Below are 142,240 nucleotides of genomic sequence, written 5' to 3'. Positions count from 1 at the left end.
GCACTGCCACGCCCCTCTCCTTGGGAGAAGTAGCACCCGTCACCCTGTGACGTATTCCCTTCTGGCTGAAAAACCTCTGCAGAGCAGACCCAGTAAACTCTTCCCCTCGGTCGCTCTTGAACCCCTGAACCTTGTTGGAGAACCGTAGTTCCACTTCCGCAACCCAGTCTTTAATCAGTTGCGCTGCCTCGCCATGCCGCTTCAACGAGAAAGACCAGCCATTTTGGCTAAAATCATCTGTCAGCGTCAGCACAAACCTGGCCCCACCCAGACTCAGACTTTGCATGGGACCACAAAGGTCTATGTGCACAAGCTCAAAAGGTTTTGTGGTTACCCTCTTACTTCTGAGATAACTGCACCTTTGTACCTTTCCCTTCTGCATGCCCTACAATCTAGGGATTTACCACATGCTTTCAGTTTGCAACCTTTCGTGCATCTGAGCAACTTCTGGACATCTTCCAAACTGCTGTGCGACATTCTCCTGTGCCACAAGTGAACACAAGAATCATGAATGGGAACACTAGCACACTTCGCCTGTGCTGTCTCGGCGTCTCCCTTACCCTCCAGAGGTGTCTCCAGAACAAATAGGTTGTTCTGACATGCAACACTGACCAGTTGTCTCCCACCCCTGGAAATGGAACAGACATCATTTTCAAAGCAAACCTTATAACCCTCCTTTACAAGAGCAGGTACAGATAAAAGACAAAAATGCATCTCTGGCACAACGTAGACTTCCAGCTCCGCCTGTAAAAAAGAAACAAAAACATTTCCCACGTTAGACAAAGGCCTCTGTGACCCATCAGCAAAAATAACAGTTTTCCCAGCTGAAACAGCTCTGCAGTTCCGCATTCCGCCACTAGGTGGTGGCTTCAGGTGATGGCTGGCTCCTGAGTCGATAACCCAGCGCATCACTTTGTCCTCACTGGAGTTGTTCCATAGCGTTGCCATGGAGGCAGTTAGGTGATAAGAACCGTCTTCACTCCCTGAGTCACGTCCTCCCTTCGCTTTCCCACGCTGGCCTCCTCTCCTGGACTGGCTGCCATGGAAACCTGGCTGACTGCCATGGGAAACGACCTTGGAGACATCCTGCCCGGCCTCTCTGGCTCTCTGCGGACAGGAACGACGCAGATGGTCAACAGACTCACAGACAAAACATCGACGAATGGGAAAAGCCTGAACCGTGTCTTCTGCTGGCTTGGCCCCCCTTCTCTTACAACTTGCAGGGCTCTCTGTGCCAGTTCGGCCCTCTCTTCTCACGGGACTCCCAGGACGCTTTCCTGCACCCCCTCTGGTGGGTAAAGGGCTCCCAGCACTTGGCCTCTTTCCAGGCTCCTCACACAGACACGTTGCAGCATCCACACAGCCCCCAGACTCTGCAAAAGCAACAGTAGCAGCAGCAGCAACAGCAGCAACAGTAACAGTAACAGTCCCTTCGCCCCCCTGTGGGGCCTCCCAGCTCCTCCCAGCTGTGTATCGGCTCTCAAGAAAATGGCCGGCGCCATCTTGCCTCTCCCCTCCGGATGCAGCCACTTCTCGGCCCTTGCTTCCCACTCCAGCTCCACAAGCTTCTTGGAGTGCTAGCCAAGCGGCCTCTGGCCTTCTTGCACCCAGGACAACAGGCACCAGATGAGCATCCACATTTTCTGCCAAAAAAGCAAGCACACTCTTCTCAACTTCACTTTGCTTTGCAGCTCTCTTAGCCTCTGCTTTCCCAGCTGCCTTCGGTATCGGCTGGACAACATCCCACAGCCGCTCCCCAACTAACAGCAGCTCTGCTTGAAAGCTCCACTCCAACCAAGTTTGGCTAGTCAGTTTCTGACATGGCAGCTTAAGCTCAAAGCCATGTTCCTGGAACTGAGACATTGCCTCCCTTCTGTTGGCTTTTCCAAAGGTACTCACTCAGCAGCCAAACTGGGCACTCCGGACGACGTGGCTCCTCAGCTCCCACTCCATCAGCCTCCTCCGATCTGCCTCAAACGTTAGGCAGGACTCTAGCTGGCTTTCACACACACCAGCACGACCTGGCAACAGCTTCAAAAGCTTGGCTGACTTCCATAACCTGTGGCTTGATGATGGAGTCCGGCACGTTTCCCTGCGCCACACTGGACTCCCGTGGGTAGCTCACTGTCAGCTTCCTTCAGCAGAGTCTCCGCAGTGGTAGAAAACTGTTGCAATGTGTGTGTAATAAATCAGACTGTACGCAGCCTTGTTGCTTATCTCCAACAGTCTTTAATCGTGTAGCAAAAACATCATAAATCAGCCAGGCGAAAGAGGGCATATCTTTCGACTCTCGGTCAAACCGAAACAAGAATCACACACAGAGAAACCACTCCCGTATGTGAACATAACCACGCCTCAGAATGTGAGACGTCACTCAGAACTGTTTAACCCTGTAAGTTCTGATTCTCTTCACAAATAGCAAAGCGAAGTGTAATAAGCCTAAAGAAAGCTGAACAGGTTGTTTTGGTTTCCAACTACATAGAAAGAAGAATCTTGGATTGCGCTTACTTCATGTCGTGTTCTTTGCTGTTAATGCACATTGACACAGAAATCGCAAAGTGTGTGTGTAATGGGAATTGGGGTTGCTCGTGCGTAAAGGATGTTGAAGTTCTAGGCAACGTTGCCTGGCTAAACCTTTCCCTGGCTGGACAGCCCTTCCTCCATGGCTTTGTCAGTCGCTGGCAGAATCCGTCAGTGGGCGTTTCCTGAATTTCTTCCAACATAAAAATTCCTTGACGCCCAGTCTCCGCCTAGCCTCCCTGCGCGGAAGATTTCTGCGCAGAGTAGGCATAGCCAGAGGAGGTACTGGACTCTCCCCGCTGGTCTCTGTGGAAGAGTCTTGGAGCCCTCTCTCCGAAGTCCTTCCCTGGTCCCCTTCCTCCCCAGTGTCACGCTGATAACCTTCCCCAAAGGGAGTGTTCTCTCTCCCTCTGCTGGTCCCTTCTCCTGCATGGTCAGGGAGCCTTACCTCCACTCTAGGCTCCGATGGCAGTTCCCTGACATCCACCTCCCCCCCCAGAACCCCCCTCACCTCCGTCCCGTTCCTTTGGCCTAAGTTCCTCCCTTCCCTCTGACGGCGATGTGGGAAATCCCCGGAAGGAGCTACCCCCATCCTCTGAAGATTCAAACATAGCTCTCCACCTGCTGCTATCTCTTCGTACCAGATCACCCTCCCAGTCCGATTCCTCACCCTCCGATTCCTCTCCTTCCTCCTTGTCGGAGGCCGGAAACCCCACAAACTTTTCTTCCTCATCTGTAGTGCCAAATTGCTCCTCCCAGAACCTCGCTACTGGTTTGGGCTTCCTTGGGAACCTGCTGTGAAACTCTCCCCTGAGATCCTCATCCCTGATGGTCTCCGCAGGAACCCACGTGTTTTCCGACTCAGGTTCCCCCTCCCAAGCCACCAAATACTCCACTTCCCCTCCTCTCAATCTTGAATCAAGTATTTCCGTGGCTTGACTGCTGAGTTCCCTCTCCTCTATGCGTGGGTGAGTGGGGACCTCTCTCTCTCGCCCCGGAAATTCCAGCCCCTCCCTGTACAGAGAGAGTAGGGACCTATGGAACACCGGGTGTAGTTTCATACTGGTCGGCAACTTGAGCTTGATTGACCTGCTGGGTTACCTCGAAAGGTACCAGCCGCCTGGGCCGCAACTTCTTGCACCTTCTTGCACCCTCCCTTGAAAGGTAACCCCTGGGTTGACAACCACACCTGGTTTCTCCTTCCCTGCGGTGCTTGTCTGCCTGCCTCTTATACACTTCCTTGGCCCTTTCCAAGTTCATTTTAAGTTGTTGGTGTAAGGCTTCCATTTCTTCCACAAACTGCTCTGCTGCTGGCACACTCCACCTCTCCTCCCCACCCCCTGGGAAAGCCCTGGGATGACACCCGTAATTGGCCATGAACGGGCTCATCCCCGTGGACACGTGTTCCGCGTTATTGTACACAAATTCTGCCAGCCCCAGTTTATCCACCCAGTCGTTCTGCCTCTCGCTGACATAGCAGCGTAGATTGTTGGAGTATACCGTTCGCTCTTTCCGCTTGCCCGTTGGTCTCTGGGTGTCTGGCCGTCAAGAAGCTCACCTCGACTTCCAGCAAGCTCATGAGCTTCCTCCAGAACTGGGAAGTAAATTGCTTCCCTCGGTCGGACAAAACCCTCAAGGGGGCACCATGCAGTCTGAGGATGTGATCCACAAACAGCCGGGCAGTTTCCTCTGCCGTCACCGCATGCGAGCAAGCGATAAAATGGCACATTTTTGTTAACAGGTCAACAACCATCATGACAGCTGTTTTCCTTCTCGATTTGGGCAAATCTGTCATAAAATCTATGGACACCACCTCCCATGGTTTTCCCGGTGTGGGCAGAGGCTTGACAACCATATGTCAGGAGTGCTCTGATGGTGTTTCCTGCTTGGCAGGGGGTTGGACTCGATGGCCCTTGTGGTCTCTTCCAACTCTATGATTCTATGATTCTATGATTCTATGATTCTAAGGTTCCAGTAGTCCTGCGGGCGCCCCCCTCTCCCCCTTTGCTCGCTGGTAGCAGTCACACCCTCGTACGTACTCCCGTACATCTTCCCTCACCCTTGGCCACCAGAACTGCCTGGTGACCAGCAACATGGTCTTGTGTTGACCGAAATGCCCCGCCGTCGGGTTATCATGGAGTTGTTTGAGTACCCTTCTCCTCAAGTCATCCCCTGGTACATATAGTGCTCCCCTGTAATATAGTACCCCATCTTTCTCCTCAAACCCCCCATGGTTTCCCCCTGTGCCTCTGAGTTCCCGGATTTTCGTTTGGGCGAACTCGTCGTCCCTCGTCAGTCCTACTAGTTCTCGTGTCTCAACTAACACTCCCCCCCACACCCATCGGTTCTCGGGAATCACATGTCGTGCTTCTGGAGGTCCTTTTCCTTCCAGATACTCCGGCTTCCGGGAGAGGGCGTCTGCTCTGACGTTTTCCTCTCCCGGCACGTATCGAATCTCGAAGAAAAACTTGGAGAATTCTTGAGCCCACCGCACCTGTCCTTGGTTGAGTACTCGTGCAGTCCTCCAGTACTCTAGGTTCTTATGGTCCGTGCACACCTGGATCTTGTGCTGCGCCCCTATTAACAAATGTCTCCAGCGCCTAAAGGCTTCATAAATAGCCAGCAGTTCTTGATCATACACTGTGTAGTTTTGCTCAGACCTGCTCAGCTTCCTCGAGAAGAATGTGCACGACCTCTAGCTGGACTTGTCTCCCGGCTGGAGAAGCACCGCCCCTACCGCTCTGTCTGACGCGTCTGTCTCCAACCTCATTGGCTTCTGCAGATCCACGTGCAATAGGTGCTCTTCCGAAGCAAACACCTTTTTTAGCTTTTCGAAAGATTGCTGTGCCTCTTCTGTCCAGACGAACTTCCTTTTGCTACTGAGACAATCGGTGATGGGTGCCGTTCCTCATAAGGCATCGTTTCCAGGCCTTTGACCATTTTGGTTGCCCTCCTCTGAACACGTTCCAGTTTGTCAGTGTCCTTCTTGAACTGTGGTGCCCAGAACTGGACACAGTACTCCAGGTGTGGTCTGACCAGAGCAGAATACAGTGGCACTATTACTTCCCTTGATCTAGATGCTATACTCCTATTGATGCAGCCCAGAATTGCATTGGCTTTTTTAGCTGCCGCGTCACACTGTTGGCTCATGTCAAGTTTGTGGTCAACGAAGACTCCTAGATCCTTTTCACATGTACTGCTCTCAAGCCAGGTGTCACCCATCTTGTATTTGTGCCTCTCATTTTTTTTGCCCAAGTGCAATACTTTACATTTCTCCCTGTTAAAATTCATCTTGTTTGTTTTTGCCCAGTTCTCTAATCTGTCAAGGTCGTTTTGAAGTGTGATCCTGTCCTCTGGGGTGTTAGCCACCCCTCCCAGTTTGGTGTGATCTGCAAATTTGATCAGGATGCCCTTGAGTCCATCATCCAAGTCGTTGATAAAGATGTTGAATAAGACCGGGCCCAAGACAGAACCCTGTGGCACCCCACTAGTCACTCTTCTCCATCTTTTCGCTTCCATATGCATAGAAAGAAGACATATAAGCTTTGATTGGGTTTTTTTCAATTCACATGGTGTTATTTGGGTGTGCGGCAGAATCACCAAAAACCAAAGCAAAAAGGTATTTTGGGTTCCATCTACATAAAAAGAAGATGATAAAGCTCTGATTGTGCTTATTTCGAATTGGTGTTTTCGGGGATAGAATGCACATTCACCCCAAAATCTCAGAAATGTTTGTTACCAGCCCACATCAAGCATAGGTGTTTTGCTTCACTCTCAGTAGAAAAAGGACGAATAAGCTTCGCTTGCTCTTTCGGTGTTCATTCACCCACAAATAGCAAAGCGGTGTAATAAGCCTAAACAAAGCCAAACAGGTTGTTTTGGGTTCCAGCTATATAGAAAGAAGAATCTTGGATTGTGCTTATTTCATGTCATCTTCTATGGTGTTCATGCACATTGACCCAGAAATCGCAAAGTGTGTGTAATGAGACCAATATAACACAACACCGTCTTCTCGCTTCCATATGCATACAAAGAAGACGAGTAAGCTTTGATTGGACTTATTTCAATTCGCATGGTGTTTTTTAGGTGTGCACCAGAATCACCCGCAACCAAAGCAAAAAGGTGTTTTGGGTTCCATCAACATAAAAAAAAGATGATAAAGCTCTGATTGGGGTAATTTCAAATTGATGTTTTTGGGGTTAGAATGCACATTCACCCAAAATCGCAGAGTGACATGTTTTTTATCAGCGCAAATCAAGCATAGGTGTTTTGGTTCCATCTGAATAGAAAGAGGACGAATAAGCTTGGATTGTTCTTTCGGTGGTCATTCAACCCTAACACTAACCCTAACCCTAACCCTAACCCTAACCCTAACCCTAACCCTAACCCTAACCCTAACCCTAACCCTAACCCTAACCCTCACCCTCACCCTCACCCTCACCCTATCCTAACCCTAACCTTAACCCCAGCAAAGCGTAGTGTAATAAGCCTAAACAAAGCCAAACAGGTTGTTTTGTGTTCCAGCTACTTAGAAAGAAGAATTTTGGTTTTCGCTTATTTCAAGTCGTGTTCTTTGGTGTTAATTCACATTGACCCAGAAATCGCAAAGTGTGTGTAATGAAACGAAAATAACACAACACCCTCTTTTCGCTTCAATGTGCGTAGAAAGAAGACGAATAAGCTTTGATTGGGCTTATTTCAATTCGCATGGTGTTTTTTGGGTGTGCACCGGAATCACCCCCGACCAAAGCAAAAAGGTTTTTTGGGTTCCATCTACATAAAAAGAAGATGATAAAGCTCTGATTGGGCTTATTTCAAATTGGTGTTTTTGGGGTTAGAATGCACATTCACTGAGAAATCGCAGAGTGACATGTTTATTATCAGCCGAAATCAAGCATAGGTGTTTTGGTTAGATCTCAATAGAAAGAGGACGAATAAACTTGGATTGTTCTTTTGGTTGTCATTCACCCTAACCCTAACCCTAACCCGAACCCGAACCCGAACCCAAACCCAAACCCAAACGCTAACCCTATCCCTAACCCTAACCCTAATCCTAATCCTAATCCTAATCCTAATCCTAATCCTAATCCTAATCCTAATCCTAATCCTAATCTTAATCTTAATCTTAATCTTAATCTTAATCTTAATCTTAATCTTAATCCTAATCCTAATCCTAACCCTAACCCTAACCCTAACCCTAACCATAGCAAAGCGAAGTGTAATAAGCCTAAACAAAGCCAAACAGGTTTTTTTGTGTTCGAGCTACATAGAAAGAAGAATCTTGGATTTCGCTTATTTCAAGTCTTGTTCTTTGGTGTTAATTCACTTTGACCCAGAAATTGCAAAATGTGTGTAATGAAACGAAAATAACGCAACACCGTCTTTTCACTTCCATATGCATAGGATATGGTTCTATCTAAATAAATAGAGGTTGAAAAAATTTCTATTGTTCTTTCAGTGGTCAATCACAAGAACCCTAACCCTAACCCTAACCCTAACCCTAACCCTAACCCTAACCCTAATCCTAACCTAAACCCTAACGCTAAGCCGAACCCGAACCCGAACCCGAACCCAAAACCTAACGCTAACCCTAACCCAAACGCTAACCCTAACCCTAACCCTAATCCTAACCTAAACCCTAACCCTAACCCTAAGCCGAACCCGAACCCGAACCCGAACCCAAAACCTAATGCTAACCCTAACCCAAACGCTAACCCTAACCCTAAACCTACCCTAACGCTAACCCTAACCCTAACCCTAATCCTAATCCTAATCCTAATCCTAATCCTAATCCTAATCCTAATCCTAATCCTAACCCTAACCCTAACCCTAACCTTAACCCTAGCCCCAACACTAACCCTAACTGTCACCCTAACCCTAACCTTAACCCTAAGCACAGCAACTTGGATTGTTCTTTCGGTGGTCATTCACCCTAACCCTAACCCAAACACTAACCCTAACCCTAACCCTAACCCCAACCCTAACCCTAACGCTAACCCTAACCCTAACCCTAACCCTAACCCTAACCCTAACCCCAACCCTAATCCTAACCTAAACCCTAACCCTAACCCTAAGCCGAACCCGAACCCGAACCCGAACCCAAAACCTAACGCTAACCCTAACCCAAACGCTAACCCTAACCCTAACCCTAACCCTAACCCTAATCCTAACCTAAACCCTAACCCTAACCCTAAGCCGAACCCGAACCCAAAACCTAACACTAACGCTAACCCAAACGCTAACCCTAACCCTAAACCTACCCTAACGCTAACCCTAACCCTAACCCTAACCCTAACCCTAACCCTAATCCTAACCCTAACCCTAACCCTAACCCTAACCCTAACCCTAACCCTAATCCTAATCCTAATCCTAATCCTAATCCTAACCCCAACGCTAACCCTAACTGTCACCCTAACCCTAACTTTAACCCTAAGCACAGCAACTTGGATTGTTCTTTCGGTGGTCATTCACCCTAACCCTAACCCAAACCCAAACCCTAACCCTAACCCTAACCCTAACCCTAACCCTAACCCTAACCCTAACCCTAACCCTAACCCTAACCCTAACCCTAACCCCAACCCTAACCATAACCCGAACCCTAACCCTAACTGTCACCCTAACCCTAACCTTAACCCTAATCACAGCAAAGCAAAGTGTAATAAGCCTAAACAAAGCCAAACAGGTTGTTTTGTGTTACAGCTACAGTGGTGCCTCGCAAGACGAAATTAATTCGTTCCGCAAGTCTCTTCGTCTTGCGGTTTTTTCGTCTTGCGATGCACGGTTTCCCATAGGAATGCATTGAAAATCAATTAATGCGTTCCTAGGGAAACCGCCTTCAGACCAGGTCCGGGGACAGTCTGTCCCCGGACCTCTTCTGAAGGCTGGGGGGGGGGGGACAAGGGCTTTTCTTCCCACCCCCAGCATTTTAAAAAACCCTGGGACAGCGGAGGACTTCTCCGCTGTCCGGGGCGATCTTAAAATGCTGGCGGGCGGCATTTTAAAATCGCCGCGGACAGCGGAGGACTTCTCCGCTGTCCGGGGCGATTTAAAAGCCCCTGGGAAGGCAGGCAGGGGGGACAAAGACTTTCACCCCCTGCCCGCCTTCAGAAGGTGTCCCCGCCCCCCCCGCCCCACTTCGGAACAGCTTTCCGAAGTGGGGCGGATGGGGCAGGTGTCCCCGCCCCCCCGCCCCACTTCGGAACAGCTTTCCGAAGTGGGGCGGCGGGGGCAGGTGTCCCCGCCCCCCCTCCCCACTTCGGAACAGCTTTCCGAAGTGGGGCGGCTGGGGCAGGTGTCCCCGCCCCCCCCACTTCGGAACAGCTTTCCGAAGTGGGGCGGCGGGGGCAGGTGTCCCCGCCCCCCCTTCGGAACAGCGTTTTAAAATGCTGGGGGTCGGGAGCGAAGCGCTGCCGACCCCCAGCATTTTAAAATCTCCCCGTGTCCCGGGAAGATTTTAAAATGCTGGGGGTGGGGAGCGAAGCGCTGCCGACCCCCAGCATTTTAAAACCTCCCCGGGACAGAGGGAGATTTTAAAATGCTGGGGGTCGGCAGCTAACGCTTCGCTCCCGACCCCCAGCATTTTAAAATCTCCCCGGGACAGAGACTTCTCTGCTGTCCCTTGGAGATTTTAAAATGCTGGGGGTCGGCAGCGAACGCTTCGCTCCCGCCCGCCAGCATTTTAAGATCGCCCGGGGCAGGCGGGGGGGGAGAGGCAGGCGGGGGGGAGCAGCGCTTCTCCTCTGTTCCCGGGGCTTGCGGTGGGAGGAGGGTTTTTCCTCCCCACCGCCAACATTCAGAACAGCATTCTGAATGTTGGTGGTGGGAAGAGGAAAACCCTCCTCCCACCCCAAGTCTTCAGGAAAGCCATCCGATGCCCGGCGGCGGGAGGAGACGTCCCCCCCCCCCCGCCGGGCATCGGAGCTTCGTTCGGATGCCCGGCGGCGGGAGGAGACGTTCTCCCCCCCCCGCAGGGCATCGGAGCTTCGTTCCGATGCCTGGCGGCGGGAGGAGACGTTCCCCCCCCGCCGGGCATCAGAGCTTCGTTCGGATGCCCGACGGCGGGAGGAGACGTCCCCCCCCCCGCCGGGCATCGGAGCTTCGCTTCCCGCTGCCCCCGGACCTCTTTTGAAGCAAGGGGCTGCGGGGAGATAGCGATCTCCCTGCAGCCCCTTGCTGCAAAAGACGTCGGGGGAAGCGGGAAGCGAAGCGCTTCTTCCCCGCTGCCCCCCGGACCTCTTTTGAAGCAAGGGGCGGTGGGGAGAAGCGATCTCCCCGCAGCCCCTTGCTTCAAAAGAGAAGACCCGCTGTCCCCGGGGCAAGCTTCGTTTTGCGAAGCAAGCCCATAGGGAAATTCGTCTTGCGAGGCAACTCGAAAACGAAAAAACCTTTCGTTTTGCGAGTTTTTCGTCTCGCGAGGCGTTCGTCTTGCGGGGTACCACTGTACATAGAAAGAAGAATCTTGGATTTCCCTTATTTCAAGTCGTTTTCTTCGGTGTTAATGTGCATTGACCCAGAAATCGCAAAGTGTGTAATGAGACTAAAATAACGCTTACATATGCGTAGAAAGAAGACGAATAAGCTTTGCTTGGTCTTATTTCAATTCGCATGGTGTTTTGTGGGTGTGCACCGGAATCACCCCCGACCTAAGCAAAAGGGTGTTTTGGGTGCCATCTACATAAAAAAGAGATGATAAAGATCTGATTGGGTTTATTTCATAGAATCATAGAGTTGGAAGAGACCACAAGGTCCATCGAGTCCAACCCCCTGCCAAGCATATTTCAAATTGGTGTTTTGGGGGTTAGAAAGCACGTTCACTCAAAAATCGCAGAGTGACATTTTTGTTATCAGCCCAAATCAAGCATAGGTGTTTTGTTTCCATTTCAATAGAAAGGAGGACAAATAAGCTTGGATTGTTCTTTCGGTGGTCATTCACCCTGATCCTAACCCTAACCCTAACCCTAACGCTAACCCTAACCCTAACCCTAACCCTAACCCTAACGCTAACCCGAACCCGAACCCGAACCCTAACCCGAACCCCAATCCTAAACCTAACCCTAACCAAAGTTTAATAAGCCTAAACAAAGCCAAACAGGTTGTTTTGTGTTACAGCTACATAGAAAGAAAAATCTTGGTTTTCACTTATTTCAAATCGTTTTCTTTGGTGTTAATGCACATTGACCCAGAAATCGCAAAGTGTGTGTAATGAAACCAAAATAACACAACACTGTTGTCAGGGGCTCAGGAACAGAGGTACAGGGGAGAGAGGAAATGGAGAGCGAAGGGGAAGAATCTGAGGGCAGCGTAGGGGAGTATGACAGCAACCCGAGAGATTTCATGAGCTTCTCTGGCGAATCAGAAGATTCCCAGAAGGAGGCGCCGATGGTCAGGGCAAGAGGGTCCCAGGGGGAACACACCAGAAACAAGGGGCCAGCGGGGACTCCCAAAGCAGCAGCGGGAGATCAGGACCAGCTTCCCAACCAGAGCGTAGTGGGGGGGGAAGAGTCTCAGGTGTCAGGACCAGCGTCTCCTCCAGAAGGGAGAGAAGATGAGTCAGGGCTGACCACGCCTCTATTGGAGAGTGGGGGAACGGAGGGGAGGTCAGGTCCAGCTAGCCTCCCAGAAGGGGGAAGCAGTGACAGGAGCAGTGTAACGGTCAGGAGGAAGGTTGCCGGCTGGGCGCTCGCGCCAAGTTCGAATGTACAGGCGCGGGGGACAGCAGAAAACCCGGATTGGGAGGCAGGTCCTAAAGCCCGCCGGAGACAGGGGGAAGACTCAGGGGACTCAGCGTCAGATGAGTCTAGGAAGGGCGAGACCCCAGCTGACAGGCGGAGCCAGAGGAGGAAAGAGCAAAGGACGAGGTGGAGCAAGGCTAGAGTCTTAAACTGGTGTCTGGGGGGAGGAGATTCAGACGGAGCTTCGACGGTCTAGAGTTTCAGACGTAGAGCTGCGCGCTACGGTTGTGAAGGTGAAACTGAACTTCAATAAAGACTTTTGTATATAACAACGAACTGGCGTTGGTCCTTTGTGAGCTGGGACCTCGGGCAGCTCTGACAACCGTCTTTTTGTTTCCATATGCGTTGAAAGAAGACGAATAAGCTTTGATTGGGCTTATTACAATTCGCATGGTGTTTTTTGGATGTGCACCGGAATCACCACCGACCTAAGCCAAAGGGTGTTTTGGGTGCCATCTACATAAAAAAAAGATGATAAAGCTCTGATCGGTTTTATTTCAAATTGGTGTTTTGGGGATTAGAAAGCACGTTCACTCAAAAATAGCAGAGTGACATTTTTGTTATCAGCCCAAATCAAGCATAAGTGTTTCGGTTCTATGTCAATAGAAGGAGGACGAATAAACTTGGATTGTTCTTTCGTGGTCATTCACCCGAACCCGAACCCGAACCCTAACCCTAACCTTAACCTTAACCTTAACCTTAACCTTAACCTTAACCTTAACCTTAACCTTAACCCTAGCCCTAACCCTAACCCTAACCCTAACCCTAACCGTAAGTGTCAGAGCTGCCCGAGGTCCCAGCTCACAAAGGACCAACGCCGGTTCATTGTTATATACAAAAGTCTTTATTGAAGTTCAGTTTTGCTTTCACAACCGCAGCGCACAGCTCTACGTCTGAAACTCTAGACCACTGAAGCTCCGTCTGAATCTCAGCAGTTGAAGAAGAAGCAAAAAAGGTTTTCTTGTGTGTGTGTGTTTCTTTGTGGCTGATTAGCTGTTCTCCCTGTGCAAAGGTCAGAGGGGGCAGGGTTTCTGTTGAGGCAGGGGATTAGCTGTGGGAGGAGCTTATCAGACCTAGCAGGGCAGCAGTTGAAGAAGGAGCAAAAAAGGTTTTCTTGTGTGTGTGTGTGTGTTTCTTTGTGGCTGATTAGCTGTTCTTCCTGTGCAAAGGTAAGAGGGGGCAGGGTTTCTGTTGAGGCAGGGGATTAGCTGTGGGAGGAGCTTATCAGACCTAGCAGGGCAGCAGTTGAAGAAGGAGCAAAAAAGGTTTTCTTGTGTGTGTGTGTGTGTGTGTGTGTGTGTGTGTGTGTGTGTTTCTTTGTGGCTGATTAGCTTTTAGATTTAGGGGAGCTAGTCTCAAACGTTTTTTGGGGGAGACCTAGGTTATTTTTTTTCTTGTGGGGGGAGTTATTTGTCCTGTGTTCACGCTTTTTATGATGGAGGACCGCTGTAGCCACCCCCAACGACACGTTCTCAGGATGGAGGGGGAGGGAACAGCTGCAGTCGCCTGCAGTTCCTGCACAATGTTTGCCATCTTGCCAAAGGTTGCAGGCAGCTTTACCTGCAGCAATTGCATGTTGATTGCCCTCTTAAAAGACAAAGTCCAGCAACTGGAGGAACGTGTAGCTACGCTCCAAAGAATTAGAGAGCTGGAGCTCTTCTTGGAAGCAACAGAGCACACCGTCCCCACCAAGGAAGAGACAGGGGACTCCCCTGAGAAGGGGGCTAGTTCACCAACACAGGAGCCAGATATATGGAGAAACGTGACTCAAAGAAGTAGGAGGCCCAGGGTTCGCTCTGATTGTTTAGAAATACACAATCACTTTGAGGTCCTCTCCCCTAGCATGGAAGACGAAGAGCAGACTCCATTTGAGGATCTCTCCCTCATTACAGTCGATCAGGTATATGAAGACGAGCAGCAAAGTCAGTCCTCAGGGAATGTGCAGGCGACCTTGGAACGGACAGCTCACGGAAGAACCCCGACCAAACCCAAGAGGAGGCGTGTAGTGGTGATAGGGGATTCCCTACTGAGGGGAACAGAAGCAGTGATCTGTGGGCCTGACAAGATGTCACGGGAACTGTGCTGTCTCCCCGGGGCTAAGATCCAAGATGTAACTGAACGACTGCAAGGAATCATAAAACCCACTGACAAATAACCCTTCCTCTTGGTTCATGTGGGAACCAATGACACTGCAAGCAATAGCCTCCAGAAGATCAAAAGAGACTAGGAGGCTCTCGGCAGGAAATTGAAGCAACTAAATGCACAAATTGTCATCTCATCTGTCCTCCCAGTTGAAAGACGTGGCCCAGGGAGAGAGGGAAAAATAGTGGAAGTGAACAGCTGGCTTCGTAAATGGTGTAAACAGGAACGGTTTGGATTCTTAGATCACAGACTGCAGTTTCTTGAAGATGGACTTCTGGCAAGCGATGGGCTGCACCTCACAACGGTTGGGAGAAATGTTTTTGCCAAAAATCTCAGAAACCTCATCAGGAGGGCTTTAAACTGACTAATGTGGGGGAGGGAGACAGTGCTCCTGAAGGTAGGAGTCTATCAATTGATGAAGATGATCATCCAAATGTCATAGACCAAATGGAGCAAACAGCACGCAGACCTAGTGGTGGGAGGAAAAAATCCTTAAATAAGAGACACGGGGGAATGATTAATGGACTTCAATGTCTGTACACTAATGCGCAAAGCATGGGAAATAAACAAGATGAGCTTGAGCTCTTGGTACAGCAAACTAAATATGACATAATAGGTATCACTGAAACCTGGTGGGATAAGTCCCACGATTGGAATGTAATAATGGGGGGATACAATCTATTTCAGAGAAACAGACCAGACAAGAAAGGAGGAGGAGTGGCGTTATATGTCAGGGATGTATATACCTGTGAAGAGATCCAAGATTTAGATCCTCAAAGCCAAAGTGAGAGCATTTGGGTCAAAATTAAGGGAGAGAAGAATAACAGAGATCTCATTGTGGGAGTTTACTATAGATCCCCAAGCCAAACGGAGGACATAGATGATGCCTTCCTGGAACAGATGGCCAAGCATGCAAAAGGAAGGGAGATAGTAGTAATGGGGGACTTCAATTACCCGGATATTTGTTGGATGTCAAACTCAGCCAAGAGCATAAGGTCAACAGATTCCTCACTGGCCTTGCAGACAACTTCATTGTCCAGAAAGTGGGAGAAGCAACAAGAGGAACAGCCATTTTAGATCTGGTCCTAACCAATGTTGATGACCTGGTTAGTGGGGTAGAAGTGGAAGGATCATTAGGCGCGAGTGATCATGCTCTTCTGAAGTTTACTATACAGCGGAAAGGAGCAGCCAAGCATACTAGGACTCAATTTCTTGACTTTAAGAAAGCCGACTTCATAAAACTTAGGGAAGTGCTGGGTGAGATCCCATGGACAGTAATACTAAAAGGAAAGGGAGTTCATGATGGCTGGGAGTTTGTTAAGAGGGAGATAGTAAAAGCACAACGTCAGGCAATACCAATGAGACGGAAACATGGAAGGTGCCTAAAGAAGCCAGGGTGGCTATCTAAAGAACTTTTAACTGAGTTAAGATTTAAAAAGGATGTGTACAAAAAATGGAAAAGGGGGGAAACCACCAAAGAGGAATTCAAACAAATAGCCAGCATGTGTAGACACAAAGTCAGAAAAGCTAAAGCACAGAATGAACTCAGGCTGGCTAGAGAGGTTAAAAGCAACAAAAAAGGCTTTTATGGGTATGTTCCTAGCAAAAGGAAGAACAAAGAAACAGTGGGGTGACTCAGAGGAGAAGATGGTGAAATGCAAACAGGGGACACAGAAAGGGCTGAACTCCTCAATGCCTTCTTTGCCTCAGTCTTCTCCGATAAAGAAAACAATGCCCGACCTGAAGAATTTGGAGCAAATGATTCAGCAAAGGAAACACAGCCCAGAATAACTAAGGAGATAGTACAAGAATACTTGGCTAGTTTAGATGTATTGAAGTCTCCAGGGCCAGATGAACTGCATCCAAGAGTATTAAAAGAACTGGCAGATGTGATCTCAGAACCACTGGCAGTCATCTTTGAGAATTCCTGGAGAACAGGCGAAGTCCCGGGAGACTGGAGGAGGGCAAATGTTGTCCCTATTTTCAAAAAGAAGAAAAGAGAGGACCCAAATAATTACCGCCCAGTCAGTCTGACATCAATACCTGGGAAGATTCTGGAGCAGATCATGAAGCAAACAGTCTGTGAGCACCTAGAAAGGAATGCTGTGATCACCAATAGTCAGCATGGATTTCTGAAAAATAAGTCATGTCAGACTAACCTGATCTCGTTTTTTGACAGAATTACAAGCCTGGTAGATGAAGGGAACGCAGTGGATGTAGCCTACCTTGATTTCAGCAAGGCATTTGACAAGGTGCCCCATGATATTCTTGTAAAGAAGCTGGTAAAATGCGGTCTTGACTGTGCTACCACTCAGTGGATTTGTAACTGGCTGACTGACCGAACCCAAAGAGTGCTCATCAATGGTTCCTCTTCATCCTGGAGAAGAGTGACTAGTGGGGTGCCACAGGGTTCTGTCTTGGGACCGGTCTTATTCAACATCTTTATCAACGACTTGGATGATGGACTCAAGGGCATCCTGATCAAATTTGAAGATCACACCAAACTGGGAGGGGTGGCTAACACCCCAGAGGACAGGATCACACTTCAAAACGACCTTGACAGATTAGAGAACTGGGCCAAAACAAACAAGATGAACTTTAACAGGGAGAAATGTAAAGTATTGCACTTGGGCAAAAAAAATGAGAGGCACAAATACAAGATGGGTGACACCTTGCTTGAGAGCAGTACATGTGAAAAGGATCTAGGAGTCTTGGTTGACCACAAACTTGACATGAGCCAACAGTGTGACGCGGCAGCTAAAAAAGCCAATGCAATTCTGGGCTGCATCAATAGGAGTATAGCATCTAGATCAAGGGAAGTAATAGTGCCACTGTATTCTGCTCTGGTCAGACCTCACATGGAGTACTGTGTCCAGTTCTGGGCACCACAGTTCAAGAAGGACACTGACAAACTGGAACGTGTCCAGAGGAGGGCAACCAAAATGGTCAAAGGCCTGGAAACGATGCCTTATGAGGAACGGCTAAGGGAGCTGGGCATGTTTAGCCTGGAGAAGAGGAGGTTAAGGGGTGATATGATAGCCATGTTCAAATATATAAAAGGATGTCACATAGAGGAGGGAGAAAGGTTGTTTTCTGCTGCTCCAGAGAAGCGGACACGGAGCAATGGATCCAAACTACAAGAAAGAAGATTCCACCTAAACATTAGGAAGAACTTCCTGACAGTAAGAGCTGTTCGACAGTGGAATTTGCTGCCAAGGAGTGTGGTGGAGTCTCCTACTTTGGAGGTCTTTAAGCAGAGGCTTGACAACAATATGTCAGGAGTGCTCTGATGGTGTTTCCTGCTTGGCAGGGGGTTGGACTTGATGGCCCTTGTGGTCTCTTCCAACTCTATGATTCTATGATTCTATGATTCTATGATTCTATGATTCTACAGAAAAAGAAGATAAAGCCCTGATTGGGTTTATTTGAAATTGGTGCTTTTGCGGTTAGAATGCACATTCACTCAAAAATCACAGAGTGACATGATTGTTATCAGCCGAGATCAAACATAGTTGTTTCGGTTCTATGTCAATAGAAGGAGGACGAATAAACTTGGATTGTTCTTTCGTGGTCATAAACCCTAACCCTAACCCTAACCCTAACCCTAACCCTAACCCTAACCCTAACCCTAACCCTAACCCTAACCTAACCCTAACCCTAACCCTAACCTAACCCTAACCCTAACCCTAACCCTAACCCTAACCCTAACCCTAACCCTAACCCAAACCCTAACCCTAACCCTAACCCTAACCCTAACCCTAACCTTAACCCTAACCCTAACCTTAACCCCAACCCTCAGCCTAACCCTAACCCTTACCCTAACCCTAACCCTAACCCTAACCCTAACCCTAACCCTAACCCTAACCCTAATCCTAAACCTAACCCTAACCCTCACACTAACCCTAACCCTAACCCTAGCAAAGAGAAATGTAATAAGCCTAAACAAAGCCAAACAGGTTGTTTTCGGTTCCAGCTACATAGAAAGAAGCATCTTGGATTTCGTTTATTTCAAGTCTTGTTCTTTGGTGTTAATGCAAATTGACCCAGACATCGCAGTGTGTAATGAGACTAAAATAACGCTTCCATATGCGTAGAAAGAAGACGAATAAGCTTTGCTTGGTCTTATTTCAATTCGCATGGTGTTTTGTGGGTGTGCACGGGAATCACCACCGACCTAAGCAAAAGGGTGTTTTGGGTGCCATCTACATAAAAAAAAGATGATAAAGCTCTGATTGGGTTTATTTCAAATTGATGTTTTGTGGGTTAGAATGCACATTCACCCAAAAATCGCAGAGTGACATTGTCGTTATCAGCCCAAATAAAGGATAGGTGTTTTGGTTCCATCTCAATAGAAAGAGGACAAATAAGCTTGGATTGTTCTTTCGATGGTCATTCACCCTAACCCTCACCCTCACCCTCACCCTAACCCTCACTCTCACTCTCACTCTCACTCTCACTCTCACTCTCACTCTCACTCTCACTCTCACCCTAACCCTAACCCTAACCCTAACCCCAACCCCAACCCCAACACCAACACCAACCCCAACCCCAACGCCAACCCCAACCCCAACCCCAACCCCAACCCCAACCCCAACCCTAACCCTAACCCTAACCCTAACCCTAACCCTAACCCTAACCCCAACCCCAACCCCAACCCCAACCCTAACCCTAACCCTAACCCTAACCCTAACCCTAACCCTCACTCTCACCCTAACCCTAACCCTAACCCTAACCCTAACCCTAACTCTAACCCCAACCCCAACCCCAACCCCAACCCCAACCCTAACCCTAACCCTAACCCTAACCCTAACCCTAACCCTAACCCTAACCCTAACCCTAACCCCAACCCTAACCCTAACCCTAAACCTAACCCAAGCCCTAGCAAAGCGAAGTGTAATAAGCCTAAACAAAGCCAAACAGGTTGTTTTGTGTTCCAGCTACATAGAAAGAAGAATATTGGATTTCACTTATTTCAAGTCGTTTTCTTTGGTGTTAATGCACATTGACCCAGAAATCGCAAAGTGTGTGTGATGAAACCAAAATAACACAACACCGTCTTTTTGCTTCCATATGCATAGAAAGAAGACAAATAAGCTTTCTTTGGGCTTATTACAATTCGCATGGTGTTTTTTGGGTGTGCACCAAAATCACCCCCAACCAAAGCAAAAAGGTGTTTTGGGTTCCACGTATATAAAAAGATGATGATAAAGCCCTGATTGGGCTTATTTCAAATTGGTGTTTTTGGGGTTAGAATGCACATTCACTGAAAAAGCGCAGAGTGACATGTTTATTATCAGCCGAAATCAACCATAGGTGTTTCGGTTCTATCTCAATTGAAGGAGAACGTGTCACGGCTAAAATGGCCGCTGTTTCTTTAATGCGAATAAAGCTGGGTCAGCATGACTCAGCGGCCTGCACCAAGTTGTATATATAAGTGAGAAATGTTAGTTTGGGCTGTGGCTGGTGTTTGGGTTGGTTGGTGCTGGTGTGTATAGGTATTCAGTCGTGTTTTGCACAAGGACTTTTAAGAATAAAACTCTGCAAGGATATTCTCTCGGACTCTTTTGTGCCGACAAGGGTCCGAGGACCAGGCTGAAGAGACAAAGGGAGGTCAGAACCCTTTCCTTCTTTTTTTTTGCTTTTTACAAACACTGACAGGTTATGGGCCCAGTGTTTCTGAGCATGTGCAGAGTGCAAAACGACTAACAGCATTTCAGCAAGGAGCTGGTGAGTCCTGGTGGTTCCTGGAGACAGTGGCTGTGCGTTGGAGCAGTTGGTGGCAAGCTGTAACTGTCTGCAACGACGCTGGAGCAGCTAGGATCTGAGGATTAGGAAAGCACTCAGCGTCGGCTACTGGAACAGTTTGAACTGCTAGAGGACCACAGTAGGCGACTCACAGAGCGGCTACACCAGTTGCAGAGCCAGGCGGGACCTGAGGGTCAACAGAGGCAGCAGCTAGAAGCCGGTGAGTGCCAGCCAGGACCATCTAGTTGGACTCTAAAGAGAGAGTCAGGAGTGATTGCTGGAGACCCCACAGAAGGGGCTCAGCAAGCACCAGCAGAGATGGCAGATTTCCAGTCTTCCCAAGTTGTAAATATTGGGGGAGGCATCCCTTTTGAACTTCTCTCAGAGAGCAACTGGCTGAGTTGGTCAATTAAAATGCAGCAGTTGTTAAGGAGAGATGGACTATGGGACTGTGTTGAAACTGAGGTTTTGAGGACTGACTCTGCTGAGAAAAAACGGTTAGATGAAAGGGCCCGTGCCCAAATTATGCTGTGTTTGAGCAACTCTCAGTTATTGCATGTAGCAAATGCCAGCACAGCGTTTGAGTGCTGGAATTTATTAAGGGCAATGCATGTCAGAGAAACTGCTGGAACTATCATTTCTCTGACCAGAAGGCTGTTCAGGACTGTTATGAAAGAAGGTGAGAGTTTGGCAACTCATCTTCAAACGCTGAAATCTCTGTTTCTTCAACTACAACAGAGAGGTAAGCGTTATGATGAGACTGACCAAACCTACATTATCCTTTCAAGTTTGCCTGAAAGCTGGTTGCCTGTGATTAACAGCATGGAGAGTATGCGTCCCCGAGATCTGACCCTTGAGTATGTGGTTGGCAGATTGACCGAAGAAGCAGAAAGAAGGTCAGATAGACAGGCTGAACTCCAAGAGCGGAGGAGTTACAGCCGAGGGGGCCAGCAGCAGAATCTGCCAATGGAGCAACGCCAAGGTTTGGACTTGGCCATGGCGGTGAGGAGGTGCTATAGATGCAACCAACCCGGGCATCTCTAACGTCAATGCAGGGCAAGACTTCCAGGAGACGACATGGAGCAGAGACAGCAATCGACACAGAAACGTAAGCAGAAGGGGTTCTCTTCAGGGAAGAAGAACACGCGTTCTGCTCAGTTTGTGTCTGCATTTTCTCGGGAGGAGAGAAAGATACCTCGGGGAACATGGTTGCTGGACTCTGGCAGCAGCAGGATTATCTGCAATAGTCGGGAGGACTTTAAGACCCTGGAGAAGCCAGCTGATGGAAAAGACTCAATTTATCTTGCTGATGGTCGTAGAAGCAAGATTGATGGCCAGGGAACATGTTTCCTGCAGTGCTTGAACACTACTCTACCAGAGACTCTGTTTGTCAGCAGTTTGGACTATTGTTTACTGTCTGTAAGCTGTTTGATTAATGCAGGGTATAGTGTTAAGTTCATGCAGGATGGCTGTCTGATAAAGAATGGAACTCAGGTATGTGGCCATGCAAAGTTGGAAAATGGGTTATATGTAATGCAGGACAAGCCTGTTAAAGCAGCTCAGGTGGTTCAGGATAATTTGCCAGTTCATAAGGGGTGTGTACATCAACTGCACAGAAAACTGGGTCACGCCAATTTCCGTGTGCTTTCAGAGATGCAAAAGGTGTGCAAGAACCTAAAAGTAAATAGCTGTAACTGTTTCCTAGATTGCAATGTATGTAAAATGGCCAAATCTAAGAGGAAGCCTGTGGCTTCTAAAAGCGACAGAGTATCTAAAGAGGTTTTAGAACTTGTCCATTGTGACGTGATAGGCCCTTTTCCACAGAAGACTGAAGGGGGCGCCAGATATGCTTTTCTGGTAATAGATGACAAATCACGTTTTAGTTGGCTGTTTTTGTTAAAGCAGAAATCTGAGTGTTTCCCCACATTCAGAGAATGGGTTGCCCAAGCTGAAAAGCTCTTCGCTCGGCCTGTTGTGCAGCTGCAAACAGATAGGGGCGGAGAATTTCTGAACAAACAATTTGGGACATGGTTGCGACGTAAGGGGATCACTCACCGTTTGACTAACCCTTATAGCCCTGCTGAAAATGGTCTGTGTGAAAGACGTGGGGCTGTGATACAGTCAGTAAAGGACTGCCTGCTAGTGGATGCAGGATTGGGCCACAACCATAGGCTGTGGGGCGAGGCTTTTCTGACCGCGAACTTTTTGATTAATAGAACCTGGTCTAGCTCTATAAAAGATATTCCATATCGTGTGTTGTTTGGGAAAGAACCAGAGTGGACAATGCTCCATAATTGGGGTTCTTGGGCACATGTAAACATTCCCAAAGCTCAGCGCCAGAAAGGGGGCGCTAGAGCGCAGAAACTGCGGTTTGTGGGATACCAGTCCTATGGCAAAGGGTGGCGTTTCAATTTACGCCCAGGACGCGTGGTTCTGTCACGAAGTGCAGACTTCGCTGACCAGGACAGATGGACTGAGATCCATGCTAACCCTGATTGCCTACTGCCCCTGCAAGTAAGAGAAGAGGCTTCCTCTCAGCCATTGGCAACACAGGAGCAGAATGAGGAGGAGGCACAGATTTCCCCAAAAGATGTGGCAATAGATAATACTTCTCTAGAGGAAGAGGAAGAAGAGCCAGAGATAAGGGGGGAAGAAGAAGTAGTTGTGCCTAGGCGCTCCCAGCGTTCAAACAAGGGTGTACCTCCTCAGCGTTTGAACCTAGGAGGAGTGAGAGTATGCAATGTGAGTTGTGTGGAACCACAAAGTTATAATGAAGTCTTAGACTTACCCCCTGGGGAACGTGCTTTGTGGGAACAAGCTATGAAAGAAGAAATGGACTCTTTTAAACGTAACAAAGTGTTTGAGGTCATAATGCCACCCCCTGGTGGCAGAGTGGTGTCATGCAAGTGGGTTTACAAAAGGAAAACCCTTGCATCTGGGGAACCACGTTTTCGAGCCAGATTAGTAGCCAGAGGGTTCACTCAGATTAAAGGGGAGCGTTATGATGAAGTGTTTTCTCCCACGGTAAAGAGTGAAACTTTTCGTTTAATGCTTTCCATTGCTGCTGTAAGACAACTAGCAGTGCACCATTTTGATGTTGATGCTGCATATCTGCATGCAAATTTAGACCATGAAGTGTTAATGAGACAACCCCCTGGGTTTGAAGAGGAGAATGGTGCAGTCTGGCGTTTGAGAAAGGCTGTTTATGGTCTCAAACAAAGTGGAAGGTGTTGGAACCAGTGTTTAAATGAAGCCCTTGTAAAACTTGGTTTTAAAAGGAGTGTGGCTGATCCATGTCTGTACACCAAGGGGACAGGCAACAAATATCTAATGCTCTTAGTCTTTGTTGATGATTTGCTTGTGGCAGGGAGTTCCACAGATGAGATCCAGAAGCTCACAAGTCAACTAGAAAAGAGGTTTAAGCTTAAAGCCTTAGGGCCTGTAAGCAATTACTTGGGAGTAGAAGTAAGGCAGGAAGCTGATGGAAGCTTCCTATTGAGCCAGAAAGAGAAAATTCTTCATTTAATAGAGCAGTTTGGCATGGAAAACTGCAAGCCAGTTCAGACTCCCATGACACCAGATTTCCCAAAGACACTGTGTGATGATGAATTTGATCAGCCTGAGTTGTATCACTCAAAAATAGGATCACTGTTGTATTTAAGCCAGTGGTCAAGGCCAGACATTGCATGTGCTACAAATGTTCTGAGCCAACGTGTATCTAAACCCAGTACTGCCGATTGGTGTGCTTTGAAAAGGCTTATCAGATATCTAAAGGGGACATTAAATGTATATTTAAAGATATCTAGTACACAAGATGAAAAACTAGAAGTATTTGTTGATGCGGACTGGGGAAGCTGTGTAGCTACTAGAAAATCTACAAGTGGAATGGTTATGATGTTTGCCAATTCCATAATTGGATGGAGGTCAAGGAAACAAGGATTTGTTGCAACCTCATCCTGTGAGGCAGAATATGGGAGCCTGTCGCTAGCATGCAATGAAATCATGTGGTTTATACAGATACTAAAAGATCTAGATTGTAAAGTAGATTTGCCTATCCAAGTGTATGAAGATAGCCAATCGTGCATTGCATTAGTGGGCTCGGAAATAATGAAATCTGCATCAAAACATATTGCTATCCGTCATGCGAATGTGAGAGATTGTGTACAGAATGGGGTAATCAAACTGGAGTATTGTCAGTCACAACATAATATTGCTGATTTGTTTACCAAGCCTTTGCCAGCAACATGCCATAATGAATTGATGACAAAACTGGGTTTATGTATATAATGTATTGTTGTAATGTATTGTTTCTGTTGGGGTTTTTCGCATTTAAGAAACAGAAGGGGTGTCACGGCTAAAATGGCCGCTGTTTCTTTAATGTGAATAAAGCTGGGTCAGCATGACTCAGCAGCTTGCAGCAAGTTGTATATATAAGTGAGAAATGTTAGTTTGGGCTGTGGCTGGTGTTTGGGTTGGTTGGTGCTGGTGTGTATAGTTATTCAGTCGTGTTTTGCACAAGGACTTTTAAGAATAAAACTCTGCAAGGATAGTCTCGTGGACTCTTTTTGTGCTGACAAGGAGACTGAGAAGATAAAGGGAGGTCAGAACCCTTTCCTTCTTTTTTTGCTTTTTACAAACACTGACAAATCATTCCCCCGTGTCTCTTATTTAAGGATTTTTTCCTCCCATCACTAGGTCTGCGTGCTGTTTGCTCCATTTGGTCTATGACATTTGGGTGATCATCTTCATCAATTGATAGACTCCTACCTTCAGGAGCACTGTCTCCCTCCCCCACATTAGTCAGTTTAAAGCCCTCCTGATCAGGTTTCTGAGATTTTTGGCAAAAACATTCCTCCCAACTGTTGTGAGGTGCAGCCCATCGCTTGCCAGAAGTCCATCTTCAAGAAACTGCAGTCCGTGATCTAAGAATCCAAACTGTTCCTGTTTACACCATTTGCGAAGCCAGCTGTTCACTTCCACTATTTTCCCCTCTCTTCCTGGGCCACGTCGTTCAACTGGGAGGACAGATGAGATGACAATTTGTGCATTTAGTTGCTTCAATTTCCTGCCGAGAGCCTCGTAGTCTCTTTTGATCTTCTGGAGGCTATTGCTTGCAGTGTCATTGGTTCCCACATGAACCAAGAGGAAGGGGTATTTGTCAGTGGGTTTTATGATTCCTTGCAGTCGTTCAGTTACATCTTGGATCTTAGCCCCGGGGAGACAGCACAGTTCCCGAGACATCTTGTCAGGCCCACAGATCACTGCTTCTGTTCCCCTCAGTAGGGAATCCCCTATCACCACTACACGCCTCCTCTTGGGTTTGGTCGGGGTTCTTCCGTGAGCTGTCCGTTCCAAGGTCGCCTGCACATTCCCTGAGGGGAAACAGGGGACAGGCGGGTGTGGGGGATTCCCTGGTCCTGAATAGGGTAACTGTGCCCCTGAAGGACCAGGTGTGCAGCCTGGGAGTAATTTTGGACTCACAGCTGTCCATGGAGGTGCAGGTTAATTCTGTGTCTGACATTATTATTATTATTATTATTATTATTATTATTATTATTATTCCCCTAGGATCAGCAGGCTTCTATGCAAGACAGAAATAAGCCCTGCTCTGTCTCTTTCACATTATATTCTGACCACCACCACCACCCATCAAGCTTGCAAAACTTAATCTTTTTTCCTGTTAGCTTACATCAGTGGTTTGTGGTTTTCAACCAGTGTGCCATGGGACCCTGGGGTGCCTTGAATGGTGCTCAGGGGTGCTGTGGGCTACTCTGGCCTCAGCCCCTCTTTCCTTCCTTTCCTTCTCTGATGCCCTCTTGCATCTCTGCCTCCCAAAGGCTTGCACAGCTGTTTGTTGCAGCAGCCCTGGCAGCAGGCTCCCCAGGCAAATGCTGCCTCTGTGACTGGCAAAGGGGTGCTTCTCAAGCCCCTGTGGGCAGTGTGAGGAGGCACCTCTCTTTGGGGCAGAGTGGGGGGCAGATCATGGACCAGGGGCAGCAGCTGCAGCTGCCCAGAGGATTCCCAAGGAGAGTGGAGAGGAGACTGAGGGAACACTCCACAAGGCAGGGTGTTAGAAAAAGGTGAGAGGCTGCCAGCTCTGCAGGTAAGGGGTGACCAAAGTGAGTTCCTAAGCCCCACAGGGGTGAGGCAGAAAGAGTGTAGTTGGTCAAGGGAGCCATGGAATCAAAAAGGTTGAAAAGCTCTGGTTTACATCATTTTCCAGTGTAATCCTGGAAACTTCCCCCTCCCAATTCTGGAATTGTCTTCTGCTACCATAGGCAGCTGAGGGATGCGGGTGGCACTGTGGGTAAAACCTCAGTGCCTAGGACTTGCCAATCGTAAGGTCGGCAGTTCGAATCCCCGCGGCGGGGTGAGCTCCCATCGTTCAGTCCCAGCTCCTGCCCACCTAGCAGTTTGAAAGCACCCCTAAGTGCAAGTAGATAAATAGGTATCGCTTTGGCAGGAAGGTAAACGGCGTTTCCGTGTGCAGCGCTGGTGCTGGCTTGCCAGCCGCAGCTTCGTCACGCTGGCCACGTGACCTGGAAGTGTCTTCGGACAGCGCTGGCTCCCGGCCTCTTAAGTGAGATGAGTGCACAACCCTAGAGTGGGACACGACTGGCCCGTACGGGCAGGGGTACCTTTACCTTTACCTTTACCATAGGCAAAGAACCTCTCCATTCTGAAGGAAATGAGCCCTGAGTGCTCACTGGAAGGACAGATCGTGAAGCTGAGGCTCCAATACTTTGGCCCCCTCATGAGAAGAGAAGACTCCCTGAGAAAGACCCTGATGTTGGGAAAGACTGAGGGCACAAGGAGAAGGGGACGACAGAGGGTGAGATGGTTGGACAGTGTTGTGAGACGAGGACCCTCCACCCACATAGGATTATAATAAGACACACAGACACGTTATTTTAGGTTAATGGGCGAAATTAGGCCACAACTTTTATTGGTTACAGCATGTGAGTAGTATTGGCAGGCATTGGATGAAACACCAATGCAAGACTCCACCCCACACAGCCAGGAGTCATATCAGAGTTAACAACCAATGGGAGGAGCTTGTTGATGCAAATACAACTGGAAGCTCCCCCATGATGTCACTGGGGGTGTGCCATGGCCCTAGCCACTAGCAGGGCATCTTTAATGGAATACCCAAAAGACGAGAGGTAGATGATGGCGCATACCCAATACTCCAACACAGCACACATATTCCAATGCCTAACCGCCACCCGAGCCAAAAGGCTCGCCGCTGTACCCTCACAGGTGCAACCAATTCTTAATACTTCTGATGATTTCTGCCAACCACTCATCATCCGAAGAAAGCAGGGACAGACTGATAAAAGAAGGTTGCAGTGGCTGTTTCAACGCATTTAGCCCCGCCCACCAGCCCACCCTATTGGTCGGCTGGGAGGCTTGGCCTTGGCAGCAGAAGCAATCAGGAGCAGGGAGCCCCCCCCCAACCCCTCGAAGCTACCAGCATGAGTTTGACCAAACTGCGGGAGGCAGTGGAAGACAGGAGTGCCTGGCCTGCTCTGGTCCAGGGGGTCACAAAGAGTCGGACATGACTAAATGACTAAACAACTAAACAACAGCCATAGGCAAAGTCAGGATTTTTGTCAGGGGAGGGCAGGATTTTTCTTCGGGGTGGGGGGGGGCAGAACCAACATGACTGGTCAGTGATCTTGTCTATGCCCATGTAAATACCCAGAACTCAGGGCAGGGCTTCCCTGGTTGATTGTTTTCATTGGTGGGCCATCACTCTGCCTTTGTTTCTTAAATGACTTATCCCCTAGGCAATTTACTAAATTCGGGAATTATGGGGGTTTGCTTAAATGCTAACCCTTTACTAAATTTAGACATTTTAGGAGTGTCTTGCCCCCAACCTGCTTCCACCACCAAATTATAATGCTAGCTTGTTATGATTTATTAGGTTAAAGATCTAACAAGAACAAAAAAGGGGGGGAGGTGGTAGTTTCCCCAACTCTTGGGAAATGTTTCCCAAAATTCTTTTGCTGATGGGCAGTCGCACCACATGTGCAGCCCAGTCATCACAGAACTGCAGACCCTCCAATGCAATGCTGAAACCAAATGATAGGAATATATTGCCATTTATCCCACACCTGGGTTCTTTTGGGTTCTTTTGGGTCTTCCTCTAGCAAATAAATATTTTATGTACCTTAGACTATTGCTGGTCCATCTGTCACGTTGTTTGTATTTATCTGGACAATACAATTTTGGAAGGGAGCCAGGGATGGGTCTGCATTCCATTTCCCCCCACACCACTAGAGCGGAGGAAAAGGTGGCTACTTTTCCAAATCAATGACCTTGATGGGTTCGGAAGCAATAATGCCTTGATGCCTTGATGGTGAATCAAGCTGAACTCAAAGGAAGGTCTTTTGCATTTCTAATGATCTGTATAACACGTCTCAACCAAAATGCCTTGTAATACAGTTTCAGGTTTGGGATTCCCAAACCAACATGTTCCACGCTCAGTAGAATGTGTTGTCACTTACTCTGCCCCCCCCCCCCAGCAAAATAAAGTTATTTACCATATTTTGTCGTTTAGCTAGTTGTTGTTTTGGTATTGTGATGGAAAGGCTCTAGAATAAAAACAGAGATTTGGGCAGGAGCAAGAGAATCAATGCCTATAGCAACCTATATTGTATTGTAACCCTCTCCCCATCTTCTTTGCAATATGTGACTACTGTGTCTTGCCTGAACTGCATTACTCTGACACTAACACTGTTCCCTAGAAGCACCCACCCACTTTGCTGGCCAAGATGAGGCTCTGTCTTCCACTTATGACCCCTGCACACACAGACAAGTGGCAATGAGGGCTGCTGGGATGTTCCCTGGGAAACTTGGCCATTCAGACATAACATGTGTGTGTGTGTGTGTGTGTGTGTGTGTGTGTGTGTGTAGAATGGTTGCCTCAGATGCTGAGGAAGGGGTGAGGCAAAGGGGTACATAGGCCCATACAGCACTCCTCCTTTTTTCGATCCATTAGCAAGATAGAAGGTTGCCTTATTTGGAGACAGACCATCTGGCTCATTGCTCTCTGCACTGACTGGCAGCAGCTCTCCAGATTTCAGCCTACGGTCTCTCTCAACCCTTCCTGGAGACGTCAGGAATTGAAGCTGGGTCCCTCTGCTTGCAAAAGATGCTCTCTTCCCCTTCTTCTGCCTGGCTGTGGCCTACCTTTGCTCTAATGGGTGTGTAGAAAGCAGGGAGTACCTGCGCCTTGTTAAAGTCTGCCTGCCACAAAGACTTCAGAAGAGGTCTCAACTGCGAAGCCCCAACACTCGCAGCAGCAGCAGCAGCAGCAGCAGCTGTAGAAACCCCGTCAAGGGAGGGGAAGTCTCTCTCTCTCTCTCTCTCTCTCTCTCTCTCTCTCTCTCTGCCTTCCAAATTCCCATCTCTTAAACGGTCCTTGCGACGAACGGGCTGTGGGTGTGTAAATGAGCACTTTAACGTGAAGAGGGCGAAGGAACCTCCTCCAGGGCAGTTTATGCTGGACGCTTGTCTAAGGCTGCTTGTCTAAGGCTGAGGAACTCCTTCGCTCACACGAAGGCGCAGCCAGAATGCCCGAGGAGGCAGGCGCGCGCACCTCCGACGATCCGCGATCTGCTGGAGAGCTCACGGCGCCGTCCCGGGAGCGCAGCTTTCTCCCCACGAGGAGGATCCCTGCTTACTGGCCCCAAGCCCGCGAAGTCTCAGCAGGGGCGGCTGGGCGGTTTCTAGCCGGCGGCGGCAGCAGCAGCAGCAGCCTTTCCACCAGCCGGGCTGCCAGGCAAAGCGCTCGGCGGCGAAGTAGTAGACGAGCGGGTTGAGGCTGGTGAGGGCCATGGTGAGCCGGCGGGCCACGTAGGTGGCGCGAAGGAGCGGGCAGCCGCCCAGCACGCCGGCGCGACCCAGCGTGTGCACCACTTGCACCAGGTGATAGGGCGCGAAGCAGACCAGGAAGACGCCCAGAACCACCAGCACCGTGCGCAGCGCCTTGCGCCGCACCGCTCGCGAGCCGGGCTGCATCCCCGGCAAGGAGCGGGTAGCAGATGCCGATGAGGAAGAGCGGCAGCAGGAAGCCCACGGCAGCGGCCAAGAGGAGGCTGACGGAGGAGATGCGCCCCCGCCAGGAGCTGGAGGAGAAGTTCTCCAGGCAAGCGGTGCGGCCGTCGGGGAAGCGGAGCGCCAGGTACAGGACGGCGGCGACGAGCACCGCCCACACCCCGAGGGCGGCCGCCACCCGGTAGCGCAGCTGCCGGAGCCGGAGGTGGCGCAGCGGGTGTACCACGGCCACGTAGCGCTCCAGGCAGATGCAGGCCAGGAAGAGGGAGCTGCCGTACAGGTTGGCGAAGAAGAGGCAGCCGGTGACCTTGCACAGCGCCTCGCCGAAGACCCAGTCGTTGCGCAGCGCGTGGTAGGCAATGCGGAAGGGCAGCGTTAGCACGAAGAGCAGGTCGATGGCGGCCAGGTTCACCAGAAAGACGTTGGCGGGCTCCGTGGCGGACTTGGCGCGGAAGAAGTAGCCCAGGACGAAGAGGTTCCCCACCAGGCCCAGGGCGAAGACCAGGCTGTAGACCACGGGGAAGAGCAGGTACTGGAAGTCGGCGCTCTCCAAGCAGCCGGAGGTGGGGCTGCTGCTGTTCCACGCGGAGCCACCAGAAAGCGGCACGGAGAGGGTCTTCGGCGGCCGCTGGGAAAAAACGAAAGAAAACCGCTTATTCATTCATTTATTCACCCTTCATCCGTATTGCTCAGGGCGGTTCACAAAATAAAAATGAAATATAAAAAACACAAAATACATAACAAAAATTAAAACAAAAACAAACCAAGACTCTCCCACTCCCTCAACACATTGAAAAGGCCAAGCACGCACTCGGCGGCCTGTTCGCGGGGCTGGTTCCGCGGCTCTCCGAGGCTCACACTTCTCCCACCCACCCTAGAGCTACTGAGCAGCTCCGAAGCAAGGAGCCACCCAGAGAGCGACCGCCTCTTGTCCCCTCTCTGTCCAATGTAGCCGTCAATCTGGAGAAACCTTCAGCTGCGGGGAGCCAGCAGAGAGCGCTCTTTCCTTTTGTTTTTGTGGTGCACTGACTGGGGTGATGGTGCCCTGAAATTTTGCCTGCTGCAACCTCCTTTCCCCTCTTTTAGATGGCTCTTTGTTTATCGTTTTTCAGCCCCGCTTTGCCTGGTTCTTAGCTCTCTCCCCCCCCCCCCCAATTTTAGATAACTTCCAAGCCTTTCGAATTATTTGACAATCTTGACTCTCCTTTTTACCCTGAACCCCTTTCTTAGGATTCTGCGGTGCTTGGAGATGCTCTGTCCATGGCTGCTTGGCCATGATGGCTATGTTCTACCTAAATAGCTTGAGGCAAGAATGCTTCCGAATCCCAGTTCCCGGGAAGCGCAAGAGAGGAGAATGCGCTTGGGCCTGAATCCGGCTCGCAGGTTTTCTTTGGGGGTATCTGGTCGGCGGCTCTTCTGTCCTAGATTGTCCCTCCTTAAAGGAAGCCTCAAATCCTGACATCTCCGCATTTCGCCCAGTTGAGACTGGGGGCGGGGGGGGGGGAGGCCGTGGTCTTCTTCTTCCTGCAGAGGACGCTCTCTCTCTCTCTCTCTCTCGGGGCTCACAGGCAGTCCCTCCCTCCGCGGAGGCTGGTGGAGCTATGGCTGAGCCCCTTGGAAAGGAAGCGGGGAGGGGGCGAGAGGTGGGCAGGTGGGAGGGAGCGCGGGCCGTCGAGGGGGTGGGACTGCCTTTCTTCCCCCCTCCCGGCTGTCCAGGGTGCTGATGACCCTCCTGGAGGTTCTCGCTTCCTAGAAAGCCGTCTCCGCCGCCCTCCCCAAGCCCCTGGAGCAGAGTTGACGCCTTCCTCCCCATGGGACCCAGGAGTCCTGCCGTCGGGGCCAAACGAGTCCTGCCGCCCTCTCCCTGCCTCACCTTGGCTCCCAGCCAAGCAACCGACGCCCCCAGCCCCACTGCCTCCTACCTCCAGGACCTCCATGTGGGTCTCTGTCCGCCTGCCTGCCCTGCCCTGCGGCTGCTGCTGCTGCTACCCGGCAACTCAAGGCCCCCTTGCGCAACCTCAACCCCTCCAGGCACATTCCGGGAAGGTTCGCCTCCGACCCACTTCCTCCCCCCGCCCTCCGGCGTCTCCGGCTGGGGAAAAACTACAAGCCGCGTCTCTCGCCAGCCCCTTCCCTCTTCCCTGCATGGGAGGAGAAGCCCCATAACTGCTATTGATTCTGCGATTTATGTTGTGTTTGTCTGTCTCTGGAAGGTGAAGAACTTAGTGAAAATAAAACTGCTGCTATCCGTTCCTTGTACCAATATATGGTGCCACCGCTTCTGCAATGCTGTGTGCAGTGCCGGTCGGCTTACCTCAGAAAGGATACTGTATTGCATAGTTGGAAAATGGTCAGAAAAGGGCCACCAAAATGATAAAGTGGAGGAGAAGGCTTCCCTATGAAGAAAGGTTGCAGCGTCTGGGACTTTTTAGTTTTTTGAAGTCAGTTTTTTAAATTAAACTTTATACAGTATACATATATTCAAGATTCCAAATTTGTTTTACATTTCTCTTTAAACTTTGACTTCCCGCCGTTCCCTCCATGATGTTCTTAATCCCATCCCATTTACATAACGCATTCTAATAAACTTTCTGCTAAAACGTATTTCGTATATTGTCAATCGCTGCTCATATTTCAAATCCTGCTTGCGATTTCATCTGCTTATTTTTTCAGATATTTCCAAAAGGGCTTCCATTCTTCATGACTAGTCCCTCATGTTGCTTTCTTGGTTTTGCTGTTAGTTTCGCCAGCTCCGCATAGGGATTTTTTAGTTTAAAGAACATTCAAGTAAGAGGCGACAGGACAGAAGTTTATAAGATTATGCATGGCATGGAGACATGGGCATAGCCAGGCTTTTGATGGGGGGCAGGCTTCTGCTGGGGGGGAGAGAGAACCTCGGGTAATGCTTTTCAATAATATTTGAGGAATGGGGGGGGGGCTCTCCTTGGCTATGCCCAGGCATGGAGAAAGTGGAAAGTTTTTCTCCCTCTCTCGTGACCCTGGAATACAAGGGCATCCGTCCAATGAAGATGTCTTCTAAAAGTCTGGTAGTTGTTTTTTTCCTTTGACATCTGCTGGGAGGGTGTTCCACAGGGCAGGCACCGAAAAGAAAACTCCCATCTCCGTCTGAAAATAATCTGTAGCAACAATTATTCATAATCTGCACTCCAGAATAAACCCAGCTGTATTTAGCATGCAGTGGTAAGTGGTATTTAGCATAGAGTGGTAGATTCGTAATCTGGGGAACCGGGTTCGCGTCTCCGCTCCTCCACATGCAGCTGCTGGGTGACCTTGGGCCAGTCACACTTCTCTGAAGTCTCTCAGCCCCACTCACCTCACAGAGTGTTTGTTGTGGGGGAGGAAGGGAAAGGAGAATGTTAGCCGCTTTGAGACTCCTTCGGGTAGTGATAAAGCGGGAAATCAAATCCAAACTCTTTTCCTCTTCACCAAGATGACACATTCCCTTCATCTTCCTCCCTAGCCCAGCTTTCAAATCTGAACCAACTCAGACAGTGCAATATGACTCTTATAATGATCGTCTAATAATCCAAATTAGTATTTCTCCAGTTTCTAGGTCCAGTTTTTATAAGGCCTTTTAAAAACTGTTCCAACAAATCTCAGCCAAGTCACAATGGAAAACTATGGTCTCTTATAATGTTCATCCAATCCTGCTTCCTCTTCTTTCTTCTTTTCCTAATCTTTGGACATTTTAATCCACTGGGGATGGGGAAGCAGGCATCTTAATTCCCTTTCCTCAAACGAGATCACAGCTTGCCTTGTTCACCGTTTCCGGAGTTGCTTTGCATTCTCTGCCTCTCATTCCCACACCAGCTCAGCCCAACCTCCTCTTTCCCTGGGGCTCTTTCTCTTTCCTCCTGGGACGTGTATACCTGAGAAGAGATCCAAGATTTAGAACCTCAAAGTCAAAGTGAGAGCATTTGGGTCAAAATTAAGGGAGAGAAGAATAACAGAGACCTCATTGTGGGAGTTTACTACAGATCCCCAAGCCAAATGGAGGACATAGATGATGCCTTCCTGGAACAGATGGCCAAGCATGCAAAAGGAAGGGAGATAGTAGTAATGGGGGACTTCAATTACCCGGATATTTGTTGGATGTCAAACTCAGCCAAGAGCATAAGGTCAAACAGATTCCTCACTGGCCTTGCAGACAACTTCATTGTCCAGAAAGTGGGAGAAGCAACAAGAGGAACAGCCATTTTAGATCTGGTCCTAACCAATGTTGATGACCTGGTTAGTGGGGTAGAAGTGGAAGGATCATTAGGCGCGAGTGATCATGCTCTTCTGAAGTTTACTATACAGCAGAAAGGAGCAGCCAAGCATACTAGGACTCAATTTCTTGACTTTAAGAAAGCCGACTTCATAAAACTTAGGGAAGTGCTGGGTGAGATCCCATGGACAGTAATACTAAAAGGAAAGGGAGTTCATGATGGCTGGGAGTTTGTTAAGAGGGAGATAGTAAAAGCACAACGTCAGGCAATACCAATGAGACGAAAACATGGAAGGTGCCTAAAGAAGCCAGGGTGGCTATCTAAAGAACTTTTAACTGAGTTAAGATTAAAAAAGGATGTGTACAAAAAATGGAAAAGGGGGGAAACCACCAAAGAGGAATTCAAACAAATAGCCAGCACGTGTAGACACAAAGTCAGAAAAGCTAAAGCACAGAATGAACTCAGGCTTGCTAGAGAGGTTAAAAGCAACAAAAAAGGCTTTTATGGGTATGTTCGTAGCTAAAGGAAGAACAAAGAAACAGTGGGGTCACTCAGAGGAGAAGATGGTGAAATGCAAACAGGGGACACAGAAAGGGCTGAACTCCTCAATGCCTTCTTTGCCTCAGTCTTCTCCGATAAAGAAAACAATGCCCGACCTGAAGAATTTGGAGCAAATGATTCAGCAAAGGAAACACAGCCCAGTATAACTAAGGAGATAGTACAAGAATACTTGGCTAGTTTAGATGTATTCAAGTCTCCAGGGCCAGATGAACTGCATCCAAGAGTATTAAAAGAACTGGCAGATGTGATCTCAGAACCACTGGCAGTAATCTTTGAGAATTCCCGGAGAACAGGCGAAGTCCCGGCAGACTGGAGGAGGGCAAATGTTATCCCTATTTTCAAAAAGGGGAAAAGAGAGGACCCAAATAATTACCGCCCAGTCAGTCTGACATCAATAGCAGGGAAGATTCTGGAGCAGATCATTAAGCAAACAGTCTGTGAGCACCTAGAAAGGAATGCTGTGATCACCAATAGTCAGCAAAATAAGTCATGTCAGACTAACCTGATCTCGTTTTTTGACAGAATTACAAGCCTGGTAGATGAAGGGAACGCAGTGGATGTAGCCTACCTTGATTTCAGCAAGGCATTTGATAAGGTGCCCCATGATATTCTTGTAAAGAAGCTGGTAAAATGCGGTCTTGACTATGCTACCACTCAGTGGATTTGTAACTGGCTGACTGACCGAACCCAAAGGGTGCTCATCAATGGTTCCTCTTCATCCTGGAGAAGAGTGACTAGTGGGGTGCCACAGGGTTCTGTCTTGGGCCCGGTCTTATTCAACATCTTTATCAACGACTTGGATGATGGACTCAAGGGCATCCTGATCAAATTTGCAGATGACACCAAACTGGGAGGGGTGGCTAACACCCCAGAGGACAGGATCACACTTCAAAACGACCTTGACAAATTAAAGAACTGGGCCAAAACAAACAAGATGAATTTTAACAGGGAGAAATGTAAAGTATTGCACTTGGGCAAAAAGAATGAGAGGCACAAATACAAGATGGGTGACACCTGGCTTGAGAGCAGTACATGTGAAAAGGATCTAGGAGTCTTGGTTGACCACAAACTTGACATGAGCCAACAGTGTGACGCGGCAGCTAAAAAAGCCAATGCAATTCTGGGCCTCATCAATAGGAGTATAGCATCTAGATCAAGGGAAGTAATAGTGCCACTGTATTCTGCTCTGGTCAGACCTCACCTGGAGTACTGTGTCCAGTTCTGGGCACCGCAGTTCAAGAAGGACACTGACAAACTGGAACGTGTCCAGAGGAGGGCACCCAAAATGGTCAAAGGCCTGGAAACAATGCCTTATGAGGAACGGCTAAGGGAGCTGGGCATGTTTAGCCTGGAGAAGAGGAGGTTAAGGGGTGATATGATAGCCATGTTCAAATATATAAAAGGATGTCACATAGAGGAGGGAGAAAGGTTGTTTTCTGCTGCTCCAGAGAAGCGGACACGGAGCAATGGATCCAAACTACAAGAAAGAAGATTCCACCTAAACATTAGGAAGAACTTCCTGACAGTAAGAGCTGTTTGACAGTGGAATTTGCTGCCAAGGAGTGTGGTGGAGTCTCCTCCTTTGGAGGTCTTTAAGCAGAGGCTTGACAACCATATGTCAGGAGTGCTCTGATGGTGTTTCCTGCTTGGCAGGGGGTTGGACTCGATGGCCCTTGTGGTCTCTTCCAACTCTATGATTCTATGATTCTATGATTCTAAGATTTTGACCGGGAAAGGATTTTCGTCGTTCTGCTTTGGAATATGTGATGTGTCTGGTCTTTTTTTATACTTGCTGCTTCATGATTTGGCAAGCCTCAAGGAGAAAGAATCAATTAATTAAGCAGAATGCAAGTGGAACTTTAGGAAAAAAAACCTTGAGAACTTGATGTTTAATGGTGTGGTCCTTTGTGGAGGGCTCTAATTAGAATGGGCAAGGTATCAACTTGTTTGAAGATATAAAGGGACTTTGTTCAAAGACATGATTACATTAAAAAAACCAAAAAACCTCTCTCAAAGGTGGCTGAAGACAACTGACGGATTACAACTGGGGAATATTTCACACAGGAAACCACATCTGTTTGCATGGATTTTTGTCATATATGGATTTATAAAAGTGAAGGTGAATCTTTGATCTTTGTAAGCTTCCCTTAGGGCTCAGGGGGAGCAAGCTTGGATTGTAGAGGGACCAAATAATTATTGACTGCGAAATATATCCCATGTGTCAGGGGCTCAGGAGCAGAGGGAGAGAGGAAATGGAGAGCGAAGGGGAAGAATCTGAGGGCAGCGTTGGGGAGTATGACAGTGACCCGAGAGATTCCATGAGCTTCTCCAGCGGATCGGAAGATTCCCAGAAGGAGGCGCCGATGGTCAGGGTAAGGGGGGTCCCAGGGGGGACACACCAGAAACAGGGGGCCAGCGGGGACTCCCAAAGCAGCAGCGGGAGATCAGGACCAGTTTCCCCACCAGAGCGTAGTGGTGATGGTGTTTCCTGCTTGGCAGGGGGTTGGACTCGATGGCCCTTGGGGTCTCTTCCAACTCTAGGATTCTATGATTCTATGATTCTATGAAGAGTCCCATGTGTCAGGGCCAGCGTCTCCTCCAGCAGGGAGAGGAGATGAGTCGGGACTGACCACGCCTCTGTCGGAGAGTGGGGGAACGGAGGGGAGGTCAGGTCCAGCTAGCCCCCCCGAAGGGGGAAGCAGTGACAGGAGCAGTGTAATGGTCAGGAGGAAGGTTGCCGGCTGGGCGCGCGCGCCAAGTTCGAATGTACAGGCGCGCGGGACAGCAGAAAGCCCGGATTGGGAACCAGGTCCTAAAGCCCGCCGGAGGCAGGGGGAAGACTCAGGGGACTCAGCGTCAGATGAGTCTAGGAAGGGCGAGACCCCAGCTGACAGGAGGACCCAGAGGAGGAAAGAGCAAAGGAAGAGGTGGAGCAAGGCTAGAGTCTTAAACTGGTGTCTGGAGGGAGGAGATTCAAACGGAGCTTCAGCGGTCTAGAGTTTCAGACGTAGAGCTGCACGCTGCGGCTGTCAAAGCGAAACTGAACTTCAATAAAGACTTTTGTATATAAGAACGAACCGGCGTTGGTCCTTTGTGAGCTGGGACCTCGGGCAGCTCTGACACCACGGTATTGTCTGTTACAGAAGATTATTTGGTTTGGGAAAATATCAGTTCATTGAAAGACATGAAAGACCACTATGTCTTCATTTTAACTAAACAAAAGAAAGGTGGAAGACAGCCCAGAGTCCTGGAAGATAAGACGGTGGAATGAGAAGGGACTGCGCCAAAAGCAGTGGATGGACAACAACAGGAAGAAGAAAATTTTCCTCTTGCATGTTAATTTACATATAGTTCCATTAAATACTATGAAAGTCACATACCAGTGGCTGTCAAGATAAGATAAAGGATTAAGATTGGTATGATATTGGGAATACATAAGAGAGAGAAAAGCAGGAACAAGAAACAAAAAATTTCTCCTGACAAGCCAAAACATGGGAAGTCTCTTTATATCATTCAGAATGTTTAACTGCTTTTATTATTTGTACAGTGGTACCTTGGTTTAAGACCAGACTAGTTTACGACCATTTTGGATTACGACCAACTCAAACCCAGAAGTGCGTGCCTCGGTTTGCGACCTTTTTTGGATATTATGAACCGAGTGAAACGGGACAAACCCCAGAAACCTGAAAAGTGGCAAACATTACTTTGATACCCAGACAAGATAAGGACATAGCAAATCCTAGAAATGTCCGACCGATTTCATTATTAAACTGCGACTATCAACTGCTTGCAGCAATATAAGCAAACAGACCTTAAAAAGTTATGAATGATTGAATGCATCCCCGGCTGGCAGTTAAAAGATAATGTTAGAAATCATAATATATCCAGCTGGCTCAGTGGAAGGAAGCAGTATTTTCTGGTTCCTGCCCTCAAGACTTTAGCCGTGACATTTTGTCCCACTGCCAGAAAAGCACCTCTAGCTCCCTCGTTTCTGTGGCAACGCTTTTTGGGATGTGGTTCTTTGCAGGCCCATTTGTATTTCAATAAAGGCCTATCTTTCCACTTGGAGACTTCCTCCTTTTTGGGGGGGTTTCTGTGGGTAACCTCCAGTCTAGGAAACTCTTTTTGAATTTATCCTACATATATGAGACTGAAACACTATAAATATTGGTAGAAACAACTCTACTGTGAAGTTCAGTTTACAGATGGGGGGGGGGATATTCCAAAGCAGAGCCCATCTTTTTCACGGGATCCAACTGTTACAGAAATTATGGGGGGGGGGGCACATCTTTAAAGTTGTTAAATGTTACAAATATTATGCATAAAGGTATACTTTCGACTTAACAGCTCAGGGATGTTACCTAGCTTAAAAATCATATAAAATCAACTCCTTTGCCATTTTCCTTCATTCCACTGCCAATTTGCTTCACTGGCCAAGGACTTGGAAAGCACTCGGTCCCCACCATAATCCCTCAAGCGGGAGGTCACATATGCAAAGGAAGGTACTCATAGGTGTCAATCGCTGGGCAAAGGCACTCCTCCGGACTTGCCCAGGTGGCAGACTATGCAGACCCAAGTTCTATTGTCCCTTTGTAGCAGGTGCTTAGAATGTACTTCCCAACACATATCCTGTATCCGCCTGTTGCCCCAACACATTCCTCCTAGTTGATCATGTATAACCCTCCCCTTTTCTGATGTAGGAATGATGTAGCGATGATGCTTAATGAACTGTATGCTGGGATAAGATGGAACCTTTGAAAAGTCCTTGTCACCCCATCCTTGGGATTCAAAATTCCTCTTTGACCCTGTTGCGCAATAAACTTTGGTCTACAGCAATTTGCTCCAGTTGGTGGCTGGACTCCTTCCTTTATTCTGGCTCTGCCCAACCAGCTGGGGGACTGAGCAGCCTTGCACATAGATTTTCCCATAACACTTCTTAAACTTGGGACTGTCTGCATGTGACCCCATCTCTACAGCTCCCATAAACACCACAGAGAAGGTGGCCGGAGCCTGAAAGGCGAAAGCCTAGGCCTCGAATGCAGGTCTCAGGGATGCTTCCCCAGTTTCCCCCGTGGAGACCTGGGACCCCTTCTCCTTCGGAAGGGACCTCCGAGGAGGAAGCCAGGGCAGATATAAAGTTCCTTTCCCCACTTGCCAGGAGCCTGAGCTCCATTTGGGGTCCCTCCTTCCGCACCCCAAGGTTCCTCCAAGGCCTTGGGGAAGGAAACTGAGGCAGACTCTGCTTGTTCCCCAGGGCCCTGGGCAATTTCCCTAGAGTCCCCCCCCCACTGCCTCCTGAGACCCGCAGGGATCCGGAGTGGGAGCGACTTCTCCTGTTCCGCCTGAGGGGGAGGAACAGAGGTCTTGGCCCATTTGGGGGGGCAAGCGAGGGCCATCCAGAAAGGGCTCCTGGGACCCCGAGGGGCCAGAAGGGGAGTCTCCAGCCTGGCCTTTCCCCTGTTCCTGCAGGTGGAGCCCTTCTCCTAGCGCTGACTCTTGGGGTGACAAAGGTGTCTTTGGCTGGGGAGGATAAACTAAGCGTCCCAGAATCCTTTTCGTGAGGCGGAGGAGAGGATGGGCTCCAAAAGGATGCCTTCTTTGGGGGGGGGAGGGTTAGTCAGCCAAAATCAATAGATGGGGGGCGGTTCAAAGAGGGCTTGGAGCCCCTCTCAACCTGGCAGAGAAAAACACCCCCCCACTCCCTCCCTCCCCCCCCCCCGGCTGCTGCTCTCCTCTCTTCCCGGCTCAATCCACCCACTTCCGGGTTCTCTCTTGCCCTCACCCAATCGCCATGCACAGAGCACCCTGCTCCCCTCCAATTCCTGACCGGTCTGGAAGTGAAGCTGCGGAGGAGGCCCAGGAGGCGGTCCCAGGAGCTCCCCCTTCCACAACAACCCTGCCAGGCTGGCCTCTGGCATGTCGCCCCCTTTCCAGCAGGCGAAGCTGCAGGGACCACTCACTTCCTGGCCCTCCAAAAATGGAGGAGGCCTTGGACCCTGGATGAGCCTGAGAGGAGCCTTGAGGGGGGCAGAGAGGGGCTCTTGCCCCTTCCCAGACTTCTCCTCCAACCATTTATTGCTACTGTTTATCAAACTTGGCCACCCTCACCAAACAGACCCACAGCATGCAGTTCTTTTCAAGGCGTGTTTATTCTCCAGGTTGGCTCTGCCCCACGGGGCTTACAGTTGTAGCAGGAACCCCCCCACCCCAATCATTCTGTTTGCACAAACTTCACACACACTCACACTCACACACTACATACGCCACATTTCTGTTATAAATTCATAGAAAATCAACCATACATCGGATTTGCACTGTTCCATTTTTTACTCCATGTGACAAAGACTATCAAAGGATCAAAGGGGGGTGCTTGGTTTCTGGTCAGCCATAATCTCTTCAGCATACCAGCACATCCACAGGAGCCCTGCCCAGTTGCTATGTCAACCCTGATAATCCCAGACAGAAGACAATCAAAATCACAAAGAACAGTGGATTCACCACGGGCTGAAACAAAGGACAATGATCAGATCTTCCCTCTGGGGGCAGGAAACTGCAAACTCCCCATTGTCACCTGGAAAGTACTCATGGGGAGGGGGAAAGGAGGAACCAGCCAGGTGACAGGACACTCAGGTTACCACCACAACTCCTCCCTCAACCCCTCCTTTCTGTAATGAATGCATGATGTCAACCCTTTCTGTAACGTATGCATGATGTCAACCCCTCCTTTCTGTAATGTATGCATGATGTTTCTGGGGGTGGGCTTGACCTAGAGGAGGGGAATTTCAAAAGTTTTTATAAGGTCTTGCAGCCCATTGTTCTGGGTCTTTCCTCTCTCCTGCAAGTGAGGGGAACACCCTGATGCATCAGTTCAATAAAGGCCAAGCCTACAGGCTGCTGTTTTGCTCCAAGTTATCCTGGTTGGTGTCTTTGTTTTGTCCAAGGGAGCCCTCAGATTTTTCCGTTAACAGTTGGCGACCGCGACTCAGGGACACTTGGTTCTCCTGTAAAGGTGAGAGGGGAGATAGAAGGGATCGGGCGCCACTGGGCAACCTTAGCCCAGGGATCCTTCTTCCTCTCCCTGCCTCCTCTTTGCGGGCGGTAATCAATCGTCACCAAAAGCTCAACCAGGGGAGCAAAGGCAAGGTCAAGCCGGCTAAAAAGAAAAGGATCCTGAGATTTGCGGGGGACATCTTCGAACGTGAGTATGGTTTGAAGTCAAATACATTGGGAGGGGGGTGGAAAAGTAACGTCCCCACGACAGCCAGACTTTCCTTCTTTCATTTCTGACGGTATCCTTCGGAGTCGGCCGGGTACGTTCTCTCTCTCTCTCTCTCCTTTTTTCCCCCGATTCTCCCCCTCGGAGGGTGGCCAGGGAAATCGCGGAACTTTTCTGTCTGACGTTATCTCTCGGGGTCGTCTAGGAACGTCAAATCCTTTCCCTTTCTCTTCCCCAATTCCTTACGCGGAATGTGACCGGGGAAATTGTGGTACTATTACTGTTTTCCGATGTTCCCCCTCAGGGTCGTCCAGGAACGTCTTAATCTCTCTCTCCTTTTCTCCCCCGTTTTCCGTCTTGGAATTGAGTCCGGGAAAGCGTGGCTCCTTTACTGTTTCTCTGACGTCTTCCCTCGGAGGCGTCCCTACAATTTGTTTTCTCGACCCCCGATCTGGCACTGCACTGCACAGGCGTCCAGTAGGGAGCCCGAACTTAGTCCAAAAGGCTAGGCAGGAGGCTGTTGTGGAGGGTAGAAGGTAGAAGTTTTCGGGCCAGGTGTCCCGAGGTAGAAGTTTTCGGGCCAGGTGTCCCGTGGTAGAAGTTTTCGGGCCAGGTGTCCCGAGGTAGAAGTTTTCGGGCCAGGTGTCCCGAGGTAGAAGTTTTCGGGCCAGGTGTCCCGAGGTAGAAGTTTTCGGGCCAGGTGTCCCGTGGTAGAAGTTTTCGGGCCAGGTGTCCCGAGGTAGAAGTTTTCAGGCCAGGTGTCCCGTGGATGAGGACTCTAATATGCCCCTCCAGCTTGTCATTTCCAATTAGAGAAAAATAGAAATAAAATAAAGGGGCAAAAATGGTTAAGTTTGTGTTGTTAAACTGTAGCCTAGAGCTGGAACATGAAACTGTAAACTTAATGGTGCTCAGAAGGCAGTAGATATAATAACAGCCCAGCATTAGAGATCTTAGTTTCTCTTAAAAAAAAAAAGAAGAAGAATAAAATTAAAAAAAATGAATAAGAGATGTACTCAAAGATTTAGAAATATTTCAAGGGTTTGTATTTACATTGGCCTTGGCATCCACAGACTGTTCTTAAATGCACATAGTTTTAAATTGCAAGCTTGCTTCAAAATTTTAAATCTAAGAAAGCCATGTTGCGCCTTATCAATCTTAAAACAAAACAAAATGGAGAATGGAGTGTGCAAATGTTTGTTATTTGAGAGAGGCTCTAAAAGAGAGTTTCCCTCCCAAGTGGTGAAATCCTGTATACGTGCTACTTGTGTTCTGAAAGGGGGATTACCCCACCTCTTTCTTCTAGTTTTAAGTGAGGAGGGTGATTCTAAGTCTAATGGCAAATGATGTTTGTTGTAACTTTTGAGTTTGTGAGAAGGTGAAGTTAACCTAATGTTTCTGCTGCAAAAGCCTAGTTGAGCACAACTGCTCTCTCAAACTAAAATGCAGTGTATGTATTTCATTAAGCGTATGCCTATAAAAGTATGGTGTTCATTCTAAGAAAAAAAATATTTGAGTCCAGTTTTAACTTTGATTTGGTTGGACAGAAGAGTTATTGTAAGGCTCCTGATATCAGTCTCTATAAGGCTTCATGGCCTCTTTTGTTAGAAAATGCCCCCCCTCCCCCTTGTTTCACCCTGCCTATTTCAGTTGGTTTCTCCCTTCTTACTTCTGTGCTAGGTAAATTTACTCCCGAGTAAGCTTCCTTTAAAGGAAACTGCAAAGGGGGGAGGGGGCAACACTTGTGTATTCCCTTTAAAAAAAATCAAATCTAGGGCTGCTTTAACTGTGCTTTATAAGAGATCCTCTCCCTATCTTACGAAAACTGTTCACTTCTTCCTTAAATATCATTTCAAACTCACTCAAACTATCTCAAGATCTGCAAAAAGGGTTCTGTGTAAAGTTATGTACTTTTATTTTCCTCTTCCTTAGTACATGATATGAGCATAGATGTTTCCTTTCCCAGCTGGAAATCTGTACTTAAATGGTGTATGCCTCTTTGGTAGTACAAATCTTGCTGCGAAATCTTGCTGTGAACCCTATATTTTGGAGGGTTGGACTAGATGACCCCAGGGTCCCTTTCAACTCTCCCAATTTGTGGCTGTGTGGAAGACCATGTGTCTGCAAGCATTGGAGGGTAATTCTTAAATTCTGGTGTGGTAATGGAGTTGAAATTCAGCCTAGCTTTGCTTTTTAGTTTTAAAAGGTGCGAGATGAAGCCATGATGTTTTGAAGCACAACTGGTAACATCAAGCATTTGGGTGATTACAGTGTTTATCATTTTGTCTACTATTAAAAAATCAGACCTCAAAGTCAGCTCAATACATAGACGCCTTGACCATCCATCCTGTAAATAAAGGGCAGTAGAATTTGTCTGCAAATGGTAAGGCTGAAATGGCTGAGAATGTTAAAAAAAAAAAAAAATCCTATGAATTCTAACTCTGGCCATTTTTACTCATAAATAAGAGAGCGGTTGATTGTTCCGCGAATGGCCAGAAGGATATTAGCCCTTTCCTGTACATAAAGGAAGCAGTCTCTTGCTTGGGCTGAAATTGCTAGTTTTGGTGAATACTTAAATTGCTGAGTTCCTCTTTTTCGTTTAAAATCAAACCCTGTTTTCAAAATCTACTCCTTGCCCTTCCCTTCCCTTATTCAAATGGTAATTTAGCCAAAGGATGCAACATTTTCAATAGTATAAAAGGTTTGCTGAGACATGAACTCTGCACATGCACAGAGGCTAGATCAGCTAAAGAAGAGAGGGAGAGGAAGGGGGGAACTGTAAGGGGGAGAGGAGGTTTCTTCCAAATGTAAAAGAAAACTCGGAACCATTGAGGAACCATTGAGGGAAATCACCCTTAATCTGTCTTTGCTCCAGGGGCTATTTAAGACAAAAGGCTAAAAAAACAAACAAAAAAAAAACAAAAAAAACTAGCCCATCAAAAAGTCAAGAGCTTTCCAGGTTCCAAATCTTAACATGCCAAATTCTTTTCACAGGTAAATATCAAAGCATTCCCCCCCTCAATGGGAATTTTAGGAACAGCATTTCCTGACAGACTTCTCACATGAAATAATTTTCCCTTTTAACAGGATATGTGAACCCCGATAACAAAGTGTTTGTCCCTTTTTCCTCCCACAGCAACTTTCTTTCTGTTCTGTGAAACAAGTCTGAATCCCTGCTACAGTTTGACTTCCATCTCTTTGTGGCTTTGACACTTTTTTTAAAAGTTACAAATAATCTGTTTTCATTTATTTAATCTGTCTCTCCATGATGTCTATGAAGTTAATCGAAGCACAACCAAACATTGTTTGTGGAATGGTATTTGTTTACCTTTTTGCCTGAGCATTTCTTATTAATTCTGTCATCTTGGCTAGTGCAAGGTACTTGCACAACTTTAAATTGCCATTCATTTTTTTTCCTTGGTATTAAGTCATTTTCCAGTATTGTCCTATAGCCGATGTTGTCACTTCAAGAAACACTCTTTTATTTTCATTGTTACTTCAGATTTCTTAAAATTGTGTGTCTTAGCATTTATTTATTTTTCGTTCCTCATAAGTCATTGTGTGTGTTTCATTATTATTTTAACCTTTGTCAGGGGTTTAGGAGCAGAGGCACGGGCAAGGGAGGAAACAGAGAGCGAAGGGGAGGAGGCAGAAGAAAAGATGAGTGATGACGACGACCCGAGATCTCCTAGTCTTTCCAGTGAATCAGAAGATTCACAGAAAGGAGCACCAGTGGCCAGGGCAAGGGGGGCACCCCAGGAAGATAGAGCCAGAAGGGACTCAGGGGGGAGCAGCTGGAAATCGGGACCAGCGTCACCGCCAGGAAGCAGGGAAGAGGAAGGGAGCCAGGGGGGAAGCGCTGGCAGCTCACCACAGGAGGGAGGGCATGAGTCAGGAGTGGCCACACCTCCATCGGGGAGCGAAGAAACGGTTAAGAGGAAGGTGGAAGGTTGGGCGCGCGCGCCAAGTTCAAATGCAGAGGAAGGCGGCGCAGTAAGCAGCCCCGAAAGGGAACCAGGTCCTAAAGCCCGGCGCAAGGAGGCAGGAGGGTCCGGGTCAGCGTCAGAAGAATCCCGGAAGGAGGAGGCCCCGGGGGGTAGAGGGACCCAGAGGAGGACAGTCAGGCGGAAAAGGTGGAGCAAGGCTAGGATATTAAGTTGGTGCTCACGGGGCGGAGACTCAGACGGAGCTTCGCCGATCTAGCTACTAGACGTAGAGTTTGCGCGCAGCAGCGTGAGAATGGAAACTGTAATTCAATAAAGACTTTTACTTAATGATCGCTGGCTAGCGTGATCCTCTGTGAGCTAGGATCTTCAAGCAGCTCTGACAACCTTGTATTTTTTACAGTTCTCTTTCTCTCCAAAGTGAAGGAAAGCAAACGAACTTGGCAGATAATAACAGTAGTTATAGGAAAATGTGATAATAATATTGGAATGAATGAAACGCTTAATGTGCTAAGATTTTTTATTATTTGCAGCTTCCCATGAAAACTGGAGGACATCCTTCTTGTCTAACTGTGTTTTTAAGTCGCCCCAAAACCCTGCCCCTTACAGGATATCACTTCTACAGATGTGCAATGATGAAAAGCAGCAACAACCCAACCCCTTCGCCATCACAAGACCTGCAACGCCAGAGTTTTCAAAGTGCCCACAGCTATCTCTTTCAAAGGATATAGACTGATGGGGAGTGGGCCTGACAAAGGGGGGTGGAGTTGACTTGCAAGGACATCTTTTCACTTGAACCTCAAGCCTCTGTGCTCCAGGATTCAAAAGATACATGCGTAAAAGATCACAATTGTGTCAAGATATGCAACTGATATTTAATTAGTTTGTTTTGTATTAAGTGTTATTATGTAGGAATGTTGAAATGTGTCTGACAGTGTGTTACTTCCACAAGGGGGGTATTTTTGTGTGTAATTTTTATGTTTAATGTCTTATTGCTTGCACACCAATTCTCATGCATTTTATACTTTCTGATAGCTCACACTATTGTGTAGTCCAATGTTTAGATAACCACATTTCATTGTCCCACCTGGCACTCTGCCAACTTTCCCTATCCATTTTAAAATGTGCAAAAACTTGCTTTACCAAGGAGAAGCTTATAAGATACATGAAGGTGCACATGCTTTGGTTTAGCAGGAATGATCCCTTATAGAGTTAAATTGACTTATTTGGACAAAGTGCCCTTTTAAGAACGGTTTTCCTTTACAGACTGGTTTGAAAGGTTGAGAACCATGGGCACATAAATTCAAATTGGACTCAGTTTGAATTGGGCAAGTGTATCCAGGCTGCAATTAGCTTTTTGGTCCTTAAAGTGCAAGTGATCTGCGAGACCAGAGCCTGTAATAATAATAAGAAATCCCATGGATTTTGGCCAAGGCGAAGACATTTCTCTCAGGACGTGTCCGAAACCTGTGCCAGCTGTGGTGGGTGCCAGGCTACATGATGAATATGAAAGCCCTAAGTGGATTCACCAGGGATTGCCACTACTGCGACACCATGCCGATGTGAGACCACAGAAGAGCTACCTTGACACCTGAGAACACACAAATGGCGGGGGGGAAGCAAACTGCACTTTTCAGTCATTAGTGGACCTTCCTGCCTAAATGTAAAGCATAGATCACTATTGAGAAAATATTTCTTCCAAGGTGCTAGAATACCACAAGTAACTGAGCAGTGCACTGTTACACCATTATATTTCCATGCAAATATCCTTAAAGTAGCATGATATCCAAGTCCCTTTCAGGTTCACATGGACACACACATCTGGGACGGAGAATACCAGGTTATTATTTACCACCTTAAATTGTGCGGAGAAAAGGATTGCAAAGTAGCCACCTTTGCAATCTTATCTCCGAAGGGGGGAACTGTAGCAGGAACCCCCCCACCCCAATCATTCTGTTTGCACAAACTTCACACACACTCACACTCACACACTACATACGCCACATTTCTGTTATAAATTCATAGAAAATCAACCATACATCGGATTTGCACTGTTCCATTTTTTACTCCATGTGACAAAGACTATCAAAGGATCAAAGGGGGGTGCTTGGTTTCTGGTCAGCCATAATCTCTTCAGCATACCAGCACATCCACAGGAGCCCTGCCCAGTTGCTATGTCAACCCTGATAATCCCAGACAGAAGACAATCAAAATCACAAAGAACAGTGGATTCACCACGGGCTGAAACAAAGGACAATGATCAGATCTTCCCTCTGGGGGCAGGAAACTGCAAACTCCCTATTGTCACCTGGAAAGTACTCATGGGGAGGGGGAAAGGAGGAACCAGCCAGGTGACAGGACACTCAGGTTACCACCACAACTCCTCCCTCAACCCCTCCTTTCTGTAATGAATGCATGATGTCAACCCTTTCTGTAACGTATGCATGATGTCAACCCCTCCTTTCTGTAATGTATGCATGATGTTTCTGGGGGTGGGCTTGACCTAGAGGAGGGGAATTTCAAAAGTTTTTATAAGGTCTTGCAGCCCATTGTTCTGGGTCTTTCCTCTCTCCTGCAAGTGAGGGGAACACCCTGATGCATCAGTTCAATAAAGGCCAAGCCTACAGGCTGCTGTTTTGCTCCAAGTTATCCTGGTTGGTGTCTTTGTTTTGTCCAAGGGAGCCCTCAGATTTTTCCGTTAACACAGTCTACAGCAGAATCTACACAGAATGGGGAGGGGGGCGAGTTCTGGGCTCTGGGGGAGGGAAGGGGGGCAGGTCCTAGTCCGTATCGAGAGAGAGGGCCGAGGGGAACGAAAGCTGCTCTGCCTGGCCGTCTCTGCAGGGATGTTGCGGGGAAACGGGCTCCTTTTGCACCCAGGTCTCTAGAGGGGATAAACCTGGGTCTGGACTGTACCACTTCAGGTCCCCCAGAGGGGGAGGTAAAGGGACACCCAATGACCCACATTCTGTAAGTGGAGGATCCCTGATTGATTTATTTGGGGGGGGGAGGGATATGCCAATCTTGCTCAAGTCAGCCTCCCCTCCTCCAAAAAGGTTCTCTCCCACAATCCCAAAGACAACACAGGCCCCCCTCAAGAGTCTCCCAGAGCATGTGCAGAGTTCAGAGATGCTTTTGTTGCGATTCCTGTCTTGCGGAAGGTTGGACTACATGACCCTCAGGGCCCCCTCCCAATTCTACACTTAAATAATTTCACAGCACGGAAGTGAGGAGGGGCAGGGACTGTCAGAAAGGGGGGCTTTTGCTATGCAGAGATCTGGCCCCCTCCTTAAAATCAGAGCTGTGAATCTGCAGGATGCGAAGCCAAGCAGACCCCTGACCCCAAAAAGGCAGGGGAAGGGGGCTTCCCACAAGGGACCAGTGGGGCAAGACTGGGCAGCCAAAGAGGAGGGACCCAGGAGTCCGGGGGCCTACGATCCACTTTGCTCTTTCAACGGGATCCGGAGACAGGCAACAAACCAAGCCGGGAGCAGGGTTGCCCAGAGTCCGTTACTGCAGAAAGAAGAGAAATCCGTGAGATACTGACCCGATTCAGAGAGGAAACATTAGCTGGCTGGGGGTTGCAATTGCAGGAATTGCTCCACAACAACCCTGTGAAGCAGGCAGACTGGATCCTGCCCCCCGGGACCCCTGAGAGCTTTATCATGGCCAGGGACTGGGGATTCGAACCCAGATCTCTCTGCCAGGGCCTAGTCTGGCCCTCTCACCACTGCACCGCACTGCCTCTCAGTGGGTGGCACAGAGATGTTTTTTTTAAAAGAATATAAAAATGAAGAATCGAGAGAACTTGGCAGTCTTGGGCGTATCTTGGACACTGACCTCGGATTTGGGCTTCTCCGATTTGGGTTTTTCTTCAGAAGCAGAAAAGGAGGATAATGAAGCAGGGAAAGGTTAATGACCAGAAAACCCAGGGAAATGGACAGGAATACTTGAAAGCATGCAGAAAGCTAAAAAGGAAATCAACATTTCTGAGCCGCTGGGCAGGGATGTTTTTAGCAGGCGACCAAAGAGAGTCTGGCCAAGGCGCCTGGTTGGTATCAAGAGGCAGGGAGTTCCAAAGAGCCTTGGAGCCGGGAGGGACCCCGAGGGTCATCTAGTCCAACCCCCCGCAAGGCAGGAATCTTGAACCCACAACGCTGATATCAAGAGTCTCAGGCTCTCCCGGCTGAGCTTCTTGTACTGGCAAATGTGGGAAAGGGGAGTCAATTGGCCAGTGCCAGTTCCGCCATTCAAAGGGGTCAGGTGGTGGAGGAGAGATTTCTCAACTGCTTTTACTGTCAATATTTGCATGGTCTTAATAGATTCTGAATAGTCTCCCCCAGGAAAATATTTCTATTTTTCATTATAATAATTAGACTTGAGGGAGGCTGGGTTATTTGTTTTGGTTCTCATTTTTATCATGTACGTTGTGTTTTCATCGTGCATTTTTATGCCACAAACTGCCCGGAGATCCAGAAAAGGAGGATGCTGTGTACATTTATAGAATCCTAGAATTGTAGAATCAGAAGGGACCCCAGGAATCTCAGCTAAAGTATCCCCTAAAATATTGACCAAATGGTAAAATAGGACCATATTGATAACAAAAATAACAGTACAGAAGGGGTGGGTGGGAACAACCTTACCCCATCGGAAGAAGGACCGCAAGACCCCCAGGAGCACAATGGCGACCAGGAACAAGCCGATGGCGTCCTCCAGGGAGGGGCCCAGGGACCCTGGGTGGGGGGAGAAGGGGCAGAGGCAGAAGGGGGGCGTCAGAGAGGGAGAAGGGGGGCGATGTCAGACCCCCACCCTGCCTTGGCCACCCAGTGCAGGTCCCAAAGCTGCACCTTCGCCCCACCCCCCATATCCTCCACCCCATGCCCGACTTGATCAGTGCCAATTCACAGAATCCTAGTTGGGAGGGCACCCCAGCGGTCATCCAGCCCAACCCCCTTCAAGGGAGGAATCCCAGCTAAATCACCCAGGACAGGCGACCTCCCAACCTCCGCCAGTCAGGAATCGCACCCGCAGCCAATCTTCTGGGCCTTGCTACCCAGCCCCCAGGGGACCCCGGCACAGACCCCCAAGTGCAGACCCCCACCTGCGACATGGAGCACGACCGCCTTCTTGACCCCCGCCTCGCCCAGCCCTGCATGGCCTACATGGCAGACGTAGGAGACCCCGTGGTCCTCGGTCGGGACGGGCAGCAGGCGGGCAAAGCTGGTGAAGCTGAAGGTGCCGTCAGGAGCCTGGCGGTGCCCCGAGTCCCCGATGTCCAGGAAGGCGTCCTGGGGGGCGCCGGACCCCCTCCGCTTCCAGCTGACCGAGGCACCCAGAGGGAAGAAGCCGGAGACCTCGCAGGCCAGCTGGGGCCGGGCACTGGGGGGCACGGAGAGCGTCGTGGGGCGCAGCGTCACCTGGGGGGGCTCTGCAGGGCGAGAGGGAGTGAGCAGAGCGCCCCCTGCTGACAACCAGGAGCACTGCAGGCTCCCAGCTGCCGGGAGGGGAGAGGGGGGCTCTTGGATTCGAATCCTGAGGAAGACAGGGTCCCCGTTGGCTTGACCAAGTGGCCAGGCGCTTCTTCAGGAGCCTCCCAACCCAGGGGCAGTCTCTCTGGATCGCTTGGTTCTTAGAAGCGTAGAATCAGACAGGTGGAAGGGATCCCCAAGGGTCATCTAGCCCAACCCCTGCCAGGCAGGGATCTCAGGGCAATTGGGCCACTGCGAGGTTGAAGCACTCTCCCTATGTTCTTTTGGCGCCTCCAGGCCCAGGAGCAGTCTATCTGGATCCCTAGGGCCTGGCTGGCATTTGGCCACTGTGAGAATGCAAGATGCTGGCTCCATGGGGGTCCCTTTGGGCAGTGGACCCCCTTTCCCCTTCCTTCCCTCCGCCCTCCCTGCAAGGGAGACCCCCCGGTCGCTCACTCACCCACCACCTTGAACTCGAGCGCCTGCTGGGCGTGCAGGTGGGGCAGGTAGACGGTGCAGATGTAGGTGCCCTCGTGGCGGACGGCCACGCTCCACAGGCGCAGGGAGGCACCGCCGCCCTCGGCGTCCAGCAGCAGCTCAGCCCCCTCCTCGGCCACCGACACCCCCCGCGTGGCTCCGTCGAAGGCCAGCACCACCTTCCCGGCCCCCCGGAACTGATGGCGCCACTCCACCGAGAAGGCCGAGGCCGGCGCTGAGAAGCCGCAGTGCAGGACTGCCGGGCGCCCGAGGCGGGACTCCAGGCGCGGCGTCCGCGTGAAGACCGACAGCACCGCTGCGCAAGGAGGGAGGAGGGCGAGGTGAGCGGGAGAGATCCCCAGCGGTCATCTAGACCCACCCCCGTGCAAGGGAGGAATCCCAGAAGGGAAAAACAACAAACCCAGGGCTGTGTTTAGCAGATGCGGCGCCAGGCTGCAAATGTCCGCCCGATAGTGTTGGGGTGGCCGTAGCTGCGCACTGCCAGCCATTGTGGGGGGCGCAACTCTCCCTCATGCCAATGCAGGAGAGCGATCCCCCGAGAGGCCAGCGCCCTATGGGAAAGACCGCTCTGAACAAGCCCACCATCTATTTGATTTATTCATTTAATTTCGTGGTTCTCAAATTTGGGGGGACCCCCATAAACGCTCTCCCTTTCAGCCAGTGCCCTAAAAGAGGCATGGTTTGGAACAACTGTTTGAACGACCCAGTAAGATGAAAGCAAGATTTGAAAGAGCAACAATTACTTGCCAAATGACTCAAAATCCACTTCAAACTACTCCAAGTAGTTCAACCCAGCAGATGCCTTTGATCCAGGGATTTCTGCTTTCCGCTTGCCCCACGGTGCCCCCTATCTCCCGCCCCCCAGGAGGGTGGATGACATTGGACATTCCTCATTTAAATCATGGCCTTTCTGCCCCGCCTTCTCCTCCCAGGGGCTGAAGGCGGCCTCCCTCCCCTTCCCCTCCCCTTCCCCCGCGCTGACCCTGCCAGGCCGGCCTGCCTGAGAAGCACCGACTGGCCCTCGGTCCCTCTCTCCCAGGCTGCTGGCGCAGGGCTCTGACCGCTAGGCCGCTCGGCTGCTCCCCTTCCGCTCGCCAGGTGGGACCTGCGGTGGTGGTGACGCTGCTGACCCCATCCTGCTGCTTCCAAGGCGGGGCCTCCTCCGTGTGCAGGACGCTGCTGACCCCGAACTCGGCCTCGGGGGCCTGCATGCTGGCGATGAGCCACTTGCCCCTCTCCAGGGCGCGGGGGCAGCCCCCTCCGCCCACCAGCCCCTCCGCCCAGGCGACAAAGTGGGACTCTTGCGGCGCGTAAGCGTTGATCTCGCAGGAGGATTCCGCCTCGCTGGCATCCGGACTCAGCCAGGGCGGGGGGGGTGGCCGAGGCCTGACCGCCCCACAGGGCCCCTGAGGGGTCTGCCGGGGGGACAAAGCGGGGGGAGGTGAACCAGTGTCTGGGGGGGGAATGATGAGCCTTGTCTCTCCACTGCCGGACCCCCCCAACCTACATCGCAGGGGGTTGGAGTGGATGACCTTTGGGGTTCCCAACTCCACCGTTCTGTGTCAGCCAGTTCAGTTCAACTCGCAGAATCACAGAATTGGAAGGGACCCCCGAGGGTCATCTAGTCCAACCCCCTGCGATGCAGGAATCTCAGCGAAAACAAGATGCCCTCTAAGGAGGATTTGTTTTGTCTATTTAATGGGATTTAAACGCCAGTTAATAAACCAAAGCAACCAAGCAGTTTGCTTGGTTCAGATACCTCTGAATCGTGTAAATGCTGAGGTTGGAAAACAATTTGAAGTACATTCAGAATAAGCATAACTAGATGAAATTAATCCACAACAATAGGACTCCTGAGTTCCTGAGATGATTTCTTTTGTCCTTTCACTGTATTTATTTTTCCCAATTGGAACTATGAAATGGTGATTTTCTTGAGTCAAAATGAGAGTAACCCTGAACGTTTCTTAGAAAAAAAGCACTGAACCTATATACCAGAGAAGAATGTACGGAACTGTAGTTGTTTGCATATATAGTGATATACAGTGGTACCCCACAAGACGAATGCCTCGCAAGACGGAAAACCCGCAAGACGAAAGGGTTTTCTGTTTTGGAGGCGCTTCGTAAGACGAATTTCCCTATGGGCTTGCTTCGCAAGACGAAAGCCCATAGGGAAATCTCCGGGGACCTCTTTTAAATGCTGGTGGTGGGGAGCAAAGCCTTTCCCCCCCTCCGGCCTTCAGAAGAGGTCCAGGAAGGCCGGCAGGGACTTCCGGTCGGCGCCAGCGTTAATGGCGGTCCTCTTTCCGAGCTCCGGAGGAGGAATGCTCTGCGAGTTCGGGTCTGACCCGCTACGGCAAGCGGGGGACCCCTAAAATCACAGGCGCTGAAGCCTGTGAACAAGGAGACTCGGTGGGCACCAGAAGCGCCCCCCTTACTGCAGAAAGAGCCTTTTTAAAGGCTCCGGAACGGCATCAGGAGAGCGCGGTGCTGAGAGTCGCTACCCAGCCCGCAGAGTGAAGCCGCGTCGCCATGAACGGAGAGCGCCGATTTCTTCCTGTAAATTTGGGACTGAAAAGCCTGTGAGTAAGACTGAACGTTATTTTGAAAAATTTTAAAATTGGAAATCTGGCTGAAAATGGGGAAGGTGAAAATTAAGGAAGTCTGCCTTCCCCCGACTGCATGACAGCTAAAGCAACGGAAATTTAAAGCTGCATCCGTATGAAACATCCTTTGACTACTTAAACCTGACATTGGATCTAGATCTCCCCTCTAGCAAGCAGGGCAGAGGGGAGGAAAAAAGGACATTAAGAACTGCATGATTTATTTAAAAGAAAAAAATCTTCTGCTGCCTTAACACCCTGAAACGGACTGCCAAATAAGACATTAGGGCACTGAACTGTCTTTAAACTTCTGGGAAAGTTACATGGTTGAAGTTTCGTTTGATACAAAGTTTTAAGACTTTATTGCTACAGTATATTGGAGTGTGTTGAAAGAGTATCTACTGGAAAAAGTGTCGCAGCATATATTTTCAAGCCTCCTGATATACTTGTTTTTAACTTCTTTGTTTCCTCACTTGGACATTTTGTTTTGCTCCCCCTAGAGGGCTTAAAGTAACGGTTGTAACAGTTTAAGACAGTGGAATTTTCCATCAGCGGACTGTTTTTGTGGGAACGTCCTTGGGACATGAGTGGTCCAGCAGAAGAGATAACCACCAGAGCCAAAGCTAAGCAGCAACAACAGCAACAACAGCAACAAAAGAAAAGAGGCTCAATTACAGGTTTAACTCCTACAGGAACAGCAGGACAAGAAAAAGTGACAGCTGCTTCCATGGAGTCAGTGACACAGGCGTTACTCAAGATAAATCAATCTTTGGAGACTTTGACAAAGCAGAGTACAGAAAATACACAGAAATTAACAGAACTAACAGCAAGATTGGACTTGAACACAAAAAGTGTGACAAGCAATACAGAATCTATAAACAGGTTGATTGAAGAAAATTCTGCAACACGTAAAATCGCAGAGGAAGCCAGAAGTGTTGCCGGAGAGACACAGGAGAAGCTAGAACCGATTGCTAAAAAGGTTTATGAACATGATGCAACTTTGTCTTTGATGGAATTACAGAGAAAGGAAAGAAATTTGAAATTAAGATTAATTCCCGAGAGCGAAGGGGACAGCCTGGTGGAGTTCCTAACACAAAAGTTTGCTGACTTTTGGGAAGATTTGGAGGAGGAAGAATTTAAGATAACAACAGCATTTAGACTGGGCAGGAGACTGAACAAAAAGACTCCGAGGGATTGTCTGATTACCCTTAGATCCAAGGAAGAAAGAGACAAAATATTAAAACTACATTATCAAAAGGCCTTGGAAATTGAAAATTCACCTATACAAATTTTTAAAGACATCCCTAAATATATCTTGGAGGTGAGAACCTTCTACAAGGATCTGGTCTACCTGCTGAAGAAGAACAACATCCTCTTTAGGTGGGAGTTCCCACAAGGATTGTCCTTTAACTACAAGGGAAAGAAGGTGAAAATAAAGACAATTCAAGATAAAGAGAAGTTTTTGGAGAGAAACCAAGAGGATCTACAGAAGGGAACGGTGGATCCAATTGCAGAACAAAGGAGAGCACTAGACATTCTGAACCTACCGTTTGGACTCAACCCACCACCATCAGAGGAAGAGCAACAACTTGGAGCGGTTGGAGGAGTAACAGAAAAATAACAAGATGGCCCTGCAATTCCTTAGTTGGAATTGCAATGGGCTGAACATGCCTTTGAAGAGACGCCAAGTGTTTCATATCTTGAAAAGAGAACAATTGAACTTCATTTGCTTACAAGAAACCCATGTAACCAGGGTACACAGGAAACTATTTATAAATAAAAGACTAGGACAAGAATTTATTTCATCAGACAAAGTCAAGAAAAGAGGAGTTGTGATTTACGTAAAAGAGAAATGGGCTCCAAAAATGATGTTTAAAGATGAACAAGGAAGATACCTGGCAGTTGAAATACAAGCACAAGGAGAAAAATTTTTAATAGTTGGAGTTTATGCACCAAATGAAGGCAAGGCGGAATTCTTTAAGAAGCTCCATGAAACTCTGATGGATTATTTGGATTACAATGTAATAATTATGGGAGATATGAACGGTGTGGTTTCTACAAACATGGACAAGCCACAAAGACTGACAATCTCCAAGGAAGGGAGACTTCCGAAGACCTTCTTTGAAATGACTGAAAATGTGGACCTAATAGACATATGGAGAACAAGGAACCCTCTTGAGAGAGAGGGAACTTTTTTCTCTCAAGCAATGATGACCTGGACCAGAATTGATCAAATTTGGATTACTAGTGGGATGGCTCCAAAGATTAAGAAGATAGAAATCTGCCCAAAAACTTGCTCCGACCATAACGCCGTGAAGATGGAAATGAAACTTACAACAACTGGTCAATTTAGATGGAGGATGAATGACACCCTGTTTCGAAATAAGGAGATCCACATGAAGGCCCAAAAAACTTTAAAGGACTATTTTGAAATAAATCTAAAGGCCGATGTGGAAAAAAGAGTGATCTGGGACGCAAGTAAAGCTGTGATGCGAGGATTTTTGATTCAACAAAATTCAATAAAAAAGAGAAAGCAGAATGAGAAGAAGGAAAAGATTTTGGAAAAGATAAAAGAAGGAGAGAAAAAATTAAGATCAAAACCAAAGTCCCAGGAGATTTTGAGAGAGATTAAGTTATATCAAACACAATATATGGAATTGATGAATCAAGAGATTGAATGGAAGATAAAGCAAATGAAACAAAAGACATTTGAATCGGCAGATAAATGTGGTAAACTTCTGGCTTGGCAATTGAAGCAAAGGCAGAAACTAAATACAGTTACAAGCCTAGAAGTGGATGGAAAGAATATATCTAAACCTAACGAGATTAGAAACTGTTTTTTGAGCTGTTTTAAAAAACTATACTCTCAAGGGCCACAAATTGAAGAGGACATAGATGAATTCCTTAGTAAATATGGATTACAAAAAATCTCTCATCAAAGCAAGGTGGATTTAAACCAGAGAATAACAGAACAAGAGATAGAGGGAGCCATTCAGGACATGCAACTGGGCAAATCTCCAGGACCAGACGGACTGACTTCCAGATATTACAAAGCTTTGAAGGAGTGGTTGGTTCAACCGTTAAAGGAAGTCTGCAACGAGATTTTAGACGGGGGGAAAGGCACCAGAGTCGTGGAAAGAAGCTTATATTACACTCATACCAAAGACAGAGACTGAAAAGACTCAACTTAAGAACTACCGCCCAATATCATTACTTAATGTGGATTACAAAATTTTTGCAGACATTTTGGCAAAAAGATTTAAAAGAGTGTTGATGGAGAAGATTCATAAGGACCAAGCAGGCTTTCTCCCTAAAAGGCATCTATCAGACAATGTAAGGAATATAATAGACATTTTGGAATTGTTAGAGGTGAATATAAACACCAAAGCAGTGCTGATTTTTGTGGACGCGGAGAAAGCCTTTGACAACATTTCTTGGAGTTTTATGAAAAAGAATCTTCATGGGATGGGGGTAGGCCAAGGGTTTGAGAATGGTATGGGTGCGATATACTCTGAACAAAAAGCTAAGCTGATTGTAAACAATGTAATAACTGAGGAACTAAAGATAGAAAAAGGAACACGACAGGGGTGCCCAATTTCCCCATTGCTCTTTATTACGGTTCTGGAGGTGTTGCTGAATATGATTAGAAATGACCAGCAGGTTAAAGGTGTACAGGTCGGAGCTAAACATTACAAGTTAAAGGCATTTGCAGATGACTTAGTACTGACTTTACAAGAGCCAAACACTAGTACCAAAAGGGTCTTGGAGATAATTCAACAATTCGGCCAGGTAGCCGGCTTCAAATTGAACAAACAAAAAACTAAAGTTTTAGGGAAAAACTTAACAGATATGGGAAAGGAGAAATTCCAAGAGGAGACAGGGTTGACGGTGGTTAAGAAGGTGAAATACCTAGGGGTTTATTTGACGTCTAAAAATGTGATTTTGTATAAGGATAATTATGAAAAATGTTGGTCAGAAATCAAAAAAGATCTAGAAATATGGTCAAATTTGAAATTGTCAATGTTAGGCCGAATTGCAGTGATTAAAATGAATGTATTGCCTAGGATGTTATTCTTGTTTCAGACCTTGCAGATTCTTGACAAGATGGAATGTTTCAAGAGGTGGCAGAAAGATATTTCGAAATTTGTTTGGCAGGGCAAAAAGCCCAGAATTAAATTTAAAATACTGACAGATGCTAAGGAAAGAGGGGGTTTTGCCCTGCCGGACTTAAAATTGTACTATGAGGCAGCAGCGTTTTGCTGGCTGAAAGAGTGGATGCTCCTCGAGAACATAGACATTTTGGATCTGGAAGGCTTCAATAACGCATTTGGTTGGCATGCATATCTATGGTATGATAAAATTAAGCTGCATAGTGCCTTTAAAAATCATATTGTCAGAAAAGCATTGTTTAATGTTTGGATAAGATATAAAGATCTGTTGGAAAACAAAACCCCTAGATGGGTGTCTCCTGTGGAGGCCAAGGCAGTGAAGAAACTCAATATGGAGGTCGGATGGCCGAAGTATTGGGAAATTTTGGAACAGGAGGGAGATAAATTGAAATTACAAAGTCACGAGAAAATGAAACATAAGGTACAAAACTGGTTTCAATATCACCAAATAATGGAGTTTTTCAAACAGGATAGGAAAATTGGCTTTCAGGTGGAAAAATCAAAACTAGAGACTGAACTGCTAGAACCCAATACTAAGAATTTATCAAGAATGTATAACTTGCTGCTGAAATGGAATACACAGGATGAAACAGTTAAATCGGCTATGATTAAGTGGGCACAGGACGTTGGTCATAACATTATGTCTGCTGACTGGGAATGGTTATGGAACACTGGTATTAAATTTACGGCATGTAATGCCTTAAAGGAAAACATTATGAAAATGGTCTATAGGTGGTACATGACCCCAGCCAAGCTGGCAAAAATTTATCATATGCCCGATAACAAGTGTTGGAAATGTAAAGAGACTGAAGGTACCTTCTATCACCTTTGGTGGACATGCCCGAAGATTAAGGCTTTCTGGGAAATGATTTATAATGAAATGAAAAAGGTACTTAAATGTACATTTCCTAAAAAACCAGAGGCCTTTCTCTTCGGCATTGTCGGCCAATTGGTGTCAAAGAGGGATAGAACTTTTTTGATGTATGCTACAACAGCAGCAAGAATACTCATCGCAAAGTATTGGAAGACACAAGATCTACCCACTCTGGAAGAATGGCAGATGAAAGTGATGGACTATATGACTATATCCCTTCCCTCCCCCCACACCCAGGGGGTCCCCTCAGCCCTCCTTGCCCAGGGAGGCTCCATTGGGACGCAAGCGAAGATGGCAGGAGCAGCGGGGCAGCAACGGGGCCGGATTCGGGACTCGGCCAGGAAAGCGAAAGCGAAAGCGGAGGGACTGTCCCGGGCCAAACCCTCCCCCCACCGCCCCGCTTGGCGACAGGCAGAAATCCCACCGGAGAAGTTTCCCCCGCCAGCCCCTTCCTCGCCCGCTGAGTTTCTGCCTTGCAGGGGGAGGAAATCTGACCACGGGGGCGAGGGACGCCTCCTCCTCCGCCCCCGGAGGGAACCCAGGCGTCCGGCCCCGAGCTCTCCTCCTCCCGCGCCCTGCGAGGGGGGGACCCAGGCGTCCGGCCCCGAGCTCTCCTCCTCCGCCCCCCCCCGGGAGGGAACCCAGGTGTCCGGCCCCGAGCTCTCCTCCTCCGCCCCCCCTCAGAGGGAACCCAGGCGTCCGGCCCCGAGCTCTCCTCCTCCGCCCCCCCTCGGAGGGAACCCAGGCGTCCGGCCCCGAGCTCTCCTCCTCCGCCCCCCCTCAGAGGGAACCCAGGTGTCCAGCCCCGAGCTCTCCTCCTCCGCCCCGCCCTCGGAGGGAACCCAGGCGTCCGGCCCCGAGCTCTCCTCCTCCGCCCCCCCCCCTCGGAGGGAACCCAGGTGTCCAGCCCCGAGCTCTCCTCCTCCGCCCCCCCCTCGGAAGGAACCCAGGTGTCCAGCCCCGAGCTCTCCTCCTCCGCCCCCCCCCTCGGAGGGAACCCAGGCGTCCGGCCCCGAGCTCTCCTCCTCCGCCCCCCCCTCGGAGGGAACCCAGGCGTCCGGCCCCGAGCTCTCCTCCTCCGCCCCCCCTCGGAGGGAACCCAGGCGTCCGGCCCCGAGCTCTCCTCCTCCCGCGCCCTGCGAGGGGGGGACCCAGGCGTCCGGCCCCGAGCTCTCCTCCTCCGCCCCCCCTCGGAGGGAACCCAGGTGTCCAGCCCCGAGCTCTCCTCCTCCGCCCCCCCCCCTCGGAGGGAACCCAGGTGTCCAGCCCCGAGCTCTCCTCCTCCGCCCCCCCCCTCGGAGGGAACCCAGGCGTCCGGCCCCGAGCTCTCCTCCTCCGCCCCCCCTCGGAGGGAACCCAGGCGTCCGGCCCCGAGCTCTCCTCCACCACCCCCCCTCGGAGGGAACCCAGGCATCCGGCCCCGAGCTCTCCTCCTCCCGCGCCCTGCGAGGGGGGGACCCAGGCGTCCGGCCCCGAGCTCTCCTCCTCCCGCGCCCTGCGAGGGGGGAACCCAGGCGTCCGGCCCCGAGCTCTCCTCCACCACCCCCCCTCGGAGGGAACCCAGGCGTCCGGCCCCGAGCTCTCCTCCTCTGCCCCCCCCTCGGAGGGAACCCAGGTGTCCGGCCCCGAGCTCTCCTCCTCCGCCCCCCCTCGGAGGGAACCCAGGCGTCCGGCCCCGAGCTCTCCTCCTCCGCCCCCCCTCGGAGGGAACCCAGGCGTCCGGCCCCGAGCTCTCCTCCGCCCCCCCTCAGAGGGAACCCAGGCGTCCGGCCCCGAGCTCTCCTCCGCCCCCCCCCTCGGAGGGAACCCAGGCGTCCGGCCCCGAGCTCTCCTCCTCCACCCCCCCCTCGGAGGGAACCCAGGCGTCCGGCCCTGAGCTCTCCTCCTCCGGCCCCCCCCCCGAGGGAACCCAGGCGTCCGGCCCCGAGCTCTCCTCCTCCGCCCCCCCCTCGGAGGGAACCCAGGCGTCCGGCCCCGAGCTCTCCTCCTCCGCCCCCCCCCTCGGAGGGAACCCAGGCATCCGGCCCCGAGCTCTCCCCCTCCGCCCCCCCCACTCGGAGGGAACCCAGGCGTCCGGCCCCGAGCTCTCCTCCCATAGGCGCCGACTCCATGGGGCCTGAGGGGGCTCAAGCCCCCTCAAAAATTTTTTGCGGGGGGCCCAGCCCCCCCAATAATCTCAGGCGCTCTTCCAGCAGAGCACCGCCGCCGTCCCCCGCCTCCTCCCCACCTGCTCCCTCGCCAGCCAGCCAGCCAGCCGCGCGCCCTAGTCGGACAGCCCCGGCCGTCCCCCGCGAGATTAGGTAATCCCCGGGGGCGGGGGCTCCTGCCTCGCTGCTTCGCAGCACCACCGCCACTGCCAAGGCACTGCCGGGGGGAATTTCAGCCCCCGCGAGAACAGGGGAATCCCGACCGGCCACACCTCCCAGCCAGTCAAGAGCCGGAGCGGAGGGGGCTCGCCCTCTCTTCTCCGGCTAGCCCCACGTTTCCCGCATATCAGCTGTTCCGGAGCTGATTAATAGGCGCAGCACGCTCTCCCCTATTCGCTCACGAGGAGGCGGCGCCACTTTATTTGCATATTCATGAGCTTATTTATTATTCATGAGCTTTCCCGGGGCCCCCCAATATTTTTTATAAGTCTGCGTCCCTGGGGGACCCAGGCGTCCGGCCACGACCTACCCAGCAGCAGCAGCAGCGGGAGCCCCTTGGCGCGGAGCGGAGCGGCTTGGGCAGCCATGAGGCTCGGCAGGGAGAGAGCAAGGAGAGGCGGCGATGGCGGAGACTCCGTCCCGCTTCCCCTTTCGATTTCGGAGCCCCGAGAGGAAGGAGGGCGGGGCAGGAGGGAGGGGGAAGCTCAACATCCAAAAAACGAAGATCATGGCCACTGGTCCCATCACCTCCTGGTAAATAGAAGGGGAAGAAATGGAGGCAGTGAGAGATTTGACTTTCTTGGGCTCCAGGATCACTGCAGATGGTGACAGCAGTCATGAAATTAAAAGACGCCTGCTCCTTGGGAGAAAAGCAATGACAAATCTAGACAGCCTCTTAAAAAGCAGAGACATCACCTTGCCAACAAAGGTCCGTATAGTTAAAGCCATGGTTTTCCCAGTAGTGATGTATGGAAGTGAGAGCTGGACCATTAAGAAGGCTGATTGCCGAAGAATGGATGCTTTTGAATTATGGTGCTGGAGAAGACTCTTGAGAGTCCCATGGACTGCAAGAAGACCAAACCTATCCATTCTGAAGGAAATCAGCCCTGAGTGCTCACTGGAAGGACAGATCCTGAAGCTGAGGCACCAAGACTTTGGCCACCTCAGGAGAAGAGAAGACTCCCTGGAAAAGACCCTGATGTTGGGAAAGATGGAGGGCACAAGGAGAAGGGGACAACGGAGGACGAGATGGTGGGACAGTGTTCTCGAAGCTACCAGCATGAGTCTGACCAAACTGCGGGAGGCAGTGGAAGACAGGAGTGCCTGGCGTGCTCTGGTCCAGGGGGTCACGAAGAGGCGGACACGACTAAACAACAACAACTATTTATACCCCGCCCGCACATCTGGGGTCAGGGCACGAGGCTGCTGTCTTGATGGCCTCTGAGCCGAGAATCACAGAGAATTCTGCACATGCTCTGGACCATCCGCATTCTGGGAGGGAGGGAGAGCGACCTGCTGGCTGCGCTCAGCTTGCAAAGGGTTAAATCGAACAGAGCTGGAGTCCTAGAGAGGACAGGAAGCAGAGACAGCAGGCAGCAGGTCCTCCAGAGCAAAATCCCCTTCCTCCGTGCCCAGCCGCTTTGGGCATCTCTTGTCTCCTTCTCGCGTGCTGCCTCTGTTTCCCTCCTGGGAAGAGTCCGGTGAGTCTCCTCTCTCTTCCCCCTTGGGGTGCCTGGGGGAGAAGAAGAAGAAGAAGAAGAAGAAGAAGAAGAGGAGTTTGGATTTTGATATTCCTCCTTTCACTCCCTTTAAGGAGTCTCAAAGCGGCTCACATTCTCCTTTCCCTTCCTCCCCCACAACAAACACTCTGTGGGGTGAGTGGGGCTGAGAGACTTCAGAGAAGTGTGACTGGCCCAAGGTCACCCAGCAGCTGCATGTGGAGGAGCGGAGACGCGAACCCCGTTCCCCAGATTAAGTGACTACCGCTCTTAAGCACTACCCAGAAGGGGGTCCCAGGGCTGCAGGGGGGTGTTCTGCTTCTGAATGGCAGGGGCAGACCCCCAAGTCTGGGAGCAGAGGGTCCTGCTGCCCCCCATTTCTCTCTGCCAAGTCTGGGGGGGATGGCCAGAATCCCCCTTGAAATGGAGGAGCCCCTGCCAGGCCATCCTTTCCCCCTGCCAGAGCCCCAAGGGAAGCCTTTCTGGGCAGGGGCCATGAATCAGCCATTGAAGAATGTTCTGAATAACATACTGAATAAAGGAACATTACCAATTACCAGTCTTTTAGAAAGAAGCATATATTACAATAATTCCAAAACAAGGTGCTGATCCATTTATGGTGAAAAATTATAAGCTAATTTCGTTATTAAATAATGATTATAAACTTTTTGCTAACATTTTAGCAAATAGGTTAAAAGAATTGGTGAAAGAATTAATTCATGAAGGTCAAGCAGGCTTCCTTCCTGGTTGACATATGAAAGACAATGTAAGAGATATGGTAGGCCTAATAGAATATTTGGAGACCTGGAATGACAAGCAAGCAGCTTTAATATTTATAGATGCATAAAAGGCCTTTGACAATATTTCATGGAACTTTATGAAAAATAATTTAGAGATGATGGACTTTGATCAACCTTTCCATATGGGACTGGGAGCTATTTATAACAACAACAATTTATTTATATCCCGCCCTCCCCAGCCAAAGCCAGGCTCAGAGTGGCTAACACCAGTAAAAATAGCACAATTTACATAAAATCACAGTCAATTAATTAAAAAACATTCTAAAATCAGTTCAGAATCAAATTAATGGCAACCATTGGGCTAGAGTTCTATGAAGATTACAGAAGGAGAGAGGGGGTCAGACTGTGCCTTGGCCAAAGGCCTGGCGGAACAGCTCCGTCTTGTAGGCCCTGCGGAAAAATGTCAAGTCCCGCAGGGCCCCAGTCTCTTGTGACAGAGCGTCCCACCTGATCGGGTCCACGGCCAAAAAAGCCCTGTCTCTGGCTGAGGCCAGCCTCACATCCCTATGGCCCGGGATCTCCAATATGTTTTTATTTGAAGACCGTAAGGTCCTCAGTGGGACATACCAGGAGAGACAGTCTCATAGGTATGAGGGTACTAGGCCGTATAGGGCTTTAAAGGTTAAAAGCAGCACCTTTAATCTGACCCTGTACTCCACTGAGAGCTAGTGCAGCTGGAATAGCACTGGGTGAATGTGATCCCAAGGCGAGGACCCCGTAAGGAGTCTCACCATGGCATTCTGCACCCGCTGGAGTTTCTGGGTCAGTCTCAAGGGCAGCCCCACGTAGAGTGAGTTACAATAATCAAGTCTGGAGGTTACCTTTGCGTGGATCACAGTGGCTAGGTCAGGGCGAGAGAGGTAAGGAGTGAACTGCTTAGCTTGGCGGAGATGAACAGAAAGCCAAACTGATTGTTAACAACACTTTAACAGAAACTTGTGATATTACAAAAGGTACCAGACAGGGTTGTCCTTTATCACCATTGGTAATTATAACTGTTTTGGAAGTTCTGGCGAAAGTCTTAAGATTAGATCAAGATATTCAAGGCATAAGAGTAGGACATAAAGATGGGCGGGGTATAAATTATTATTATTATTATTATTATTATTATTATTATTATTATTATTATTATTATTATTATATTATTATTATTATTATTATTATTATTATTATTACAAATTAAAAGCCTTTGCAGGCGACTTAGTAATAACGGTGGAAGATCCCCTTTCCAATGTACCTAAAGTGCTGGATAGGTTATGTGAATTTGGCCAAATAGCCGGTTTCAGACTGGAGGGTGTGAAACACCTAGCAGTCAAGTACAACATTCCTAGAGTAGACATAAATAGGAATGCTTGGACCAGCCAGTAGTAAACTTCCTGTTTCCTCCTGGGCTGGGACAAACTTCCTCCGCATGTGACTAGAGGTGGGCAGGACCTTACCTGCCCAGGTACAAAGGGGCAAGGCAGGTAAGGGATTTCTGGGAAAGGATATATAATGAATTAAATAAAATGTTTAAATATACATTTGTGGAAAAACCATGACTTTTTAGGTATAATAGGTGAACAGATTCCCAGAAAATTTTTTAAAAAAACAAAACATTTTATGTATGCAACAACAGCAGCAAGAATCTTACTAGCCCAAAAATGGAAGCAAGGAGATGTGCCAACAAAAGAAGAATAGCAGATGAAACTTACGGACTTTCCAGAGATGGCAAAGCTGACGGGGAAGAACCGAAATCAGGAAGATCAAGTATTTGAGAAGGATTGGAGTAAATTTGTGTATTATTTAAAAGATCACTGCAAATAGTTTAAAACATTAGCATGTTTGTGTGAAGACTTGTAATGTGAAATTAATTTTGATAAATTATTTTTAGTATACTTTAACAGTGGGAAAACTAAAAGATGCAGAGAATTTATGTTTATTTGAAGAAACATGGGGGGAGGGAAGTCAAAAGGTTCTGATGAACCTGAGGTGTATTGTTTTGAAATGGTTTTGACATTGTATTCTGTCAGAGTTGCTCCCCGATCCTAGCTCACAGAGGATCACGCTAGCCAGCGATCATTGAGTAAAAGTCTTTATTGAGTTACAGTTTCCATTCTCAAGCTGCTGCGTGCAACTCTACGTCTAATGGCTAGATTGGCGAAGTCCCGTCTGAGTCTCCGCCCCTTGCGCACCAACTTAATATCCTTTTTTTTTTTTTATAAAATTTTTATTGGTTTTACAGGATTTTTTAAAGAACAAACAAACACTTAGAAAGACAAACATACACGCATAATTTCATAACATATTTTCATAAACCTCTTTTCTTGGACTTCCCCATACCCCCCCTTTCTGCATCCCAATGCCCATAATTTCATAGCAACTCCCAATTCTTACTTTCCAGCCTCTGTCATCTTAGTCCTCTTTGTGTTATGACCTTATATCACTGTATCCCTTTGTTTCTGAAAACCATAACATTTTAACATTCATTAAGTTTATAGTAGTCCTTAAGATAACTTTTAAATTTCCTCCATTCTTCTTCCACCGTCTCTTTTCGTTGGTCATGGATTCTGCCAGTCATTTCCGCCAATGTCATATAGTCCATCACTTTCATCTGCCATTCTTCCAGAGTGGGTAGATCTTGTGTCTTCCAATACTTTGCGATGAGTATTCTTGCTGCTGTTGTAGCGTACATAAAAAAAATTCTATCCTTCTTTGACACCAATTGGCCGACCATGCCCAAGAGGAAGGCCTCTGGTTTTTTAGGGAAAGTACATTTAAGTACCTTTTTCATTTCATTATAGATCGTTTCCCAGAAGGCCTTAATCTTCGGGCATGTCCACCAAAGGTGGTAGAAGGTACCTTCAGTCTCTTTGCATTTCCAACATTTGTTATCGGGCAAATGATAGATTTTTGCCAGCTTGACTGGGGTCATGTACCACCTATAAACCATTTTCATAATTTTTTCCTTTAAGGCATTACATGCCGTAAATTTAATACCGGTGTTCCATAACCATTCCCAGTCAGCTGACATAATGTTATGTCCAACATCCTGTGCCCACTTAATCATAGCCGATTTAACTGTTTCATCCTGTGTACTCCATTTCAGCAACAAGTTATACATTCTAGATAAATTCTTAGTATTGGGTTCTAACAGTTCAGTTTCTAGTTTTGATTTTTCCACCTGGAAACCAATTTTCCTGTCCTGTTTGTAAAACTCCAATATTTGACGATATTGAAACCAATTTTGTACTTTATGTTTCAGTTTCTCATGACTTTGTAGTTTGAATTTATCTCCATCCTGTTCTAAAATTTCCCAATACTTCGGCCATCCGACCTCCATATTGAGTTTCTTCACTGCTTTAGCCTCCACTGGTGACACCCATCTAGGGGTTTTGTTTTCCAACAGATCTTTATATCTTATCCAAACATTGAATAATGCTTTTCTAACAATGTGATTTTTAAAGGCACTGTTAACTTTGTCATACCATAGATATGCATGCCAACCAAAAGCGTTGTTAAAACCTTTCAGATCCAAAATGTCCGTATTCTCGAGGAGCATCCATTCTTTCAGCCAGCAAAAAGCTGCTGCCTCATAGTACAATTTTAAGTCCGGCAGGGCAAAACCCCCTCTTTCTTTAGCATCTGTCAATATTTTAAATTTAATTCTGGGCTTTTTGCCCTGCCAGACAAATTTCGAAATGTCTTTCTGCCACCTCTTGAAACATTCCATCTTGTCAAGAATCTGCAAGGTCTGAAACAGAAATAGCATTCTAGGCAATACATTCATTTTAATCACTGCGATTCGGCCTAACATTGACAATTTCAAATTTGACCATATTTCTAGATCTTTTTTGATTTCTGACCAACATTTTTCATAATTGTCCTTATACAAATTCACATTTTTAGATGTCAAGTAAACCCCTAGGTATTTCACCTTCTTGACCACTGTCAACCCTGTCTCCTCTTGGAATTTCTCCTTTTCCATATCTGTTAAGTTTTCTCCTAAAACTTTGGTTTTTTGTTTATTCAACTTAAATCCAGCTACCTGGCCAAACTGTTGTATTATTTCTAAAACCTTTTTCGTACTAGTGTTTGGCTCTTGCAAAGTCAATACTAGGTCATCTGCAAACGCTCTTAACTTGTAATGTTTAGCTCCGACCTGCACTCCTTTAACCTGCTGGTCATTTCTTATCATATTCAGCAACACCTCCAGAACTGAAATAAAGAGTAATGGGGAAATTGGGCACCCCTGTCGTGTTCCTTTTTCTATCTTAAGTTCCTCAGTCACTACATTGTTTACAATCAATTTAGCTTTTTGTTCAAAATATATTGCAGCCATACCATTCTCAAAACCTTGACCCACCCCCATCCCATGAAGATTCTTTATCAAAAAACTCCAATAAATATTATCGAAGGCCTTCTCCGCATCCACAAAAATCAGTACTGCTTTAGTGTTTATATTCACCTCTAGCTTTTCCAAAATGTCTATTACATTCCTTACATTATCTGCTAGGTGTCTTTTAGGGAGAAAGCCTGCTTGGTCCTTATGAATCTTCTCCATCAACACTCTTTTAAATCTTTTTGCCAAAATGTCTGCAAAAATTTTGTAATCCACATTAAGTAATGATATTGGGCGGTAGTTCTTAAGTTGGGTCTTTTCAATCTCTGACTTTGGTATGAGTGAAATATATGCTTCTTTCCACGATTCTGGTGCCTTTTTTCCCTCAAGAATCTCGTTACAAACTTCTTTTAGTGGTTGAATCAACCATTCCTTCAACGATTTGTAGTATCTGGAAGTCAGTCCATCTGGTCCTAGAGATTTGCCCAATTGCATATTCTGAATGGCAGCCTCTATCTCTTGTTCTGAAATTCTCTGGTTCAGATCCATCTTGCCTTGATGAGAGATTTTTTGTAGTCCATATTTATCAAGGAATTTGTCTATATCTTCTTCATTTTGCGGGCCTTGAGTGTAAAGTTTTTTAAAGTAACTCAAAAAGCAATTTCTAATTTCATTGGGTTTAGATATATTTTTTCCATCCACCTCTAGGCTTGTGACTGTATTTAATTTCTGCCTTTTCTTCAGTTGCCATGCCAAAAGTTTACCACATTTATTTGCTGATTCAAAGGTCTTTTGCTTCATTTGCTTTATCTTCCATTCAATCTCTTGATTCATCAATTCTATATATTGTGTTTGATATAGCTTGATCTCTCTTAAAATCTCCTGGGACTTTGGTTTTGTTCTTAATTTTCTCTCTCCTTCCTTTATCTTTTCCAAAATCTTTTCTTTTTTCTCATTTTGTTTTTTCCTCTTTATTGAATTTTGTTGAATCAAGAAGCCTCTCATCACCGCTTTACTTGCGTCCCAGATCACTCTTTTCTCCACGTCGGCCCTCAGATTTATTTCAAAATAGTCTTTTAAAGTCTTTTGGGCCTTCGTAAGGATCTCCTTATCTCGAAAGAGGGTGTCATTCATTCTCCATCTAAATTGACCAGTTATTGTAAGTTTCATCTCCATCCTCACGGCATTATGGTCGGAGCAAGTTTTTGGGCAGATTTCCACTTTCTTAATCTTTGGAGCCATACCACTAGTAATCCAAATTTGGTCAATTCTGGTCCAGGTCATCATTGCTTGAGAGAAAAAGGTTCCCTCTCTCTCCAGAGGGTTCCTTGTTCTCCATATATCTATCAAGTCCATGTTTTCCGTCATTTCAAAAAAAGTCTTAGGAAGTCTCCCTTCCTTACTAACTGTTAGTCTTTGTGCCTTGTCCATGTTAGTGGAGACCACGCCATTCATGTCTCCCATGATTATCATATTGTAATCCAAATAGTCCGTCAGGGTTTCATGGAGTCTCTTAAAGAAGTCAGATTTACCTTCATTTGGTGCGTAGATTCCAACAACTAAAAATTTTTCTCCTTGTACTTGTATCTCCACTGCCAGGTATCTCCCTTGTTCATCTTTAAATATCATTTTTGGGGCCCATTTCTCTTTCACATATATTACGACTCCTCTTTTCTTAACTTTATCTGATGAAATAAATTCTTGTCCTAGCCTTTTATTTGTGAGTAGTCTCCTGTGGGCTCTAGTTATATGAGTTTCTTGTAGGCATATCAAGTCCAGTTGTTCTCTGTTCAATATATGAAATACTTGTCTTCTCTTCAAAGGCCCATTGAGCCCATTACAATTCCAACTAAGGAATTGCAGAGCCATCTTGTTATTTTTCTAAAACTCCTCCAACAGCTCCAAGTTGTTGCTCTTCTTCTGATGGTGGTGGTTTTTGTCCAATCGAGAGATTCAGAATGTCTAGTGCTCTCCTCTGTTCTGCAAGTACGTCCACAGTCCCCTTCTGCAGGTCCTCCTGATTTCTTGCCAAAAATTTGTCTTTGTCTTGAATTGTCTTTATTTTCACCTTCTTTCCCTTGTAGTCAAATGACAGTCCTTGTGGAAATTCCCACCTGAAGCGGATGGAGTTTTTCTTTAACAGAAGAGCCAAGTCCTTGTAAAATTTTCTTAGATCCAAAATATATTTTGGGATGTCTTTAAAAATCTGTATAGCTGAGTTTCCAATTTGCAAGGCCTTTTCAAAGTGTAGTCCTAGTATTTTGTCTCTTTCATCCTTGGATCTGAATGTAATCAGGCAATCTCTCGGGGTCTTTCTGTCTTGCTTAATATCCTAGCCCTGCTCCACCTTTTCCGCCTGACTGTTCTCCTCTGGGTCCCTCTGCCCCCCGGGGTCTCTTCCCTCCGGGATTCCTCTGACGCCGACCCCCCGGACCCTCCTGTCTCCTTGCGCCGGGCTTTAGGACCTGGCTCCCTCTCCGGGCTGCCTATTGCGTCACTTTCCTGTGCATTTGAACTTGGCGCGCGCGCCCAACCTTCCACTTTCTGCTGACCGTTTCCTCGCTCCCCGATGGAGGTGTGGCCACTCCTGACTCGTGCCCTCCCTCCTGTTGTGAGCTGCCAGCACTTGATCCCTGGCGCCCTTCCTCTTCCCTGCTCTCTGTTGGTGACGCTGGTCCCGATTTCCAACTGCTCCCCTCTGAGTCCCCTCTGGCCCTATCTTCCTGGGATGTCCCCCTAGGCTCCCCCCTTGCCCTGGCCACTGGTGCTCCTTTCTGTGAATCTTCTGATCTCGGGTCGTCGTCATCACTCATCTTTTCTTCTGCCTCCTCCCCCTCGCTCTCTGTTTCCTCCCTTGCCCTTGCCTTTGCTCCTGAACCCCTGACATATTCTTATTTGAAAAGCTAATAAAGAAGTATTATACAAAAAACCCCAAAAGCCTGCAGAGCACTGGCAAAACCCCCCAAAAATGTTCATACTCACATAAGAAACCATATCAGTGCCAAAGATTTCAGGCCTTCATCTGCCCAGATGCAACAAAACATGTCTCCCCCACATTGGTCTCTGCAACCACAGCAGGCGCTGTAACTCTTCAATGGTTTTTCCTCAATGACACACTCTCCCATTGTCTCTCAAGACAAGGGAGATGGATGCCTCACCAACAGGGAGGAACTGATCGATGAAGTAGAAGTACTGGGAAACTTGGGAGGAAGTGATCATGTTCTCCTGGGTTTCATGATACAGAGGCAAGGGGAAGCGGAGTGTAATTGTGTGGGAATGTTGAGGGTGGCAGGAGAGGATATATTGATTATCAATATCCTTCCTAACTTAGCAGAGTGCATTCCTCTTCTGATGCACCAGAAACCTGGTTGCAAACTCGTGTGAGTTTCTTAAGGCAATAAGCAATTCAATCTGGCTTGTCCAGATTGAAATATGTTCTACTATTCCTGCTAAGATCCCCTTTTAAATCCCTCCTAAAAGAATAAAGACACCACAGTCTTGTTCATAAGTAACAAAAAGTAAAAAAAAATATCCGTCTAGTAGCACCTTAGAGACCAACTAAGTTTGTTATTGGTATGAGCTGTTAACGACTGCAATTGGTCTTACAGGATAAAGCAAGGGATGAGATGGCTAAAAATAGCTTTATCATGTATAATGAGATAAGAATCCAATATCTCAATGTCAGAGGTTAACAGTCATCAACAGGTTTACCACACCTATCAGCCAATCACCCATTCCCACCACCCTTCTGAGTAATACCCCTCCCCACCTTCTCACTATATAGAAGGGTCTGGTGACTTCTGTTGCAGTGTAGCTGAAGAAGTGTGCATGCACACGAAAGCTCATACCAATAGCAAACTTGGCTGGTCTCTAAGGTGCTACTGGAAGGAATTTTTTTATCTTGTTTCAACTACGGCAGGCCGACACGGCTACCTACCTGTAACAAAAAGTAGTTTTACTTACGAGCAGGCAAAGCACAGTGTGATCCCTGAAGGCAAGCTTAAAGCTTAAAGTTACAAATGTACAAACAGGTTTACCCCATATGGAAGATGACCTGGGGACTGCTGTGGCAGCTAGCAGTCCAGTCCAGGTGATGCAGGGAGGTCAAAAAGGAGAGAAGTAGAAGGTAGCAGCATGACTTGGCCTTTTACCAGGTCTGGAAGGGTCACATGCGAGGAAGGCTGCTCCAGGCCAGGAGGAACAGGAAGTTTCAACTGGCTGGACCAAACATTCCCTTGCATGCCCACTCTAGCAAAACAAGGAATATTGTACATGGCTGCTCCCAGTGGATTATATTCCACAAATTGGACATTGACCCTGGACTTTAAAAAAACTGAAAGAGTTACTGGGGATGTTCCCATGGTCAGAAATACTCAGAAAGAAGGGAGTCCAAAAAGGATGGGGATTTATTTAAGGTGAAATATTGAAGGCCCAAATGCAGACAATATCAACAAGAAAGAAAAGTGGGAGGCATCTAAGGAAACCGATGTGGCTGCATAAGGAGCTTACAGATGAGCTGAGAGTTAAGAAGGGAATGTGTAAGAAATGGAAGGAAGGGGAAATCACAAAGGAGGAGTAGACATGAGTAGCCAGCAGTTGCAGGGTGAAGGTCAGGTTGGCTAAAGCTCAGAATGAGCTCAGGCTTGCAAAAGAGGTTAAAAATTATAGGAAAGGTTTCTTTTACTATGTCCAAAGTAAAAGGAAGAGCAAGGAAGTGGTAGGAGAAGTCAAAATAAAAAAAATTGCAATTCAGTTGCAATTCAGCAGCTTCTCTTTCCAGTCTATTTCTGAAATTCCTTTGTAGTAAAACAGCTACTTTGAGATCTTGTATAGAATGTCCTGGGAGATTGAAGTGTTCTCCTACTGGTTTCTCTGTTTTGTGATTCTTGATGTCAGATTTATGTCCGTTTATTCTTTGGCGTAAGGTTTGGCCTGTTTGTCCAATATAGAGAGCTGAAGGACACTGTTGGCATTTGATGGCATACACAATGTTAGACGATGAGCAATTAAATAGTCCCGAGATGGTATGTGTGATGTTGTTGGGGCCAGTAATGGTGTTGTCCGGGTGTATGTGCCGGGTGTATGCAGCTGCTGAATTGCAACTCATTACCAAACTTAAAACAATGGAGACACCTGGTCTGAACAAAGACATTGGATTCTTATCTCATTATACATGATAAGCCATTTCTCACCTTCTCACCCCTTGCCTTTTCCTGTAAGACCTATTACAGTTGTTAAGAGTCGTCAACAGGCTCATCTCAGCTATCTGCCAATCTCCCATTCCCACCACCCTTCTGAGTAACACCCCTCCCCACCTTCTCACTATATAGAAGGATCTGGCAACTTCTGTTTCAGTGTATCTGAAGAAGTGTGCATGCACACGAAAGCTCATACCAAGAACTAACTTAGTTTGTCTTTAAGGTGCTACAGGAAGGAATTTTTTTATTTTGACTATGGCAGACCAACACGGCTACCTATCTGTAACTGGTAGGAGAAGAAGGGGGTATGCTATTGGGTGACCAAGAGAAGGCAGAACTCTTCAACACCTATTGTCTTCATCCAAAAGGAAAGTGATGCCCAACCTGGTGATAATCAAATAAATGATGTAAGGAGGGAACTGCAGCCCAAGTTAGAAAATGAGGTAACAAGAAATGAATTCAGATCTCCAGGGCCTGATGGGCTGCATCCAAGGCTACTAAAGGAGCTTGAGGATGTACCGTATGTTTCGCACCATAGGACGCACCGGACAATAGGACGCACTTTGTTTTAGAGGGGGGAGAACAAGGAAAAAAAATTCTCCCCCTATCTGCCCAGCGCCCCTTCAGTGAAGCGGCAGGAGGCGCTGCACAGAGAGGGGGAGAACTTTCCCCCTCTTGTTTTCCTGCTCTAAAACAAGGTGCCGTTTAAGGTGCGTTCAGGCGGCTACCTTGGAAGCCTGGAGAGCGAGAGGGGTCGGTGTGCACTGACCCCTCTCGCTCTCCGGGCTTCAGGTTCCTTTCGACCTGCTCTTTGGGGCTGGGGGGGGGGGGAAGCCCACCACCAGCCCCAAAGAGCAGGTCAGGGAGCAGCGGAAAGGCGCAGCAGAGAGGCTTCTGCCATAGCCGCATGCCACCTCTTCAGCCGGGCGAGGGTCACGGGGCTATGGCGTCTTCGCTCCATAGGACGCACACACATTTCCCCTTCATTTTTGAAGGGGAAAAAGTGCGTCCTATAGAGCGAAAAATACGGTAATCTCAGAGCCTTTGTCTGTGATCTTTGAGAATTCTTGGAGAACAGGTGAGGTCCCTACAGACTGGAGGCGGAAAAGGATCTAGTAGCACATCTAGGCCACCAGCCCAAGTTGATCTAATGGAAATGAGATTCTGACTAAACAACAGGGAAAACATTCTGATGGTAAGAGACAGTGGAAAGGAACTACCTTGGAAACTGTGCTTAAAACACCATCTCTGCTTAAAAGCTCTTTCATTGGCAGAGCTTGAGATCCAACAAATATGAGGGAAGTTGAAGTCTCCCACGAGTTCTGTATCCCTCCTTTTGAATGTTTGGGAATCTGCTCTAGGAAGGCGTCATCCAAGTCTTCAGTCTGGCTTGGCAATCTATAACAGACACCCACCGTGAAGCCACTGCTGTTTCTCCTACCATTTTTATCCCTATACTCTCAATCTGCTTTCCATGCTCCCGGTCATGGATTTCTTCACAAGTGTACACAGTGGTACCTCAAGTTACAGACGCTTCAGGTAACAGACTCCGCTAACCCAGAAATAGTACCTTGGGTTAAGAACTTTGCTTCAGGATGAGAACAGAAATTGTGTGGTGGCAGCAGCGGGAGGCTCCTGGTACCTCAGGTTAAGAACAGTTTCAGGATAAGAATGGAGCTCCAGAACGGATTACCGTATTTTTCACTCTATAGGACGCACTTTCCCCCTCCAAAAATGAAGGGAAGATGTGTGTGCGTCCTATGGAGCAAATGCAGGCTTTCGCTGAAGCCCGGAGAGTGAGAGGGGTTGGTGTGCACTGACCCCTCTCGCTCTCCAGGCTTCAGGAACACATCCGCAAGCCTTCGGAGCGTAGCGGGAGTTCCCGCCGGGCTCCGAAGGCTTGCAGATAGCAGCCTGCAGCCCGGGGAGCGCAGCACTGCGCTCCCCGGGCTTCGGGCAGCTATCCGCAGCACTTGCCACCGCTCCCAGACCTGTTCTGGGGGCTGGGGAAGCTCGGGCTTCCTCCGCCCCAGACCCGCGGCTAAAAACGAAGCCGCGCGCAGCCTCTCCCGGCTGGAGAGGTTGTGCGTGGCTAAAGAGGAAGCCAAGACAGCCAGCAGGATGGATCCCTCTCGCTGTCTTGGCTTCTTTGCTCTTTGGGGCTGGGGGAGGGAAATAAAAATGTTTTTCTTTATTTCCCCCCCCAAAAAAACCTAGGTGCGCCCTATGGTCCGGTGCGCCCTATAGATCGAAAAATACGGTAAGTTCTTAACCCGAGGTACCACTGTACTACTCCCTTCCAGTTTGGTCTGTTCCTTTTAAACAGGCTGTACCCCTCAGTTTCCACGTTCCAGTCATGAGTCTCATTGTTAGGGAATCATTCTGCCAGAAACAGAGGAGGTTCCAGAAAATTCATTTACATATGGGAGTGGCACTCTAAGCATGCATGGCTCTGGCTGGTAGTGCCAATAAGAAAGAGGAACTATCAGTTTCATTTTTTGCAGACGGCAAATGTCTACCCAATGAGTGCTGCCTGTAAATTCTGCTTTGCTGGGACTGCTGATGGACGCCGTTGCTGGAAAGAGAGACTTTTAACTCAAAGCGTGCTATTATAGCTGTTTGCTTTCAGAGTCTGTGCGTGATTCATCTCTAAGAATAACTTCAGTTACTGTTCACTGTTTCCGAGGAAAAACTCTTCTAAACCATTGAAAGCATGTTACTGAGGTGCCTTCACACAATTATCTACGAGCAGAGAAAGTGTAACGAACCATTAATATTCATTCCAGCAGGTTTCAGTAATGCCTTCTGAGTGATATTTGCCACCCTGTAGTGGAAGCGCCAATTTGTCTTGCTGAACTGAAACCACGAGTCGCTCCCTCCAGCTGCTTCCTTCTTGTACAGTCATACCTCGGGTTGAAGTTGCTTCAGGTTGAGCGTTTTCAGGTTGCGCTCCGTGGCAAGCCAGAAGTAACGGAACACATTACTTCCGGGTTTTGCCGCTCATGCATGTGCAGACGCTCAAAATGACGTCACGCACATTCACAGAAGCGGCAAATCGTGACCCATGAACACGCAGACGCGGGTTGCGTTTGCTTCAGGTTGCGAATGGGGCTCCGGAACAGATCCCGTTCGCGTCCAGAGATACCACTGTAGTTTCTTGCCCTTTATCGGGTTTCTGGAGCATCGCCTCAGTTTCCTGTGCATCAATGAGGCTAGAAATCCCCAGTACCAGGAGTTCTTCTGTCTTCTGCAATATCATCTCCTTCCCCCTCAAGATCTAGTTCAAAGCTCTCCTCATCAGGTTTGCGAGACTCTGCAAATGTTCTTGTCACTGGCCTAGTCATATGGAACTCCCTGCCACTGGAGATTCAGCAGACGCCTTCTGGGCTGACTTTTAAAACGCCTCCCAAAGACTGTTCAACCAAGCCTACGCAGGCAGCTAAGAATACATGGTCTGTGGAGGTTTTTAATTTCTCTCTTTTTTCCACTCATTACAATTTTTTGTTTGGGTTTTGTGTTCTTACATTGCTGTAAACCACTTTAGGATAAAGCGGCATATAAATATTTTTATAAACCAATAAATGATTGTCAGACAATGCGACTAGAAGTGTGTTTATTTGCTCCAAGCGAGACCTGCCATGAAGACACCCCCCCCCCCAGGATGGGCTTGCCCCTTGTGGGCCTCTGGGATATCTGACCCCCCCCCCACGCGCCTCTGGCCATTCCACAGCTACTGACTCTTTGTCCTTTTGCTCCCCCCTTTCATTAATATACTGGGTGTTCCTCCCCGCCCCCAGCATTTGCTTCTCACTGCTTTGGTTCTGCTGCTGATGGCACTGGATGTTCTAGCAGGCAGTGAGAGAAGCAACACGCGATGCAGAAAGGTGTCTAGCTGAAACACAGAAAACCAGTTTTAGCACCAGAACTGAGTGCACCCTCATCTTATTTTATTTTAAATAAATCTTCATGCCCTGGGCAGCTTCCGCCTCCTGCAGACTTCCAAACAAACCTTTCTCCTTTTTTGACATCTATGCTGCTCCTGCTCAGAACGGGGAGGTTGAAGAAACAGCAGGGCCCTGAATTTCTCCACCCGCCATAAACCCCCCACCATGGAAGAATTAAGTCTTTCCAGGCTTTTCCTGTACTGTCCAGCCATACCTAAAGGTAAAGGGACCCCTGACCGTTAGGTCCAGTTGCGGACAACTCTGGGGTTGCGGCGCTCATCTCGCTTTATTGGCCGAAGGAGCCGGCGTGCAGCTTCCGGGTCATGTGGCCAGCAGGACTAAGCCGCTTCTGGCGAACCAGAGCAGCGCACGGAAATGCCGTTTGCCTTCCCGCCGGAGTGGTACCTATTTATCTACTTGCACTTTGATGTGCAACTGCTAGGTTGGTAGGAGCTGGGAACTCGCCCCGTTGCAGGGATTCGAACCGCCAACCTTCTGATCGGCAAGCCCTAGGCTCTGTGGTTTAAACCACAGTGCCACCCGCGTCCCACACTAGCCATACCTAGGCCGCCATAAAAAGACAGGTGGCAGAGGGGCGACATAGGAGACCCCAAATAAACAGCAAGAAGAACTTTCTGACAGTGGAAGCGATTCCTTGGGAAGGAGGTGGGTTCTCATGGAATCGGAGAGTTGTAAGGGACTCCCAAGGGTCATCCAGGCCAACCCCCTGCAATGAAAGCCCAGGTCCCTGGGGGTGGGGTTTGCAACCAACACAAAGACCCACACTTTCACTGCCACCTCCATGGAACAATGGTGGCCAGAAGCCAGGGCTCCTTGGCACCATTCAAGGTGCTGCTTTTGACCTGCTTTTAGAATCACGGAGCTGGAAGGGACTCCAAGGGTCATCTAGTCCAACTGCCTGCAAGGCCAAAAGCCTCTCCTGGGGGGCGCCTTCCTCAACTGTGTCTGCCTTTGGATGGTGGAAGTGAGCCGCCCCAGCAAGAGAAGCCCTCCAGGGAGAGAGGCGGCCAGGGAGCAGTCAAGGGGCGACTGGTTTACCTCTAGAACCTGCCGGCGACATCTGAAAAGGCCGAATGCCGGAAGATACAGGGCAGACGTGTGCAAACCATGGGACTGGCTCCCACAAGAGACAGGGATGGCCACCAATTAGGCAAATTAACGGAGGATCGGGGCCACCCCCCCCCCATGGCTCGTTTCTCCGTCTGTGGCCAGGAGCTCTGGGTCTGAAGGGTAGCTTCTCGCTGGGGAGAGGGTTGCGGCAGTCTGGCGCTCCTCTGGGGCTCCTTCCCTTTGGGGCAGGATGCTGACCCAGAGGAGCCACTGGCCTGATCCGGCTGCAGGGGTCCTCTGTGCCTCTGGCATTCCTCAAAAAGACGCCCCCTGCTGGAAGGGGCTCCTTCGTGATTGTTGCGTTATATTGCTGGGAATCTTCTCCCTGGTCTGAACCTCATTTCGTGGGAGAGGGCCCCTCCCGTGGTTTTTGTGTCCTTGTGTTTTTCACTTCTCTCTCTCTCTCTCTCTATGTAATAAATTAAGCTAAACTTTCAAAAGAAAAGGGGGAAAGACCTGTCCTGCCCCATCTCCAGGATCTCTGCTCCCTACCAATCTCCACCCCACAATTTAATAGCAAAGACAGCTTTGGGGCTGCCTGTGCAGGGAAGTTTTCAAGGTGGGACGTTTGGTTCTGCTTCCATCTCTCTTGGAAGCCGCCCAGAGTGGATGGGCCAACCCAGAATACAGAATGAAATAATAAACATAGTTAGTATTTCTATATCCAGTCTGTTTCCCCCTCTGCAGTTCTGGGAAGCTTTGGAAGTTAGCATAGTATCCCAGAGTCAGAAGGGACCATCAGAGTCACGCAGCCCAGCCCAGCCCAAGATCCTTCTTTGACCAACGTGGGACTCGAACCCAAGAATCTCGCGCTCCACTGAGTTATCCCAGCTTATGAACGGAGGGGGGGGGGGAGAAGCCACCCTAGACAAAGTCAAGGCCATTGGGTCTGGTGAACCCAGGGCTGCTGACACTGGCTGGCAGCAGCTCTGCTGGATTTTGGACCTGTGGCCTGGAGATGCTGGGGACTGAGCGCCTGCTGCCACACTACAGTCCTGCGCTTCCCCCTGAGACAGCCCCTCTCCCTCCTGTCCTTCTGCACACAGCTGTGGGGCATGTGGGGCACCTGCAGCCTGCCAGCTCTTCTGGGAAAAGGGCGCTGGAGACCCCCTGGCTGCCGGCTGCCCTCCCTGCAGCCCCAAGGGCCAGACCCCTGGGCCGGCAGCAGGAGGAACCCGAGGGGCTCCTCTGCCCACCAAGCCCTTCCCCTGCCCAGGTCCTCTCAGAAGCAGCGTCCAGAAAGGCAGGGCAGCTCATTCTTACCTGGGGAAATCATAAGAGGGCAGAACAGCGGGGAGGGTTGCCGCCAGGGGCCCCAGGGATCTGGGACAGACGCGCTTTGGGGCACAGCGAGGCCGGGGGGCACAGGGCCGTGTGCAGGCCAACAACCAAAATGGATGTGAGGGAGGAAGAGGAAGAGCAGGGCAAGGCCACAGTGGAGCCTCCATGTCCAGAGCCAGTCCACCGGAAGACCAGGGAGGGCAGCAGCCGGGGAGGCCTCTCTCAGCCCCCCGTCTCCCCCCTGGAGCCGTTGGAGGGGCTGAACGAGAGCAGCTTTCCACGTCCTCATCCAGCAGCCAGTTTGTGTGAATGGCGGGGTTTTAATGTCGATTTCAAAATTGTGCATTGAATTAGATTTTAAATGGTGTCCAGACAGAGGCAGAGAAGTGGGGGGTGCGCAGACGCCACCTGGGGGCAGCAGGGACTCCCCCCCAAGAAGGTGGGGCAGGAAGAGCAGGCCTGTACAAGGCCCCACAGCTTACATGCCTGGGAAGGGGGGACTGTCCAGGAAGGGGAGAGCCCTCTTGACGGAGCCCCCCTCCCCATCACCTGGGGCTTAACCCTTCGCTCCCTGCCTTTCACGCCAGCCTGATCCCCAAAGTGGCGGGGCTGGCGAAGGGGGGTCTTTGGGCGTGTCTATGCCATCGCCCCCCAGCACAGGGGGAGGTGCCCTGCCCACCACACGTACTCTGGCCCCCTGACCCCCAAACCCGCCTCCGTGCCCCCAAGAGGGTCCACAGGGATTCCCATCCCTCCATCCATCTCTGGGTGGGCCTCTCCCTCCTGCTTCTACTTGTAGGTCCAGCAGGCGGTGGCCCAGCCCTGCCCCTTGCAGATCTCCTTGTGCTTGAGGAAGCAGCTCTGGACGCGGAACTTGCGCCCGCAGTCCTCGCAGGCGTACAGGTTGCCGCCGTGCGTCTTCATGTGCTCGGTCAGGTGGTGCTTCAGCTTGAACTTCTTGTTGCAGACGGAGCAGCCAAAGGGGCGCAGGCTGAAGGTCAGCATGATGTGGCGGTCCCGCTTGGGCTTGACCGCAAAGCGCTTCCCGCACAGGCAGCCAAACTTCTTGCCGTCGGGCGCAGACATCAGCTTGACGGGCGCGTGAACCACCTGCCCGTGCACGGCGTGCGCCAGGATCTCGTTGCCATGGAGGTCCACGGGCTTCCACGAACTCTCGGGGAAGGCCACCGAGTCCGCCTTTGTCGAGAAGCCGCCGCCAGGGCCGCTGGACGAGGATGCCGCCGGGGCGCCAGGGAGCAGGTAGCTGACCTCGCCGCTCTCCTGGATCTCGGCCGGGCACAGCCCCGACACGGCCAGCGGCCTGCCCAGAGACTTGAAGAAGCCAGCCTCCGACAGGCACGAGCTGCTGCCGGATCCGCCCAGCACCGAGGCCGAGGCGGCCGCCTCCTCAGCGTCAAAGCGCTCCTGCTTGATGTAGAAGACCTTGGGGGCCTCGTGGGCCGAGGCAAAGGGCGGCTCCTTGACTCAGCTCTCCTCGGCCTTGGCCGGCCCGTCGGTGGAGCCGCTGCAGATCTGCGCCTGGTGCTCCTCATCCTCCTCCTCCTCGTCCTCCTCCTCGTCAGGCGGCACGCGGATCTTCAGGACCTCGCCGTCGGGGCAGGTGCGCCGCCGCCGCCCAGGAGCCTCGGCTTCAGCCTCGTCCCTGGAGCCAAAGTAGTTGCTGCTGCTGGGCGACTGGCTCTCGCTGGCGCGGCTGGACCAAGGCCGGCAGGCGCCGCCCTCCAGCTCCTTGAGGATGCCTGAGCACTGGTCCACCACCTGCCACATCTGGAGCCCGCTGGCCACCAGGAGGTGGCTGGGCAGGGCCTCCAGCAGCAGCCTGAGGCGCCCCGAGTAGATGAGCTGCAGGAGGTTCTCGAAGGCGTCCGGCTCGATGACGCCGGGCAGCACGATGCAGTTGGTGTCGTGCAGGAGCAGCTTGTCGTGGAAGTAGGGCGAGGAGGCGGCCAGGACGCTCTTGTGCGCCTGGAAGACGCGGCCCTGGACGTGGATGGCGATGTCGCAGAACTTGCCCTCCAGCCGGTGCTTGTTGAGCGACTCCAGCAGGACGGCGGCGTAGTGAGGGAACTCAATCTGCACGCTGCGCGTCTCGGGCTCCATGGCCGCTGCAAGGAGGAGGGAGAGGGTGAGGGGCCAAGGGGGGAGGAGAGGGCACAGGGGGCTCCGCAGGCCAGGCGGGAGGGAGCCCAAGGGTCATCTAGCCCAACCCCCACAAGAGGCTTGCTTTATCAACTGTATTGCAGGGGGCTGGGCTCCTTTCCAAACCTTTCTCTCTCCTCTGCTGCTGCCTTGTCTCAGAAGCCTGGGCAGCCGCCCACCAGGGATTCCTGATGATACAAGGTGTTGGGATAAAAAACCATAAAACAACATTGTGATGCCCCCCTTTGGGAACGCTGCCTTCTGTAGGTGGCCACGGGAAGCCACAAGTTTGGCCAGGAGTTCCCTGTTTGACAGAAATCATATTTCTCTTTCGGAGGCTTCTGGCTGGACAAATTTTGGAGCCTCCTTGAGTCTGTTCATTTTCTAGTGCTGATTTGTGGGTTCATTTGTCTGTTTTACAGCACTGTTGCTGATATTTCACAGTGCTCCTAATTGTGTTCTGTGATTTGGAACAATGTGATTTGTTTATTTCTGTTAAAGTAAGCTGCTTTGAGCTTTCAGTAAACAAAAAATGGCATGTAGGCACATTCAATAATTTACACAGAGAGAGGAATTGGTAGGGACCTCGAGGGTCATCTTTTAAAATATTTTACTGCAAGCCGCCCAGAGTGGCTGGGGCAACCCTGTCAGATGGGAGGCACATAAGTAATAAAATCTTGTCCAGCCCCCTAGATAACCTTCAGGGTCCCTTCTGACCCGACATTTCTACGCTCCTCAGCTGCTGCTGCTGCTGCTGCCTGGCCTCCGGTGAAGCTCCAGGATCTCTCCAGCCACTGGAGCAGGACGGGGCAGGAGGAGAGTCCAGAATAGAATAAGGGGAGGGGTCTTCTTTTGCTGTTTACTTATTGACTTGTTTTCCTCTTGTATATTATGGTGTGAAACACCCTGAGATCTGAATGTGTTTTTTTTAATTCAGGAGTGTACGCCCGACAATGGAGGCGTTCCACAACCGAGGTTCCACTGTAATAATATGAATAATAAAAGCACCCTGCCTATCAGAGACGGAGGCGCCTTTGGGGCTCTCTTGGCTTCTCTCTTCTCGCCCCATCTTTCAAGGGGAATCTCTGCCACTTCATGTGCCTATATGCTCCCCCCCTTTCTTTCCTGAGATTTCCACTATTTACTTCCAGTAGCACCTTAAAGACCAACTAAGTTAGTTCTTGGTATGAGCTTTCGTGTGCATGCACACTTCTTCAGATACACACATACTGTACATACATACATACACACACACACACACACACACACACACACATACATACAGTGTATCTGAAGAAGTGTGCATGCACACGAAAGCTCATACCAAGAAGAGGCCTCCGGGACACGACTGCTGGTGCTGCTGCTTGCGTGAGTGTTGGGAGGACCGCTCCCTTTCTGCCAACTCCATCCGGCCTAGGGGGCGGGGCCTGCACTACCATCACAGTTTAGAGGACAGAGCAGCTACCGGCAGCAATGGACAAAATAGTTTTAAATGTTTTAATTGCTTTTAATTTGCAGCACCTTAAATGGGGGTTGTTGTTTTTTATAATATTATATTATTTCATTATCTGCTGCAAATGTTAAAGATGTTTTTATATATTTTAAGGTGTTTTAAAGGTGCTTTTATTGTTTACTTGTTGTACCACCGTGAATGGTGGTTTTTATTTATGTATTTTTGTTTGTTCCATTTTGCTTTGTTTTTGGGGTTGGACACTGAGTGGGGCGGGGATTGGTTTTGTTTGGGCATAATTGTTTTGGTTGTTTTGTTTTCTATTTGTAAATGGAGGTTAGTATGAGGCTTGGGATTGCGACCGTGGAGGGGCGAGGGAGGTATGGCGGTGGGGGCAGATGTTATAGGCGAAGGGGATCGAGATATGGATACGCTCGTACCCCTTCCAATCTGCGCCCCATCCCGAGAGACGAGGGTAGGGTGAGCAAGGATTACTCACCTCCTTCACTGGTGTTGTGCAATGCCAGGTCTATAGGCAACAAAACCGCTACCCTGCGAGATTTCTTTATCTCGCAGGGAGTTGACCTGGCTTGTGTGACGGAGACCTGGGTGCGCGAAGGGGTAACTGTTACCTTACGAGAGATGGCGCCCCCGGGTTTCTCCGTCCTCCACCAGTCACGGACTGTGGGCCGGGGGGGAGGGGTGGCAGTATTAATCCGGGAAGATTGTTCTTTCAGGGCTCTACCATCGCCATCGATCCCCGGCATTGAATGTGTTGGCCTAGTGTGGGGCTCCGAGGAGAGCTTGGCTGTCTGGCTGGTGTACCGGCCACCTAGCGCACCAGCAGCCACCCTGTCAGGCCTGCTGGAGGCGGTGGCCGGCTGGGCCTTGGAGTTCCCTAACCTATTGGTATTGGGAGACTTCAACTTCCACGCTGATGCCACTCCCTCCTCACAGGCTCTGGACCTGGTGTCTTCCATGGCGACACTAGGGCTCTCCCAGTTTGTTTCGGGCCCCACACATCAAGCAGGCCACACGCTGGATTTGATCTTTGGCGCCGGTATAGATGTGATCATGTCTCCTTCGATGAAGGTGCCATGGTCTGATCACTACGCTCTGAAAGCCAGGATTGACTTTCCACCCCCACCCTGCTTAGGTGGCGAGCCGATTTGGGCTCGCCCGCGGAGGCTGATGGACCCGGATAGATTCCGTCAAGCCTTGCGGGACCTTGCTCCCCCTGGCGACTCATTGACTGAGCTTGTTGAGGGCTGGAATACCCAGCTCCTGGCAGCCATCGATGAGATCGCACCTAAGCGCCCTCTGCGACCCCGCAGAAACCGGGCTCCCTGGTTTACCGAGGAGCTTCGGAAAATGAAGCGGGACCTCAGACGGCTAGAGCGAGTATGGCGGGGTGCCCGTGACGGAGCCTCAAGAACATCTTATAGGGTTTTTATGAAAACCTATGAGATGGCAGTGAAGGCTGCTAAGAAGTCTTACTTCTCGGCCTCCATTGCATCCGCTAGCTCTCGCCCGGCGCAATTATTTAGTATAATTCGGTCTTTAACGTCCCTTGAAGGACAGCCAAATTTAAATAACAATCTGACACACAGCTGTGAGGCATTTGCGAGCTTTTTTGCGGAGAAGGTCCTGTTGCTCCGCCATGACCTCCCTGCCAATTTGGATACAATAAAGGAACTGGAGGCCCCTCGACTGTCCTCGGGTCCAGTATTGGACCACTTTGACCGGATATCTCCAGCTGATGTGGACAGATTCCTCCAAGCTGGAAAGCCCACCACCTGTCCTCTTGACCCGTGCCCGTCATGGCTGATTAGAGCGTGTCCAGACGAGGTGCGGGGCCCCCTGGGGGATATCATCAATTTGTCCCTTGGCACCGGGATATTCCCAGGGGAACTGAAGGAGGCGGTGGTGCGTCCGCTCTTAAAGAAAACATCATTAGATCCCTCAGATCTATCCAATTACCGCCCGGTCTCGAATCTTCCATTCCTGGGTAAGGTGATTGAGAGAGCGGTTGCTGAACAGCTTGGTAGGTTTCTGGATGAAACATCTGCTCTGGACCCATTCCAGTCCGGCTTCCGCGCTGGTCATGGGACCGAGACGGCTCTGGTCGCCCTAACAGATGATCTCCGCAGGCAGCTGGATCGAGGCGGGTCAGGGCTGCTGATTCTTCTAGATCTGTCAGCAGCCTTTGACATGGTCGATCACGAACTCCTGGACCACCGCCTTGCCGACGTGGGGATCCAGGGCACAGTCCTTCAATGGCTGCGCTCGTTTCTCTCTGGTCGGGGACAGAGGGTGGCGCTTGGGGGGGAATTGTCATCACGCCACTCCTTGGTGTGTGGAGTGCCTCAGGGTGCAATTCTCTCCCCGATGCTTTTTAACATCTTTATGCGCCCCCTCGCCCAGCTTGTCCGGAGTTTTGGGCTGGGTTGCCATCAGTATGCTGATGACACCCAACTCTATCTGTTGATGGATGGCCATCCTGACTCGGCCCCAGACACACTGACCAGATGTCTGGAAGCTGTGGCTGGATGGTTACGTGGGAGCCGGTTGAAGTTAAATCCTTCGAAGACAGAGGTCCTCTGGCTGGGGCGGGACGATATGGGATCGAGGGGGCAACTCCCATCTCTTGCGGGGGTGCAATTAGTGCCAGCACCGGCCGTTAAGAGTTTGGGTGTAATCTTCGATACCTCCCTTTCTATGGAGTCGCAGATTACAGCTATAACAAAGGCGGCATTTTTTCATCTCCGCCAAGCTAAGCAGTTGGCCCCTTATCTCTCTCGTCCTGACCTAGCCACGGTGATCCATGCGACGGTCACCTCCAGACTGGATTATTGTAACTCGCTCTACGTGGGGCTGCCCTTGAGACTGACCCAGAAACTCCAGCGGGTGCAGAATGCCGCGGCGAGACTCCTTATGGGGTCTTCGCTGCGAGACCACATTCATCCGGTATTATACCAGCTGCACTGGCTCCCGGTGGAGTACAGGATCAGGTTTAAGGTGCTGGTTTTAACCTTTAAAGCCCTATACGGCCTAGGACCCTCGTACCTACGGGACCGCCTCTCCTGGTATGCCCCACAGAGAAACCTACGGTCTGCAAATAATAACATCCTCAAGGTCCCAGGCCTCAGAGAGGTTAGGCTGGCCTCAACTAGAGCCAGGGCCTTCTCGGCTGCAGCTCCAACCTGGTGGAATGCTCTGTCAAAAGAGACTAGGGCCCTGCGGGACCTGACATCTTTCCGCAGGGCCTGCAAGACAGAGTTGTTCCGCCAGGCCTTTGGTCAGGGCGCAGCCTGACTCCCTCCTCTGGCAACCTGCACATAATTCTGCTTAATTGGTTGCCATCAATTTGATTTAATTAATTTTTATAATGAAATATTTTTAGATTGTGTGATTATTATTTGATTGTTGTTAGCCGCCCTGAGCCCGGCTGTGGCTGGGGAGGGCGGGATATAAATAAAATTTATTATTATTATTATTATTATTAACTAACTTAGTTGGTCTTTAAGGTGCTACTGGAAGGAATTTTTTTATTTTGACTCTGGGGTGTTAGCGGAAAAATCCGAGGGCTCCCTTGGACGAAAACAAAGACACCAACTAGGATTACTTGGAGCAAAACAGCAGCCTGTAGGCTTGGCCTTGATTGAACTGTTGCAACAGGGTGCTCCCCTCACTTGCAGGAGAGAGGAAGGACCCAGAACAATGGTGCGCAAGGCCTTATAAAGACTTTTGAAATTGCCACCCTGTAGACCAAGACCACCCCCTGGAACATCATACATACATCACAGAAGGGGTGTAACCTAAGACCACCCCTCAGATACATCACACCTACATCACAGACAAGGCAGTCCAAAATAGAATTTTTAATATTGTTTTTCTCCCTTTTTTGTTTATCTCCTGTCTGGCAGGTTCCTTGATTGGATTGCCTGGGGAGCCTGGCCAGTCTTTTGTAATGATAAATACTTAGTTCCTGGGCCAGGTCACAGGCTGACACCCTATTCAAACACAGACATACCCTTAAGACAGGATTTGTGAAGGAAAAGACAATGGGGAGGCTTTTCCGGTTTGACCTTGCAGAGAAAACATTTGCTCAGTTTAGGAACCAAAAAGGTTCCAGGCGTGTCTTCCTGTGCTGATCTATATATGTGCTTGGTTGGTACACTTATGAACATTATCATATATTTAAGAGCATAAAATTCCTATTACAGGGTTGCGGCAAATGTTATGTGCAAATGGCGTTAGATACCTCTTAGGTCCATATACCATATATTCAACCAAAAAACAGCGACAATTTGTTATTGACATAGGATGGACATATTGGCTGGACATATTCTTATGAAAATTATGGGGGGGGCACATCTTTAAAGTTGTTAAATGTTACAAATATTATGCCTGAATGTATTCTTTCAACTTGACAGCTTAGGTAAGTTACCTAGCTTTAAAAAATCATAAAATCAACTCCTTTGCCATTTTCCTCTATTCCAACGCTATTTTGCCCTTGGAAAAGGGACTCCAGGAAGTGCCCAGAGGTGACAATTGCTGAGCTGATTGTTTACAGGTGATGGATGAAGTTTATTCTAGTACACCTGATTTGAAGGACATGCCAAATCCTGCCTGGCCTTCCTGGTTTGTGGATGGTAGCAGCTTTCTGGAGGGAGGCCAACGAAAAGCGGGGTACGCTGTAGTAGCCCTGGAAGGGGAAATCATTGAAGCCTCCCCACTTCCCCCTTCTTCATCCGCTCAGCTTGCACTACAGTTGGCTGAAGGCATAGACATTAATATATATACTGACTCAAAATATGCTTTTCTTACCCTGCATGCCCACAGAGCACTTTGGAAGGAGCGTGGCATGCTCACGTCAAAGGGGAGCCAGGTGCAGCACCCCCAAGCCCTTATGGATCTTTTAACTGCAGTATGGGCTCCCAGCCAAGTGGCTGTGATACATTGTTATGGACATCAAACTGGACTAAGTGATGCGGCCAGGGGCAATCGCCTAGCCGACAAAACAGCTAAACAAGCAGCTAGACAAGAGGCACCTGCTCTCTTCCTGGGATCCCTGATACCAGAGAAGATTGTGGATACTAGCCTTAGACCACCATACACCACACAGGAGCGACAAGTGGCAGAAGCTGAGAAGTTGGCAACTACTGATGAGGGATGGTATCTTACACCTGACAACTGCCTATGGGTGGCAGAGTCCCTAGCCCCCCAAGTTGTGCGTCGGTACCACGACTCCTGTCACGTGGGGCCCGATGCTCTGGCCAAAGATCTTGGGAGCAGTTACTATAGATCCAAGGTTAGCGTCTGAGGCCTGGAGGCGTTGTGTTCTCTGCCAGAAAAAGAATCCCAGAACAGGACCCTTACCTCCTTCCGGAATTCAACATCAAGGGACAGCTCCCATGGAGGACTTAATTATTGATTTCACTGAACTGCCCAGGTGTGGCTTATACCATGATCTCTTAGTGGCTGTCTGCACTTACACAGGAAGGGTGGAAGCTGGAAACTTCACACAGCCTACAGGCCTCAAAGCTCTGGGAAAGTTGAACGTATGAATAGGACTTTGAAAAACCAGCTGTCAAAACTAACCCAAGAAACGAACTAAAATTGGGTTAGCATGTTGCCTCTCGCATTGCTTCGCGTTCGAAGTATTCCCGCTAAGCATATTCATCTGAGTCCTTTTGAATTAATGTTTGCTAGGCCCCTGCCTTATGTGCAAATGATATCTCCACATTCAACTCATGATATGCATATTGAAAACTATTTGCAGTCTCTCTCGCGTGTGTTTTCTTCTCTCAACAGGTGGCAATTTGCCAGGACGCCTTGCTCCTTGGTTGAGCCCCTCCATTCGTTTTTACCGGGTGATGAGGTCTGGATACGTGATTGGGCCCAGACGCCGCTCCAGCCCTGTTGGAAAGGACCACACATCGTCTTACTTTCTACTCCCACGGCTGTTAAAGTCTCCGGCATAGCTCCTTGGATACATCATACCCGTGTAAAGAAGGCCTTCTCGGATTGGACTGTTACACCGCATCAACAAGAGCCGCTTCGACTCACCATTTCCAGACGTGCTCCAGACTGCACTCCAGCTCCTGCAACCAGCGTGGATTGAAAGGGGACATTTTCTTTCCTTTCCTTTTGCATAACTGAACTTTATTGAAGGTACCTGGGCCTGGTTTGCTTTACGCCACCCCTGCAGAGGAGGGTGTCTAGTGGGTCTTTTCTTTCAGCGTAATTACACCCCAGCCCGCTCTCTGGCACTTACCTAAGCCCCTCCCCGTGCATAAAATGGCTCAGATACGACTGTTGGTACCCGTGCTGGTATTTTTGTTGCCTTTGACCTTAGAAATGCCAATACCACTCACACTGACCAGACAACTGCTTCAATCGTGGGGGGCCCACCACACAAATAATAAGTGGGTTCAGGTTGCCGAGATGGTTGCGTTCTCTGCGAATTGGACCAATTGTGCCGTCTGCACCCTGGCCCCTGTAGATGCTCTGGGAGGAATGCCACTCCTCCCTGTGCCTTGGAATGAGTCCTTGGTCACAACTCCACTTGTTGCCTTCCAGCCTCTGGGCAACCATTCTTCTTTATGGAATCATTCTGTCCCTTTCCTGGTTCACCGGATCACTGGCTGCCTTTGTGTCAACAAATCGAATGACGCCAGTGACGCTCAGACCTATGTGGGCACTTCCCACTGTGATCGTACCTTCCCAGCCCCAACAAACATGCCTGAGTCCGAGACAGGAACTTTTTCTGGTTCCAATTTGACTGCATGCCTGGCCCGCTTGCTAACAGGCACCATATCTGCCCATGGTCAGGACGTTTACTGGGTGTGTGGCAGGAAGGCCTATCAAGGGCATCCTGATCAAATTTGCAGATGACACCAAACTGGGAGGGGTGGCTAACACCCCAGAGGACAGGATCACACTTCAAAACGACCTTGACAAATTAGAGAACTGGGCCAAAACAAACAAAATGAATTTTAACAGGGAGAAATGTAAAGTATTGCACTTGGGCAAAAGAAATGAGAAGCACAAATACAAGATGGGTGACACCTGGCTTGAGAGCAGTACATGTGAAAAGGATCTAGGAGTCTTGGTGGACCACAAACTTGACATGAGCCAACAGTGTGACGCGGCAGCTAAAAAAGCCAATGCAATTCTGGGCTGCATCAATAGGAGTATAGCATCTAGATCAAGGGAAGTAATAGTGCCACTGTATTCTGCTCTGGTCAGACCACACCTGGAGTACTGTGTCCAGTTCTGGGCACCACAATTCAAGAAGGACACTGACAAACTGGAACGTGTCCAGAGGAGGGCAACCAAAATGGTCAAAGGCCTGGAAACGATGCCTTATGAGGAACGGCTAAGGGAGCTGGGCGTGTTTAGCCTGAAGAAGAGGAGGTTAAGGGGTGATATGATAGCCATGTTCAAATATATAAAAGGATGTCACATAGAGGAGGGAGAAAGGTTGTTTTCTGCTGCTCCAGAGAAGCGGACACGGAGCAATGGATCCAAACTACAAGAAAGAAGATTCCACCTCAACATTAGGAAGAACTTCCTGACAGTAAGAGCTGTTCGACAGTGGAATTTGCTGCCAAGGAGTGTGGTGGAGTCTCCTACTTTGGAGGTCTTTAAGCAGAGGCTTGACAACCATATGTCAGGAGTGCTCTGATGGTGTTTCCTGCTTGGCAGGGGGTTGGACTCGATGGCCCTTGTGGTCTCTTCCAACTCTTCTATGATTCTATGCCCTCCCAAGAGGATGGTACGGGGTCTGTTTTCCAGCCTACTTAATACCCCCCCATGTGGATTCCTGACCAGATTGCCTCTGCACTCCCTAGAAGGAGGCGTTTTGACTGACCTGGCAACAATTGCAGGTGGGAGTTCCCAGAATTGGGGCAAAAATCAGTGGCCTCCAGAAAGGATACTGGCCCATTATTCTCCAGCCTCATGGAATCGGGGAGAGAAAATCTCTGGGGCAAGGGGGCTGATCTAGAACTTGAACCGCGTAATCAGACTCCAGGTGAGGCATCAGGCATAAGCCTGCATTTTATTAATGTTTGATCAGGACTTGTATATTAAAGAGGGCTTAGATTTTCAAAAGTTTCATGCCAGGCAAGAAGGCTAGCTGCTTAAGAAAATACTGACAGTGTTTTCTTCCTCTTAGACAAAGGGGCCCCTTTTGATTGATAGCAGAAAACAAATCTCAAAGTCGTAAAAGCTGAAATTACAGACTGAGAGTAAGGACACTGACCCTACATGTTATAGAAGATAAAAAAGGCAGAGATAAACATGATTAGGAATGAGTAAATAGTAAAATGATGCCAATGTGCCTCCCAGTAAAATGAGCCAGATCTTCTAAGGTTAAAAAGGCCAAGACCAAATGGAGAAGCATCTAGCTGGGAAGTCTTTTTTCTTTCTTAAACTGAGGGCAATAAATGTTGGGAAGAGATAATGGGAAAAGCAGCTTGCTGAAGGGGGGGAGGCTTCTTCTGAAACTGTTTTAAACTGAGTTCTTTTTTCTTTCTCTCTCTACTTTAAAAAGGCCTTATTCCTTTTAAGAGGCTATCTGTGTTGTGTATTAAATATATTGGCTTAAATGTAATTATGCAAAGGATTTAGAAATGCTAGATTCTTATTTCATATAGTTGTAAAGAGTTGTATTTATCCTGGAATTAAGTCAGACACCAGCCCAGCCCTCTTGCTAGACAAAGAGACGCCATCTGGGCTGTCCTGATATATTAGCTGTCAGACATTTGTTTAGGAACCTTCAAATGAAGGATATCTTTCAATGTTGATGTGAAACTCAAGATCCTTGACATATGTTTAAGATAAAAATTTAAGATTAACCATTTGTTTTAGAAGGCAATAGGGCAAGGAGGGCAAGAGGTGAGCTGGTAATTAAGATTCCTTGTTGAGACACATGTAAGATATATTACTACTTATTTGTCATTTATAGATGTAACAATATATAGCTCTTTGTCCTCCATATAAGGACAGGAGGATATGGGTGTATCTTTTTGTGATTGGTTCTAGCAATCAGCCAATAGGAAATCCAACCAGGCTGATTGGACAGAGGCAGCCAAAGGAGGAGCAAAGGGGGCTGGATTAAGGGAATATAAGGGCTGGCCATAATGGCAGGAGCCAGGCCAGAGCTTGGTAACCATATACCACTGTGCCTCTCATTTATTTGTCTGACAAATAAATAATTATTTTAATTTCTCTATTGCTGCGTTGAATATTTCATTCCAGCTAAGCGTTAACCACAAGCAGGGTGCTACACAGGCAGTGGTAGAGATTGTTGCTAACACAACAGCCACGGCCCTTAGGTTAATTGCCACGCAATTGGATGAGACACGCGTTTCTCTCAGTCCGCTTAGCGTTGGACTTTCTCCTGGCGCAATATGGCGGCTTTTGTGCAGCGTTAAATCTCACGGGTGGGGCCTGTTGCTTTAACATCTCTGATCATGGTGAAGCCATTCGCAATTTGGCAGCAGGACTTGAAACAGTGGCCCATATTCCTACCGAAACCTGGGAGGGATGGGACATGTCATGGCTTGACTGGTTGCCAAACCTAGGATGGGTAAAAGGCCTGTTTTTGCTGCTGCTTGGCCCACTGTTCATCTTGCTAATTTTTTGCTTTTCTGTACCTTGCCTGCTGCAATGCTTGCATACAATGACACGCAATATGATTTCACGCATGCTTCGCCCCCAGATTATAGCTCTGACCCGAGTATATCAGCCTGTGCCTTCCTGGGACGAGCCTTGGAGGCTGCCCAAAATTGAGAGGTGTGGAATGAAGGGGTAGTTAGGGTTACCCCAGAAAGCCCTAAAAACTGTTTGTGAATTCCCCCCCCCCAGCCAGGCCTCGGCGTACGCATTTTAAAACTGCATTTTCCTCTAAGACAAAAAGCATGAGCTAAGCAGTCCTCTCTGTAACAAAAACGCTGTAACAAACCTACAGCTGAGAACAGTAAAGCCTTTCGCTTCCCAGATCCAAGATAACCTTGTCCTGGTACATTGACTTGCAACATACTTCCGGGAACAGAGTCAGAGAACGAAAAGCAACATTTCTATGTAAGAATCTGTGAAGGGGGAGAGGGAAGGAGGGGCTTTGGAGAACAGGATAAAAACCTGATGTAAAATACTTTTTGCTGCGGCCTGTCTTTTGTGAACTGAATCACACAGGTGCCTCTGCCCCCCCCCCCATGGCAGAATAAAACACTCTTTCTCTGGATTAACCCCTTGGTGTCGTTTGGCTCCTTTTGTCTCTGCTCGGGTGCAACAATTTTTCCTACCCATGGATTAAAAAGGCTACATACCAAGGAGAGCCTAATCCCATCCCCAAACTTGCCAAGGGGCCAGACATGCAAAGGAAGTTCTGTTTTACTTTGGGTGGTGGGACTTCAGAAGTGTTTGCCTATGCTAATCTAACACCTGGGTCTTGCCCTGACATGTCTGCTTATGCTGATGTTGTACCAAGGACTTGTCTGGACATGTTTGCCAAGGTTAACCCCTCCCCTTTGAACTGTATTCTGGGATATGGTGGGAAAGTTTTAAAAAGTCGCCACCCCATCCTCGGGGTTCCAAATTCCTCTTTGACCCTGTTGCGCAATAAACTTTGGTCTACAGCTATTTGCTCCGGTTGGTGGCTGGACTCCTCCTTTATTCTGGCTCTGCCCGACCGGTTGGGGGACTGAGCAGCCTCCCACCTAGATTCTTCCGTAACAGTATGTTGTTTGTTACTATGGTGTGTATTTTTGCTTGGATGAACCCCCCAACTCACAAACAAGCCCTGACACAACCAGCATGTTTTTCTCCTCTGAAACACAGCTAAACTTTTATCTCTTCGTACATAAGAACATAATAGCCTGTTCAGGAGTCTCTGGCGAGGTGCTGTGGCAGCTTTTTGCAGGAAGGAGTTCAACAGGAGTAGCCCATCTTTCCTGGCGGGCCATTTCTGCATGTTTTGGCCTTGCTAGCAAAGCCACATCATGCAAGAGTTGGTTGCTGAGAGCCCTTGAAGCCTCCTCTGACCACAAGGGTCTTACGGTTACCTACAAGGCTTTCCTGCCTCAGCCACAGTTAAAGTCCTCCCGTTGCCACAGGATCCTTTCCAGAAGGGCCAAACTCAAGCTCAAGCCACCTATTTCCCTTACCCCTGAAGAAGAAGAAGAAGAAGAAGAAGAAGAAGAAGAAGAAGAAGAGGGGGAGGAAGAGGAGGAGTTTGGATTTGATATCCTGCTTTATCACTACCAGAAGGAGTCTCAAAGTGGCTAACAATCTCCTTTCCCTTCCTCCCCCACCAGAAACCCTCTGTGAGGTGAGTGGGGCTGAGAGACTTCAGAGAAGGGTGACTGGCCCAAGGTCACCCAGCAGCTGCATGTGGAGGAGCGGAGACATGAACCCGGTTCCCCAGATTACGAGTCCACTGCTCTTAACCACTACACCACACAGGCCACTGCACTGCTGCCAACGAAAGGGCAGGGAGGCTTGAGAGGGAGGAGACGCCCTGAAGTGGAGCCTGGGCACGCAGCTCACCGGAGGAAGACAGCAGAAAAAGCCAAATTCAGCAGTGGAAGAAGAAAATTTCAGAATATAAATGCAGAAATATAAACATTTATTACAAAAAAAGTATCATGACTTTAGAAGACAAAAGAGTAAGAATGGGAGTCGCTATCCGAGACGCAGAAAGACCAGCCGCCTCCGCCGCCCTCACTTCCGCTTTGATGCTGTGCCAATGACACAGTCATTGACCTGCAAGGCAAGACCGGGCAGATTTGGGGGGCCAGAAACTGGTCCCCACAGCTGCTGCTGCCGCCACCTCCTCCATCCAGCTGCGGTCAGGATGCCCCTTCCGCAGAGGAGATTCTGCAAGCAGCCCAGAGAAAGGGACACCCCCGCCCCCCCCCAGCCGGATGCTGCAGCCACTTACCTTTCTGGCAAAGCGAAGGGAATTGAGGGACTCGGCAAAGTTCTCCTCCGAGGGCGAGATGTTAACAAACATCAGCCTGGGGGGAAAGGCCAGAGGAGAGGGTGAGGAGAAACAGAGGCTGCCTCAAGGGGGGTGCATGGCCCCCCTGTCAGAGACCTCTGGGTTGAAAGGGGTCATCTAGCCCAACCCCCTGCGTTCCTGGCAGGACAGCGCAGACCAGGCCTCAAAGGGGAGGGGGAGCCATCAACTCCCTCCTTGCCGACTCACATCTTGGAATTGCCGCCTAAGGAGTTCTGGAGGAGGTAGGTCAGCTTGCTGTTCCGGTAGGGCACATGGGCCTCCTGCAAGGGGGCAAAGGAAGCGGACAAGGATGGGTGCAGGAGGGGGAAATGTGTGGGGACCCTCCTCCCCACTTAGGGCAGGCCGGTTCCGCCAGCATCATGAGGCTGTCCCATTCCCGATTGAATTGTAGAGTTGGAAGGAATCACAGCTCTAGAGCCCCCGATAGGTGGGCACCCCACACGTGAGACAGTGCTGGACGCCACATCCTCACCCTCGCAGAAGACCAGCGCACTGCGGGAGGCGGGCTGTGGGGCTGCAAAGGGCTGCCCCATGGCTGGCCAGGACTCCCCCCCCCCCGGAGGCACACGCGACCCCCCTCTCCCGCCTACCTTGTTGCTGAGGGCGGTGATGACCAGGCCCAGGTTGGAGAGGCTGCTGTTGATGGCCTGGGTCTCCTTGAGGCGGTCGCCGGTGGAGAGGGACCTGTCCAGGCGCTCGCTGCCAGCCAGGTCCACCAAGCTCAGCACGGCTGCGGGGGGGGGGGGACAAAGGAGGGGTGAGGGTGGAGGGAGAAGGGGGGGGGTGCTGGGGACCAGGGACCCACAGAGGGCCTGGCCTAGAAGAGGAGGGAGAGCAAGGGAGCGCCTCTGGGCCAGGGCAGGGACAGAGGCCTCCGGCGAAGGGGGTCGTGGGGCCGGCCACACTCACAGGAGGTGTGCAGCTCCCGGTTGGGGTTGTGGCCCTCGATGCGCAGCTGGAAGAGGCTGTGGCTGCGGGAAGAGCGCTCGTTGAGATTCGTCTTGGCCACTGAGCGGTTGGCTTTGGCTCTCTGGAGCAGCTTCAGGACCTGAAGGGGCAAGCGGGGGGCAGGAGGCGGAGAATGGCGGTCGGAAGGGACCCCAGAGATCCTCTGGCCCTAGCCAGCCCCAGGCAAACAGCGTGAAGAGGCTAGCCGGGCACATTCCCCCCCCCCCGGCTATTGGCTACTTGCGACCAGACTGAGATGCCCGGGCGCCCGATGGCGTTGGACATCACTGCCTGGAGGGGAAGCCTGGGAATCCTCGGAGCAAGACTCTTTCCACACACGAGGACCTCGTCCTATAGAATTCTATCCGTTACACAATCAGAATGAGTATCAGGAACCAAAACGGTTTCTCTCAGCAGCCTGAGCAGGAGCAGTGAACAATGGCAGCTCCTTGTTCTCACCTGACTTCACTCCCCCGCTGCCCCCACTGCCCCACGCTCAGCTGCAAAGAATATTCTTATATTCTGAATGTACAGTTAAGAAAGAGAAGTTGGAATAGGCCAAGATATGTGGACTGCCCCAATCCCAGCTCAAGGTGGTCATCTGAACTGGCCAGATGTTTAACTGAGAATCAGTCAGTCAGTCAGGCCATCATTTGAAAAATAAGACTTTAGAACGCCTGGCCCCAAAATGGCAACGAGACATCCCATTTGGGTGAGTTTAAGCTTGGTTTAAGGAGCCGCTTGGTGCCTAGCCTCTACACTGGAGTTTCTACCATTGCCTGCAAATAGAAAGGGAAGCATGGGGGGGGGGAGTTCTTCCTCTGGGAACTCTAGGGCAGGCAGAAGCCCCATAAGGAGCCGAGGGGCCAAGACCCAGGTGATCTGAGCTCTCCAGAAAGGCAGGATGGCTCAGGCCTTCATGCAGAAGCCTCTCAGAGAACGGCACAGTCGGAGGGGAGCCCCCAGGGTCATCTAGCCCAACCCCAGATTCCTCCCTCTGCTCCTCCCCTCAGAGGCTTTGGATGCAGACACACTCTGGCTGCCTTGTCCCCAGACCAAGGCCCTAAAACGGGTCACAATGGGGCTGGTTCTCTGGCTTCTGCCTCTCCTCCACCCCTTGCAAGCAGGCTGGTGGCCGGACACAGTGCAGAGAGCGGGAGAAGAGTAGTGTTGGAAGGGGACCCCCAAGGGTCATCTACCCGACCCCCTGCACCGCTGGAACCCCCCAGGAAAATCCCAGACAGACAGCTGCCCCCCCCCCCACCGCGGTACCTCTTGCTCCGAAGCAACGGGGACGTAGCAGAGGTTGGGAACGTGCAGCTCCTCCGTGCATTGGCTCACTCGCCGGATCTCCAGCTCAGAGCCCTGCTCAGGGCGCAACACCAGCAGGTCCCGCAGAGACTCATTGTAGATCTCCAGGAAGTTGGCAGTGAAATGGTACTGGGAGGAGACAGGCAGAGGGGCAGGATCAGACCAGGGAAGGCGGCTGGGGTGGCGCGTGCCCAGCCAGCACATCGCTCCCAGCTCAGACTCGGGGACCAACTGGCATGGCTATTCCAAGAGGAGGCTTCCAAAGGTGAGGCCCAGGAGTTCAGACAGGCCAGCCCTCGGGTGTTCAGGGGATCTTGTGAGGCTGAACGGAAGGCCCTGCAGAAAAACACTGGCGGTCTCACCATCCTGTGGGGTGGGTGAGGGTGAAGGAGGCAGCCCTCTCTCACCAGCGCCCTCTCTGGGAGCTCCCAAGCCCAGTGCGAAACCCCCCTGGCAATTGCAGCATGGCGAGTGAATGCAGCGGGGGTCTCCACCCCCTTTGGACACCTGCATCCGCTTTCCCTCTCTGCCCCCACCTTCCAGCCTTTGGCCTCCATCTCCCGGGCTTTCCTGAAGATCTGCTGCACTGCGCGGGGGATCATGCCGGCCGTGGAAGGGTCCTGGCAGTCGGGGCCCTCCATGGTGTACGTCTTGCCGCTCCCCGTCTGCCCGTAGGCAAAGATGCAGACGTGGTAGCCGTCCAAGGCCGACTGCGGGGAGGAAGGGAAGCCGTCAGGCTGGCGTCCACCAGACCCCACCTGCCCCCGGAGGGGGAGAGCCGCCCTATGTGGAATTTCCAGACCATCCTTCAGCCACGACTCACAGGACAAACCAGCCAAATCAGCCGGGGAATCATCCTCACGATCATCATCATCATACAGTGGCACCTTGGTTGTCGAACCGAGTCCGTTCAAAAACTAAGGCTGCCAAAGAATGTTGGGGAGTTGGAACACTTACTTCCAGGTTTTCAGCGTTCAGGGGCCAAAGTGTACGAGTACCAAGGTGTTTGAGGGCCAAGATACGACTGTACCATGCTCAACATAATAACAAACTAGAAGAACTGGGCCGCTTCCCCCCTTAATGTATTTATTCTATATATTTATTTGATTGATTTATGTGCTCTTCAGGGTGGTTGACAGAATAAAATGCTTTTCCTTACCTGCACAAGCAGAGAGATCTCCTCAAAGACCTCCTCCTGGGAGCTGGACGGAGGGAAGACCTGGTCAAAGTTGAACTCATAGACAATGTCCTCTTTTCGCTCCCGGCCAACGTGGGACTGGCAGAGAATCAAAGAATTGCAGAGTTGGAAGACCCACGAGGCTCATCTAGTCCACCCCCAAGCAAGACTTGAACCCACAACTCTGAGATTATGAGCCTCTACCGACTAAGTGGTGACAGGGGCCGCGTTCCCCCTTGGCCAGCTCTCCCGGGGCCACAATGCTCTCTCTCGCACACACACACATATCCTCCAGCTGGCATTGGGTCTGTTGGCCTTGGGCCGGCCATCAACATTTGGGTTTCTCCTGCTCCTGCAAAGGTCATTGCAGGAACAACACTGGCTTATTTGAAGAAGAAGAAGAGTTTGGATTTGATATCCCGCTTTATCATTACCCAAAGGAGTCTCAAAGTGGCTAACGTTCTCCTTTCCCTTCCTCCCCCACAACAAACACTCTATGAGGTGAGTGGGGCTGAGAGACTTCAAGAAGTGCGACTGGCCCAAGGTCACCCAGCAGCTGCATGTGGAGGAGCGGAGATGCGAACCCGGTTCCCCAGATTACGAGGCCACCGCTCTTAAGCACTACCCCACACTGGCTCTCGGCAGGCTTTGCGGCAGGTGGAGACTTCCTGACGTCCCCTGGCAACTGTGACAGCCCAAGATGCCACCAAGACTTCGACAACCGCCTTGTCCCCCCACCCCCAGACTGACCTCCTCCGCCTTGGATAAGACCAGGCTCTTGCTGTTGTCTGGCGGGAAGCGGAGGTGGCTCACCCCCTGTTTCTGGGCCTCCTTCTCGCTGCTCAGCAGGGGGCGCACGCGGCAGAAGACACGGATGTTGCCCTGGAGGGAGCGGGGAGTCGTCAGCACCCAGCCCCACAAAGGGTCCCCCAGTGCCAGCCCCCCACCACCACCGGCCCACCTTCAGCTCCTGGACGGCGTTGTGCAGGGAGCGCCGCTCCATCTCCGACTCGTGCTGCTTCTGCTCCAGCTGGGCCTTGTGTGCTGCCAGCGCCTCATTCTCCTGCGCCCGCCGGGCCAGGCTCTCCTGCGCCAGGCGCAGTTCCGCCTGCGTCAGAGAAACCCCAGGGCCAGTGAGGGACGGGCCACCTCAAACCCAGAGCCGCCCACCCGCCCTCTCAGCCAGGCAACAATTCAGGGAGGAGGCGGCAAATGCAGGCTTCCTCAGCTGGGAAAGGAAAAGCACCAGCAGGAACAGACACAGCAGAGGTTAGCAATTCCCCCAGACAGATATCTAGGGCCCTCTTGCGATGGATAGAAAAGGGACTTGTGTGAGAAACAGGGTGTGAGGCTGAGGAGAAGGGAAGCGCTTCCAGCGAGAGCCGAGAGGGATACACTTCTCTGTATGGGGGGGATTGAAGATTAAGATATAATTATGATAGAGGGCTAGACACATAAAATTTTGTGTTTTATTGCGATTATTACTATTACTGTTGTGATTTTTATTTATTTTCTTTCTTTTTCTCCTTATCTTCCCACCTTTTATTGCTTTTTTCTGTATTTCTTATTATCTTTTATTAAAAAATTCTTGTTTTCCAAAAGTGTTTGCAACATCTTTCTCTCATCTTATTATCTTTTTTAAAACTAGTTTGGTTTGTATTATATGTTGAAAATATTTAATAATTTTTTTAAAAAAACATTTTTTAAGGTATCTAGCTCTCTTTTCTGGGGCTGAGGACCCTTAACTGTGATCTTGAGTCTGGCATTGTGGAATCAGAAGGGTACCTACGGGACATCTAGTCCAACCCGCTGGAATGCAGGCGTCACAAGCGGATGTTGGCTAGTCCCAAGGATTCCTCGCCTCACCTTGGGATTCCAAGCACCATTCAAGGGCGGGTGGAAGGGTCCCCAGCCCCCCCCTCACCTCTCTGGCCTCCAGCTGGGCAGCCAAATCCTCCTTGGCCTCCCTGGCTTTGCGGCCAGCGGTTTCCAGCTCCTGGATCGTCTGGCTCTGGCTCTTGACGGTCTCCTCCAGCTGCTGCTCCTGCTTCACCAGCTGCTCCACCCTCTGCCGGCTCTCTGTGGCCTGCGCTTGGCAGGTCTGCAGCTCCAAGGCCAGGGCACTGCCAAGAGAGGGTAGGGCAGAGGTCAGGTCCTGCTGCAGGAGGAGCAGACGGAGCCCGCCATGCCCTTCTCAGGCTGCTGCTCGCTCACCTGTTCTGCCCCTCCAGCTGCTGGTTGCGGGCCGTCGCCTGCTTCAGCTCCCCCTCCAGCTGGCTCAGCTGATGCCTCAGGGCCTCATTCTCCCCGGCCAGCCCCTGGGCCTTCTCCTTGTAGGTCCCCCCTTTGGCCCGCAAGTCGCTCACTTGCCCCTTCAAGTCCCCGGGGGCCCGCTTCTTCTCACCCCCGCCAGCAGCGGCAGGAGCAGCGGCTGCCAAGGGGAGAGGGAGAGAGAGAGGACAGTGTGAGGGACCCGGTGGCGGCTCAAGGATGGCACGGGGGGGGGGCACCTCCCTCCCTTCTCTAGGCCTTACCTGGCTTAGGGGCTGCCGCAGCCACCGTCCGACGGGATCCTGCTGGGAAACAAGGAATGAGACATGAAGCAGTGAAAGGATTCCCAAGGGGACCCTGTCTCCCCTCCGTTGCTTCATGAAACATCTCCAAACAATAGTAATACTTCAAAACATAAAATCAGCAAGGAACTCAAGACAGATTAAAGCAACATATGTGGGGGTTCCCTTCCACGGATTGCGCCTAAAGTCAAAATCACGTATAGCTGAAATATGCTGGATTTAATGGTGGGCAGGATTGCCAGAGCATTTTTCCCAGCCCCTCTCCAAACTTTTTATATTGTTTCCTACACTGAATGCACACAAGTTAAAGGGGCACCAGATGCAGGATTACGGGGAACCCACATTCTACACATCTGAATCAGCTTGGAAAAACTAAAATGGCTTCAGCAGGTGCCAAAAAGAGTCCAGCAAAGATAGCTGCCTGGTGTTGTAAGAACATAACTGGATCAGGCCCAAGGGGGCCTGTCTAGCCCAGCATCCTGTTCTCAGTGGCCAAACAGTTTCCTGTGGGAAACCAGAGAGCAGGATTCAAGTCCAAGAGCCCTCTCCCCCTTTGTGGCTTCCAGCAACAGGTATCCAGAAGAATTTCTGCCTCCAGCCATAGAAGCAGAGCACAGACATCACAGCTAGTAGCCACTGATTGCCCTCTCGGATGTGCATCTGTTTAATCCTCTTGTAAAGCCATCCAAGTTAGTAGCTATCACTACCTCCTGTGGGAGGAAGTTCCATAGGTTAGCTATGCAATGCCATTGTTTTTTATACAGAGGTGGCTTGGTTCTCAAACTTCATCCGTTCCTGGAGTCCAAGACTCCAGAAACCATTCGCAAACCAAGGGACGGCTTCCGACTGGCTGCAGGAGCATCCTGCACTCATTCGGAAGCTGTGTCGGATGTTCAGCTTCTAAAAAACGTTCGCAAACTGGAAAGCTTACTTCCAAGTTTCCAGCGTTCAGGAGCCAATTTGTTCAACAACTAAGCCGTTTGAGAAGCAAGGTACCACTGTAATGGAAATCAATACAACAATATTTATAATATTTTTGAAAAATAACACGATGGGTGCTGCTCCTCTAAATGATCAATTCCTTACAGGTACGATATGGCACCCTTAACAGGGACGCTTCTGCAGCCCGCTGCCTACCTGTGGTGGACGGCCCTGCCACACCCGCAGTCCCCCGGGTTCGAGTGCTCGAGCGGCGGCGCCCCCCTGCCAAGAAAGCGGTGTTACAGCAAAGTCCAGAAGGGCTCCCCAGGTTCTGCCCCGCCCCCCCCGACCTGAGCTTACCGGCCTGGCGGTGGCCTCGGAGCGCAGGGGCCGCTGGCGGAGGCTTCGGAACGGAGGGGGCTGCTGTCACAGGTCCTCCCTGCTTGGTAGGCTCCAGGGGAGCCCGAGCCCGTTTCTGGGAGGAAGGAAAGGGCAGCCGCTTGTTATTCTCCAGGGCCAGGCTGGATGCCCCCTCACCGATCCTATTCCACGTCCCTCTCTGCTGGAAATGGCAACGCCCCATTCGCACCCCCCCCCCATGCTGCAGAAGGGAGGGGCTTGGGAACTCACCCGGTCCACCTTGGGGGGCTCATTCTCATCGCTGGCCGGGCGCTTGAGGTGCAGCGCAGACACAGGGAGCCGGGAGGGGCCTTTCGGCAGCAGGAAACTTTTCCCCTCAGAGTTCATCTTCTGCTCCCGGAGTGGCAACTGAGGAAGGCCGCTGAGTTCATTTAATGAAGAATCTCAGAAGCAGGGTGGAGGGGGGGGGGGGAGTCGAAGGCCGAGGCAGGCAAGAGAGAGGCGCCCCCCCGACCCCCGAAAGGGACTCACGGGAGGTGGACCATCCATCAGCTCCAGGCAAGGCCTTCGGGGAGAAGCCAGTGGGAGGCCAGTAAGGAAATGAAGCCCAGCCTGCAAGGTCAAAGGAGGCCCGGCTAGTCCAAATGGCCCCCAGCACCGAGATAGGCTGCCTCTGGGCCGGGAGGCAGCAACCCTTTCCCGCAGGGGGCCGGTCCGCTGTCCCGCAGGCCCTGGGGGGGCCGGACTACACGGGGAGGGGGGGAAGAGAGCGAATTCCTCTGCCCCGCAAAGAAGCCAGAGATGCCTTTTCAAGGAAAGGACACCTTCTGCGCATGTCCAAGGGCGCCGATTGCCGGGCCCTCCGCGGGCCGGAGGGAGAAGGCGACGGGGGCCGGATCCGGCCCGCGGGCCTCAGCCCGCCTCCCCCTGATCTGCTGGGGCTTGGCTGGCCCCCCCTCCCTCCCGCCCGAGGAAGGGGCCCCTCTGCCCTCTGCCCGCGCCCCGAGGCCTCACCGGCGCCGCGCTCGACGCCCCTCCGCCTCCGCCTCGCCGCCCTTCTCCCTCTAGCTCCCGTCCTCCTCCGCGGCGCCGCCCGGCAGCCAATGGCGAGGCGGCGAGAGGAGGAGACCAATCCGCGCCGCCCGTCGCGCGGGCCGGACCCGCCCTCTTCGTCTTACGCCCACGGCTCCGCCCCTAAGTCCCTCCTCGGCGCACGCACTGCGCACGCGCGCCGCCCAAGAAGGCGCCCGAGCCCGCCTCCGCCGGAAGGAGCGTCGGCGGGAGGGCGAGCGTGAGTGCGCGCGCGCGCGTGCCGCAGGCGGCCCCGCCCCTCCCTGGCAACGGCCGCGGCGCGCAGGGAGCGGGCGGGGGGGCGGGCGGGGGCGGGGCCTGCGCCGGAGGGGCGGGGCCAGGGAGATCTAGGGGGAGAGAGATCAATGTCTAGGGAGATCAATAAACAAACGGGAGGGGCCCCCCCGGGGGAGGCCGGCGGAGCGCGCCTTGGCCACCGGGGCAGCTTCCCCCGTTGAACACTCGCCTGCCCCTCTGCGCAGGTCGGGCGGGGCCTGGAGGGGGGGGACCCCGAGTGACCCTGGCCCCTTTCCCCTCCCCCCCATGAAGGGGGTTCGGGGGGGCCTGAGGCAGGGGGGGCACACAGGGACGCTGCAGCGGGGCGATCCCCTTGGAGGGGGGCGGGGGGTCCTGGCATTGGGGGGACCCCCGGGCGCTGCCACGGTCTTTCCCCCGCTGCCCCCCCCAGCCCGGCGGGGGCGTGGCGGGCCCGGGTGGGGGCGCTGGGGGGGGGCTGGGCCGCCCGGCCCTCGGCATCCCCCCTGGCGGCCCCCCGCTCCGGCTGCTGCGTCACTGGCGCTCGGCGGGAGGCTGGAGCCGCCGAGGGTCCCGCTCCGCCGCCCCTGAGACCCCCCCCGCCCCCCCCCCGCGGCGAGAGGGACCCCCAGAGCGAAGCCGGCAAGGGGGCGCCCCCCCCGCCCCTCCCCCGCCTCGGCCCGCCTGACCCGGACCAGCGCCCGCCTGACCTCTGACCCTTCCGCCTCCTTGCGGCGGGCTTTGGGACCTGGCTCACTCTCTGGGCTGCTTACTGCGCCAGCTTCCGCTACATTTGAACTTGGCGCGCGCGCCCAACTCTCTACCTTCCTCTTGATCGTTTCGTCGCTCCCCGAGGTGGGCGTGACTACTCCTGACTCATGCCCTCCCTCCTTCTGAAAGCCTCCGGAACCCGATATCTGGTCCCCTTTCTCCCCGCTGCTCCCGGCTGGGTACGTGGGTCCCGATCTCCAACTGCTGCTCTCTGATCCCTCTCTGGACCCTTCTTCCTGGGGTGTCCCCCTGCTTTCCCCCCTTGCTCTGACCGCTGGCGCTCCCTTCTGGGAATCCTCGGACTCACTGGACAGGCTCGGTGATCTCGGGTCGTCATCCCCACTCATCTTTCCTTCGTATTCCTCCCCCTCGCTCTCTGTCTCCTCCCTTCTCTGCGTCTCTGCTCCTGAACCCCTGACATCCATCCCCCCCTCGAAGCCCCCCCTTCCCCCCTCCCCGCTTTCAAGGGTGGTTGCTGGGTGCTCCATCATCACAGGAGTGAATGCCGGATACAGTTCGCTCCTCGTCGCTGGCCGCCAACTGAAGACCTCCGAGTCTTCCTCCTCGCGTTCGTCAACGGTGAGCTGCTCCGCCTCCATTTCAGTGCCGCCGTGCTCGAAACCGAGATCCTCCCCGCACACGTCCATGTCAGTCTCTGTGTCGGTCGCTTGACCTGGCATCTCCAGCCACCTCCGGCGCCACTGCTCCTCTGGCCGATCGTCCCACCAATACGAGGTGTCAGACGCCGAACCCTCCGGTGACCCCTCTGGGGAACGTGTGCCCTGTGCGGGCTCCCCGTCCGAGTCGAAGCCATGGAACGTGCTGGAGGAAAGTGTGGGCGTGAACAACCAGTCGTCGAAGAAGCCTGCCGGCATGGGTCTGTGTGGGAAAAGGGCATGAAACTCGTCCTTGAGCAGGGGTTCCTCCAAAGCGTAGTCTGGCACCCAGCTATTAGCACTGGCCCGGGTGCCCTCTCTGGCTAGGAGGTATTCTACTCCGTCTTCCCCCCATCTGGAGTCCAAAATCTCCGTGACTTCGTTGATGGGGTCCTGCTGTGGCAATCTCCCCGCCTCCGTCCGCTCCTGAGACGGACTCGGTGCCGTTCCTGGTTCCTGGAACCTGTGAGGTGTCCTGTAGGGAGTGAGCACCGACCTGTGGAACACCGGATGCATCCTGGAACCCTCCGGTAGCACCAGCCTGAAAGCTACTGGGTTGATCTGCGCTTCGACTTGGTATGGACCGAGTTGCTTGTGCCCCAACTTCTTCTTGGCTAACGATCTGGTCGGCACTGCGTGGGCTGCCAACCAGACCCAGTCTCCCACTCGTATCTCTTCGCCAACCCGCCTGTGCTTGTCAGCTTGCACCTTGTATGCGTGCTTCGCTAGCTTCAGCTGCCGTCGGAGTTGATCGTGGACCTCCTGCAACTCAGACGCGAAAGCGTCCGCCGTCTGCGGTTCCCCTTCCCCCACTCTGTCCAGTCCCGGGAAGGTTCTGGGATTCCTCCCATTGTTGGCGAAGAACGGCGTCACCCCTGTGGACACGTGCTTCGTGTTGTTGTAGGCGAACTCGGCGAGCGGCAGGTAATCCACCCACGTCGCAGGCTGTTGATTGGCATAGCATCTCAGGTACTGCTGCATGATGGCATTGACCCTCTCCGCTTGCCCGTTGGTCTGCGGGTGTCTCGCTGATGTCAGGTTGATCTTGACGTTCAGGAAGCCCATCAGCTTCTGCCAGAAATTCGAGATGAACTGGCGGCCGCGGTCGGACAGTATAGACCGCGGCAGCCCGTGCACTTTGAACACGTGATCTATGAACAGTTTGGCTGTTTGTTCTGCCGTGGCCACCTTCGCACACGGTATGAAATGTGCCATCTTGGTGAACAAGTCCACCACCACTAGTACAGCTGTCTTGCCTCTCGAGCTGGGTAGATCCGTGACAAAGTCCAGGGCCACCCTCTCCCACGGTTCAAACGGCGTTTGCAGCGGTTCCAGCAGTCCCGCCGGTGGTTTGTGCACCGGTTTGGCCCTCTGGCAGGTGTCGCACCTCGCGACGTAGTCCGCGACTTCCCCTCTCAGTCTGGGCCACCAAAAGTCCCTTGCGACTAATTCCACCGTTTTTTCTGTGCCAAAGTGCCCGGCCGTGGGTGCGTCGTGCAACTGCTGCAGTACCTTGGCGCGAAGTTCGTCTCCCGGCACGTAGATGGCCCCTTTACGTAAGAGCAAGCCGTCTCGTATCTGGAACTCGTCGCTCTTCGCCGTGCCCTTGTGCACCTCGGCCATCTTCGCCTGCGCGAATGAGTCGTCCTGCAACGCCCGCCGCACCGCATCCAGGTCTACTGTGGCTGAAGCGCACGCCCACGCTGTTGGCGCGAAGATGTGCATGGCTGCCGCTGGCGTCGCCTCTTCGAGGTATTGCGGTTTTCGGGACAGTGCATCCGCCATGATGTTGGTGTCGCCTGGGACGTACTCTATTCGGAAATCGAAGTCAGCAAAGAACTCCGCCCAACGTATCTGCCTCTGGTTCAGGAACTTCGCCGTGCGCCAGTGCTCCAGATTCTTGTGGTCCGTGCAGACCTGCACCGTGTGCTTGGCGCCGATCAGGAAGTGTCTCCACACCTTGAAAGCTGCATGAATGGCAAGCAACTCCCTGTCCCAGATGGTGTAGTTCTGCTCCGACTTGCTGAGCTTTCTGGAGTAGAACGCTCCCGGCCTCCAGACCCCCTGTGGGTCCCTCTGCAGCAGGACAGCTCCCACTGCTCTATCGGACGCGTCTGTCTCTACCCGCATCGGTCTGCTGGGGTCGATATGCAGCAGTTGCTCTTCCGACGCGAAGAGACGCTTGAGTGCCTGAAAGGACTGCTCCGCCTGCTCCGTCCAGATGAATTTCTTTTTCTTGGAGCTTAGCGTGTCCGTAATAGCCGCCGTCTGCATCGCGAACCCCTTGATAAACTTGCGATAGAAGTTGGCGAAGCCGACAAACCGCTGGACCTCCTTCCGGTTGCGCGGGCTCTTCCAATCCAACACCGCGCGAACCTTGGCGCTGTCCATGGCTAGCCCCTTGTCCGACAACTTGTAACCCAAGAAATCCACCTCCTTCGTGTCGAACTGGCACTTCTCCAGTTTGGCGTACAGTCTATGCTGCTGCAACCTCTCCAGCACCTCCCGAACGTCTTGGTCATGCGCTTGCTGCGATTCGGAGAATATCAGGATGTCATCCAGAAAGCAGACGCACTTCTTGTAGAGGAGTCCCGCCAACACATGATGCATGAAAGCTTGAAAACAGTGAGAACCGTTTTGCAATCCAAACGGCATCACTCTGTATTCGTAGGTGCCCAGAGGCGTGAACATGGCTGTCTTCCACTCATCGCCCTCCCTCATGCGGATGAGATTGTACGCCCCTCGCAGGTCCAACTTGGTGAACACGCGTCCCTTGCGCACCGTCGCCAGTAGGTCGTCAATCCTGGGCATGGGGAAATCAGAGGGCTTGGTCATCTTGTTCAAGAGGCGAAAATCCACCACCAGTCTTTTTTGGGGCGTGTCCTTCTTCTTCACGAAGAAAACAGGACTGCCCCCTACTGCCCTGGACTCCCGGATGAAACCGCGCTCCAAATTGTGATCTATGAACTGTTTGAGTTCCTGTAGTTCGTCCTCAGACATGGAATACAGCTTCCCTTTCGGTAGCGTCGCCCCTGGTAGGAGGTCAATCTTGCAGTCATATTGCCTGTGTGGTGGTAGCTTGTCTGCCTCCTTCTCGCAGAAGACCTCCAGAAAGTCTGCGTATTTGTGGGGGACTGCTTGCAACGTTCCCAACTGCAGTTGTGATTCCTCCTCCTCTCCCTCCTGTCTGGGCAGGATGCAGTGTTCTGCGCAGTAAGAGGAGCCGAAGATCAGCTGTCGCTGGTACCAAGCCAGTGTCGGACTGTGCCTGTCCAGCCAACTCATGCCCAACACAATGGGTGTGTCCGACAGTCGGGTGACATTAAAACTGATGACTTCCCTGTGGTTACCAAGGCGCATCACCATTGGCGGCGTCTGCTTCACCACCTGCCCCCCCAGCAACTCTCTGCCATCCACTGTGACGACTTGCAGGGGCAGAGTGGCAGGTAATAGCTGTATAGCGTGCTGCTCCACAAAATCCTGCGCTATAAAGTCTGCGTTGCTTCCAGAATCCACAGAAAGCGGCACTTCGATAGTGACGCCATCGGGTAGCTGGAGAGATGCTGTGAGCTGCACTACTGGTTTGGGTGGGAGGGGGTCCGTGGGTTGCAAGATCGCTGGGGACTGCTTCAGTGATGCGTCTGGCTGGGCCCCAGTGCCTCTGTCTCCAGCCAGACATCATCGTTTCCCTGCTGGGGTTCGCTGTGTTGCGTGGCCGCTTTCACCGTTGCGGAGGCTGCAGTGTGCTTGGAGCTCCTCTGGGGACACTCTTTCGCCAAGTGTTGAGAGCTGTCGCATATGTAACACTTCCGGGTCCCTCTAGGAGGTTTAGTCTTGACTGCCGCCGGTGCAGGGGCTCTGGTAGCTGACTGAGCCCTGGCGCCTCCCACCTCCATAGGTTCCACTCCCCCTCCTGGCGGAGGTGTGGATTGCGCACGCGCAGCTTCCCTGGGAACGAAAGAGAAACTTCTCGCTGCTTCGCGCCCTCCACGTCCTTCGTCTCTGCACCATGGACGTTCTTCCAGCCTCACCCCCACAGTCAGCGCCCTTTGGACCACCTCCTGCGTGCTCCGGGGCCTCTCCCCCCTCGCAATTTCGTCTTTAACAGCACTGCTCAGACCCTCCCAGAATAGGTCTCTGACTGGGGGCGAATCCCGGTCCCATTCCAAGGCACTGACCAGCGCAAAAAAGCGGGCGTGGTACTGCCGTACGCTCGCCCTCCCTTGTTCCAGTCCATGAATCTCCCGTCGGGCAAGATCCACGTCAATGGTAGATAAAAAGCACGCATCCATCGCTTTGATAAAGGCATCTGCACTCTGAAGCGCCGGATCTTTATCCCTCCACAAATTGCGTAGCCACGCTTTAGCATCCCCATGCAAATGGGATAGTATAAACCCCACTTTCTCTTCCTCATCTCTAAAGTCTTTTGCCAGCAGTTGCACTGCGCACATTACGTCTGCTCGAAAATTGGGGTACTGTTGTAAATTCCCATCGAAGTGAGCCACAAGCCCTCCTGCTCTCCGTGCCAACCCAACCCCCTCCGGTCTGGGTCCTGGCTGCCCATGCTTAACCAATGCTTCAAACCTGGCGTGGAGATCTCTGTAGGCGGCTGCCGCATCCTCCTCCCTTTTCTTGGATGCCTGTACCTCCGCGTTCAATTGGGTCACTGCCTGTTGCAGCGCTGAAATTTTCTCTGCTTCCGTCATCTCTGCCAACCGTTGTGAGCTTGCTCCCAAACACCAATTTCCTCCTCTCGCTGCTTCTGCCTCCGCTGCGAGGTATCAGGTGTCCGAAGCTAATGGAGACGGGTCTTACTGTCAGGGCTGCCACTCAGTCCCAGCTCACATAGGACCACGTTAGCCAGCGTTCCGGTTAAAAGAGTCTTTATTGGATTACAGGTTCCATTTCCAAACTGCAATGTGCAGCCCTACTTCTTCTAGGTCAGACCGGCGAAGACCCGTCTGAGTCTCCGCCTCTAGCACACCAGCTTAATACCCTAGCCTTGCTCCACCTCCTGCGCCTTTGCTTCCGTCTCTGGGTCCTTCTGCCCCCCGGGGTCTCTTCTTTCCTACTCTCTTCTGACGCGGATCCCCCTGACCCTTCCGCCTCCTTGCGGCGGGCTTTGGGACCTGGCTCACTCTCTGGGCTGCTTACTGCGCCAGCTTCCGCTACATTTGAACTTGGCGCGCGCGCCCAACTCTCTACCTTCCTCTTGATCGTTTCGTCGCTCCCCGAGGTGGGCGTGACTACTCCTGACTCATGCCCTCCCTCCTTCTGAAAGCCTCCGGAACCCGATATCTGGTCCCCTTTCTCCCCGCTGCTCCCGGCTGGGTACGTGGGTCCCGATCTCCAACTGCTGCTCTCTGATCCCTCTCTGGACCCTTCTTCCTGGGGTGTCCCCCTGCTTTCCCCCCTTGCTCTGACCGCTGGCGCTCCCTTCTGGGAATCCTCGGACTCACTGGACAGGCTCGGTGATCTCGGGTCGTCATCCCCACTCATCTTTCCTTCGTATTCCTCCCCCTCGCTCTCTGTCTCCTCCCTTCTCTGCGTCTCTGCTCCTGAACCCCTGACACTATCTGTTGATGGATGGCCATCCTGACTCGGCCCCAGACACACTGACCAGATGTCTGGAAGCTGTGGCTGGATGGCTACGTGGGAGCCGGTTGAAGTTAAATCCTTCGAAGACAGAGGTCCTCTGGCTGGGGCGGGACGATATGGGATCGAGGGGGCAACTCCCATCTCTTGCGAGGGTGCAATTAGTGCCAGCACCGTCCGTTAAGAGTTTGGGTGTAATCTTCGATACCTCCCTCTCTATGGAGGCGCAGATTACAGCTATAACAAAGGCGGCATTTTTCCATCTCCGCCAAGCTAAGCAGTTGGCCCCTTATCTCTCTCGCCCTGACCTAGCCACTGTGATCCATGCGACGGTCACCTCCAGACTGGATTATTGTAACTCGCTCTACGTGGGGCTGCCCTTGAGACTGACCCAGAAACTCCAGCGGGTGCAAAATGCCGCGGCGAGACTCCTTATGGGGTCTTCGCTGCGAGATCACATTCATCCGGTACTATACCAGCTGCACTGGCTCCTGGTGGAGTACAGGATCAGGTTTAAGGTGCTGGTTTTAACCTTCAAAGCCCTACACGGCCTAGGACCCTTGTACCTACGGGACCGCCTCTCCCGGTATGCCCCACAGAGGAACCTACGGTCTGCAAATAATAACATCCTCAAGGTCCCAGGCCTCAGAGAGGTTAGGCTGGCTCAACTAGAGCCAGGGCCTTCTCGGCTGCGGCTCCAATCTGGTGGAATGCTCTGCCTCATGAGACCAGGGCCCTGCGGGACCTGACATCTTTCCACAGGGCCTGCAAGACAGAGTTGTTCCGCCAGGCCTTTGGTCAGGGCGCAGCCTGACTCCCTCCTCTGGCAACCTGCACAGAATTTTGTTTAATCGGTTGCCATCAATTTGATTTTAACTAATTTTTATAATGAAATATTTTTAGAATGTGTTATTATTTGATTGTTTATTTGATTGTTGTTAGCCGCCCTGAGCCCGGCTTGGCTGGGGAGGGCAGGATATAAATAAAATTTATTATTATTATTATTATTATTATCTAAACTAGCCAAGTATTCTTGTACTATCTCCTTAGTTATTCTGGGCTGTGTTTCCTTTGCTGAATCATTTGCTCCAAATTCTTCAGGTTGGGCATTCTTTTCTTTATCGGAGAAGACTGAGGCAAAGAAGGCATTGAGGAGTTCAGCCCTTTCTGTGTCCCCTGTTTGCATTTCACCATCTTCTCCTCTGAGTGACCCCACTGTTTCTTTGTTCTTCCTTTTGCTACGAACATACCCTACAAACATACCCATAGTCCTAGTATGCTTGGCTGCTCCTTTCCGCTGTATAGTAAACTTCAGAAGAGCATGATCACTCGCGCCTAATGATCCTTCCACTTCTACCCCACTAACCAGGTCATCAACATTGGTTAGGACCAGATCTAAAATGGCTGTTCCTCTTGTTGTTCCTCCCACTTTCTGGACAATGAAGTTGTCTGCAAGGCCAGTGAGGAATCTGTTTGACCTTATGCTCTTGGCTGAGTTTGACATCCAACAAATATCCGGGTAATTGAAGTCCCCCATTACTACTATCTCCCTTCCTTTTGCATGCTTGGCCATCTGTCCCAGGAAGGCATCATCTATGTCCTCCGTTTGGCTTGGGGATCTATAGTAAACTCCCACAATGAGGTCTCTGTTATTCTTCTCTCCCTTAATTTTGACCCAAATGCTCTCACTTTGGCTTTGAGGTTCTAAATCTTGGATCTCTTCACAGGTATACAGATCCCTGACATATAACACCACTCCTCCTCCTTTCTTGTCTGGTCTGTTTCTCTGAAATAGATTGTATCCCCCCATTATTACATTCCAATCGTGGGACTTATCCCACCAGGTTTCAGTGATGCCTATTATGTCATATTTAGTTTGCTGTACCAAGAGCTCAAGCTCATCTTGTTTATTTCCCATGCTTTGCGCATTAGTGTACAGACATTGAAGTCCATTAATCATTCCCCCGTGTCTCTTATTTAAGGATTTTTTCCTCCCACCACTAGGTCTGCGTGCTGTTTGCTCCATTTGGTCTATGACATTTGGATGATCATCTTCATTAATTGATAGACTCCTACCTTCAGGAGCACTGTCTCCCTCCCCCACATTAGTCAGTTTAAAGCCCTCCTGATGAGGTTTCTGAGATTTTTGGCAAAAACATTTCTCCCAACCATTGTGAGGTGCAGCCCATCGCTTGCCAGAAGTCCATCTTCAAGAAACTGCAGTCCGTGATCTAAGAATCCAAACCGTTCCTGTTTACACCATTTGCGAAGCCAGCTGTTCACTTCCACTATTTTTCCCTCTCTCCCTGGGCCACGTCGTTCAACTGGGAGGACAGATGAGATGACTACTGTGGGCAAGAAACCCATAAAAGAAATGGAGTGGCCCTCATAGTCAAAAAAAGAGTGGCGAAAGCTGTACTGGGATGCAATCTCAAAAATGATAGAATGATCTCGATACGAATCCAAGGCAGACCTTTTAACATCACAGTAATCCAAGTTTATGCACCAACCACTGAACTGAAATTGACCAATTCTATGAAGACTTACAACACCTTATAGAAATGACACCAAAGAAGGATGTTCTTCTCATTATAGGGGATTGGAATGCTAAAGTAGGGAGTCAAGAGAAAAAATGAACAACTGGCAAGTTTGGCCTTGGAGTTCAAAACAAAGCAGGGCAAAGGCTAATAGAGTTCTGCCAAGAGAACAAGCTGGTCACCACAAACACTCTTTCCCAACACACAAGAGACGACTCTACACATGGACATCACCAGATGGGCAGCATCGAAATCAGATTGATTATATTCTCTGCAGCCAAAGATGGAGAAGCTCTATACAGTCAGCAAAAACAAGACCTGGAGCTGACTGTGGCTCAGATCATCAGCTTCTTATAGCAAAATTCAAGCTTAAACTGAAGAAAGTAGGAAAAACCACTGGGCCGGTAAGATGCAATCTAAATCAAATCCCTTATGAATACACAGTGGAAGTGAGGAACAGGTTTAAGGATTTAGATTTGGTGGACAGAGTGCCTGAAGAACTATGGATGGAGGCTCGTAACATTATACAGGAGGCAGCAACGAAAACCATCCCAATGAAAAGGGAATGCAAGAAAGCAAAGTGGCTGTCCAACAAGGCCTTACAAATAGCGGGGGAGAGAAGGCAAGCAAAATGTGAGGGAGATAGTGAAAGATACAGGAAATTGAATGCAGATTTAAAAAAAAAATAGCAAGGAGAGACAAGAAGGCCTTCTTAAACGAGCAATGCAAAGAAATACAGTGGTGCCCCACAAGACGAATGCCTCGCAAGACGGAAAACTCGCTAGACGAAAGAGTTTTCCGTTTTGGAGGTGCTTCGCAAAACGAATCTCCTATGGGCTTGCTTCGCAAGACGACAATGTCTTGCGAGTTCCTGCGGGTTTTTTTCTCCCCCCCCCTTTTTCTAAGCCGCTAAGCCGCTTATCAGCTGATCCGATCACCAGATAAGCCGCTAAAAGCCTCTAAAAGCCTCTAATAGCGCTAATAGCGCTAATCCGCTAATCCTTCAATGGGCTTGTTTCGCAAGACGAAAAAAACTGCTAGACGAAGAGAATCACAGAACGGATTCTTTTCATCTTGCGAGGCACCACTGTATAGGAAAACGACAGAATGGGAAGAACCAGAGATCTGTTCAAGAAAATTGGAGATATGAAAGGAACATTTTGTACAAAGATTACCATAATAAAAGACAAAAGTGGAAAGGACCTAACAGAAGCAGAAGACATCAAGAAGAGGTGGCAAGAATACACAGAGGAATTATACCAGAAAGATATGGATGTCTTGTACACCCCAGGTAGTGTGGTTGCTGACCTTGAGCCAGACAGCCTATGGCAAGTTCTTAAAGAACTGGGAGTGCCTCATCTGTCTCCTGAGAAATCTCTATGTGGGACAAGAAGCTACAGTTAGAACTGGATATGGAACAACTGATTGGTTCAAAATTGGGAAAGGAGTACGACAAGGCTATACATGGTCTCCCTGCTTATTTAACTTATATCCATAATTCATCATGCGAAAGGCTGGGCTGGATGAGATTGCCAGAAGAAATATAGAATCATAGAATCCTAGAGTTGGAAGAGACCACAAGGGCCATCGAGTCCAACCCCCTGCCAAGCAGGAAACACCATCAGAGCACTCCTGACATATGGTTGTCAAGCCTCTGCTTAAAGACCTCCAAAGGAGGAGACTCCACCACACTCCTTGGCAGCAAATTCCACTGTCAAACAGCTCTTACTGTCAGGAAGTTCTTCCTAATGTTTAGGTGGAATCTTCTTTCTTGTAGTTTGGATCCATTGCTCCGTGTCCGCTTCTCTGGAGCAGCAGAAAACAACCTTTCTCCCTCCTCTATGTGACATCCTTTTATATATTTGAACATGGCTATCATATCACCCCTTAACCTCCTCTTCTCCAGGCTAAACATGCCCAGCTCCCTTAGACGTTCCTCATAAGGCATCGTTTCCAGGCCTTTGACCATTTTGGTTGCCCTCCTCTGGACACGTTCCAGTTTGTCAGTGTCCTTCTTGAACTGTGGTGCCCAGAACTGGACACAGTACTCCAGGTGAGGTCTGACCAGAGCAGAATACAGTGGCACTATTACTTCCCTTGATCTAGATGCTATACTCCTATTGATGCAGCCCAGAATTGCATTGGCTTTTTTAGCTGCCGCGTCACACTGTTGGCTCATGTCAAGTTTGTGGTCAACCAAGACTCCTAGATCCTTTTCACATGTACTGCTCTCAAGCCAGGTGTCACCCATCTTCTATTTGTGCCTCTCATTTTTTTTGCCCAAGTGCAATACTTTACATTTCTCCCTGTTAAAATTCATCTTGTTTGTTTTTGCCCAGTTCTCTAATCTGTCAAGGTTGTTTTGAAGTGTGATCCTGTCCTCTGGGGTGTTAGCCACCCCTCCCAGTTTGGTGTCATCTGCAAATTTGATCAGGATGCCCTTGAGTCCATCATCCAAGTCGTTGATAAAGATGTTGAATAAGACCGGGCCCAAGACAGAACCCTGTGGCACCCCACTAGTCACTCTTCTCCAGGATGAAGAGGAACTATTGATGAGCACCCTTTGGGTTCGGTCAGTCAGCCAGTTACAAATCCACTGAGTGGTAGCATAGTCAAGACCACATTTTACCAGCTTCTTTACAAGAATATCATGGGCACCTTGTCAAATGCCTTGCTGAAATCAAGGTAGGCTACATCCACTGCGTTCCCTTCATCTACCAGGCTTGTAATTCTGTCAAAAAACGAGATCAGGTTAGTCTGACATGACTTATTTTTCAGAAATCCATGCTGACTATTGGTGATCACAGCAATTGAAGTCCCCCATTACTACTATCTCCCTTCCTTTTGCATGCTTGGCCATCTGTTCCAGGAAGGCATCATCTATGTCCTCCATTTGGCTTGGGGATCTATAGTAAACTCCCACAATGAGGTCACTGTTATTCTTCTCTCCCTTAATTTTGACCCAAATGCTCTCACTTTGGCTTTGAGGTTCTAAATCTTGGATCTCTTCACAGGTATACACATCCCTGACATATAACGCTACTCCTCCTCCTTTCTTGTCTGCTCTGTTTCTCTGAAATAGATTGTATCCCTCCATTATTACATTCCAATCGTGGGACTTATCCCACCAGGTTTCAGTGATGCCTATTATGTCATATTTAGTTTGCTGTACCAAGAGCTCAAGCTCATCTTGTTTATTTCCCATGCTTTGCGCATTAGTGTACAGACATTGAAGTCCATTAATCATTCCCCCGTGTCTCTTATTTAAGGATTTTTTCCTCCCACCACTAGGTCTGCGTGCTGTTTGCTCCATTTGGTCTATGACATTTGGATGATCATCTTCATCAATTGATAGACTCCTACCTTCAGGAGCACTGTCTCCCTCCCCCACATTAGTCAGTTTAAAGCCCTCCTGATGAGGTTTCTGAGATTTTTGGCAAAAACATTTCTCCCAACCGTTGTGAGGTGTAGCCCATCGCTTGCCAGAAGTCCATCTTCAAGAAACTGCAGTCCGTGATCTAAGAATCCAAACCGTTCCTGTTTACACCATTTGCGAAGCCAGCTGTTCAGTTCCACTATTTTTCCAGCACGCTTCCCGAGACATCTTGTCAGGCCCACAGATCACTGCTTCTGTTCCCCTCAGTAGGGAATCCCCTATCACCACTACACGCCTCCTCTTAGGTTTGGTCGGGGTTCTTCCGTGAGCTGTCCGTTCCAAGGTCGCCTGCACATTCCCTGAGGACTGACTTTGCTGCTCGTCTTCATATACCTGATTGACTGTAATGAGGGAGAGATCCTCAAATGGAGTCTGCTCTTTGTCTTCCATGCTAGGGGAGAGGACCTCAAAGCGATTGTGTATTTCTAAACAATCAGAGCGAACCCTGGTCCTCCTACTTCTTTGAGTCACGTTTCTCCATATATCTGGCTCCTGTGTTGGTGAACTAGCCTCCTTCTCAGGGGAGTCCCATGTCTCCTCCTTGGTGGAGACGGTGTGCTCTGTTGCTTCCAAGAAGAGCTCCAGCTCTCTAATTCTTTGGAGCGTAGCTACATGTTCCTCCAGTTGCTGGACTTTGTCTTTTAAGAGGGCAATCAACATGCAATTGCTGCAGGTAAAGCTGCCTGCAACCTTTGGCAAGATGGCAAACATTGCGCAGAAACCGCAGGCGACTGCAGCTGTTCCCTCCCCCTCCATCTTGAGAACGTGTCTTTGGGGGTGGCTACAGCGGTCCTCCATCATAAAAAGCGTGAAGACAGGACAAATAACTCCCCCCACAAAAAAACCTAGGTCTCCTCCAACAAACGTTTGAGACTAGCTCCCCTAAATCTAAAAGATGGATCAAACTACCCTGCAAACTCTGATAAGCTCCTCCAACAGCTAATCACCTGCCTCAACAGAAATCCTGCCCCCTCTGACCTTTGCACAGGGAGAACAGCTAATCAGCCACAAAGAAACACACACACACACACACACACACACACACACACACACACAAAAAAAAACCCACACCCCTTTTTGCTCCTTCTTCAACTGCTGCCCTGCAAGCTCAACTGCTGCCCTCAACAACCTCAGATATCAGGTTACATACGCTTCAGGTCACTGACTCCGCTAACCCAGAAATAGTGCTTCAGGTTAAGAACTTTGCTTCAGGATGAGAACAGAAATTGTGCTTCGGCAGTGCGGCGGCAGCAGGAGGCCCCATTAGCTAAAGTGGTGCTTCAGGTTAAGACCAGTTTCAGGTTAAGAACAGACCTCTGGAACGGATTAAGTACTTAACCCGAGGTACCACTATACAAGGCTGAGATGCTTCCTTTCTCCCAACAGCTTCACGGGCCCAGAGTGTTCCTGATAAGCATCACCAGTCTCCTCCTCAAAATACCCAAACAGAGAGACAGTCTTTAGACAGTCAGGGATTTGAGGTTAGAGTAGGAAAAGGTTTTTGGTTGCTGCACTTCTGCATTGTTACTTGATTTAACTTTTGGCCCAGTATTTAGTTCTGGTTTTTCTGGTATACTGCTGCATTATTTCCTCCTTCTAGTCCCAGCTTTTGCCTTCTCTTTGAGAGAAGATAGAATTTAATGATTTCAAACACCCATCCCTTCATTATTTTGTTGCTCAGTCTAACTTTTGAGCTGCCATCCTGTGTTGGGGATTGGCTTAGGAACAGTTGTATTTCATTTTTTTTCAGTCTCTCTTTTCTCATTACAGAAGTCAGGTTAATTTTGGTTTTTTGATTTCATTTTGTTTCCTTTGTTCTCTGGTGATGCTCAGACAAAACTATTTTCACTTTTAAAGCTATTTTTTACTCTAATGTATTAACTGGATTAATTTTCCCTGGGCTTCCTTTGCTGGATTGATTTAAACTTCTGCTTTGAATAGTTAGCTGTTTTTCTTTTTCTCCCTTTGGAAACCTAATATACTTTTAGGGGGGGTGGGGTGGAGGAGGAAGGCCAGGAGCAGAATTGTCTCAGCAATAACTAATTTTGCCTGCTCTAATCAATGCATGTCACCATATGCTTTAATACAGTTTTATTTCACATTTAATTCACAGGCTAATTATTGTACTCTTCTTTTCTGTGAAGATGCTGTTCCTTAATTTTTCTTACCCCTAAATTTCATTGGGCTGTAGCCAATGTTAGTCCCACTCAGAGTAAACCAATTGAACTTTATGAACATGACTGGTGTACATTAATTTAAATGTGTCTACTCTGAGTAGAGTGAGGTCAAGTGGGCCTTAGAAAGCACTGCAAATAACAAGGCCAGTGGAAGTGATGGTATTCCAGCTGAACTATTTAAAATGTTAAATGATGATGCTGTTACGGTGCTACACTCAATATGCCAGCAAGTTTGGAAAACTCATAAGTGACCAGAGGATTGGAGAAGATCAGTCTACATCTGAATCCCAAAGAAGGGCAGTGCCAAAGAATAATAATAATAATAATATAATAATTTATTATTTATACCCCGCCCATCTGGCTGAGTTTCCCCAGCCACTCTGGGCAGCTCCCAATCAGTGTTAAAAACAGTACAGCGTTACATATTAAAAACTTCCCTGAACAGGGCTGCCTTAAGATGTCTTCTGAATGTCAGGTAATTATTTATCTCTTTGATATCTGATGGGATGCCGTTCCACAGGGCGGGCGCCAGTACCGAGAAGGTCCTCTGTCTGGTTCCCTGTAGCCTCACTTCTCACAATGAGGGAACCGCCAGAAGGCCCTCGGCGCTGGATCTCAGTGTCCGGGCTGAACAATGGGGGTGGAGACGCTCCTTCAGGTATACAGGACCGAGGCCGTTTAGGGCTTTAAAGGTCAGCACCAACACTTTGAATCGTGCTCGGAAATGGACTGGGAGCCAATGTAGGTCTTTCAAGTTCTGTGGTCTGGGCGGCCGCTCCCAGTCACCAGTCTAGCTGCCGCATTCTGGATTAATTGCAGTTTCTGGGTCACCTTCAAAGGTAGCCCCACGTAGAGCGCGTTGCAGTAGTCCAAGCGTGAGATAACTAGAGCATGCACCACTCTGGCGAGACAGTTCGCGGGCAGGTAGGGTCTCAGCCTGCGTACCAGGTGGACACAGAATTAACCTGCGCCTCCATGGACAGCTGTGAGTCCAAAATGACTCCCAGGCTGCGCCCCTGGTCCTTCAGGGGCACAGTTACCCCATTCAGGACCAGGGAGTCCCCCACACCCGCCCGCCCCCCCCAAAGACCGTGCTTCTTTCTTGTCAGGATTCAACCTCAATCCGTTAGCCGCCATCCATCCTCCAACCGCCTCCAGGCACTCACACAGGACCTTCACCGCCTTCACTGGTTCTGATTTGGAAGAGAGGTAGAGCTCAGTATCAGTAGAGCTGGGTACTATTTCTGGGTTAGCGGAGTCTGTAACCTGAAGCTTCTGTAACCCGAGGTACCACTGTATTGGGCAAACCAAGTCCTGCCTATTTAAACAGACAGGAATAGCTTCCCTAAGCAGGTCACCATTTGGAGTTTCACCATTTGTCTAGAGGAAAGTAACTCAGTTATAGCGGTTCTGCCAGTCTCTGCTTCCTCTTCCTCCATTTGTAATCTAAGGGGTAGCAAGGTTGGTCTGCAATACAGGGGTATAAGAAGTGCTGGAAAAAATGATAATAATAATAATAAAAAATTTTATTTATATCCCGCCCTCCCCAGCTGAGCCGGGCTCAGGGCGGCTAACAACAATCAAATAAACAATCAAATAATAACACATTCTAAAAATATTTCAATATAAAAATTAGTTAAAATCAAATTGATGGCAACCGATTAAACAAAATTCTGTGCAGGTTGCCAGAGGAGGGAGTCAGGCTGCGCCCTGACCAAAGGCCTGGCGGAACAACTCTGTCTTGCAGGCCCTGCGGAAAGATGTCAAGTCCCGCAGGGCCCTAGTCTCTTGTGACAGAGCATTCCACCAGGTTGGAGCTGCAGCCGAGAAGGCCCTGGCTCTAGTTGAGGCCAGCCTAACCTCTCTGAGGCCTGGGACCTTGAGGGTGTTATTATTTGTAGACCGTAGGTTTCTCTGTGGGGCATACCAGGAGAGGCGGTCCCGTAGGTACGAGGGTCCTAGGCCGTATAGGGCTTTAAAGGTTAAAACCAGCACCTTAAACCTGATCCTGTACTCCACCGGGAGCCAGTGCAGCTGGTATAGCACCGGATGAATGTGATCCCGCAGCGAAGACCCCGTAAGGAGTCTCGCTGCGGCATTCTGCACCCGCTGGAGTTTCTGGGTCAGTCTCAAGGGCAGCCCCACGTAGAGCGAGTTACAATAATCCAGTCTGGAGGTGACCGTCGCATGGATCACAGTGGCTAGGTCAGGGCGAGAGAGATAAGGGGCCAACTGCTTAGCTTGGCGGAGATGGAAAAATGCCGCCTTTGTTATAGCTGTAATCTGCGCCTCCATAGAGAGGGAGGTATCGAAGATTACACCCAAACTCTTAACGGACGGTGCTGGCACTAATTGCACCCCCGCAAGAGATGGGAGTTGCCCCCTCGATCCCATATCGTCCCGCCCCAGCCAGAGGACCTCTGTCTTCGAAGGATTTAACTTCAACCGGCTCCCACGTAACCATCCAGCCACAGCTTCCAGACATCTGGTCAGTGTGTCTGGGGCTGAGTTAGGATGGCCATCCATCAACAGATAGAGTTGGGTGTCATCAGCATACTGATGGCAACCCAGCCCAAAACTCCGGACAAGCTGGGCGAGGGGGCGCATAAAGATGTTAAAAAGCATCGGGGAGAGAATCGCACCCTGAGGCACTCCACACACCAAGGAGTGGCGCGATGACAATTCCCCCCCAAGCGCCACCCTCTGTCCCCGATCAGAGAGAAACGAGCGCAGCCATTGAAGGACTGTGCCCTGGATCCCCACGTCGGCAAGGCGGTGGTCCAGGAGTTCGTGATCGACCATGTCAAAGGCTGCTGACAGATCTAGAAGAATCAGCAGCCCTGACCCGCCTCGATCCAGCTGCCTGCGGAGATCATCTGTTAGGGCGACCAGAGCCGTCTCGGTCCCATGACCAGCACGGAAGCCGGACTGGAATGGATCCAAAGCAGATGTTTCATCCAGAAACCTACCAAGCTGTTCAGCAACCGCTCTCTCAATCACCTTACCCAGGAATGGAAGATTCGAGACCGGGCGGTAATTGGATAGATCTGAGGGATCTAACGATGTTTTCTTTAAGAGCGGACGCACCACCGCCTCCTTCAGTTCCCCTGGGAATATCCCGGTGCCAAGGGACAAATTGATGATATCCCCCAGAGGGGCCCGCACCTCGTCTGGACACGCTCTAATCAGCCATGACGGGCACGGGTCAAGAGGACAGGTGGTGGGCTTTCCAGCTTGGAGGAATCTGTCCACATCGGCTGGAGATATCCGGTCAAAGTGGTCCAATACTGGACCTGAGGACAGTTGAGGGGCCTCCAGTTCCTTTATTGTATCCAAATTGGCAGGGAGGTCATGGCGGAGCAACAGGACCTTCTCCGCAAAAAAGCTCGCAAATGCCTCACAGCTGTGTGTCAGATTGTTATTTAAATTTGGCTGTCCTTCAAGGGACGTTAAAGACCGAATTATACTAAATAATTGCGCCGGGCGAGAGCTAGCGGATGCAATGGAGGCCGAGAAGTAAGACTTCTTAGCGGCCTTCACTGCCATCTCATAGGTTTTCATAAAAACCCTATAAGATGTTCTTGAGGCTCCGTCACGGGCACCCCGCCATACTCGCTCTAGCCATCTGAGGTCCCGCTTCATTTTCCGAAGCTCCTCGGTAAACCAGGGAGCCCGATTTCTGCGGGGTCGCAGAGGGCGCTTAGGTGCGATCTCATCGATGGCTGCCAGGAGCTGGGTATTCCAGCCCTCAACAAGCTCAGTCAATGAGTCGCCAGGGGGAGCAAGGTCCCGCAATGCTTGACGGAATCTATCAGGGTCCATCAGCCTCTGCGGGCGAGCCCAAATCGGCTCGCCACCTAAGCAGGGTGGGGGTGGAAAGTCAATCCTGGCTTTCAGAGCGTAGTGATCAGACCATGGCACCTTCATCGAAGGAGACATGATCACATCTATACCGGCGCCAAAGATCAAATCCAGCGTGTGGCCTGCTTGATGTGTGGGGCCCGAAACAAACTGGGAGAGCCCTAGTGTCGCCATGGAAGACACCAGGTCCAGAGCCTGTGAGGAGGGAGTGGCATCAGCGTGGAAGTTGAAGTCTCCCAATACCAATAGGTTAGGGAACTCCAAGGCCCAGCCGGCCACCGCCTCCAGCAGGCCTGACAGGGTGGCTGCTGGTGTGCTAGGTGGCCGGTACACCAGCCAGACAGCCAAGCTCTCCTCGGAGCCCCACACTAGGCCAACACATTCAATGCCGGGGATCGATGGCGATGGTAGAGCCCTGAAAGAACAATCTTCCCGGATTAATACTGCCACCCCTCCCCCCCGGCCCACAGTCCGTGACTGGTGGAGGACGGAGAAACCCGGGGGCGCCATCTCTCGTAAGGTAACAGTTACCCCTTCGCGCACCCAGGTCTCCGTCACACAAGCCAGGTCGACCCCCTGCGAGGTAAAGAAATCTCGCAGGGTAGCGGTTTTGTTGCCTATAGACCTGGCATTGCACAACACCAGTGAAGGAGGTGAGTAATCCTTGCTCACCCTACCCTTGTCCCTCGGGATGGGGCGCAGATTGGAAGGGGTACGAGCATATCCGTATCTCGATCCCCTTCGCCTATAATATCTGCCCCCACCGCCATACCTCCCTCGCCCCTCCACGGTAGCAATCCCAGGCCTCATACAAGCCTCCATTTATAAAATAGAAAACAAAACTACCAAAAACAATTGTGCCCAAACAAAACCAATCCCCACCCCACTCAATGACCGACCCCAAAACAAAACAAAACAAAACAAAATACATGGATAAAAACCACCGTTCACGGTGGTACAACAAAATAAACAATAAAAACACCTTTAAAACACCTTAAAATATATATAAACATGTTTAACATATGCTGCAGCAGCACCAGTGTCCTTAAAGCTATTACGGGGGTGAGCCTGGGCCCCGCCCCCTAGGCCAGATGGAAGGTGAGCCTGAGGGGGGAGAGGCCTTCTCCGACACTCACGATGCAGCAGCAGCGATGTCCCAGACCCCAATGAGGCCTCTTAAAGCTGTGGCGAAGGTGAGTCTGGGCCCCGCCCCCTAGGCCAGATGGAAGGTGAGCCTGAGGGGGGAGAGGCCTTCTCCAGCACTCACGATGCAGATGACTTTTTAAAAATCCCACAACCAGTTCTAACAATTGTAGGCGACATGTGCCCTCATAAAATATGCATTTAGTTCTGTGTGTGAGAAGGGCGGGGGGAAGCATCTTTCAAAAACAATTAATTGGCAGGATTAATAGAGGACACCAGGATTAACAGAAGACATCAGTGATCACTTGTATTTACACAGACCAGAGCTGCTGCTTTTGGGACAAAACACTAATAATAAAAAGGTAGTGGATCAAAACAAAGAAAGCCCTCTTCCCCAAATGCCTGACCATGTGATTCATTTTGCAAACAAAACAAAGCGAAGCTAAACACACTCCTTTCTGAACTTCATGAAAAGGCGAGTCAGGTATCTCCCTTAAGACGCTTTATAGGATAAAACCATCTGCATAGTGACTGTTCCTGTTCTATGATTCTTTGAGGATGACTTTCATCTTATGCAGGGATCATTTGCCTTCATATTATGGTGGTTCCAACAGCCCTAACATTTGGCGTTCTCTTTTTTAAATTGTTAGGTGAGCTGTGTGTGGAGGCTCTTTGTAAAATGGAGGAAATCAACTGCTCCTACCAGGTGGCTGGGAAACACCCTGGGATCTATCTGCTCATGGTACATCCTAATGAAGTGGTGAGCTGCTTTAATTTCCTTTTTCCGGTTATTCTTTTCTTCCTTTTCAGTTTTGCTACGTAGGATTAAGCTGTCCTAAACAGATGACAGATGAAATAGATCCTCCTTGACACAGTGCACAGTTAAACTATGGAACTTGCTCCCACACAGTGGCATGTGGTCAATGGACATGGGGGACTAGGCTAGTCCCCTAAATCAGAGGTTTTCAACATGTGTGCCTTCATAGTCTGAAGCAATAATGCTTCTGATTGCCAGTTGCTGGAAACCACAGGAACGTAGATGCTCTTTTGCTTGGGTCCTGCTTGTGGGTTTCCCACTGGGGCATCTGGCTGGACACTCTGAGAAGAGGTTATAACAACAACAACAAATTTATTATTATTATTATTATTATTATTATTATTATTATTATTATTATTATTATTATTACCCCGCCCATCTGGCTGGGTTTCCCCAGCCACTCGGGACGGGTCCCAACAGAATATTGAAAACACGATAAAACATCAAACATTAAAAACTTCCCTAAACAGGGGTGCCTTCAGATGTCTTCTAAAAGTCAGATAGTTGTTTATTTCCTTGACATTTGATGGGAGGGCATTCCACAGGGTGGGCACCACCACTGAGAAGGCCCTCTGCCTGGTTCCCTGTAACCTCACTTCTCGCAAGGAGGGAACCGCCAGAAGGCCCTCGGAGCTGGACCTCAGTGTCCGGGCTGAAAGATGGGGGTGAAGACGCTCCTTCAGGTATACTGGACCAAGGCCGTTTAGGGCTTTAAAGGTCAGCACCAACTCTTCGAATTGTGCTCCGGAACATTCTGGGAGCCAATGTAGGTCTTTCAGGACCAGTGTTATTTGGTCTCGGCGGCCACTCCCAGTCACCAGTCTAGCTGCTGCATTCTGGATTTGTTGTAGTTTCCGGGTCACCATCAAAGGTAGCCCCACATAGAGCATATTGCAGTAGTCCAAGCAGGAGATAACTAGAGCATGCATCACTCTTGCAAGAGAGTCCACGGGCAGGGAGGGTCTCAGCCTGCATACCAGATGGAGCTGGTAGGCAGCTGCCCTGGACACAGAAATGACCTGCGCCTCCATGGACAGCTGTGAGTCCAAAATGACTCCCAGGCTGTGCCCCTGGTCCTGCAGGGGCCCAGTTGCCCCATTCAGGACCAGGGAATCTTCCACACCTGCCTGCCTCCTGTCCCCCCAAAACAGTACTTCTGTCTTGTCAGGATTCAACCTCAATCTGTTAGCCGCCACCCATCCTGCAACCGCCTCCAGACACTCACACAGGACCTTCACTGCCTTCACTGGTTCTGATTTGGAAGAGAGGTAGAGCTAGGTAACATTTGCATACTGATGAACACATAGCCCAAACCCCCTGATGATTTCTCCCAGAGGCGTCATATAGATGTTAAAAAACATGGGGGGGAGGACAGAGCCCTGAGGCACCCCACAAGTGAGAGCCCAGGTTTCTGAACACTTATCCCCCAACACCACTTTCTGAACACGGGCCAGGAGGAAGGAGCAGAACCACTGTATAACAGTGCCCCCAGCTCCCAGCCCCTCTAGACGGCCCAGAAGGATGTCTTGGTTGATGGTATCAAAGTTTGCCCTGCGCCTTTGGGGGAAGCAGCCAGCGCCTGCCCGCCCACCCTGAACCCATCCCAGGGTGGTAGATTACTGCCAGTTTTTTATATTGGATCGTAGCTCACAGCCTACTTGAAGATAGACATGCCTGCCCTAGGATAACCAAACTAGGTGTCTCCAGGAGAACATCTGCTACGACTTGAAGCAGCTTGGGCAGGGAATCCTTGGTGCAGCGGGGAAGTTGGTACACCAAAAGAAATCCTGTACTGCCCCTATTGCCCAACTTCCAGAACATGCACTCAGTAAACTGGGTCTTCCCAATAGGACGCCCGGTGTACGCTAATGACTTCCTAAAAATCACTGCAACCCCCCCCCTCCCCACCCATATGACCTGGGTGGCTGTGGGTAAGAGAAACCTGGTGGACAAGCAGCGGCAAGGACAGGCCCATCTGCTTCATCCAACCAAGTCAGGTTACACATGCCAGGTCAAGTCCTCCATACTGGAGTAGATAGATGGGCCTGTTAGAACACGCTTCCTGCAAAAGGATGGTTGCTTCAAGATTGCATTACTACAATGCACTCTATGTGTGACATTCCTTGCGCTTGATCCAGAAGCTGCAGTTAGTGCAGAATGGTGCATCATGGTTGCTGACAGGAATGAGACCGTGTCAGCATATAACACCTATGCTCACATACCTGCACTGGTTGCCCATTTGATATATAAAACACTGAACAACTTGCAACCAGTTTACTTGAGAGATGGCCTTACCCCATGTATGCCCATTTGACTGCTTCAGTCTGCAGAACTGACACCGATACAGGTGTCACATAATACTCGTTCTGCCGTTGAAGGAAATCAATCTTTTAGCATGGCAGCACCTACACTTTGGGGCTCCCTGCCTACTAACAATACTCTACTCTTTTCAGCACCTGCTAAAAGCCAAGAAGAACACCATTCCAAAAATGAGTTTGACGATTCCCTTGCCTTTGATGAAAAGAGACACTTTTTAGCCCTCCCTTACCAGTCACAGGAAGAAATCATTAGCAGAATGACTTCCTTACAATACACCCTTATTCACTTTCGGCCTCCAGAGAAAGCTAATACAATCACGGATCAAATTATGGAAATAATGTCTAACCAACACAGAGGTAAACAAAGGGAAGAGGTGGAGAACCCCCCCCCCCAATAAACAAAGATAATCAAATTGATAAGGAACACCCTCCTATCAGAGAGTATAACTATGCTGTCCCTTCAAGTTATTCTATAACCTCTGTTGAATGGCTCCAAAGAAGATTTCTTAATCTGGAAGAATTAGCTCTCCCTGACCTGAAATCAACAACCCAAATTCTAACTACTAAAAAGGAGTTCTCTAACCCTTTGATAGGAGGCGGGTCTGTGTTTGTGGACAAAGTTGGGGAATCAAATCAAATTGTAGAACTGGATTGATATAATGATTCTTGTAATGAACAGTTCAATAGAGTTTTCAGCACCCAGTGCCACACAAACCTAGGGGGGGGGGGCACATGAAGTTCAAGCCTTGTCTGACTATGAAGTTATAACTCCAATAAGGAATTCAGCAGGCCAGCCGCACAATCAACCTGTCCTCAACAATACATGCAAGGTCTTATCATGGAATGTGGCAGGATGATCCCCCAAGTTAAAAGATATGAATTTTAAAGAATACTACATAAATTTTAATATTCTCTGCCTACAAGAAACTTAATAAAAACATTCCTTCCAGTAGCACCTTAGAGACTAACTAAGTTAGTTACTGGTATGAGCTTTCGTGTGCATGCACACTTCTTCAGAACATTATCTGTTGCTGGAATTCAGAAGCTGACAAAGACTTGACCAGCAATGAACTTTTTATTGCTTCACACACAGAGATAGCCAGGCACACTCCACATTAGTAAGTTGCAGGATTGAGTTTCCGACTTCTCCTTCCCTCTTTTAAGCCTCCCTCCCGGCAGCCTTCTGTGACTCAGCTCTAAATTGCTTTGCCCTTTTCTCTGCTCTACCCTCTCAAGCTCTGAAGGGGAGAGGGAAAGGGGCTGGAACAGAACTGTCTTGCAGAGCAGGAGACGTAGCCCTGTCAGAGTCTGTGCCCACACTGAGCCAATGTCAGGAACTGGCTAGATAAGTAGTGCTGGCAGCCAGTTAACCAGGAGGGACCAGGGAGTGACACTGGGGAAGAAGAGGATTTTGAGCCTGGTTCAGACTGGTGGGACATGGAAGAGCAACCCACGGAGGGAACTAGCAAGGAAGCATCAGAGCTGGAGAGTTTTGGGGAGGGGGGTCCTCTGATTTCCAGCAACAGACGGTGGCCAACGCCTTCGCCAAAGACAATTTGGCTGCGCCGAGGGAGTGAAGCACCAGGATGGAGCTTTTTTCAGAGAAAGATGGCCAAGTTCTACGTCAGTGCCACGACAGCTCGCTTCGGACAGCATAAAACCTTGTATCACTTGATGTGGCAGGTTTTGGTTTTTCAAAAAATCATTTTTATTGGTTTTCCAATAAAAACAGCCAATCAACATATCCGGATCATAATCCAATTAAAAATAATAAACTATTTTTTTTTAAAATGACAGAGCTTGCAGGGCAGCAGCTGAAGAAGGAGCAAAAGAGTTTTCTTGTGTGTGTGTTTCTTTGTGGCTGATTAGCTGCTCTCCCTGTACAAAGGTCAGAGGGGGCAGGGTTTCTGTTGAGTCAGGTGATTAGCTGTGGGAGGAGCTTATCAGAGCTTGCAGGGCAGCTTGATCCATATTTTAGATTTAGGGGAACTAGTCTCAAACGTTTCTTGGGGGAGACCTAGGTTTTTTGGGGGGGTTATTTGTCCTGTCTTCACGCTTTTTAAGATGGAGGACCACTGTAGCCACCCCCAATGACACGTTTTCAAGATGGAGGGTGAAGGAACAGCTGCAGTCGCCTGCGGTTCCTGCGCAATGTTTGCCATCTTGCCAAAGGTTGCAGGCAGCTTTACCTGCAGCAATTGCATGTTGATTGCCCTCTTAAAAGACAAAGTCCAGCAACTGGAGGAACGTGTAGCTACGCTCCAAAGAATTAGAGAGCTGGAGCTCTTCTTGGAAGCAACAGAGCACACCGTCTCCACCAAGGAGGAGACAGGGGGCACCCCTGAGAAGGAGGCTAGTTCACCAACACAGGTGCCAGATATATGGAGAAACGTGACTCAAAGAAGTAGGAGGCCCAGGGTTCGCTCTGATTGTTTAGAAATACACAATCGCTTTGAAGTCCTTTCCCCTAGCATGGAAGACGAAGAACAGACTCCATTTGAGGATCTCTCCCTCATTACAGTTGATCAGGTATATGAAGACGAGCAGCAAAGTCAGTCCTCAGGGAATGTTCAGGCAACCTTGGAACGGACAGCTCACGGAAGAACCCCGACCAAACCTAAGAGGAGGCGTGTAGTGGTGGTAGGGGATTCCCTACTGAGGGGAACAGAAGCAGTGATCTGTGGGCCTGACAAGAGGTCTCGGGAAGTGTGCTGTCTCCCCGGGGCTAAGATCCAAGATGTAACTGAACGACTGCAAGAAATCATAAAACCCACTGACAAATACCCCTACATCTTGGCTCATGTGGGAACCAATGACACTGCAAGGAATAGCCTCCAGAAGATCAAAAGAGACTAGGAGGCTCTGGGCAGGAAATTGAAGCAACTAAATGCACAAATTGTCATCTCATCTGTCCTCCCAGTTGAACGACGTGGCCCAGGGAGAGAGGGGAAAAGAGTGGAAGTGAACAGCTGGCTTCGCAGATGGTGTAAACAGGAACGGTTTGGATTCTTAGATCACGGACTGCAGTTTCTTGAAGATGGACTTCTGGCAAGCGATGGGCTGCACCTCACAACGGTTGGGAGAAATGTTTTTGTCAAAAATTTCAGAAACCTCATCAGGAGGGCTTTAAACTGACTAATGTGGGGGAGGGAGACAGTGCTCCTGAAGGTAGGAGTCTATCAGTTGATGAAGATGATCATCCAAATGTCATAGACCAAATGGAGCAAACAGCACGCAGACCTATTGGTGGGAGGAAAAAATCCTCAAATAAGAGACACGGGGGAATGATTAATGGACTTCAATGTCTGTACACTAATGCCCAAAGCATGGGAATTAAACAAGATGAGCTTGAGCTCTTGGTACAGCAAACTAAATATGACATAATAGGCATCACTGAAACCTGGTGGGATAAGTCCCACGATTGGAATGTAATAATGGGGGGGGGGGATACAATCTATTTCAGAGAAACAGACCAGACAAGAAAGGAGGAGGAGTGGCGTTATATGTCAGGGATGTGTATACCTGTGAAGAGATCCAAGATTTAGAACCTCAAAGCGAAAGTGAGAGCATTTGGGTCAAAATTAAGGGAGAGATGAATAACAGTCACCTCATTGTGGGAGTTTACTATAGCTCCCCAAGCCAAACGGAGGACATAGATGATGCCTTCCTGGAACAGATGGCCAAGCATGCAAAAGGAAGGGAGATAGTAGTAATGGGGGACTTCAATTACCCGGATATTTGTTGGATGTCAAACTCAGCCAAGAGCATAAGGTCAAACAGATTCCTCACTGGCCTTGCAGACAACTTCCTTGTCCAGAAAGTGGGAGAAGCAACAAGAGGAACAGCCATTTTAGATCTGGTCCTAACCAATGTTGATGACCTGGTTAGTGGGGTAGAAGTGGAAGGATCAATAGGCGCGAGTGATTATGCTCTTCTGAAGTTTACTATACAGCGGAAAGGAGCAGCCAAGCATACTAGGGCTCAATTTCTTGACTTTAAGAAAGCCGACTTCATAAAACTTAGGGAAGTGCTGGGTGAGATCCCATGGACAGTAATACTAAAAGGAAAGGGAGTTCATGATGGCTGGGAGTTTGTGAAGAGGGAGATAGTAAAAGCACAACGTCAGGCAATACCAATGAGACGGAAACATGGAAGGTGCCTAAAGAAGCCAGGGTGGCTATCTAAAGAACTTTTAACTGAGTTAAGATTAAAAAAGGATGTGTACAAAAAATGGAAAAGGGGGGAAACCACCAAAGAGGAATTCAAACAAATAGCCAGCACATGTAGACACAAAGTCAGAAAAGCTAAAGCACAGAATGAACTCAGGCTTGCTAGAGAGGTTAAAAGCAACAAAAAAGGCTTTTATGGGTATGTTCGTAGCAAAAGGAAGAACAAAGAAACAGTGGGGTCACTCAGAGGAGAAGATGGGGAAATGCAAACAGGGGACACAGAAAGGGCTGAACTCCTCAATGCCTTCTTTGCCTCAGTCTTCTCCGATAAAGAAAACAATGCCCGACCTGAAGAATTTGGAGCAAATGATTCAGCAAAGGAAACACAGCCCAGAATAACTAAGGAGATAGTACAAGAATACTTGGCTAGTTTAGATGTATTCAAGTCTCCAGGGCCAGATGAACTGCATCCAAGAGTATTAAAAGAACTGGCAGATGTGATCTCAGAACCACTGGCAGTCATCTTTGAGAATTCCTGGAGAACAGGCGAAGTCCCGGCAGACTGGAGGAGGGCAAATGTTGTCCCTATTTTCAAAAAGGGGGAAAGAGAGGACCCAAATAATTACCGCCCAGTCAGTCTGACATCAATACCAGGGAAGATTCTGGAGCAGATCATCAAGCAAACAGTCTGTGAGCACCTAGAAAGGAATGCTGTGATCACCAATAGTCAGCATGGATTTCTGAAAAATAAGTCATGTCAGACTAACCTGATCTCGTTTTTTGACAGAATTACAAGCCTGGTAGATGAAGGGAACGCAGTGGATGTAGCCTACCTTGATTTCAGCAAGGCATTTGACAAGGTGCCCCATGATATTCTTGTAAAGAAGCTGGTAAAATGCAGTCTTGACTATGCTACCACTCAGTGGATTTGTAACTGGCTGACTGACCGAACCCAAAGGGTGCTCATCAATAGTTCCTCTTCATCCTGGAGAAGAGTGACTAGTGGGGTGCCACAGGGTTCTGTCTTGGGCCCGGTCTTATTCAACATCTTTATCAACGACTTGGATGATGGACTCAAGGGCATCCTGATCAAATTTGCAGATGACACCAAACTGGGAGGGGTGGCTAACACCCCAGAGGACAGGATCACACTTCAAAACGACCTTGACAGATTAGAGAACTGGGCCAAAACAAACAAGATGAATTTTAACAGGGAGAAATGTAAAGTATTGCACTTGGGCAAAAAAAATGAGAGGCACAAATACAAGATGGGTGACACCTGGCTTGAGAGCAGTACATGTGAAAAGGATCTAGGAGTCTTGGTTGACCACAAACTTGACATGAGCTAACAGTGTGACGCGGCAGCTAAAAAAGCCAATGCAATTCTGGGCTGCATCAATAGGAGTATAGCATCTAGATCAAGGGAAGTAATAGTGCCACTGTATTCTGCTCTGGTCAGACCTCACCTGGAGTACTGTGTCCAGTTCTGGGCACCACAGTTCAAGAAGGACACTGACAAACTGGAACGTGTCCAGAGGAGGGCAACCAAAATGGTCAAAGGCCTGGAAACGATGCCTTATGAGGAACGGCTAAGGGAGCTGGGCATGTTTAGCCTGGAGAAGAGGAGGTTAAGGGGTGATATGATAGCCATGTTCAAATATATAAAAGGATGTCACATAGAGGAGGGAGAAAGGTTGTTTTCTGCTGCTCCAGAGAAGCGGACACGGAGCAATGGATCCAAACTACAAGAAAGAAGATTCCACCTAAACATTAGGAAGAACTTCCTGACAGTAAGAGCTGTTTGACAGTGGAATTTGCTGCCAAGGAGTGTGGTGGAGTCTCCTTCTTTGGAGGTCTTTAAGCAGAGGCTTGACAACCATATGTCAGGAGTGCTCTGATGGTGTTTCCTGCTTGGCAGGGGGTTGGACTCGATGGCCCTTGTGGTCTCTTCCAACTCTATGATTCTATGATTCTATGATTCTAGGTCAAGAGCCACCAAGGGTCTTATCCTTGAAGTGAGAAGGTGAGTGAGAAACCTTTTCAGCTTGTTCATGCTGATGTGTGTGGTCCTTTTAAACTCAGCAGGGGTAATTCCCAGTATGTGCTAACTATAATTGATGATGCCACAAGGTTTAGTTGGGTTTATCCCATGAAGCACAAGGCAGAGGTTTTCCTCTAAGTTTAAAGACTGGGTGGCATATGTTGAGAGGCAATTCCCACACAAAGTTTAAAAGTTTCAATCTGACCGTGGAGGCGAATTTCTGTCAGGTGCATTCCAATCATGGTTACAAAGGAATGGAATTGGGCACAGAAAGACAAACCCTCATAGTCCAGAGAAGAATGGAGAGGCAGAGAGAAAGAAAAGGTCTCTGCAAGAAATGATGGACTCAATGCTAGAGGATTCTGGCTTGTCCAAACGCTATTGATGGGAGGCGATCTTGACAGCCAATTATGTTCAGAACTGCTTGGTCCACAGCACGATTGGAACAACACCCTATTTTATGCTGTTCAGAAAAAAGCCCAAAGCTGATCATTTGCGCACATTCAGTGTGAAGGCATGGGTTCATGTGCCACGATCACAGTGCAGAAAGGGTGACCCCAAAGCACAGCAGCTTATGTTTGTTGGTTACCAGGATTTGGGCAAAGGGTGGAGCTTTGTGGTTGGAAATAGTGGGCTACATGCTAATTCAGAGGTTTGGTTCCAGGCATCAAAGGGTGGTTCCTCACATTTGAGTGTTAAAAGGGAACCAGGCAATGTAAACACTGAAGAGAAAGGTGACAGGGCTGTAAAATCTGCATCTCCTGAGGCTAGTGAACAGAATGCCAGTCATTTTTCACCAACATCAAAGGATGAGTCTTACTCTCCTCTAAGGGGGTGAAAATCTGAGGGGGATGATAGTGAAGATGAGGCCAGTTTTACTCCAAGAAGATCAGAGAGGAAGAACATAGGAATTCCGCCAGATCGTTTTACGCCTGGTACAGCTCACGTGTTCCATGTAGCTATAGAGCCTCAAAGCTACAAACCAGTAATGGATTTACCTAAGGAGCAAATTTTTGCTCTGGAAGGGTGCCATGGAAGAGGAGATGAACTCTCTCCGTGAGCATGGAGTGTTTACATCTACGTCACCGCCAAAGAGTGCCATGGTGGTGGGATGTAGATGGATTTAAAAAATAAAGCCTCTGGCTACTGGTGGTTATAAATATAAGGTGCATTTAGTGGCACAAAGTTTTTCCCAGAGACCAGGACTGGATTTTGATGAAGTGTTTGCACCCACAGCTAGAAGTGAGAGCATGCGTTTGTTGCTTGCAATTGCAGCAAAGCGCAATCTTAAAGTTAATCATTTTGACATCCAGATGGCTTATCTGAATGCCAGTCCTTATGAAGAACTTTATTTATCAGAGCCACCAGGTTTTGAAACAGGATAAGGAAAAGTGTACAGATTACACAAAGCCCTATATGGTTTGCGTCAATCAGCACACAAGTGGAACACATGCTTAGATGAGACTCTTGTTTCTCTAGGTTTCGAACGCAGTGTTGCTGATAACTGTTGGTACATGCGTGGCACTGGTAACAAGCAAGAATTTTATTTGGTATTTGTGGATGATTTGCTATATGTGGCCAAAGAGGCTAGGCAAATCAAGGAGTTTTCCACGCAATTGCCCAAAAAGTTCAAAGTAAAAGATCTGGGCTACGTACAAAACTATTTGGGTGTGGAAGTGTCCCAGGCCAGTGATGGTAGTTTTCTGCTCAGTCAGAAAAACAAAATTAAGCAACTGCTGGCAACGTTTTAACATGCAAGATTGTAATGGGGCAAGTACACCCATGGAAGTAGGTTTTGTTAAAGGAATGCAATCAGATAAAAGCTCTGAGTTTGAGCATCCAGATCTCTACCAATCAGCCATTGGGAGCCTAATGTACATATCACAGTGGAGTAGACCCGATATCTGCTATGCAGTGAGGATTTTAAGCAGACAGGTATCCAAACCCACTGTGAGTAAAAAGGATACTGAGGTACTTAAAGCAAACTGCTCTGAAATTGAGCTCAGCAGGAGAAGAAATGCTTGAGTGCTACTCAGATAGCGACTGGGAAAATCTGCCAGACAGAAAGTCTGTAACTGGGCTGGTGATCATGTTTGGTGGATCACTGATTGGATGGAAATCCAGGAAACAAAGCATAGTTAGTGTGTCTTCCACGGAAGCGGAATACGCTGCTTTGAGCGAGCTCTGCAATGAGCTAATATTTTTTAAGCAGTTACTGTTGGATTTTGGCACTGAATGAGATTTTCCAGGAAAAGATTTTGTGGACAACCAAGCCTGTATAACACTAAGTAAAACTGAGCAGTTCAAGGGGAAATCAAAACACGTGGAAGTAAAATACTAGAATGTCAGAACTAATGTACACAGGACTGTCATTGCATGTGAATATGTTGAAAGTGCCAAGAATGTCAGATATAATGACTAAGCCATTGTCATTTGTGAAAAACAAAATGCTGTGTGAATGCATGGGTTTGCAAAACAAAGTTGGTGAAAATACTTTGTATGTGCTCAGAAACTAATTGCACTATGCAAGCTGTGAGGGGGTGCTGGAATTCATGGTTTGCTTGCAGCTTTGCAAGTTAGCAATTAGTGTCTCCACAGCCTGGGAAGACAGAGCATGAAAGGAATCTGCCTAGAGATAAGAAGACCCAGCAACAGCTCAGTGATTGGCTGAGGTCCCTCATATAGGCAGCATGACCTATGACACTAGTGTTGAGGAGTAAGTGGTTTGGTTAGTGCTGAGGCGTTGCTGAGAGTGAAGAAGTCATGTTGTAAATAGTAACTTGTAGATAGCTTGTATGTTTACTGCTGTATATGATAAACTACAAGAATATGAAGAAGAATATGAAGAAGATCTGTGGAAGGGACATGGAAGAGACTTAAGGGCCTCGGACATAAGGTTACCAGGTTAATGAACTAGATGGATGGGGTAGAAAGGACTGACAAAACCCGAGACCAGGAGGAAGAGACGTTGGATGAAGATTGGAAGAAAGTTTTAAAAAATTCTATTTAGGAATGTTTTCTAAAATTAATGAGTATTAGAAAAATGTTGGAACGAAATTATTTGGCTTTAGCAGAAATGTTAAAAAGAACTATGTAAGAATATGCTATGGTTATGAGAAATTGGTATAAATAAGATTTAAGTTTTAGGGTTTTTTATGGTAAGATAAGGTTAAAATAGATTAAGGCTATTTAATGACAGAATATTATGAAAAATGGAAAGGATTTGCTGTGACAATCAACAACTAGAATACAAAAAAGGGAGGTGTGAGGAGGTAGATGAAATAAGGTAATGACAGTTAAGGATTTGGGAATATTGGATCTGTTTTTAAATCTTTGTGGTTTATTTTTCAAATCAAATCAAAACTTTTATTGCATTAGCATACAGCCATAGCAAAATAGGACAGTACAAAAATGCTAGAGACAAGCAACCAAGCAAAATTCAAGGCGATATTGCTGGCGTAATGACATTTAACTTACCCTAAGACCATAATGCAAAGATTTAGTTGCCAGCGCCAGAAATGTAATGTGCGGATATATATAAAGAATTAAAACAGGTCCAGGCCTAGGACACACTACCCTGTCAGAGTAGCCCTGAGTTTCAGAGCCTGCACTATGAAGATTGCCACCCCACGTGAAATTTGGGGATTTGCGTCCACAAGAAGCGATTTCAAACAGTCTTCCTTAGACGTAATAGTGGACGGGATCAAGAGGAGGAGCTTAGATCTTATTGGCTCATAAATAGGGCAGTAGAAAAAGAAATGTATAAAGTCCTCTACTTCATTCATTGTGCATGAACATAGACGCTGAGTAATAGGGGTCTTAGAGTAAATCCCCTGAAGGAAGGCCGTGGGTATAGAATGGAAACGGGCCATAGTAAACGCTCTTCTCAAATTGGGCTCCGTTAGTTCTATCAAGTAGTTGGCAAGTGATCTTACCACTTTCACTTTAGGGAGCCACATGGAGAGACGGGCTGTGATGGACTGTGCCCGGTCCATGGCCTCGTCTCTTGTAAGAATCCAGGCCCGGATTTTATGTTGGTGCCAAGATGACAGCGTGTCTAGATCTGGGAGGGAGTAGCGTGCAGTAATAGTCTCCATGGCCTTGGACCATTTGTTGCTAAGAGAACAAGTTAAAAAGGCTTGCCTGGCTAGTAGGGAACCTGGGGCATTGATTAATTTACAATAAAAACTAATAATTCTAATGTGGGCTCTCGCAACAATGGAGGGGAGGCCCAGTTCTGTTCTTAACTGTGCAGCAACCGAGCCCTTGGGGAGACCCAGTATCTTTCGTGCAAAAGAGTTTTGCAGAATCTCCAGCCGTTGTAGTGTTTTTAAATTCCACCCCCAGATTTCAACCCCATACAGTAACATCGGGAGGACTTTACTGATAAATGCTTTTCTGACTGGTGGAACCAACTGGCCGCCTTTTGCATAGAAGAATTTCTCCAAGGCTTTGATGGTTCTATGGGCAGCCAGGATGGTCGTATTTAGGTGAGCTGACCAGCTAAGCCCATGCTGAAAAGTGATTCCCAAATACTTGAATGCTGAACAATATTCAATTCAAGTTTTCGTACCAAAAGTAAGAATTTTGGTTTTGGCGAAATTGATTTTGAGGGAGTTGGTATCACAATATGTCATGAGCCCTCTGAGCATGTTGTTTAAGCCCTGCTTGGTTAATGACAATATCACCATGTCGTCCGCATAGAGTAATATGGGGATCTTAAGCTGTTGTAAAGAGGGGGCAGATTGATTTAGGGCCTTCATAGTTGTAACGATGTCGTTGATATAGAAATTGAATAGAAAAGGGGCCAAGAGGCAGCCCTGTTTGACCCCTTTATTCAGAGGGAAAGAATCAGAAAGAGCTCCCAGAGGGCCGAATTTTACTCTGGCCGATATGTCATTATGAAATTCCATAAGAAGGAGGAGGAGTCTCTTATCTATGTTGGTGTAACTAAGCTTCTGCCATAGCCTATCTCTGGGAATGGAGTCAAAAGCGGAGGTCAGGTCCACAAAAGTCGCGTGTAGCTTGCAGTTGAACCTGTTTAGGTATTTATCAATCAGGGTAGATAGAACGAGACATTGGCTGGATGTGCTGTGACCTTTACGGAAGCCAGCCTGTTCCGGGTGGAATAGCTTTGTTTCTTCTGCCCACTCGAATAATTTCTCTAGCAAGAATCTAGAGTAAACCTTGTATGGTATGTCCAGCAGGCTGATAGGTCGATAGTTACGCGGAACTTGTGGATCCCCCTTTTTATGTATTGGGATGACTATGCTCTGTTTCCAGTTAGGTGGAATCTTAAGGGTGGCATTAATAGTGGTAAAGAGAGATGCTAAAATAGGGGCCCACCACGTCTGGTTCGATAAGAATACCTCAGGAGGAATCATATCCTCCCCCGGGGATTTATCCCCTGATAGCATGCTAATTAGTTGTATACATCTCTCTGGGGAGACTGGCTCCCAGGTGGGCAAGGCAGATGCTGGGAGAGTGGGGACTACGTTTACGTCGGAATCTGGGGCGGAATACAACTGAGCAAAGTGAGAGTGCCAACTGGCTGCTGAGATGTTATTAACGATGAATGAGGGGGGGTCTTAAACCTGCATTAATTAAATTCCAGAATTTTTTGTCGTCACGGGTTTTAATGGCCACTGACAGTGCCGTCCAGCGATCTTTCACAAAGAGCAATTTCTTATGTTGGAGCAGCTTCTTGTAGTATGAACGGAATTGAGCTAACTCCCTGGTTTTGCTCTGGGTGCTGTCTGATTTCATATCAGACTGAAGAAATCTAAGCCTACTTCTGCACTGTTTGCATTCTTGGTCGAACCAAGTTTGATTCTTCCAGGTTAGAATCGCACGGGAAGGTTTTGTAAGTGAAGGGAGCAAGTAGGCCAGAATTTGCTGGAAACTTGAGAAATGATTCACATTCATTGTTAACAGCTGAGCTTTCAGGGCTAGGATCTCTGGGGAATTTAGAAGGACTTTTATTTCTTGCTCCAAATAGATATCCCACTTCTTACGTCCGGGGGCTAAGATCAGTGAATCCTGGAGGTGGGGTGAGCTGGGAAGCCCCAGCAGTGAGTGGTGGAAGGAGATGGCGATTGGAAGGTGGTCACTTTCGGTTCTGTTGAACACATTGAAACAATATACCTTATCATTAAATGCCGAGGAGGACCAGATGTAATCTATAACGCTTGCCCCTCTAGATCCTAGAAAAGTAAAGTATCCCCCGGACCAGTCTTTGGGTGTGCCATGCAAGCTATGCAGCCCGCAGTTTATGGTAAGCTCCAGCAGTATGATGCCAGCCCTATTAATGATTTTGTCATGTGAATTCCACGTAGGAAACCACTCCTCTTCTATGAATAATTGCGACTTATCGGTAAATGAGCTTATATCTGCTCCGATTCTGGCATTAAAGTCCCCCATTATAAGAATCTCTGACTTTGGAAATTCAGCCACAGATTTATCAAGGATAAATCTTAAATCCTCCCAAAACTGATTTGAATGAGAAGAGGGATAGACAGATGGACTGTACAAGTTTACACATATGAAGTCCCCAGCCGAGCTATTAGTGATGTGAAGAGTTTGAATGCAATTACTCTCTAACCAAAAGAGAGGAGAGGTATTAAGATGTAGCTCCTGCGAAACAAATGTTACCAGGCCTCCCCTAGGGCGCCCATACAAATGTGTTTTGGTCGCAGGAATCACAAAGGCGTCATAGCCCAGTAGGGATGGGGGGGATGAAGAGTCTAAGCACCAGGTCTCTTGTATGCCCATGATCTGGAATTTCGCTAAAAAATCTTTCATTATTTTTGCTTTCTGATTTTGATGTGCTATGTGTTTTGTTTTTGCTTTTTGCTTTTGACTTTTATCGATTTGTATTGTTTAATTGTTATTTGTTTTTTTTCTTGTTCTTCCCCCTCTTTTTTTCTTTGGTTTTTTTTTTTTGTAATTTTAAAATTCTCAATAAACATCATAAAAAAAAGTTCAGATGGCTTTCAAAAGTTTTAACAACAGTTCCCCTCCATGGCTGACCCTCCACGTCCTTCTTCTTCTGCTAGTATGAATGCTACACTTTGCTTTTCATGCTCATTTCATGATCCCTATTTGTGAATAGCAAGATAGGATGCAATTAAGCCATTAGCAGCTAAACAAACAAACATGCTAATTACGTTCTTTACAAGGCTTATTTTTTTTAATAGAGAAGCTGGAATTTACCCTTCATTAATCTGACTTAATTGCAATACCATACGCTAAAAAGTCAACATAAATTAGGGGCTGTGAACGATTCCCCCAATATTAAAGATGAGCTGGTGAATTCCTCTCCTCTGAAAATCCCTCCACCCCCGGATAACAAATGGCAGCTTCTTAATAAGGAAGTGTAATAGCAAACAACTGTGCCAAAATGAAAAGGGGACTGTTTTGCTACCGTCAATTGCATTTATGATGTAATTACCTCAGTGTAATAAAGAGGTGCTGGAGGAGACTCTTGAGAGTCCCATGGACTGCAAGAAGATCAAACGTATCCATTCTTAAGGAAATCAGCCCTGAGTGCTCACTGGAAGGACAGATCGTGAAGCTGAGGCTCCAAGACTTTGGCCACCTCATGAGAAGAGAAGACTCCCTGGAAAAGACCCTGATGTTGGGAAAGATGGAGGGCACAAGGAGAAGGGGACGACAGAGGACGAGATGGTTGGACACTGTTCTCGAAGCTACAAACATGAGTCTGACCAAACTGCAGGAGGCAGTGGAAGACAGGAGTGCCTGGCGTGCTCTGGTCCATGGGGTCACAAAGAGTCGGACACGACTAAACGACTAAACAACAACAACAACAAATAAAGAGGTAAGCATCTTAAAAACCTACAAATCAATTCAGTTAGCAGCAGGATATGAAGGATGCCCAACTTTTGTCACTGCATCAGTTGGATTCATGATACTCCAGAATCCAATAAAGCCCAAAATTATCAATGCTCTGTGGAGTGCCAGAAATGCCTTCAGGGTATGGATGGGGAGTTTCCAGTGCTACACTCTTCAAGATAAGCATATCCAGGACCAGATGTTAACTGCTCTGCTGCCACTCAACGTTACATCCCCGGTGAGGCCTCATGGAGCATTTGTTCTGAAATATACTCAGAGTCGCAAAGTGATTTCATGCTCTTTATTCAG

The 142,240-nt window shown here is 49.5% G+C and overlaps 2 protein-coding genes, 2 long non-coding RNA genes and 2 pseudogenes across 7 annotated transcripts; 1 reads left to right on the top strand and 5 right to left on the bottom strand.

Annotated features, from left to right (window-relative positions):
* Positions 1-29,771: 29,771 nt before the first annotated feature.
* LOC308578106 (lysophosphatidic acid receptor 6-like) lies at positions 29,772-32,177 on the bottom strand (annotated as a pseudogene). The gene is made up of 2 exons: positions 32,123-32,177; positions 29,772-30,828 (listed from the first exon to the last, which is right to left on the bottom strand). The product of its transcript is annotated as a lysophosphatidic acid receptor 6-like (transcript).
* Positions 32,178-49,029: 16,852 nt separating this feature from the next.
* On the bottom strand, positions 49,030-50,032 carry LOC308578017. Its single transcript, XR_014003810.1, has 2 exons — positions 49,991-50,032; positions 49,030-49,663 (listed from the first exon to the last, which is right to left on the bottom strand). It is a non-coding gene; the product is annotated as an uncharacterized lncRNA (long non-coding RNA).
* A 131-nt stretch (positions 50,033-50,163) lies between these two features.
* LOC308578105 (tapasin-like) lies at positions 50,164-71,964 on the bottom strand (annotated as a pseudogene). The gene is made up of 6 exons: positions 71,863-71,964; positions 53,222-53,619; positions 52,079-52,411; positions 51,252-51,578; positions 50,794-50,883; positions 50,164-50,198 (listed from the first exon to the last, which is right to left on the bottom strand). The product of its transcript is annotated as a tapasin-like (transcript).
* An 8,839-nt stretch (positions 71,965-80,803) lies between these two features.
* Positions 80,804-82,420, bottom strand: LOC308577985 (zinc finger and BTB domain-containing protein 9-like; the record flags this gene model as incomplete). Its single annotated transcript, XM_081178299.1, is given in 2 exon segments — positions 80,804-81,784; positions 81,788-82,420. Coding segments are annotated over 2 exon segments (1,329 nt in total). The 3' UTR covers positions 80,804-81,088.
* Positions 82,421-91,789: 9,369 nt separating this feature from the next.
* LOC308578022 lies at positions 91,790-94,028 on the top strand. Its single transcript, XR_014003815.1, has 2 exons — positions 91,790-91,950; positions 93,213-94,028. It is a non-coding gene; the product is annotated as an uncharacterized lncRNA (long non-coding RNA).
* A 1,558-nt stretch (positions 94,029-95,586) lies between these two features.
* On the bottom strand, positions 95,587-103,809 carry LOC308578005 (carboxy-terminal kinesin 2-like). Of its 2 annotated transcripts, none has more exons than XM_081178308.1 (17): positions 103,765-103,809; positions 103,504-103,641; positions 103,234-103,348; positions 103,090-103,155; positions 101,914-101,955; positions 101,594-101,810; positions 101,304-101,502; positions 100,341-100,487; positions 100,130-100,261; positions 99,362-99,478; positions 98,739-98,912; positions 98,164-98,331; positions 96,853-96,991; positions 96,534-96,673; positions 96,130-96,203; positions 95,863-95,938; positions 95,587-95,684 (listed from the first exon to the last, which is right to left on the bottom strand). In XM_081178308.1, the coding sequence occupies exons 1-17, from the start codon at positions 103,780-103,782 to the stop codon at positions 95,643-95,645; spliced, it is 2,004 nt and encodes a 667-aa protein (XP_081034434.1). In that variant the 5' UTR covers positions 103,783-103,809; the 3' UTR covers positions 95,587-95,642. The 2 variants fall into 2 exon arrangements, with proteins under 2 accessions (XP_081034434.1, XP_081034435.1); XM_081178309.1 differs by having other exon boundaries at positions 101,914-101,952.
* Between the last annotated feature and the right edge of the window lie 38,431 nt (positions 103,810-142,240).

Source organism: Podarcis bocagei, assembly GCF_964188305.1.
Source record: "Podarcis bocagei genome assembly, chromosome: W".
Lineage (NCBI taxonomy): Eukaryota > Metazoa > Chordata > Lepidosauria > Squamata > Lacertidae > Podarcis > Podarcis bocagei.
Note: the sequence above shows the minus strand (reverse complement) of the source record. Positions and strands in the feature narration are given on the sequence as shown.

Coding starts and splice junctions, on each gene's coding strand:
- LOC308578005 (XM_081178308.1), bottom strand. Junction 103,156..103,233: donor CCGAGGCCACCGCCAGGCCG/GTAAGCTCAGGT, acceptor CTTTCTTGGCAG/GGGGGCGCCGCCGCTCGAGC. Junction 98,913..99,361: donor AGATCTCTCTGCTTGTGCAG/GTAAGGAAAAGC, acceptor TCCTCCCCGCAG/TCGGCCTTGGACGGCTACCA.